At 33.8% G+C, this 125,759-nt stretch overlaps 2 protein-coding genes and 1 pseudogene across 8 annotated transcripts; 2 read left to right on the forward strand and 1 right to left on the reverse strand.

Moving 5' to 3' along the window:
• Window positions 1–1,884: 1,884 nt before the first annotated feature.
• On the forward strand, window positions 1,885–7,974 carry LOC110817274 (uncharacterized). Of its 4 annotated transcripts, none has more exons than XM_022045733.2 (8): window positions 1,885–2,485; window positions 2,882–3,118; window positions 3,249–3,325; window positions 4,603–4,752; window positions 5,015–5,088; window positions 5,231–5,349; window positions 7,032–7,115; window positions 7,666–7,974. In XM_022045733.2, exons 3-8 carry the CDS (start codon window positions 3,319–3,321, stop codon window positions 7,757–7,759), a joined length of 528 nt encoding a protein of 175 aa, XP_021901425.2. In that variant the 5' UTR covers window positions 1,885–2,485; window positions 2,882–3,118; window positions 3,249–3,318; the 3' UTR covers window positions 7,760–7,974. The 4 variants fall into 4 exon arrangements, with proteins under 4 accessions (XP_021901425.2, XP_088069640.1, XP_088069638.1 ...); XM_088213514.1 differs by having other exon boundaries at window positions 2,882–2,954; XM_088213512.1 differs by having other exon boundaries at window positions 1,886–2,485; window positions 2,882–3,325.
• Window positions 7,975–9,249: 1,275 nt separating this feature from the next.
• LOC110817276 (DNA polymerase epsilon catalytic subunit A-like) lies at window positions 9,250–88,717 on the reverse strand. 3 transcript variants are annotated; one of them, XM_088213516.1, is made up of 49 exons: window positions 88,409–88,717; window positions 88,117–88,182; window positions 87,918–87,977; window positions 87,724–87,819; window positions 81,935–82,095; window positions 81,757–81,845; window positions 81,418–81,635; window positions 80,776–80,862; window positions 80,550–80,684; window positions 78,599–78,721; window positions 78,275–78,358; window positions 76,902–77,066; window positions 76,643–76,819; window positions 67,773–67,886; window positions 65,863–65,967; window positions 64,219–64,337; window positions 63,988–64,129; window positions 63,821–63,915; window positions 47,833–47,938; window positions 47,667–47,746; window positions 47,381–47,557; window positions 47,081–47,168; window positions 46,904–46,984; window positions 46,680–46,823; window positions 43,620–43,715; window positions 43,219–43,419; window positions 42,874–42,928; window positions 38,551–38,693; window positions 37,725–38,185; window positions 36,923–37,067; window positions 36,642–36,839; window positions 36,473–36,547; window positions 34,049–34,239; window positions 28,867–29,047; window positions 28,710–28,774; window positions 28,182–28,314; window positions 27,987–28,088; window positions 27,803–27,886; window positions 27,499–27,573; window positions 27,236–27,295; window positions 26,816–27,078; window positions 26,694–26,742; window positions 26,240–26,400; window positions 25,879–25,945; window positions 24,224–24,328; window positions 23,872–24,042; window positions 23,594–23,782; window positions 16,719–16,825; window positions 9,250–10,068 (listed from the first exon to the last, which is right to left on the reverse strand). In XM_088213516.1, the coding sequence occupies exons 1-49, from the start codon at window positions 88,565–88,567 to the stop codon at window positions 9,711–9,713; spliced, it is 6,606 nt and encodes a 2,201-aa protein (XP_088069642.1). In that variant the 5' UTR covers window positions 88,568–88,717; the 3' UTR covers window positions 9,250–9,710. The 3 variants fall into 3 exon arrangements, with proteins under 3 accessions (XP_088069642.1, XP_088069641.1, XP_088069643.1); XM_088213515.1 differs by having other exon boundaries at window positions 67,755–67,886; XM_088213517.1 differs by lacking the exon at window positions 67,773–67,886.
• A 22,461-nt stretch (window positions 88,718–111,178) lies between these two features.
• Window positions 111,179–112,596, forward strand: LOC110817240 (large ribosomal subunit protein P2B-like; annotated as a pseudogene). The gene is made up of 3 exons (XR_015817064.1): window positions 111,179–111,314; window positions 111,406–111,495; window positions 112,103–112,596. The product of XR_015817064.1 is annotated as a large ribosomal subunit protein P2B-like (transcript).
• Window positions 112,597–125,759: the final 13,163 nt, after the last annotated feature.

Consider the following 125,759-nt stretch of genomic DNA (forward strand, 5'->3'; position numbering starts at 1 on the left):
AGACATCGATTTGAGTAAGAATCCTTCACCCTATTCCTTGTTGAGAATTGAAGTTTAATTATAAATAGTAATGTAATATTTTGTACAAATTAGAAAATTTCGATAATTAATCACAAATTACTAATGGAGCCAGAACCGGTTATTATTCACTGTTAATCCTGTTTGATTTATTTTACTGTTTTAAATGTATAATATTACATTGGAGTTGGTATGATGATTCAGTTGTATTTTCTTGATGCATGTATTACTTGTTTTATGTAATTTACAGTTAGATAGTGAAAATAAAAATTAAATGTAAACGGAGAATTGTTTGATTAAGTGAATGAATGAATGGTAACCTTACTAGATGTCCTGGGAGATGGTGGATGGATTAGGTGCATAGGGAACCCTACCGTGAACGTTGCCTCATACCGGACGAGGTATCGAGAATTGGTATTTTGGTACTCATATCGGACGGGGTACAGGAACGGCCCGTTTCACCCTTATACCGGATGCAATATTGTGGGATAACATTTTTAGCGTTCATACCAGACGGGGTATGGGGACGGCCGGTTACTTTAAAATATTAAATAAGGGTTCACGCGTAGTGGGAACATCCCTATGGACCCCAATGGATATCAGTAGACAGATAAAAAGGAAAAGTTATTGTTCTGGTTAATTGAATATGAAATTATGATATTGTTTGTACTATTGCTTTTATATGTTAGTTCTGAAAATTTTGCTACGGTAAGTATACAATAAATGATTTTACTTATGATAAATGAATTTACTTAAATTAAGAGCTCTATTAGTTATTTTGATAATTTTTATCAACCTTTATTTCTGTATTGGTGAGTAGTGTGACATTCTTACTGAGATAGTGTAGTTCACTCTTTCATTAACAATTTCATATCAAGAGGACCAAGATTTAGATTCCGATCCAAAAGAGAGTTGCAAATAGGATGTTCGGTTTTTTACTTTCCATTCTTTGATTATTCGTTGTTCGTTTAGAATGGTCATTTCTGTAATGCTATTGGATATTCTGAATTATTGTGTAAGGAATGTAAACCCTAATGCTATTATTTTGCTTTCGCATTTAATTTATAATTTATTTTCTTATTAGTTCCGGGCCGTTACAATATTAACCTTTAATTTTCTTTAAACCATATTGGTGGAATATACTATTTTATGGATTGTTGCAAAACTAGGAAGAAGATCTAATGTGAAGAAGCATTTTTACACTAAGTGGAAACAAAACAAAATTTCAAAATATGACTATTAATAATAAAAAACACATTTAGCTTTCTTTCCCTCTCTAATGGCTAGTTAAGAACGGATGTTATAAATCCTAGTTACCTACCAAATTTCAGAGAACGATTTTTTAGCAGAAACCTGATTTAATCATTTGAAAATTTGAAAAATAAATTCTTCTTTTGATCTAAATCTCGAAAAATCAAATTTTCTCTTGAACCAAATCTTGAAAAATTATTCTAAAGATTCTTGATCTTTATTTTGTAAATTTTATCCTTATAAGAAAAAAGTTTATATTTTTCTTCTTCAATTCTTCAGATTTGTAAACAAAAGAAATACAACTCTTCTTACGTAATGATATTTTTTATTTGGGATGACAATTCTCTAGTCAATATCAGAAAAGGAAAAAAGAGAGAATATAAAATAATGAAAAGGAAAAGAAAGGGAAAAACAGAAACAAAGAGAGAGAAAAAGAAAAAAAAATGACTTGAAAGAAACAATAAATTTCGAGAGAGTAAAAATTTCATGTTTGTTTATTTAATTAAAGTAGAGTAATTTTAGTTATATCAGATTTTTCAGAGATAAATTAATTTTGTCCTTAAAAAAAAGAGAAAGAAGACAAATTGAGAAAAAGAAGAAAAGAATAAAATAGCTAAAGAAATGTTTAAAAAGGAAGCAGAAAATGAGTTCAATGAATTTCTTTTCCTTCGAAATTCACATTTTTAGTCTTAATTCCAGTTCCGTTTATTAATTTTGGGTTCATACACAAAGCTCGTTTCTTTCTTCACATTTTTCATCAGATTAATCCGTTAGACAAAGCCCATTTCATTTTACAGCCCATTGTGGTGGAGAACAGGGGAAGCACGGAGGAAGAGAGCAGAAGAGGGAGTTAGCTGACCAGTCAGGGACACTTTTTTGAAGACCAGATAGCAAAATCGGGAACTTCTCTCCATTTACATTTTTTTTTTTGAAAGGGAATCGATTTCCCCAGGAGGGAATTTGGTGGAGGAAGGAGGGTTTCTCTGTCTCGATTCTCTTTTCGAATAGGGTCGAGAAAAAGGGGCCTTGGGCTTTCCGCACCGAGTAAAACGGAGAACACGAGGGAAGAAAAGAATTGTCTGGGTTCTGATATGCACGGATAGCGATTGGTAGTGAGAAGAGGACGCAGAGTAGCAAGAGGCAGAACCAGGGAAGGGAAGAAGCAAAAAGGAAGAAGGCTTGGGGAACGAGGTTGCTCTTCAGACAATTACACTAGGTAATCTGTTACATGAATTTTCTCATTTGATTATTGTAAACTGAATTGATTTTGATTTGGGTTGATTGAATAGTAAAGATGACAGCATTTTTTGTATTTGGCTCATGTGACTGAAATGTTCAGTCGAATGGAAATTCAGTTTGTTTATATTCATGTGTGTATATATATATATTTCATCTACCGGAATCTGAGTTCATTTCATTTACATAATAATAGCCTTTGTTTTTTTCTCAATCTATTTTTTAGCCCAATATCAGTGTAGGGATCAGAGGCTTTCCTTTTTCAAATAACTTCTGTTTCTGCCGTGCTTGAATTTTCGGTGTAGTTTGAGTCAATAGCTACTTAAAGAAATGGACATCATTTTGATCACTGGCCTCTTTTCCTGTGTGCGTGCAGTTGTTTGTTCTTCTTATCAGTAACATGAAATGATTTTGGAATAGAGATGTTGCTGTTGCTGAATTATTTTTTGGTGCTTAACTGAGAAGCTATCTCAACACTGTGTCATCTTGAACTATGTGGTTTCTAGAGGAGCTTAACTTGATCTGAAATGAAGTTCGAATCAAGCTTTGAGCTGAACTTGACTTTGATACTTTTTTGAGAAATCATACTCAAAGCTTTGGTTATTTGGCTTGCGTCAGCTTGCTGCCAACCCTATTCATCCCTTATTTTTCTTTTTCCAAATTTCTTGATTCCTTCTCTCTCTCTCTCTCTCTCTCTCTCTCTCTCTCTCTCTCTTATTTGCTGCTGTTTTAATGAATTACAGGTTTTATCAAATCTCCGGTGGCGATAGTTGAGTATTGGGTTCTCTAGTGGCAATTTCCTGGCTAGCAACCATGGATGGTACTTGAAACCATCAAATCTCTGTTGTTTTAGTTTTCTTGATTTTTTTGCTTTTAAAAATTGATAGCTTTATTATCATTACTTACATGATACTTACAGCTACTATATTGGCTTTGCTTTGTATTGCCATTTTTCTAGATGATGCCATTTGCACAAGCACACAATATAGAACTCTACATTTTTATCAATAAATTGGGGACCTGACCTCACCATATAGTTATTCTTATAAAAATAATTAGAGCAGCTAGTTAATCCCGATTACCATTTTTTGGGTTGTGTGGAGGGAGAAGAATGCAAAGGCTTTTGAGGGAATTGAAACTAATATTGTAAACATTAGGAATAAATGAATTCACACTTTTAGTTTTATTTTGTTAGGTCATGACGTATTAGATTGGGAAGATAATGGACGAATTATTGACCACTTGGTTGACTTGTAATTATTATATATAAGGGCAGTATCCCTTGGTAACTTTGTTCACAATAATACTTTTATCTTTTATCTCAAAAAAAAAAAAAAAAAAAACTAGAGCAGCAGATTGACAACAGTAATTGAACTTTATCACATTTCTATCATATTTTATAATTACATGATTTAATAGAAGCTAGTTCTAGTAAGTTTGTTACGTGGAAGAAAGTAAATTACTTCTGCTCCCTTGAAGTCATTAGAGGTCTGTTAAGTTCTAGTTTCATTTCATGCTTCATAAATATTTTACATTTACTACTTATTTAACTGGTGGGTCATCAGTCCCTTAAATTGACCTCTTTATTTTCTGATGACTTTTATCTTATGTGAATCACCGAAACCGCAATGTGTTTATTTTTAAGATCTAGATGTGATTGCATATCTAGACAAAGACAAGTGGAACGTATAGGTAAGTTATGAATAAAATAGCTGTCACTAATATCATTTATGGATCAAGGTTTCAAGTATCCCATTGAAAGAAGGGTGGTTGGTTCAAGTTCCACTTAGGTTTTAAAATTCTTTTTACCCGGTGAGAGTGGAGGAGTGGACTTTCACATGAGCTCTTATGATACATAAGGATGGAGAACTACTAATGCATCTGTTGAAGTCTCTGATTGAAAAAAAATGACAGCTCTGTTTGCTCTATCTCTCATGAAAAGATTATATTATTAACTTTTCACGCTAAAATTGGCAGCAGGATTGGCTTTATTTCAGACATTGATACTTTTTGCATGTGCAAACACTATTTGCCTTGTGGATTTCTTGATGAGTTTTGTTTATGAATGTTTTGTTACTCTATATCCATGGTTTTCAGTTGATTCACAGCCAACTATGGAGGAAACTATATTGGTTGGTGATGATCTCATGATGGGCCCACCATCTCCAGTCATCCCTCCAGAAATTGCCTCTTATGTGCTAGAAGGGGTTGATTTATGTGATGGGCTTTTAAGGAATCTATTTTTGTGTAAGTATCAAGTTTAACTTCATCCGGATCAATTCTTTCATGATTTAGTTGGTTATCCATATATTCTGTATATAAACAGTATTAGGACCGGTCATTTTACTAAGTTTATTACTTGTGGGCAATTTACTCTGCCATCAACTTAATCTGCAGTATATAAAAGTGAGGTTCTTGGGAGCTAGATTTAGTTTAATGTTCAAGTAACTTGCCTATGTGAATACTTGCTTGTGTTTATTCTGAAGAGGTATTCAATCTTGCATTGAAGGCTTGCAAATCAATGATATTGAACCATTCTGTCAAGATGAGATTGCTATATATCGACAATGTGCTGAAAAAAGGGTAAGGTTATTATGTGAAGCTCCTTTCTTGTTCTTGTTTCTTTGTTTATACTAACAGTTAAGTTATAGTTTGAGGTATAAGATCCATAACTTGGTATTTCCATATTAAGCTTTCCAAGTTTTTTTGCTATGCGGAGTTGCAGGACAAGCGACTAAGGCAAAGACTTGAGGATAGTGAGCGCAAATTAGGGTTATCAATGCCTTTAGTCGAAGCAAAGGAAAGAGCTGCTCAACTCCAATCAAAAGTCACATCATTGGAGAGGTTGTTTTGAACTAGTTGGTTGCGTGTGTGTTTATTTATTCATGAAACTTCCTAATGATTTTAGTTTTGTGTAAGCATATGCTTTTGAGAAACATCCTAAGAAAGCTTTTTTCCTTTGTCTTTCGTCTCATTTTAAAGTCATACATCTGTCATTTTTTTTTTTCATTTATGTTATTCTAATATTCTTCCTGTTGGAGATTTGCTGTAAGAAATATCCCTAGTTTTTTTATTTTTAACCAGATGGAAGGTATGTTTTTCATTCCAGTGACACGAGTAGTTCAGAAGAATGGTGTCTTATACACTCAGTATCCTTAAATTTAGATATTCCTGCTGTCAGATTGTGATCTCTGTAAACCCTAGATAGCACATATGGGGTTACTGACTTCTAAGAACTTGTTCACAATTTTATATGTTATCTATGTATTTCAAAAAAAAGTGTTATATGCTATACATGATTGCTTAGTCATGCATTTGTCTAGGGACTCTTTCCATTATGGATTAGCAACTTTCAGATTAGCTTGATGAAGTCCGCTGATCTCATTTAGTGGGAAGGTTATAAGTGGTTAACTCGTGGAAATAAGAAGGGAGCCTAGTTGGCAGTCTGTTCTGTTTTCAGTTTTATTTCAGATTTAGATATGGTGCCTATTTCTGTCCTACCATTCTGTAACCTATGTGGTGTGTCAAAAGAAGAATAAAGTATTATGCAGAAAATTGGTAACAAGTTCTCGACTATTTTCATAATCTCATAGATTATTTGATTCTCTTTTAGTGAGCCCGAACAATTTATTAAAAATAGTTAATGGAGGAAGAAGATCCAAGAAGCTTTCTTCTTTTGAAGTTTCTTGGTTTTCATTACCATCACCATAACAAGATCAAAAGTTACGGATTTTACCAGTTTCTCTGTCAACCTATTATTCTGCTCTCATATAAGTGAGTCCACGACCTGTGTCCTTTTTCTCATATTTCTCCTCTTTCTTGAGCAGTTCAAAGCTTTTGCTATGCCCAGGTTTCAAGTTAACAATCTATCCTTTTTTTTAGATTGCCTTTTGTCAAAGATAAGGGGCTAATTCTAAGTCAAATGAAGTATGCTTCCTGCTCTTATGTATATATGTATGTATATATATATATATGTATATATATAGTTATGAAAAGAAATATTATTAAGGGCAAGAAAAGAAATATGTAGAAAATTGGAGGATAAGATATCCTACTAGAGCTCTCCAATAGAAGAAATCTGAAGTGTAGTTACATTAGAACCCCACAAAAATCAATGTACTATCGCCCCCCAGTTTCTAAATAACATAGACATGGATGTATCAATAAATTGCCCATGGACCTTTGCCTATAAGGAGGTTAGAAATGTATGTGCTCCCAAAGAACTTGCGTCGGGAAGGTACAATCTTCTGAGATCCCATTGTTTTGGTCTAGCCATATCGTCCCACAAATAAAGTACCGTGGCATAAATGTTTCCTGCGGATATACTTACCTAAATTTGGCCTGTGGAGGCCTGAGCAGTATTGCACCAATGAGATACAACCTTATTAGGTCTATATGGCAAACCAGAAAAAGAAAAATATTGATCAATGTGCTTGCTAATTTATATGCTGTTTGGTCATTTTGATTTTGGAATCACATAAACATTTCCGGAGATTACTCATGTGGCACTACTCATAAATCTGCAGGCGCTTGATTCTGGCTAGTGGAATTCAAGGCATTGAAGGTTTCCGCCAAAGATGGGGTTTGCATGGTCGCCTTACCGATACCAAGTAATGTGTAAAAATGTCTTCAATTTTTCATGAGTGAAGCATAAATGGCATTTTTTAATGGGCACTTTCATGAACTTCTAGACATTTTGCTTCAATAAAATAATTTTATTTGTCAAGCAAGTAAGAAAGGATGAAAAAACTGGTTGATTGCTTTGTTTGTGCACAAGTTTAAATATTGTCTGCTGCTGAAGTCAGCATTAGGGGTAGTTTTGTATGTTTTTCATGTAGGTGATTGATTTAGGTCAATCCATCAAAGGAGGTGCTTATATTGTCCAGATTGCTGACAATTTTCTTTTTAATCTACATTTAAAAATCTAGTTTTGTCAAGGGATGAGTTTTTGGCTTGGTGAGCTGCAACAGTTAAATATTAAGTTGAAGAAGTTTCCATTTTTAAAAAGTGTTTTAAGCTGCTTTTCTCTCGTTGAGTATTGTTTTGAGCTTTAATTATTAATACCCAGACCTGCTATGGTATCAGTTTTGGCAAATAATTCTTTTTTTTTTTTTTTTTTATAATTGAATCTAGTTTCTTAGTGTATCTTGCATAATGCAGAAGAAGGTTGGAGTCTTTGAAGCAGGGAATTGAGAGTAGGAAAGAGGACAAAACTTCTCAAGGTTCAACCAGCAAAAGATGGTTCTTTTGGTGAATTTTGTGCTTTTAATATTATATATGTTTTAGGAAAAGAATCCTTAGGATTGCTTTGTAGAAAGAGTTTTTTAAAGAGTTTTCACTTGGTGTTTAAAAGAAGAGTACGCATGTAATGTTGAAGAGCTAAGTTCTTGAAACTCAAACATCTGGATCAACCACCGGGGAGAGGTTCGAGCTTCAGTTATTTCTCAATAATATTCGGACTTGTAGTAAGTTGTTTCTTCTCCCTTTATTATAGCCACACAAAGGGAAATGATATCAATAACATTAAATAAATATTTCCTCCAGCACTAATTTTGAAAAATATTTGGGTGTGGGATCATATTTTGAATTTACACAATATAACTTAGAGAGTGAGATCTACATGATACAAACCTAAATTTAGTACTATGTTTATCCATACGAAACAGAATCTATAATTCAAGTTCGTTCCAAATATCTTATTCCATATAAAAAGATAAATCATATTTATGATGTTTTCTTGCTTGGGACTTTTATGACTCAATTTCAAGCCCTATCTATTATAAACTTACGTGCCGCAGAACCTAACCGAGTCAATAAATAAATAACAAATTCCAATTTATGTATTGATTGGAGGAGAGATGCTTTTTGTTTTATTCAAACCCCACGGTGAGAGACACATTCATTAAACAAGATTGAATTTTCAACCTCTAACTTGTGAAGGGGAAGATGTATCACATTATCAAAGATCTAAAGTATATAAATGTTAAGAGTTTTAATTGCAATATATTAATATTTTTTTAAAGATTATAATATAAAGTTTCACTTATAAAACTGAAATCTGTAACACTAATTTTCATCTTTTCCTTGTTTTTTTCCATTCTAATTTTCATTAACATTTCAAATTTTTTTTTTTTTTTTTTTTTTTTTTTTTTGTTGCTCTTCTTTTACTTTCTTTTTAATATTTTTTCGTCTAATAATTACTATAGTACAAAGACCAAATCTTTTAACCAAAAAAGAAAAAATATTGACAACTTGAGATTTGTTCTATTATGGTATAAGAAAGATAATTTTTCTCTACTTCGTTTTAATTATTCATTTTTATTGCTAAGGAATAGTTTAGATTGACAAATAATGATGAAAATTTTATTCTAAAAAAACCAGATTTGATGAAACCTACAAAATATTAAAGTCCTGCATGTTTCATCAGCATTACATTAATGTAATTAAAATATTCGCAAATTTTGACTGGATTGTTTGGGCCATAAGTGGATTCGGATGAAACCCAAACCAACATAATGTGATAGCTGCCTTCTTGAAACCAGCATTATAGTAATGTGATAGACAAAAATCAATTATAATTTTGTGATCTTTTTTTTCTCTAAAGTTTATATATCATATAATTATAGTATTTTTAATACAGTGAGCACAGGAATGACGTCTTAGATATTGTTTTGCATTTTTAATTAATCTATTCTTCTTCTTTCCAAAGAATAAAACATGATTAAGCTCAAGTTTTGCACATGATTAATTGTCAAGCTTAGCGTGTAATTATGGTAAGCTAATTTGTCGCTATGAGGTTTAGACAGCAATCGGATGATGTAATCTAGGATTCTATAATTATACAAGATTGTCTCTCCTAAATGATCAACTGGAGTTGTTCATAAAGGTTATATAAATACAAGCTTTAACAACATTTTATGGACAATAAATTTTTACAGTCAGAATTCTTGCTTCTGCTTCTTCCTTGGCCGAGGCAGAGTCGAATGCTATAATCAGTGTCTTGACAAGTTGCATCCCAACAATTGTTCCATTAATTTGATTGTTTTGCCATCCTAGGCATATTTCTGACTTGAGCATCTTGTATAATGAGTTCTCCTCGATTAATCAGCCCTATTAAATGACCTGCACATCTCTTACTTTACACTTGAGGGGGCTAACTACATCATAGAGTTTTACTTGAATCTTTCAAACATGATTAACAGCTATTAGATCTCCAAAATCCATGAGATACACTCTTCGAGGACTTCATATTTTTTATGCTTGGCTATGTTTAGGAAAATCTGCATTTTGTTGTGAAACTCAGATGCACTTTCCCTGCACCTGAATGAGCCAGCACATTCACATTGTTCAGCTAAATGTGCTGCTTTCACCTGGTTACACCTAAGGCATATCAGGTCTTGCAGATGGTAGACGCGCTCTCTTTGCCGAACAATTTGGAGAAGTGCATTTTCCATTACTTCACGGTCATAAGGATGGCCACACTGAGGAACTGCACAGCACCATTCCTCAGCCAGTAAAGCTGCGTCACCATGTAAATCCAGGTCTCGGCAGTCGTGGCAATAACTGTCAAAAGGACATCCACGGATTAGAAACAAGTACGGACTTCAAATCAAAGAGGTAAAATCTGATCTTGATAAAGAAAAAAATGAATTCTAGTGATATCTAATTTCCATAAAGGAAAGATGAATTTGATAGACATTTTTTATATTCAGTACTATAGGAATAATTGACAGTTGTTTATGCTTCCCAAAATTGCAACTCCTAAAGGTATTCATTGATGCAAAGACTTCACCTCTGATCATACACAGTAACAATCAGAATGTGAGCTTGGGAATTCCATCCATTTACCATAAAATTTTCTGAACATAGCAGTCATGCCGGCAAAAAAAAAAGGCAATCAGTAAGGACAATGCCCATGTCATGGGCGGGTGAAAATAGTGATAATATCTATCCTGCCTATGTGCATAAATGTTATGACAGTTGCTCATTAGCAATCCAATCTTTCAGGATCTATCTGCGGAAAGTTTTAGTTTCACAATAATTTTAAGATATTAATCCAAGAAATGTTTAGTGAAGAAAATTCTTATCATAATACTAAATAGCACAAAAGAACTCGTGGACCATGACGATCAGCTAAAATATTTTTGGTAGTGAAAATTTGTAATCAAATTTTTTGTTTATTGAACTTTTATTTATGATACTTAATTTACAATATTTAGATATATATATGGGATAAAATTAGATAGAGTTTTAGTAAAAAACTAAATACAAATCAGTTTCATAAAAAGAAAAAATCTTCTAATTATGAAAGCCAGTTATAATTCTCTTTTATAAAGAGATTTTCCTAAAGATACAAATATATATAGAAATTGAACTTCTAAAAAAAGTTATACTTCCCCTCAAGCGGGTTTGAAGATGTTGAGCAAACCAAATTTTAGAACTCAATTCTTCAAAGGTCTTTTTAGGTAACGACTTGGTGAAAATATCTACAGTTTAATGACAAGATTGAATGTGCCACAACAATACTACTCATGACTTTATTTTCTTTTTACAAACTTTCTATCAATCTCCATATATTTAATTCGATCATGATGAACTGTGTTTTTTGTTATGTTTATTGTGTATTGATTGTCACAAAACGCTTTCATAGGATCTGAAGAGGGAATTCTCAATTCAGTCAATATCCTTTGTGGCCACATTCCTTCACAGATACCATGTACTAAATCTTTAAACTCAACCTCAACACTACTTCTTGATACCATTGACTGTTTTTTGCTTCTTCAAAATAACTAGCTTTCCCTACACATATGTATAATATTTAGAAGTGGATCTTTTATCAATTATAGAACCAACACAGTCGATATCAATATATATTTTAATTTCTTGACTTCTTTAAAAATAGTTCTTATCCAACTGTCAGTTTTATATACTTGAGAATCTGAAACATTACCTCCATAAATTCTTTATTTGGATTATTCATGAACTAATTTACCACACTGACGGCAAAACTAATATCTAGCCTGCTCTGCAAAGATAAATCAATTTACCAGCTACATATTGGTATTTTGCCAGCTCGAGCACAATCAATTGTATTTCTCAGTTCAATGTTGGGATCCGTGGGTGTGTCTGCGGGCTTGCATCCAAGCATTTAAGTCTTTTTTAGAAGATCCACCACATATTTTTGTTGAGAAACTGAGACTCATTTCCTTGACCTAACAATTTCTATTTCCAAAAAATATTTGAAATTTCATCAGTTTTTAATCTCAAATTCTTTAACTAAGAACTTTCTTAGTCTAAGCATCTCCTTGTGTCACCTCTGTTGATTATTAGATCATCTATACATATATGATGAGTATTACCCTTCTTCTTGAAAGATCATGCTTGACAAACATAATACGATCTGTATCGCTTTGATTATATACAAACCTACTGATTGTCTTAGTAAGTTTGTCCAACCATGTTCTTGAAGATTGTTTGAATATATCGAGAGATTTTCTGAGTCTGATGACATTTCTCTTAATGACTTAACTTTCAAAATCTGGCAGTATCTCCATATAAACTTCTTCCTCCAGTTCTCTACTAAAAAAAGCATTTTTTGCATCTAATTATATTGGCCGATCAAAATTGACAGCTAGAGACATTAGTATCCAGAATGTGTTGAGCTTTGCTACTGATGGAAATGTCATAGAATTAACTAGAGTTTTTGGCTACTAATCGAGCTTTGAACCTATTGATATTATCATCAGCATTATGTTTAACTATGAACACCTATTTACAGCTAACTGGGTGTTTCCCAGTTGATAATTCTGTTTTTTCCCAAGTTTCATTCTTTTCTAAGACTTGAATTTCTTTCATTATTGCAGTTTTTAATTCAGGTACTTTCAATATTTCATGTATCACCCTTAATATCTATATTTGATCAATATTGCTAACAAATGTGTGGTGAGTTGATGAAAAACCTTTGCATGAAATAAAATTGTGAATTGTTTTCTTAAAGTAATAGGTCTATTATCATATATATTATCAAGGGAGAGATCTGAACTTAGATTACCTGAATTATTTGGTGATGTTGGATCTTAATTTAGATTGAGTCCATGACTATAATCAGATTGTTGTGACTCTTTCTCTTTTTGATTCTTGTTCCTTTTGATGTAGACCCAAATTTTAGGTTTTTCTGTGTGCTGAGTAGGTTAAGGTATAGGTGTTCATCTCGATATGTGTTCTGAAGGCTGAATACGTTTAATTGGAGGAGAATGAAAATATTTAGGAATGGAGTCCATAAAATTGGGATTCTTGTGTATTCTTCTCGTCCTAAATACAAATTCTGTAGTATGATTGATTTCCATGAAAGGTGACATCCACGGAGTTATAGAATTTTCAGATGACTGGTGAATAACACTTATATCCTTTTTATTTTGATAAATGTCTAACAAAGATGCATTTTATTGATTTGGATTTAGTTTACTTTTGTGATGGTTGTGCATGTGAAAAAAGGATGAACAACCAAAGATTTTAATAGGTACAATAGATAGAAGTCAAGCGGTAGGAAAATATTGGAGCATAACTTGGTAGGATATTTGAAACTCAAGAACCTGAGAAGGCAATCTATTGATAAGGTAAGTTGTAGTTAGAACAGCTTCTCTCTATAAAAATTTTGGAACTTGAGTTGTGAACATGAGGAACCAGACAACGTACAAGAGATGTATATTCTTCCTTTCGGCTATTCTTTTTTGTTGCTGGGTATCAACACATGAATTTTGATGAACAATCCCTTATTTTTTAAGATATGCGACCAATTTTTTTTTTCAAAATATTATTTTGCATTGTTTGTCTTCAACACTTATACCTTTGTCTAAAACTGGGCTTGGACTATGTTTTTGAATTTTCTGAATATATGACCAACTTCAAACTTTTCTTTTATGAGAAATAGTCATGTAATATCTTATATAATCATCAACAAAAAATATAAATCATCTATTACCAGTAATATTATTGATTTTACATGGCTTCCAAACATCACTATGTACTATGGGAACCAATTAAGAGGTTGTAAGGCAATGTTAAATATATATTATAAGTATATTTTGACAATTAACATATTTCATAATGAAAATTTTTCAAATTTTTATTTTTAACTAAAGAAGGAAAAGATTTTTGAAGGTATACAAAGTTGAGACTCAACACATAATGCTATGAATTGTACTAAGATTGTCTAAGTAAGATTATTTTGAGACTCAACAGATAATGCATCATGCGATTGTCTCCTAAAAGATCCATTATCCTTAAGGAGAAAAAACTCGAAGTATAACTAAGCATATGTCAATTGTTCTCATCGAATTCAAATCCTGATATTCATATAAGTTTAAGAAAATTTAGCAATACATGCATAATCAATCTTAGGTAAATTTGCTTAATGATAACAAGTTATAATCCAAATTAGGTACATGAAATACTCCCTTTAAGATTAATTCATTTTGAGCTGGGGATATCACCTATTCCAGCTACTCTTGAGCAAGATCCATCTGCTATTTTTGGTGAGGTTGCATAGATTATATTTTTAAAATAATGTTTGATTTCTCGTCATGTGATCAGATGTCCAGAGTCAATAATCCAAGTATTTTGATTTCTTAAGATAACATTTAGAGCACTAAAAGAATTATCTTTTCAAGCTGTTGTCCCAAATCCTATATTGTTACTGATAGAGGGGTTACTGTCCTAAATCCTATATTGTTATTGATAGAGGAGATGTTGTCCCAAATCCTACGTTGTCATTGATGGAGTTTTGACGTAGGAACATTTTTTTGGGGGCTTCTATCTACTCTTTGCTGCATGGGCATGATTCCTTAGTGGAAACACTTTCATTAATAAAGACATGATTTTCCTTACTTTCTTTGTCTATGGTTGATTTTGTAGTCTTCAAATTGGCTGATTTTCCATGAATTTCTAAGTAATTGTCTCGAGTATGATCTGCTTTTCTGCAATTATCATACCAAGCTTCCATTTCATTGCTAGTTGTCCGAGTTGGATGAAGGACACAGTTAGTCAAGATATAGTTTTGTTTTAGTAGTAGGGCTTGTGAATCCATCTCCTGACATTACCTTTTTTTTTTGTTTTCTCATTTTCTTAAAAAAAAAATGCTTCAAGAATACCAACCAATAGTTTCATTCTAGATATCTTTCCCTATACTTCATCCAGATTTTTATTCAATTTTATAAGAAATTTGAAAATTCTTTTTCTTCCAAAATTTCTCTACACCGTTTTGCATCATCTTGACAATTCCATGCAAGTTCCTAAAACACATCGAGCCGTTACCAATAACGAGTAACGTATAGATCTCTTTTTCGTAGATTATGGAGGCGTTTTGTGTGCAGTTCCGTACAATAAGAAATTCTCACTAATACCATTTTTCATGGAATTAATCAACCACGACATGACTAGATTATTCTCGATCTTCCAAGTTCGGGTTTGGGTCTTTGTCACTTGGTTGCTTGGCTTCTATGGTGATGTATTTTTCTCTCCCTCTTTCACATATAAACATCTTGGCTAATTAAGACCATTGAATATAATTACTTCCATTTATCTTGTGGTTGGTGATCGGAATTTGAGTGGCTTTTGATTTTAGATGTTTGATAAAAATAATTTTATTAAAACATGATGTAATTTAAGAAGGGTCACTAGTTCTTATCCTAATCATCTCATATTTGATCATTAGCAAGGGAAAGAAAAAATATACATTATTTTTTTTGTCTATAGGTCCTAATTTGATATCATGAAATTTGTAATCAAATTTTTTAATTTTTATTCATGATACTTAATTTATATTTGAATACATATAGAAGAAAAATAAAAAAGTTTTAATAGGAAACTAAGTACAAATAAGTCATAAAAGAAAAAGATCTTTTAATTATGAAAGTTGAATATGATTTTTTTTATCAACAGATTTCCCTAAACACATCAATTTATATATGAATTGAACTTTACAAAAAATCAAATTTCTACAAGTATTAATAATAACGAATCAATATCGAAATCTTAATATATCAAATATTAATAATAAGGGCAAATTACTATTGTAGCTTGTTAATTGTTCACCGTAGTACAAGTTGGTTTCAAATTTTTTTTTTTTTTTTTTCTGTTAAAGTTTTATTCTTAAAAGCTTACAAATTTGTTTCAATTTGTAACTTTTTTTGTGGAAACAACAAATAGCAAAAGTTTTTGTCTTGTTTGGATGATATAAAAGATGAATTAAGAAATAGAATACATCTATTTATAGGTAGAAATGAATAAAAAAAAGAATTTCAAAAATCGTATACAGATCTTTTTTCTTCCCTAATGGTTGTAATATTTCATTATCATAACTTAAGTAAAACAAATTAATTGTTCCTATTAATTTTTAGTTGATATAACTTTTTTAACTTCATAAAGAACAAATTATGGGCAAAACAAGAAGGATTTATGTCATCTTCAGATAAAAAAATTTCACAAGTGTATAAAGATCAAGAATTAAAAAAACATTTTAAGTTAAGATCCTTATTATAACATAAAAAAACAATTTAGAATGGAATTGTAAGTCTAAGGAATAAAATGATAATTTTTCCTAATAATAAAAAAAAAAAAAACTGAACAAGCAACACTATTAAAAGAAAATTTTTACATATAGGCCTACCTGGTTTAACCATCCATTGGAATAAATCCTATTATATTATATATGCAATTTTGTAAACTTCATATGTGATGACAATGAGTGAAATTTAGATTGTCTAAATAGATTAGAAATCATGATTTTAATGTAGATTGTCTAAATATAATAGAAATCACGATTCTTTTCTTTTAAATATAAAACTTAGAAGTCTACCCTTTAGTAACTTATGATTAGTATTTAGTTTTCCTACTCTTAAATATATTTCTTGGTTTAATCTTATTCACAATGGTTACTTAGGAACCACTATAAATACCTTTTATGATCTCACTTTTGAAACTGCTCAATCTAGTTAAGTTATTCATAAACTACTTCATGACCTTCTCAAAAACTTTCTGGCTACTTGATGCAATCAAACCTCAAATTGTGAAGCTGAAAGATTTCTTGGATGTGGTGTCTAGACCTTTGTCCCTAGATTACTATATAGGCAAATTAATTCTAATTTGTTCTATGTCATCATGATGTTCACATTTATTATGATAATCAAATACGTATCCAGTACCCGCAGCAATACCTGCAAGCTACATTTCGTAAAATGAAGGAAGGACAGGGATCATGAAACTCAGCTTCTGGAGCAAACTCCCTCACATGTACATATTTCAATAGATTCTTTCTCATCACCTGCATAATGCAGGCACAACATCTGTTAGTTTCATCCGAGTAAATAGTACATGAACAGAAATCTGTTAAACCTTTTCCACAAGAAAACATTTAACTCCATAGGAGAAAAGAACTTTTAGCAAGCACAAACCTGGTAAATTACAAACAAGGATTAGATCTTCTGATTACAAAAGTATTACTTCATTTTGAAATTTACAAAAATATAACATAACCCAGATTGACTCTCAAAATTTTAAGTCTTAACTTTAAATGTTAAAATGCTATTTATACCAATTTTTCCTACTCTTTTCTGAGTAACTATCTCCCTTCTCTCAAAAATAAACACTGACAAGTGTTTTTGAAGGTTGAATGCAAATGATACAGATAATCAACAAGGAAGAAAGATATTCAAGTTGGAAAATTGCTATACCTATTTTCTCCCTTTTGATGCAAGTCTCAACAATAAGAAAACCACAACCACGCTGAATTTCAATGTGCTTTCTCAAGAAAGTTTTGGGTTGGTTTGCGCAATGAAAAAATTATTAACCTAGTAAAGCTGAATTAACTGTTCCTCAAATTGAAAGGAGAAGAGAATAAAAAATCTCTCCTCTCTTCCACTATCTTCTTGTGATACTTAACAATAAACAGAAAAATCATGCCCATAAATATCAAGCCTCATCCAAACAATTTGATCACAACCTGTAATGTATTGGTGAATAGCTAAGACACACTCTAGACCACTGGTATTGGCACTGAGTTTTAGTGAAGACTAGATGTCTTGGAATATTGATACGATGAAACCAACTACAGATGATCAAGTTTGCTTTCGGTATCCTGGGCTCTGGATCTGGTTACAGGACTTGCTAGTCTGAAATCCTGAAGCAAGCCAGCTGCTTGCTTCTCGGTTTTCCGGCTCTACTGGGCTGTAGTGAAGCTTTTCTAAGAGAACCTCTAATCTTTTATAGAAAAACTCTTTCTGATTAATAATTTGACAATTTTGTTCATGATAATAGGTATGCTAAAAGAAAAGCAAATTAAATTAGATCCCTATTACAATTTTAGGAATCATGGCCACAGTTTTATTCTCATTCCTAATCTAAATCTAATTATAACTCTAGGAACTATAGTCTTAGTTTTTTTCTGATTCCTAATCTAAATCTAATTATAACTCTAGAAATATTTCTTCATTGTGGCTGGAGTTGGCCTGTTTCTTGTCTTTTTTTTTTGTTGAGTTAGTAGTATAAACAGTCTCCTTCTGGCCAATATTTCCGAGGAGAAGCTTTCAACCTGAACAGTGAGTCCGCATTGCCTCTCTTCAACCTGAACAGTCTCCTAGTATTGCTTCATGACTGTCTAAAATTGTTACTAGGAAACTTTTGAAGTCATCCATGACCACTGGCTCTGATATTAACATGTGTCCTGGGGACTGGATCTAGTTATAGGATATGCCAGTGTAAAATCCTAAAGCAAGCAATTCCTTGCTTCTTGTTTTCCAGCCTTGCTGGCTTATGGTGAGACTCAGCTAAGAGAATTTTTGATCTTTTATGGAAAAACTCTTTGGATTAATTGCTTGATAATTCATTGATGACAATAAGTGTATTTGTAGGAATTATAGTCCTAATTTTGTTCCAATTCCTAAGCTAAATCTAATTATAATTTCAGGAATCATATTCCTAATTTTTTTCCGATTCGTAATCTAAATCTAAATATTAAGTAGAATTTTTAAAGAACTCTAACTTTTATTTGCTCCTTAAAGACAAACTCCTTCCTTTTGTTGCTTCCATGGATCCCACACCTTCGTTTCTGTGTACTGTAACACTTGCCTATCAAGATAGAGGAAAAAATTAACACACTCTAGAAATCAGCAACGTAATCTTTCAATTGAACAGGTTAATTTGCTGCTTTGTAATGGTGCTTTTCATTTTTTTGCTCTAGGCTAGTAATTGTTAAGTACCCTAAGGCTCCAATAACTGCAATATTCATCAGTATTCATGCCCTTTAAAAAAAGGGGAACAAGATCATTCACTAACCCTCTCTTGAGATAAAGGAGAAAAGATTAAGCAATTAATTTATACAGGTTCCTGCAAGTAACGGTTATTTCAGCTTTGGTATCCAAATTAATATGATGTAACCAAAACTTAGTATTCAAAAAGTTCCATAATGACCCAGGTTAACAGAAAATGTTATAACTACTTGAACATTAAAGCACCACTTCTGTATATAAGATACAAATAACCCCTCCTCTTTTTAGAGAGAGACAATACATCCTAGCATCCTCTCGCATGTTTAAACATAATAAATATGGTTATAGGATTCTGCAGCTTTCTTGCACAAATAATACCCATTTACCATGATTTTACCTCTTGTCCTCAACTTGTCAATCATCAAAATGCATTCCCCGTTTGCCTCCCATGCAAAAAAAACAACCCTTGGAGGTGCCTTTGCTTTCCAAATCTGATAAACTAGGAAATTGGACACTACCAATCTCACCTATCACAAGATAATTGTAGTAAGACTTGATTAGTGAGCTCACCATTTTGTTTCAGTTTCCATATGACCTGGTCCCTATCAGTATTGACCCGTTTCGTAGATAATAGCTGCAATAATGCTTTGTACTCACCCACTTTACAGTCACTCAGACTTCTATTCACATTCACAATCCACTCACCGATACCATCATAGTCTCCATATGCATCCTCAATAACCATGTTTTTTTTATTATTCAATGGAAAATATCATCGGGAACTGCCTCTTAAGACTTCCCCCATCCACCCAAAACCTGATTCTGTTGCCTCTGCCTAACCTCCAGCTAATGCACTCCTAGATTTTAGGCCGGTCCACCTGAATCTTCCTCCATAAGCCTAAACCACGGTCTCAACGCCCTTCTCCTATTCCCGCCTATCATCAATACTCCCCCACCTCGCCTCAATAACCCTCCTCTATATTCCGTCCTCCTCATTCATAAATCTCCATATCCACTTCCTTCGTAGAGTCACATTCATCCCAGCAAGTGATCTTATCCCCAATCCTCCTTGATTAATAGGTAGTTTAACATCTTCCCATTTAACCAAATGATACCTCATCATTCCTTCCTCATCACCCCAAAGGAATCGATATTGGATAACTTCCAATCTCCTTGTCACTTTCACTGGAATCGTTAGAGTAGATGAGTAATAAATAGGAAGATTGTTTAGCGTACTTTTAGTTAAAGTGAGCCTTCCTCCCTTAGATAGAAAATTCCTTTTCCAACCAGCTAATGTTTTCTTAAGCATTTCAACCACCAATTCCCACATTCTAGTGTTTTTATACTTAACTCCCAATGGGACCCCAAGGTAATTGATCAGAAGACTGACTACTTTACACCCCAACACCCTAGCAAGTTGGGCCTCATCCCTTCTATCACCAATTCTAAGTAGTTCTGACTTTTCAAGTGATGTTGAGCCCCAAAACAGTTTCAAAACACACGAGAATACACCATACATACACCAAGATCCTCTCCTCTGGTTGGCAAAAGATTAATGTGTCATCAGCAAAAAAAAAAGATTTGACATCTCAACCATACTGTCACCCCTTCCCACTGTAACACCTCTTAGCAGTTTTAGATCTTTAACCTTCACCAACAAGTCACTCAGAACTTCCATTACAATAACAAACAATAGAAGGGATAATGGATCACCCTGGCGAAGCCCTCTAAATGCCTTTAAAAACAACGATGGGCCACCATTTATAAGAACAACAAAAGAAGTAGTAGACAAACATAAGTGCATCCATCTTCTCCACTTATGTCCAAAACCCATTCTCCCCAACATATAATCCACAAACTCCCAACTGACATGGTCATATATCTTCTCCATATCTAACTTACATAGCAAGCTTTCCCTTTTATCCCCCACCAAATCATGCAACACTTCATTCGCCACCATTACTGCATCTAAAATCTACCGACCATCTACAAACGCATGCAAAAATCCAAATATTACCTCTCATTACTCAGTGAAGGTGGACTTCTAGGGTGTAAAGCTGTCGAGATCAATTGAAGCCAACCTGAAACTCAATCCTACGACAGAAGATATGATCTAAAGGTAGAAATTTCAGCGACTGCAAGGAAGATTAATACAAGTGCCACATACTCATCTTGGTATAGCAATTAACATATATATGGTAAGTCAGTTCATGCATTCACCAAGATAGGAACACCTTGATGTTGCCTACAAAATGCTAAGGTACCTAAAGGGAACACTTGGAAGAAGTCTGATGTTTATAAAGCATGAGAATTAAAAGGTAAAGTCCATACAACTGCTAATTGGCTTCTTTGAGACGATCAACGTTAGAATGTTGCACATTTGTAGGAGGAAATCTTGTCACCTAGCAAAGTAAAAAACAAAGTGTGGTTGCAAAGGCAGCACTAAGGCTGGGCTTAGATCTCATGCCCACATGATTTTTGAGGTGATGTGGATCAAGAGGTTCTTAGAAGACTTGAAGAAACTTAAGCATGGTTTAATTTGTGCTCCTTATGGACCAACTAATCAATAGACAACCGACACCAAAGGACTACAGGAGAGACAATTTAATATCATTGTAAGCAAGCTAGCAATAAAAGATATCTATATGCCGGCTTGGGAGGGAGTATCGGAAAGGAGAATATTTGATATCAACTATATCATGCTGAACATTGTGTTTTAATCATGCTGAACAAGAGATTGAGTCAAAATGCTAATCAAGAAAATTAATTAGGGTGATTATTTTTGTAGAATTGTACTTTCCTAGTTTAGCTTTTTGTACTTCTATTTAAATGTAAGATATAATACTTACTAAATCAAGGGGGAATACAATATTTTCCCTTCTCATAATAGCCTACGAAGTACTTTATACATTTTATCTTATATCTAATATACTTTAATAATATAATGTTCATTTATTATAATATAGAGATATATTGTATAAATACGATTTTGAGCTCATCTATACAATCTTAGTTCCTAAAATCAAACCAAGTTTATTATTTTAGATGAACTAAAACCTAAAATTGCATAAATCGTGCTTCAAGTTAAGCTAAAGCTAAATAGTGCTTCATCAAATTGAGCTTAAATACTCAAATATTTATTCAATTGAACTCATTCCCACCCTTATGTACAAGTAAATATTAAGAAGATTTTGAAAGAAGACAAGAGTGTTCTAAGCCATAAATCACCAATAAACATTTAAAGAGTGTCTCCCATATTTTTAATTCCTAATAAAAGCGATGCAAAAATATCTTAAGAATTAGTAAGATAGTTTTAAGTAAATTTGGAGTTTGATTTCAAGTGGGATTTAGAAACTTCTATGACTATCTAAATTTCTTTAACTTAGGGTCAGCACTTGAGATCTATGTAATTATATTAATCTTTGATTATTATGTTAGTGCAGATTTTAGGGAAAAAAACAATAATTTTATTTCTCACCGTTTAGGTTATTACACCTGAATATTTATAAAATCTTTAAACTACTAATTAGGAAATAACTATTTTACTACAATTCTAATTACATAAAATTATTATTGTAGTAGAATTCTAATTATATAATACTAAGTAATTAAATAGTAAACTAAAATAATAAAATATTATATTCAACACCCCCCCTCAAGTTGGTGCAGAGATATCACACATGCCCAATTGCATATCAAATTACAAACTGGAAACAAATCTGTTAGGCAGCAGTTCGGCTTGGCTCGACTCGACTCAAAACGGTTAGACCCGCTTCAAAACGGCTCAAAACAGCTTGGCCCAGCTTAAAACGGCTCGACCTGGCTCAAAACGGCTCGATCAGGCTCAACGACTAGGGTTAGGCTCTAAAACGACTCGAATTTGGCTCTAAAACGGCTAATACTCAGCTCTAAAACGGCTCGAAATCGGTTAAAAAAAACAAATTGAAGTTGGCTTGGCTCATTTTATCCAGACAAATCTCTGAACGTGCGCAAAAAAATGGAATGGCGTGGCTTTTTTTACCGACATCTATAAATGTGCGGCTGTAACTTTTTACCAGCACCTCTAGGCACTTTTTAGCAGCGCTTGCGGATGTGCGACTGCACTTTTTTACCGACGTCTGCAAATTTAGTTACAGCTTTTTACCAATGTCTCCAGAGTGCGGCTGCACTTTTTTCTAACGCCTGCAGAATGCGGCTGCACTTTTTACCGACGCCTGAACCACAGCTGAAAATTACTGTAAACACCACAGAACACATCAGCATATTCAAATCTATTTTGGGTGGTGATGAGAGTACATCTTGATAAAAGAGTACCAACCAAACATATTGTGTTATTTTAGGATTTGAAAAGAATCTTGAAATAAAACCCTAAAATAACTTTATTTAACTCTGATAGCATGTAGATTTTAGAAGAAAAAATAATAATTTTATTTCTCAGCGTTTAAGTTGTTACACCTGAATATTTATAAAATCCTTAAACTACTAATTAGAAAATAACTACTCTACTACAATTCTAATTATATAATACTAACTAATTAAATAGTAAACTAAAATAATAAAATATCATAGTCAACAGTTAGTTTATCTTAGAAGGAGTATTTTTAATTTATTGATTATCTAGATCTTTTTTTTTTTGTATCTATTCTGTTGCTGTAGTCTTTCTTCCCTCCCTTCCCTGATGTTTCCTTTTCTTAATCACCCCCTTGTTCTTTCTGTTCTTGAATCTCTTTTTCTTTTCCTATATGCAGATTAGCTTCCGCTACATTAAAAAGTAGCATATTCACAAATTGATTTGAATAAAGAAACCTCCTTGGTGAGATTATTACCAGGACATCATGCTGGACATTGTGATCAAGAGCAAGAACTGCACACACATGCTTAATGAACTCTAAAGCATAATCTCCTTTGCAGACACTACCAGTAACTTGTGCATTTTGAGATCTACTCATTTCCTTCATATGAGAAACAATATCTTGAACATTCTCAAGAAGTGTCTCTGTGAAGGTGGACCTGATCTGCAGAATATATATGATAACAGATAACTTAAAGGAAAATCTAGAACAGATAAGGAATATAATTTTGCAGCTTTCAGAATAATAATCACCTTCTGCCTGAGATAGTCTACCATATGCAGTTCAAATGTCTCCGCAGCTGCAACAGTGATTGATGGAGTGCATAAGCTGTCATTCTGTGCAGATGTTCTCACAACACCTTGATTTTGTGCAAATTTCCATGGGTCATATATAAACTTAGAAATGTTAAAAACAAAAAGATCCTGCAAAAACCAGATATGAACTTGAGTGAAGATCATCAAATTAACAGAAGCCTGCAATGATATTCTTCTAGAAATTCACTGGGCCAATACAAGGTTCCTCAAACATGACAATAGACATGTATGTTCATACATAGAAACAGAAAAGAATAAGAGAGAGAGAAAATTTCAGACAGCAACCAACCTGAACTTTCTCAGGCAAGTAGCGAGCAATATTCCAGCTTGATACAATATCCACTTTGTCAAGTGAAGCCTCATCATGTTTTGCAGGAATTCCACCGAAGTTATACTTTCAAACAAAATAAAAAACCATAAATTAGACAAAATATTTCGAAAGTATGTTTCAGGTAAATAATACCAGGTAAAGTTATCAGTGGATTGAATTTAACTTGAACAATGGTTTTTACCTCTACTTAGTCATCCCCAGGGGAGATTTTAGTTTGTATCGCAAACTCCTTTTGTAATTTTGACATCAAATCAAATTGCTCCTCATTTATCTTATGAATCAATTAGTTTATAGCTATCAAAAAGCACCATGAGAAGATAAATTTTTTAGTCTCAATTTATCGATTTCTTGACACGAATATTTTAGCCATTTGTTAACAACATTTTCCTTTCATTTTTTCTTTGGGACGCACAACACGATCAAGATTCTCCTTTGCACTATTTTACAAATTTATGAGACTAATTAGTTTGATTAAAACACAAGGCGGAATGCAATGTGATTGTTACAATATAAATAATAGATTTGGTCATTTCTTATAAGCTGAAGTATTTCACATAATTGACCATGATCAACAATTTCACATAGTACTGGAGCCACAGGTTTAGTGTTTTAGCTCTGCCTGTATTATTTTTATTGAAGTTTAGTTTCAAGTAAAGTTTGGAGACATGCTTGATCCACACATTCGACCTAGTGACCTCTTGTGTAAATAGAAAATAGAGAAGAAAGAGGGTAAATTATGTTGTCTTTGATAACATGTGAAATAAGTGATGAAAAGATTGTATTTTTTATTGAGTAAGAAGGCAAAAGTACTCTTCCTTTCATAGACAAAATACAACTTGGAAAAAAAAACACAAGAAACAAAAAACAAAAAACAAAAAACAAATTGACATCCTTATTTCTAGGAAATAAATCAAATCCCTAGAGTTATAAAATATTTTTCCATGTATCCCTAAGAATCAAGTAGCAGATTTCCTTGAATTAAATTGCTGATTCTCAACACAATCATTTAGTTGCCTTCCTAAACATCCCATCCTAAAAAGATTGCCATTGTGGGTTGTCCCTTAATGGAACTCCTAGGTAGATAATAGGCCAAGATAATCTAGCACATAAATCCTATTGACTATTTCCAATTCCAGCACCTCAGCTAAATTATTTCCTACCAACCCACTCTTTTTTTGAGTTGACTAGCAATCCAGAGATAAGTTCAAAAAATTGAATTACTATGCTACTTGTATATTACTTATAAACCAAATTAAAATAATACTTATCCAAAAGTATGGAATAATACTTACTCCAATTAAAGGAAAAGATAAAGGTGGAAAAGATCAACCAGAAAATCTTTAGCAATCATATGACTCAACATGTTCTCACTTAAACCACTATGGAAAGATTATGTAGTATCTGCTGGACTGACCAGTTAAGAACTTTTTTATTAAAGATAAGAGTCCAATTAGAACATTCTTTTATCAACCACTATCAAGAAAATGTAGCAATAATCTGTAAACCATAATGGTTTATGAGGAAAACAACCAACATGGCAAAGAAGAGAAACAAGAGGATTGCATGGCATTGTTTGGAAAAAAGAATAAAAATCAAGGGGAAACAAGATAAACCTGATCCATGAAAAGCAAGGAATGCCAGAACTGCAATGGTTCAATTTCAATCCATTCAAATAGTTCCCTGTGAATGTCAAAGAAACAAATTATTGAAGGGAAGAAAGTTTTCTTTAAAGAAAAGTATAAAGAAATAAAATTAAAAAGAACCAAGGGGAATCGCCCATGTACAGAAGAAACCTCACTCAGAGCGATCAAATATCAAAAGGCTCAAAAAAATATCCACCTCCCCAACAATGGGATAACCCGTAAACAAGAGTTGCAAGGTCCTAATCCTATGATCCCTGATGGAAGATAAGGAGGTAGTATCTTCAAAAGTCAAAATTCTTTTCTTCGGCAAGTTAATATATCTGTGACGAACCTACTCTGAAGTGCCTTCAGCAAGCTTTCACAGTAAGCTTTAGCTGCAGAAATATCGAATTTTCCTGTGTCTATAATGATCTTTGAGAAATCTGCAAATATTATTGTAGCACCTAGTTTGCGAAATTCTGCCAACAGCAATGCAAACATTTTTTCCATAACCTGAGTATTAATAGCAGTAAAGAGAAGTCAAAAATTCCTCAAGAAGGCAAATGATAATTAGTATTGAAATACCAGAAGAACAGATATGCTTTGCCCGCACTACATTTCCACTAGCCCATAATGCAGCACTTCTTATCAAGGAAATCTAATTTACTAGAACTACAAAGAAGCAGAACGTTACATAGCATGCGATATTTTCTTGTAGCCAACAAACACAACAGAACATTTTAACTGACAACCAAATCTTTTTATGCATGAAACAAAAAGAACTGACATATACAAACAACGTTTACCTTGTGAAGTATGCGGTGAAGAGCTGGGTCATGAAGTTTTGATTGGGGGCTTCAACAAAAAAGAGATCCAGTGAGAATATCAATCAACAATGAAAGACATGTTATGAGTATGTATGCTAAACCTGCAAAGCCACCGAGATAGATGCTGCAACATTGCATCAGCAAATACATTCCCTGATGTAACTGCATCAGAAAGACACCTCTGAATCAGTTGTTTCAGGACACGGAATGCAGGAGCACATGCGGCAGCTTCATCAAAATCACAACGGTCATTCAAACCGTGTGCTCCAGAATTCACTTCAGGTTCAAAACTTAAAAGAGCACCCCCTTCCATTTCATTCACTTGGTTGCTTTTCAGAAGAGCGTTCACAGCCAAGTGATTGATCTGTATAAAAATATGTTCATATATGTTTAACTCTATTACCACGTATCTTTCGCCATGCTCCTCAAGATGTCCAGAACAAAGGACAGAACGCAAGGGCAGGAAAACAGGAAGACGTTTAAAAACTTTAAAAGGCAATGGGATGATGTAATTTCCAAACCTTTAGCTCCACAGAAACCTTTCTATATGCTCCAGGGTATGTAAGCAGTAGTTGAGGTACCTATTCCAAGTAACAGGTATCATAAAAGTGTTCAGCATAGAAAGACTTTTATTGAACATTGTAATAAACAAAAGGAAATCTATGACTATCACTGAAAAATAATTTCAATTTAACAGCGAAAAAATTGAATAGCAACTAATTAAAGGGAAACACACTGTCTAGAAGAACCCAAAATGCAAATGATTTATTGTCTTGATGCATACCTCATCAGTAAAACATGTATCTTCTTCACGAACACCTCCTAAGTCTGGAACACCATTATCAGATATCCATAGTACCTGTTACACTCAACTACCAAGTTAGTCATAGCTTTGTCATGAACCATTTAGATAACAAATAGGCAATACAAGAATTATTTAAAAAAGAAAAAGAAAAGGAAGAAAGAGATAAGGCTGCAGTTTGCGTCAAATAATAATTGTTGTCATTAGTAAATAAAAGGGAAAAAAAAAAAGAAAATTCCAGTCAATCAAGCTACTTTATATTTTTAGACATCATGTAACAGAGAACCTGCTGCTGATCACGTAACGCTCTTGAAAAGAAGACATCTGCTGTGAACATTACCCAATCGAACTCAAAATTTCCCAATGGTACCTAATCCACAATTGCAAAATGTTAATTTCTCAAAAAAGAAAAATAAAATTCACTAAACATAAAGAAATGACGATTTCATTGACATGGACGTAGATAATACATGAGCATATCTTGAGAGAGAAATTCTCTCATTCAACCACTGGGATGATGCAGCACAACGTTGAACAGCGATTTTTGCTGCTGGGTGTTGCCACGATAGAAGCTACACAGACAGTAAAGTTTTGAGCAATAATGAGCATGTGCTAATTAGCAAAACACATATGCATGTAAGCAGATACTTTCACAATGCCCCTACCTGATACTGATTATCACGAGCATTGAAAGGAATGCTTATGCAGGGGAGATCATTAAGACTTTGAATACCTGCCTTCATATAAGGTACATCTGGGCACTCAATGAGAGCAATTATAGGGCCACTATATTGATGTCTGTCACAAAATACAATAATTAGACATATTCAATCAAACTGGTCAAAACACGATGAAGCTCCGCACAACCAGAAAATGAGTGAAGACATACAATTAAACATTTAAGTTACAAAAAAAGTAAAAAATTTCAGGAATTTAAGAGCCCCAAACAGCGGTTGATAGCACATTTTTAGTAGGCAGTTTAGAAATCAGAAAACTTCTAACTATTGGTGAACAGAACACCATACAGGCTAACATCATAACCAAAAGATAAATAGAAATAGGGGGAAGTTTTAACCAAAAGATAAGTAAAACTTTAGAACAAGCAATTAAACCAGAAATCAAAACATATGCTCTATATGATTATGGGGCCACACAATTTCTCTTTCCAGAAAAAAGGAAGACTATATGTAAACCTGTGTTCATTAATTTCTCGTTGTAAAATCTTTTCAGCATCCTTGACATGTCCGACATAGTCCACCTGAAATTAGTACATATGACAAAACAAAGATGAAATCTCATGCAGGTTGAGAAGATCAAGAAAGCTTTTATCTGGTGAAAACAACCACTCACCTTATAAAGGATATCATTCTGAGGAGGTGGTTTGCTAGATAATGCCTGACAAGCTTCACGAAATTGTCTTTCTAGGATTGCTGGTGACAAGTCTTTATTTTGATAGGGATTAACTACCAAAACCAATAGAGTTTCTGATGAAGGAAAATAAACAAGATATACAGCCCGCCCAGCAGAGATGCTGAAATGAAAATAAAGAGCAAAATAAATAACATGAGGTTTTTTATTTGTTTTGTAGCAAGCATACCATGTAGAAGCATTTACTTGAAAGAAATTACCAATGGACAACTGATGAGTTAAAAAAAAATGAAGTTTTTATCAACATGTAAAAATGACAAACAAGAGTAAGCATAAACCAAGGTTTTAGTTAGCTAAAGCATAATGGCTTGTTAAGAATGGTTTAATGTGTATTCTATTGAATATTAAGACCCTTTATATAAATTTGTTAAAACTAGAAAGGAAATAAAAAATAAATTACAATTAATTACAAAAGATTCAAATTTACCCTTATATTCCATTTAACCTAATTTACCATTTTTTAACATTTCCCTTCAAGCTGAAGAGTAGATATTGTCCATCCCCAACTTACTAATAAGAGTTTGGAATACTAGATTACTTAAAATTTTTAGTTAACTTATCTGTTAGTTGAGAATTGTTAGGCATACATGGGGTACATATTAGACTGCTTTCAAGTTTTTCTTTGATAAAATATATATCGATCTCACTATGTTTGGTCCAGTCGTGTTGCACTGGATTGTGAGTGATACTTACGACCGTTTTGATGTTACAATATAGGCGCATAGAGTTTTCTCACTTGATTCTAAGATATTCTAAAATCTTTTTTATCCATATTAGTTTACATACCACTTGTGCTATTTTCCAGAATTCTAATTCTGCACTATCTCAAAACTATTTCTTTCTTACTTCTCTAGATGATTAGATTGCCTCCAAAAAAGATATAGTATTATATGATGGACCTTCTGTCTACAATTGATCTTACATAATTTACATCAATATAGACTTCTAGGAGTAATATATCATTCTTTCAAAACATAATTCCTTTCCAAGGCGACCTTTTAAGATAATGCAATATTTTGTACGCTGCTTGTAGGAGTAGTTATTTTGTACTGTCCATGAATTAACTTATAACACTCACTGCAAAAGAGATGTCTATTCTTGCGTAAGATAGGTATATCAATCTCCCGATAAATCCTACTACATTTAATTAATCCTATTACATTTTTTGTTGATTGGCATGTCTTTTTCTGTTATTCCATATTTGTTATTCGAATCAACAGGAATGCATGAATTAACTTATAACACTCATTACATAAGAGATGTATACTCTCGTGTGGGATAGATATATCAATCTTCTAACTAATCTTAATACATTTCTTTTTAATTGGCATATCTTTTTCAACTATTCCAAATTTGTTATTAGAATCAACATGAGTACTAACTAGTTTATATGCTAACTTGCCGGTGTCCCTCAACATGTCACGAATGTACTTCGTTGACAAATAAAAATTCCAAATTTTGAATGAGCGACTTCAATTTCCATGAAATACTTCAACTTATTAAGTTCCTTAATTTTAATTTTCTTTCCAAACACTATTTAAGTATCAATTTTTCTTTAGCATCTTCTATTACAATAACATCATCAACGTATATTAAGAGAGTTGTAACTCCTCTTGTCTCTGAGCTTTGATGAACAGAGTCTCGTCTCCTATAGTCTGCTTAAATTCCAAATCTATCATCACCCTTACAAACCTGTCAAACCATACTTTTGGTGATTGCTTGAGTATGTACAGAACTTCCTTTAGTTTATATAGCTTATTTTGTCTTATTTCTCCATCAAATGCTAGTGAAATATTCATGTACATTCTTCTTCTAACTCACTATGCAAAGAGGTATTTTTTACATCAAATTGTTGTAGTTATCAGTCAAAATGAGCAATTAATAACAATAAAATTTGCATAATGTTCATCTTGGCTACCAGTGCATTTGATATCTGTTGATTGTCTCATCCCATTGCATTTGATAATAAACACTCATTTAAATCACACCGGTTTCTTACCTTTGAGTAGATCCACCATTTCCCATGTCTAATTTTTCTCAAATGCCTACATTTTGATATTCATAGATTCTTTCTATTTTCACATGCCTTATGTATTGTGTTAGAAATAAACTCAACATTCAAACTTGTAAGGAAATTTTTATGAAATAGTGAGCAATTATCAAATAACACAAACTATGAGATACACAAAGAATGTGTTTAGTGCATCCTCTTCTACCTTTGCAAAGTGTAACAAGTATATCATTATCGTATCTTTGGGACAGCAATTTCGTATTAAACTAATCAGCACAGTCTTAAATTTCTCTTGGCTCATTAGGGTTTAGAAAAAAGCTAGAAAGAGCGAAGAAGAGAGAAAAAGATCGGAGAGAAGAGAATGAGAGAGTATAAGTAATCACTAAATTCTTTTTTCATTGCCTCATGCAGAAATCTGTTTACATATTTATAGTGCCAATCATTGGTACAAAGATTGAATATCCTCCAGCATATTTCCTTGGATATTCTCTAACATCTTCCTAAGCAATATACCTAAATTACCCTACTCTTTTCTTTTTTTCTGGATTAGATATTCCCCAGCATATTTCCTTGGATATTAACTGCATAATCCCTTGGATATTCTCTGCATATTTCCTAAGCGATATTCCTAAATTACCCTACTCTTCTCTTTTATTCCTAACAAAGTATTGTCTTTTGAGCTCCATTCAACAACAGCAAACTAGTAAGTTCTTAGGCTTTGATTTTGTTGTAGAATATTGCATGGGACGCGAAATATTGTTGTTGATGCACTTTCTAGAAGATCTGAACTAAAATCTAGCTACCATGCAATTTTCATTCCCTATCTAGATAACTTAGATTGCATTGGTGATGCAATCAACAATTCCAATTCACTTAATTAACTCTTAAATCGAACCTTGAGGACGCAACCAATCATTAGGAAGTTCATGACGACTTAATTTTTTATAGAGGGCAAATTTTCCTTTTGGGATCTGTTATTACCTACCATTCACAATCAGCTTTATGAAGGTTATTGAAAGACATTAAGGAGGATTTCAGTTGCCTTCCTTTGGAAACTAATGAAATCTCACATAAATGACTTTGTTCCCTCTTGTTCCACTTGTCAAGTAATAAGGTGGACCACTCACAACCTGCAGGTCTTCTGCAACTGCTACCAGTTCCCTAACAGATTTAGTCTGATATTCCGAGGATTATGTGGAGATTCTTCCTACATCTCATGGTAAAAATGTTTTCTTAGTGGTGATTGGTTGTTTATCATGATATACTCACTTGGTTTCCTTATCTCATTCTAATACAGCAATTAAAGTCGCTTGCCTTTTCTTTGACCACATCTTCAAGATCCCCAGAGTCCATCGAATGTAATCGTGATGCTATATTTACAAGCCTTTTTTGGAAGGAACTCTTCTATATTAGAGGCATTAAATTTTTTTTCAGTTCTACCTACCCTACTCAAATGAGCAGCCTGAGGTGGTCAAATGCACTATAAAAATGTATATCCTCTGTTTTAAAGGTGACCATCCTACATATTGAGTAAAGTGGATTGAATAGGTTGATATGCTCACAATACTCTGATTTTCATTCTTCTTTTAACGCTACTCTTTATAAGGTAGTCTACGGTTTCCCAACACCTAACTCCATTTATGCTTTTCGAGCTTATCACAAGGACAAGCTGTAGATTGTGAACTCCAAACACTTGATAAGATTTTAACGAACCTATGCACCCAAATTCTATAGGCTCAACACCATGTGAAACAATCTTATGATTCTAATCATCACGAAGTCAATTTTCAGGTTGGTGATATGGTTCTGTTGAAGCTCATAGCTCCCCATTTTTATGGTCCTTTTTCAGTGCTCCGACAAATTGGAGAACTGGCTTACAGACTAGATTTACCAACCAATGAATATATCCAGTTTTTTGTGTTTCATTTCTCAATTTTTCGTGTTTCATTTCTCAAAAGTTTTATGGCCAGCAACATGTGACTTCTTCTCTTCCTCACACTCAGCATGGAGCTCCTCTCCTTTTTCCACAAGCTCAATTGGATTTCCATGAGCACAAGGGACAACATGAAGTCCTTATTAACTGGGAAGGACCTTTTCCAGCGGAGTCATCATGGGAACATGCTGATCAGATTGCCCTCTGGCACCCATCCTTTGCACTTGAGGACAAATGCAATTTATAGGGAGTGACATTATGGACGGTAACGGTGAAAAGATAACACCTTTTGATAAGGTGTACCAAAGGAGAAAGAAAAGGAAGAGAAGCTGTACCCAATAGAAGAATTATGTACCAAAAAGTAAATAATTATATGTGTTCCAGTCTATCTTGTAAGTATGTATTGGTAGTAAAAGATGGAATAAGTCAAGGCAAGATGGTGGCTATTAGATTCTGGATAAGTTGGATAACTTCAAGAGTAATTACCTCCTTCTTCCCTTGTAATAAATCCATATTGATGTCCCTCAAACAGATTTATGTATGAAGAAAATTATTAAAGTTTTGAGTACTTTTCTTTTTAACAAGCCCATATCTTCTTAACGAGCCCATAGTTAGATTAGAATAGGTAAATAGAGAAAGATACAAGAACACTCGCAATTACCAACTGATTTTCTTTGGTTTCTTGTATCTTTCCCCTTTTTTTCCGTTTTGATAGAGGATAACTAATTCCTGCATATTGTATTCCCTCCTTTCTTTAAATTAATTCATTATCTTTGAAAAAAATTCTGCTTAGGATCATGGTCCAAACAAAAGTTCTTTAACCTTGGAGATATGTTTGCTTTCTTAAGAGAGAGAGAGAAAGAGAACCAAATTATGACTTAGTAAACAATCTGAAGGAAATTCGAAATAGAATAGGATTTACAGTTGTAAACCCTCAAGGACCTGAGGGTCCACACTGTATTGTTAGAGATCGAAATAGTATAAGAGAAAGCAGGTAGACTAATCAAAAACACTAATTCAAATGATTTAACAGTTATTGAGATTTCCGAATAAAAGAAGAAAGTTACCAAATATTTTGGGAACCATTCCAAAATAAAGTAGCCTGAGTAGTAATCATCATAAAGCCACATGACAACCAACAAGCATAGTGTTAAAATTACCTATGATACAAGTAAAAGAAAGAGATTGACTGCTCCAGGTAAGGACATTCCGTTGTAGTTTTCATGTGTAGTTCATTCAGACTCCATCCATCCTGGGCATTTCGTTCCTTAGCTGACTTTTCCACTTTACACACACAGCCAAGCTGCAGAATAGCATTGAAATCCAGTGGCAGTTTTGTTTCATATATTCCCTGCCATAATCAAAGAACCATATAGAGTAGTGGCATAAGATTTCCCATCAGCAGCATGAATTTCAACTTCCATAATTCATTGTTTTTTAGAGTTCTATACTCCAGTTTTTCTTTTACTGGAGAACTCATACAGATGTTAACAATCATTTCAATATCCAGGAATTAGTAGCAGATTAGGAACAGTAACATGACAAGGAACATGAAAAAACATGTTTCTTTTGCAGACCTGCCATTTAATAAGAAACATGTTTGTCAAACAACATATTAGAAGTTCTTAACATGGTTACTCAAGAAAATCAAAGCTGTCATGCAGCAGAGCCAAAGAGAAAACAGAAAGGTAAAAAAGAGAAGAAAGGAGACTATATAATCATATGGATTGACAATCTGCAATCACAATGAATCTAATCTACATTCCCAACAATTAACAATCCACAATTTATCCCAAAAAAAATATAATTACCAATCCACAATCACAATGTTGAAAACACAATCATATTTTTGGGCTCACCATAAGCACAATCCAAACAAACACGAACAGGGATGGGGGAGATGAGTTTTCTACTGGGCCGAACACCGGCTAATAATGGCCGATCCCAACTTATCAATAAAAAATACTTGATAAAAATTGTTTGATTTTAATATATTTATACTTATTTAGCTGATTTCTTATTTTGCAAAATTTTTACAAGTCTGACTAATTTAAAATATTTTCAAGTTAAATGTTTAGACATGATCTCTTTGAAAAATAATAATTTTTTTATATTTAATATGTACTATCAAGTTAAGAAGTTTTTTGTAAGTTTTTTTCTATAACACAGTCTACCTATATGTATATAAACTTCTATATAAGTAAATCACTAATGGTGATAAATCTGAAAAGGTAAGTGATAGTTACAAATACCAGTGCTCCAAAACTAAACCCATGATCCTAACGGTACTGTATTTACTATGATAAGAGTGGTCATTGACGGTGAAAACTGAAAGAGCAATGCTAATGCCCATCAAGCTAGAGGGCATTAGCACTCCGCACGCACTATATAAAAATGTAGCATGTAGACAAATAGATCTCATATTCATATAAGACAGCTAGGTTAGAAGGGATAAAATATAAGAAAATATAAGAAAGTATATATGAAATAATTTATGCGTCTAATAAATGTAATTTATGTATGTTGAAATTAATGGCAGGTGAGACCATTTGATTTGTTAATTTCTATTTTATAATTACTTAAAAAATTATGTTTTTATTTCTTAGTCCATCAAATAAGTTATATTTAACAGTTTTTAGATTTAATTATATTCATTAAATTACTAAATATTTATAAAATATTTAATCTACCTCTTCTATGTCTTTTATTTCAAATAATAGTATACGTAAATAAATTTTTAATCCTTTATAACTATTTGTTATTTTTCGCCTATGTTTATCTCCTATTAATAAATATATATTCCTTGTATATAGATAGGAAATTTATTTTTAACATACAATACCAAGCAATTATTATTCTTTTTTTCTTAGTTAATACTTGTAATTATCTTCCTTTCTGTTTGTTCAGTAAATTATATATAAATATTTTAAGGCAATATTGCGATATTAATAACCTATTTGTTAGATGAGTATTATGTGAATTATATAATTTCTATATAAAAGCTATAGATTTCGATATTTTTATCTAGGGATGTAATAAAAATAACATTATATCCACAGTGTATTGTGCATAATGTAGCTGCTTATAGATATATGACTTGCAATTAAGACAAAATTTGTGAATTTAACAGCAAAAAAAAGTAGTGATGCAAATACTGCTTCTCTATAATATATTTGTGCTTATAACTATATTACTTGTAATTAGCACAAAGTAGTAAACTTTATGATTGATATTTCTATGTTAATAACACCCAAAATATACAATCTGTTTAATTTAATAAAATATTATATATATATATATAGATGAAAATAGTAATCACTTTTTAAAACAAAATATACAAGTTATTATTAAATAATAACAATAATAATTATAAGTATAACTATCATTATTATTACTATTATTAGCTTTAACTTCTTACATATGTAATGATATATAAAAATAACAATAAAATAATAATAAACATAATAATAACAACAACAATAATGATAAGAAAGAAAAATGAGCATGAAGAATAAACTAAACGAACAAAGAGATGAATTATTTTGATTTCCCGATAGATACTACACTAATCTTAATGTGCTCACCTCAATTTCAGGATCTGCTAGGAGAGCCCAAAGTTTCTTGCTTTCCCTTTTAAATTGATCTTCATCAATTATGACCTAATAAATTCAGAAGAAAGATTAAATCCTAGAAACTTTACATCTGAAAAGATAATAGAGAGCAGGAATTTAAGAAACAGCAAGAAAGACCTGCCTCTATTAAGTTATAGCTGCGCTTTCCATGAGGAAGAGTCTTGTTGACATGTCCTCCAGGAAAATTTTCCATCATATGTGCTTTTGAATTGAGGTAAAATATTCTTGGAACAGTTACAGGAATCTTAAGCATAATTCCTTCCACAACAACCCAAGCAAAAAATTGGCCACTTTGTGAACTTGGAACTAGTTGAATTATCTGAACAATTTAAGTTTAAGATTAAGTAGTCATATAGTAATCATTTTATGCCAAATTATGGAGATAAAATGAATACTTCATACCTGCCAATGGCAGCGAGTTAACATTACTTCAGGCCTTGTAAAATATGAACTAACACCTCTCCTGCTCTGAGGATCATTATAGTTTACCTTATCCCTTAGCAGCCTAGAAGTAGCATTAGCACTGCATGTATTCAAATTCCCCAACCTGCCAAATGTAATAATGTTTTCTTGAAGTTTGTTGTTGAAAAACTAGATAAACGCATAAAGATATAGGTGTCCTTTCGAAACCAAATCTAGATTACATTAAAAATTATGAAAAGGAAGCAGCTCTTAAAATTTTAAAAAAAAAAATGATACGTAATGTTGCAATAACAAACAAGAAGCAGGGACTAAGTTTGGTAGGTACCTTAAGAATACATAATTTAAACTTTCATACAAGAAGTATTAATTAATATTTTGTTTCTTTAATGGGCCATCTTCTTGTACCTTGTTATCATAGGGGCTTCTTATTCCCCCAAATGGAGTTTGAAGCTAAAAGGACAATCAACAATGCATGCAGTCATGGTCACAGCTCTATGTTCAGAGATCCCAATCAAATCTCTACCATTTCAATCTAAAAGCAGTCTTAAAACTGTAGGCACTGGCTGTAAATAAGAAAAGTTCATTGCCCATCTACCTATTTATGTAAACTGTGATTTTCACAATTTATTTTGAGTAACTCAAAATCAATTGTCAAAGGATGAATTCTCAATATAAGATTAGATTAAAAATCTCAAGAATCGCAATTTCTATACTTTGAATTGGACCAGGATGCCATACCATGAACATGGCCTTTATCCTCAGATGACATAGGAAAGTTTACCTTTGCCTCTTTCTCTTTTCTAGTGTCTCTTTCCATTTTCTCTTCTTCAAATCAAGCCATCCTTGATAATCGACATTTTTGTCAATGTTTTCAGAGGCCATAAAATCTTTCTGTAATGTTGAAGACTGCTTCTCCAAACTACCAACAGAATCCATTTTGCATTGCATGGAATTTGGTCGGTTCATTGCCTTGCCTGTACGTTGTTCATAGCTGCGAACAATTGGATTACGTCCATCTAAAGATTGTACCCTTCTATTCTGCAAGTCTTCCAAATCTTCAACATTCTCCTCATTTATCACATAATTGGTGATTATAGCGTCATGAGTGCTCTCCAGTGGATCATCCCTGTTTGATGAGCTGAAGATATCAACTAACTTCCGTTGACGAAACCTATCATTTTTCTCACGAATTCTTTTGTGCAGCCAATCAGGATGAACTACCCTTGGGACAGGATTTGCAACCTGGAGAAACCAAACAAATGCTTAGGTAGCTAAGAAATATACTGCTTAAAGAAAGGACTGTTGAATAATAGAGGTAAATTGATTATCTTAAACCCTTGTTATCCTAAATATTTAAACTCATAAGAAACTATTCAACTTATTGTTTATGCACTAACACGTCTCTTCATGCGCAAACTCGTTAGGGTGAATGCGTGAATCAAACACGAGCCTAAACTACCTACTGGTGCTAATCAACAGAAAATAAGGCAACAACGAGAGAACACTAAACCTTTATTTTTAATAATAAAACTAAACTAATATTTTGTAAAAACTTATGCTAATAAGAAATGGCTTGATCCAAACACAAAATAAAAAGGTAAGCAAACCTTTTGCATAGCTGCAGGTATTGTGACAATTTTTTGAATAGCAGAGCTAAGTCGTTGCTTGTAGTAGGACCAATCAACAATGGAACGAATGCCAACATCTGATGAAGTCTTGCACCATTTTCGCAAATAAAACTTCATTATTTCTGTAGAGTTAAATTGTAAAATTGGTTTCTTTAGTCTATGAAATAGAAGTAGAAAGTAACATATGTAAATTAATGTGGAAATCCTATATGTTAACAGATTATGATTGACACTTAATGACACAAAATCATTATAGGAATCTCGGATGCGTTGAGATTCTGATTGACATTTAATAGTAAAAAATTAGTGATTAATTTCACTACTTAATTAGGCATATACTTTGTAATTAATTAGGTGCAGTCAATTACTTGATTTATTTCTTCTTTTTTTTGGTAGACTCTTGTACTATACGATGGAGGAGAGTTATACAATTCTATAATAACAGAAAAATTATAAATTTAAATTATGTTTTCATGAAATCAAAGCCAGGATTCATCTAACCCAGCCCTCAATGTCAAAGACCATCTATAGAGGATCGGTTACCTTCGAAGAAAAAGAGGTATACTTCATCATGAGTTCTAATGAGTCAAAAGGCTCCCTCCAACTCACAATGGAGAAGTTGAACAGGAAAAACTCCCGAGAATGGGCACAATCAATTAAACTCTTTTCTAGTTTTCAAACATCGGATCACCCCTCCTCTATGCATATTTCCTTAGGATCATTAGCTCACAAAAGTAATTCTTTAAAGGCATTGAGCATAACCTCCAGCTCAAAAAATTCTTGGATAATTGATTCTGGTGCCTCTAACTATATGACTTATTCTTATCATCTGTTTACCACTTATTCACCTTGTCCTGCAAATTTGAAAGTTAAAATTGCATATGGTTCACTTTCTTTGGTCGCTAAAAAATGAAGTATTCAAATCTCAGATCCCTTAACCTTAAAATTCATTTTTCATGTCCCAAAATTGTCATGCAATTTATCATATGACAGGTAGTTGAGGAAAGACTTCAATTTTCAGCTATGTTCCTTCCATCTCATTATATTTTTCAATACCTATCATCGGGAAAGACGATTGGCAGTGCTAAGGACTATGAAGGATTCTACTACTTTGAAGAAGCCAAAATAAGTAACTAAAATAAAATTTCAATTTGTAGTTATGCTTCTACTTCTAGGAAAAATGAAATTCTAATATGGCATTATAGAAACTTGCAACACTAAGCACCACATCCAAAATCTGAACACAAACCTTTCAAACCTTTTTCCATGATTCATAATAATTGGTCGGGCCCTTCTCGTACTTCCAATCGAACACATGCAAAATGATTTATTATGTTCGTAGATGATTACACTCGAGTATGTTGGGTGTACTCGAAAAAAGAAAATGCAGATGTTTGTTCAGTATTTATCAATTTCTAATCTACGATTCACACCCAGTTCCAAACATCTACAAATCCTACATAGTGATAATGGCACAAAATACTTTAACTCCACTTCAGGTGACTATCTTTGAAAGAAAACGGAATTATTCATCAAAATTCACGTGTTAATACCTCACAACAAAATAGAGTTGTCGAACGAAAAAAATCGGCATTTGCTGGAGGTTGCTTGTGTCCTTATGATCACTATGAATATGTCAAAAATATTTTGGGAAGATGTCATTTGAACCTCGGCACATCTCATTAACTGAATGTCTTGCCAAATTCTCTCATTTGAAACTCTCAAAAAATTTCAATCATTTTTTCCTACCTCTTGTCTTGGCACACATCTTCCTCTGACAATGTTTGGTTGCACTGCATTGGCATTTGTTCATTATCATTCTCCCCAATGTGATAAACTAGAACTAGAAGCCCATAAATGTATCTTTATTGGATACTCACCTACAACAAAAGGCTACAAATACTGTGATCCATCTATATGTCGAGTGTTTGTCAGCCTTGATGTTAAGTTTTTTGAAAACATTCCTTACTTTTGACACGCCAATCTTCAGGGGGAGACATCGAATGAAAATTGGTGTAATTTAAACTTTGATCTTTATGATCCATCTCCACTGATCATCTTACCCAATCATCATATGCTATGTATAGAAGGAAATTTAAACTTAGAGGGAGATTTAGAACCAAGGAGAAAAGAGATATTGGTTTACTCATGAAAGCCCAAGACAAAGTACAATGAGGCTTTCATAACCGAAGCATTAAAGAATCAAAACTATTGATAGTTACGACCAATCATGAGTCATCTGATCTTCACCTCACCAATCCGTTGGTTTAAGTAATCTTTTATCATCGAATGAGTCTGTTGATTTAAATAATCATTCATCACCTGATGAGTTTGTTGATTTGAGTCTTCCTATTGCCTTCAAAAAACCACCACGATCATGTACTCTTTATCATTACTAAAAATACATGCCCTAAGATGCTTTGTTTACAAGATATCATACCTTTATCTCTAATCTTGACAAAACAAAGTTCTAAAAAATATATAGGTAGCACCATAGATTCCTTAGTGGAGGGAGATAGTCATGGAAGAGATGCAAATTCTCAAAAAAAAAAAAAAAAGAAAAAGGAAAAAGCAACCTGGAAAGTAACATCGCCTGAAGGTAAAAAGTCTATTGGCTGCAAAATGAGTGTCTATACTGAAATACAAAGCCGATGAGACTATTAAATGATATAAAGCTTCACTGGTTGTGAAAAGCTTCACTCAAACTTATAGAGTTTATTACAAAGAAGTATTTCACTAGTAGCAAAATTAAACTCAATTTGATTCTTCTATCCTCCACAATCAACCTAAATTGGCAACTTCAACAATTTGACATTAAGAATGCATTTCTTAATGGCAACTGCAAAGAAAATGTGTATATGAAAATACCACCTGGATTTGATACACAAAGAGATTAGGTCTGTAAATTTAAAAAAATCTCTTTACGTACTCAAATAATCATCAAGAAAATGGTTTGATAGGTTTGCTAAAGTGATAAAAGGACAAAGATATTGACAGGAAAAATTTTATCACACTATTTTATTCTGTAGTCTAAAGTGGGAGGAAAACAATTCTAATCATTTATGTAAACGATATAATCCTAACAAGTGAATGATACAGAAGAAATGGGGAGATCGAAGAAAATTTTGGCCACTATATTCGAAATCAATGACCTAAGAACAATGTATTTTATTAGGGATAAGGTTGTAAGATCAAATAGAGGGATAAGCACTTCTTGACAAAAACATGTATACGACCCTTTTGATTGAAACTAGTATGCTGGGATGTAAACCGAGTGATGCAATAGTTGAGTCAGGGAAGAAGATGGAAGAGGAAGAACACTAGTTCAAATAAGAAAGTATCATATGTTAGCTGACAAACTAATCTACCTATCACATACTCGACCAGATATGTCTTTGCAGCCAGTGTAGTTAGCCAATACATGCACTCACCATCAGAAGTTCACTTATATGCTGCCTACAATATTCTTAGGTATCTCGAAGGCTCTCCATAACAGGGATTATTCTTCAAAAAGAGTGAAATTAGGGGAATATAAGTGTGTACAGATATAGATTTGGCAAGTTCAATAAAAGATAGAAGGTCTACTTACCAGATGTTGCACATTTTTCTGGCACATTAATGAGTAAGAACAAAGTGTGGTGATGAGAAGTAGTACTGAAGCAAGTTTAGAGCAGTGGCACAGGAAATTTGTGAATGATTATGGCTTAAAAAAACTTCTGGAGGAGTTGTAAATAGAAGCCAAGTTACCAATAAAACTCTACTATGGCAACAAAGTCGCTCTCAATATCTCACTCAATCCTGTAGAACATGATATGACCAAACATGTGGAAATGGATTGACATTTTATACAGAAAAGACAGAAGAATGTATTATCTGGATGAGATATGTGTCTACCTAAGAGCAAAGTGCAGACATCCTCACCAAAGGTCTTCCTCAACAAAGTTTTGACAATTTTTTTCACAAATTGGATATGACTGATATCTAGAATCTAACTTGATGGGGAGTGTGAAAATCTCAGATGTCAAGGGGAATATAATTGACATTTTAATGAAAGAAAATCATTATAGGAATCCCAGATGCTACGGGATTGTGATTGACATTTAATAACAAAAAATCATTAATTGATTCATTAATTACTTAGATGCATATTTTGTAATTAATTAGGTGCAGTCAATTACTTGATTTGTTTCGTCTTTTGGTAAACTCCTGTACGATAAGATGGGAGAGAGTTGTACAATTCTGTAGTAACAGAAAAATTATAGATTCTAATTCTGTTTTCAGTAAATAATAACAAGAACATACCTGAATCTGTTTCAAAAATTGCAACAGGAACTGCACGCTCACTAACAGGTGTTCCCTGATCATATAAAATTACAACAATGAAATTTGATAAATAAAAGTCTTTTGCTTATGAAAATATGCTCTAAAAGGAGCTTATAATTACACTATTAAAGTGAGATATAGATGTCACTAGAAACTTCCACAAATTTAAGTAGAGAATACAATCCTTTAGTTCACAGCTAAATGATGCATTTAAGAAACTTCTACAAATTTAAGTAGGAACTTTTCATTTAAGCCTTCTTTGGGAATAACTAGAGAAGTAAACAGATAAATGATGCATTCCAATCTATACAGAAAAAGGAATACCTTTGGTTCACATGCAACTATATATTGACAACGCAATCCTTTATCTTTGACCATTGTATCACCTAGAAAATCAGCAAGGCGTTTGGCAGTTGTAACTGCACATGACTTCTGTTCACCATACTCCGCCAAGGACTTGCTCATTGTGCTGGATTCTGATATGTAGTCTAGCAACTCACTATCTGCAATGTCCTTTCCTTGATTCTGATGGAAAAATGAGAAAGTGGCAAGAAAATTATTAGCAATTTCTTTTGTATCGTTTCTCAAACTTATCATGCACATTGCAGTACAGTCAATCAAAAACAACTAACACATCAAGTTCAAGACAAATGAGAACACTAGAAGTACGCATCAGAGAAGAGATTTTGATGCTAGAAAACAGTGCACCAATTTTTTTCTCATACATCAAGAAGATCCAGCCAGCGGTTTGCAACATCAGCAACAGCAGAGTAGCATTCCTCTAAGGTTGACCCATGAAGGAATTTGTCAAAAAGTTCAGCCTGCAAAAGAAATTAAAAAAAAAAGTGTTCTCTTTATCGAAAATTTCAATCTGAAATCTATAAGCTAGTTTACCAAATAACTACCACCATTATCTAAGGATGTAACAATTAGGATAAATCCTTATACATTAAAACTTCAATAATTTTGATAGTATATCCTGCCAAGATCTCCTAGGTATGGAAGTTAATAATAATTTTTCTTTATAAGGAGATCTTTCTACTTAGTTTCCCATTAAAAACTCTCTCTAATCTTTTTTTATGTATATAGATGCATATGTAAATTAAGTATCACAAAAATTTAATAAACAGAAAATTTATTAACAAAATTCATGGTATTTGCTGCTAATTCTCTCACATATCCCACTTGAAAATTGTAATGATTAACTGTTATGGAAAATGAGAAAAAACGGAAATTTTTCGGTCAAGAATTTCTACAATCACCAAATTAGTGGGGATGGCAATGAGGATGTTCTGTTCCCAGCAAAACATATATGGAAAAGGCCCCACCTAGAGTTGCTTTCTTCGTTTGGGAAGTAAGTAAGAATTGCATTTTGACAATTGATAAGCTAAAGAGGAGGGTATTACTGTGGTTAATAGATATTATTTATGTAAAAAGCAGGAGGAATCTTGCAATCACATCTTTCTTCGGTGTCCTATAGTTTTCAATATTCGGACCATGGTGTATCGGCTTTTGGGAATTGATTGGGAATGTCGGGCCGATTAAGGATGAGTTGTGTGCTTGAGCGGGCTTATGTGAACACAAATGCTATTTACTAATGATTTCTCTTTCTCTCTTTTGGGTTGCGTGAAAAGAGAGAAATGTTAGAACTTTTGAGAGTATTGAGAGAGAGATGGGTAATATTAGAGATAGATAGATCCATGTTTTTGGGTCTACGCTTTTAGGTCATGACATTAATAGGATGGAAGATTTTGGAAATGTTATTGATCACCTTATTGACTTGTAAATAATTTGTATACGAGTCGTATCCCCTTGGTACTATTGTGAATAATACTTTTCTACATTTTTATTTCAAAAAAAAAATTCATAGTATCAGGGCAGAATCTTTGAACCTAACAAAAACGAGAGAAAAAAACTTTTATCTCTTGTCAATGACCAAATACGAGATGACCACAGTAAGAACCAATGACCTTTTTAAAGTGATATCTCGTTCTAATAGAACTATTTCTACCAAACCAACAAAATAGGAAGTCACTCAAATCCCGATCACCAGCCACAAGCTAAACAGAAGAAACTACATTCAATAGGCTCAATCGGCCAAGATTTATATCTGCAGAAAAGTGAGAGAAGAATACTTTAGCAAAGAAGTCACTCAATCAACCACTGAAGACCTAAAATTCTGAACTTGGAAGGCCGATAATAATCTGGTTATGTCTTGACCAATTAACTACATGACAAATTGGTGAGAATTTGTTGTCGCATGTAATGGCACACGATATTTGGTAAGCAGCCACGAATCAGAAATTTTTACTGTTGAATTTAATCTCTACAACCTATGACAAAGAGATTTATTTATAACTCAATGTTACCGTATGCTTACTCGTTACTGGCCGTTGCTCGATGTGTTTGAGAAACTTGCGTGGAACTATCCAGATGATGCTAAACGGTACACAGAAATTTTGGAAAGATTTCTCATGAGATTAAATAAAAATCTTGATCAAGTTCGGGAAAGAATACTCGGAATGAAACATTGTAGGATATCCGTGAGGTATTTTCCGAAGAAGAGAAGAAAGCAAAAAAAAGGTAAGGTTGGAAGATATTCACAATTCCTACTACTAGGCAAAACACTGCCTTAACTGCCCAAAGCCTCATCCCTACTCAGACAACCGGCAAAGAAAAGTAAAGCCTTAGTGTGATTATTGTAAAAAACCAAATCATACTCAAAATAATTGCTGAAAAATTCATGAAAAAACAATCGATTTGAAGACCACAAAATCACCACAGAAAAAGAAAGTAGAGAAAATCATGCATCTATTGATGAAGGTGTCTCCACTAAAAAATCATACCCATTCAATAAATAGCAAATAAAAGCCCTTCAAAAATTTGTTCCTACATCAAAACACCATCAATAAAAACATAAAATTTGGGACAATAACCAACAAAGATAACTTTTTTAGTGCTCGTAATGATATTTCAAGAAGTCAAGATACTTGAATCATCAACTCAGGAGCATCAGACCACATGATGCAAAGAGAACCTCACTGTAAAAATAACTGATAGATCTCACTCAAGAGTGATCGGAATAGATTATATCCCCATCTCAAAAAGGTTAACCGTAAAAGGAATACTTCATGTACTTAATTTGGATTGCAACTTGTCATCAGTAAGCAATCTTACCCAAGATCATAATTGTATTACTAAATTTTCCTCAAACTTATATGAATTTCAAGATTTGGATTCGATGAGGACGATTGGCAATGGAAAGGTGTACTTCAGACTCTCTTCAATCCTGATCTTTTAGGAGACATTCCTATAATGCAATACATGTTGAGTCTCAAAACACTCTAAATTATTTACATAATCTTAGTACAACTATATCATAACATTATCAACTAGAATACTCAAACTTTGTATATCTTCAAAAATTGTTTTTTTCTTTAATCAGAAACAAAAATTTAAAAAATTTTCATTGTTAAGTATGTCAATTGTCAAAACATACTCGTATTATATATCCAACATTCTCATACAAAGTCTCTAAACCATTTGTTATAATACATAGCGATGTCTGATGGCCATCTAGAATCAACAATATTTTCTTTTTTAAATACATCTAGAATCGACAATATTACTAGTACTAGATTATTATTTTTCATGAAAGAAAAATCGAAAGTTGGCCATATATCCAGAAAATTCAACAACATGGTTCAAACTCAATTCGAGATAAAAATACTAGTTGGATTCCTAGACATTCAAATCACAAAGTATAAAAAAAGTGAGAGGGATACCTGGAAGACTTTGATGAGTTTCAGCTCACCTCTACGCTTGATCTCAAAACCTTTAAGTTCTGCCAATGTTCCCTCATCATTGAAAACAGCATATCGCTTCTTAATCAAAATTCCCTCTTCCTTAGAAGCAGGAAGAATCATTGCCTGCAGGAAAGAACAATCAAATAATCAATATTAATATCTGAAAAGACAGTTGAAATTTAAAAGTTCCGGTCCATTATTACCTTGTATGGTCCATCCACTTCAAATTCAATTGAGCATTCACTATGAGTTGAATACGTTTTCGTGATAGGATCAATGAGTGTCTATTGAAAATTACGATTGGACGCCATGAGAAAAAAGCACATGGAAATCTGAAATGAAAACCTCAGCAATTATATAAAACCGGATCCCAAGCTGACCTGGTATTGGTCGTTTGTATTATTTCTCGCCACATCAACATTAAGCATAACACATGGATAAGAGATTGTCAGCTTCTTCTTCATGTCTCTGATACATATATTGCCACCATTTGTCAACAATTTAAGAAAAGCATGCAAAATGTGCCACAATCCCGTCGAATAAATTAAAAATTAAAAATTCTAATTATACCGATGGTTTTGGTTCTTTATAAATATAATGTGAAGAAAAACTTAAAGAAAATTAAAAGACAAAATTTTAGCACCCAGCTCTAACATAAATTATGAAAGTGAAATGCTTACTTTGTTTTAAAAGTAAAGTTCTCTGGAAAAGATCCAGGAAGTGCACACCAAATACCATCTGTGTCTAATTCAAGTGGTTTTCCAATCTTTTCAACAAGCAATCGAGCATTCTGAATAATTTTTGCTCCCGTGTATGTGACGACACCAGCCATTTCCATTGAGTACCATCTAGCACCCCTAGAAAACAAACACACACAAAAGTAACATTCTGACAAGAACATAAATCTCACACAAACTAATGTAAATTGGATCAATAGCCTTTTAAACATGACTGAGACTAACTCACTTGCGCATGACATATCCATAGAAGGAGTTAAGGATACACTTGTGAGCAAGCTGTAAGGAGTCGTAAAGCACAACCATGTCCTACAAACATCAATAAGCAAGGACAAAATTAGAAAACTAGAATCATCATAGAATGAAAATATTAAATACTTAACAATTTAACATACTTGTGCTTCCTGGATCTTGATAGAATTCCCACTTGCTTTGGCCTCTGACAACTTTCCCTTCCAAACCTTATTAAGGCCTTTGTACTCGTATCTCCTATCTCGAAAGCTAGAAATATAATAAAATAGAAGAGTTAGTTCAAAAGTATATCATTAAAGTTTAAACAATTAATTTTCCTTTTTGATTGCTAGTTATTTAAAGGCAAAATACCAAAAAAGTTCCAAAGATCCTCTTCAACAAGGAGATAATGACCTCTCTACAAAACATTCAAAGCAACTCTACCCTAAAAATCTCTTCTAGCTCTTTCTTCCCAAACAAATTAAAACAGTAAATGGTATAAGTTTAAACAATTTCTGATGCAAAACACAAATCTCCTAAAATGCATATATTTCAATAATAGAAAATATGAGACAGAATCAATAAAAAAACATAAGCACGTTGGGAAATTCACTAAAAAAAATAGAAAGATCTAATCTCCTTGAAGTTTTGGAAAGTTTTATAATAAAGGAAAATAGGAGGATTCATTTTTCTACTTCCCAGATTTACTATTCCCCAATTCTTTCTATTTAACTTATTTCACTATTTATTAGATTTTCTAGATTTCCTACTTTTCAATGTATTTAATGTTTATAAATAAGGTACCTAACTTAATTTTTAAGTAGTCTACACATGATTATTATCCAATTATCGAGATATTGTTTTGATTATTGATATTCGAGATATCTAAGTCTTGTTCTTAATAAAAGTTCTTTAAGTTTCTGTTCTATTGTTGATATCAATACTATACCATTTTTATTTCAAAAAAAGAGTTCTTTAAGTTTGTATTCAAACTCATTTTGTTCTACATCAATTAGTACTAGAGCCTAAATTCGATTTATCATGTTGCCTAATTTACTCATTTTAACATTACAAATATAACCTTAAATTTGATTAAATTGTAAGCAATGATATTGTTGAGATTGAAAATTATGACATTCTGAATAAAGAGGCTCCACTTAAGATACTATTCCAAAAATTTCTTTGGCTCCTAATGGCAAGGAAAGTTTGGTGGTTCTTCTTTCGATTTTTCATTCCTAATCAATTCACCATATCTCCAAAATCCTTGATTTAAGCTTTTATATTTTCTCATTACAATTTGAAGTTATGCAAGCTTCACTTGTTAAGAAGATAAGTTCCGACTTTCATATTTTTTATACTTTGACATTTCAAAACTCAAGACTGAGTTCTCACCAAGTGAGAGAGAACAATACAAGATCATAAGCTCCTAAAATAGATATATTTCAATAATAGCACATATGAAGCAGAATCAACAATGGAACGTAAACATTTTTTGAAGTTACCTAAAAGGAATACGAATATCTAATTTCTTTTTTTAAGCTACGTGAAGTTTTTACGATAAACAAAATAAGAAGAGTTTCTTCTAGTTCCTAGAATTCCTATCTCTTTAATTATTTCTGTTTAACTTATTTTCCTATTTATTAAGTTTTCTAAATTTCCTATTTTTCATATATTTAGTACCTATAAATATGGTACCAAGTTTAATTCCCAATTAGACCATTCGTAATTATTATTCATATATTGAGATAGTTTTTTTATTATTGAGATCCAAAATCTCCAAATTTCGTTCTTATTAGAAGTTCTCTAAGTTTGTAATCAAGTTCTCTTTATTCTACATTGACTTGTTTTCTTAATTTACAACCTTTGTGATGCGGAACCCGATATCAACAATGTAATCCAAAACTCGCACATAACATTAGCGTGCAGAAAATCTTAAATCCTTAAATAAATCATTCCTATTTAACCCAAAAATTCTATGAAAATTATAAGATAAGGTAACTGAAAAATAAAAATAAAAATAGAAGAGATGCAACGACTTATTCAATAAGTCAATTCAATTTCTTGGCTCAACAAAACGGTCGAAGAACCTCTCTTGAATGAACACTCATAATTCAATTAGCAAAAACTAAGAGAAAAATTCAACTAAATAATTCTGATTTCTAAAAGTTGTAATTTACGATCTATGAGTGAGGGCTTTATACAAGCTTTCACTTGACTAATTTAACTCGAATTAAAAGACTAAAGATCTATCCAAACTCTAGCCGATCATAATCTAAAGCTTAAAATAATAATTAAAAATAGATAAATCTAGCTAGGATAATCTTCTCCTCTCATTGCCGATCCTTGCATCCTAATAGACTCGAAGTGCTTCATCTTATATCAGCTTGATCTTCCTTGTATTTAATTAATTAATTTGTAGAGTTTGATTTCGATGAAGAACACTTGAAGTGGACTTTCAGTTAGGAAGACTTTCCCTTTGGTTGAGCCTCTCTTGGCATGTGGTCCTTGTTCTCGTCTTTTCCTTGAGTTTTTATTCAAGTAGAACTCCTTTTGATGATGAACACACCTAAAATAGAAGAAAAACATGAAAACTGTGAAAAAAATCAAGAGGAAAAACTCCTCTCTGATAAGACTTCTTGTGTGGGTGAGAGTCCTCAAGCTGCGGGTTTGCTTTCCCACGAACTCCTTCACGCGTGAGGTTCCTTTTTCTTTTAAATTTTGAACTCTTCTTCTTTATCTTCTTCAAGCCGCTGCATCAAATTTTAGGACTCTTAGAATCTGATCCAAAAGAGGAGAATGGCGTAATGACTCTTCCTCACGGGTGGAAGGTTCCTGCATGTGCGTGGTCCCTTTTTTCTATGCCCCCTTGCCCGCACATGTGAGCAAGGGCACTCACATGCACATGTGATGGCCGCATGCTCAGACCGGCTTTAGTCTTCTTTTGGGCCATCAAAGGCGGCGCCGCACTTAGACCTCCATGGGGCTCTCGGGTTGGGCCTTTTTCTTGGACTTTGGGCCGACTTCTTGAAATTAAAGCCAAGATCCCTTGAATTTTGCCTAGACTTTCCCTGAGTGGCTACCTTGGCCAGAACCAATTTAGGAAACTTGGAAGCATTAAAATTTGTTTCCTTTTTAGCTTTGGATTCGCAGGAATCCTTGTAGGGGTCAACTTCCTCTATCCCACTCGAAAAATCCCTCTCCCGCAAGCCTAGCCACTTCCTGGGAAGCGTCTAAACACGCGCACAGCATCCATGCTGCGCAAGTGTGTGTGGCATGGAATGTTGTGCGCAGGCTACACCTTGCCCGTATTGTTGCCTACTCATAGATAATAATCCCACGAGAATTTTAATTACCATTGGATTCCTACTTCTTGCGAGATCCTCCCTTCGATCTTTGTTTAAGCCTTCCTGAGGTCATATCACTTTGAGACTGTCCACGCCCATAATTTATTTTTATGGGAGAGGTTAAAACTATTAACAAAAAAGAGAGAACCTATAACACTTCGAAAAATTTTCTACTTAATTTGTAATGTGAACCCCGATTTATTCAAGACTTAAAGTCATTTAAACTCTTTTAATTTCGTATTTTAAATTTTTGCATGAATTTAATATTTTAGTTTCATATTTATTTAGTTTAAATTATTATTAAAATTATTTTCAGTTATTAATTTTTGATAATTTATTTTTGAATTTATTTAAAAAGATTTTAGGAGAAAACCGGAAGAGAAACAACGGAAAATCACGTGGTAGGCCTGCGAACGGAAGGCTGGGGCAGCATGCACTGCCTCGAGCAGTGTGTGTTGGCCCCTTGCCAATGCACTGCCTTCAGGCGGCGAATGTCGCCGGCTTGGGTGTTGCGCTTCCAGTTTTCGTGCTACCACCACATCATCGTCGTTCATCCATTAGTCGTCACATTGCATTACTTCACTTTGACTTTCTCTCTCTTCACCAGATTTTGCCACTTTGTGCAAAATGTAACGGTCCCCATTTTTTATAAATAATGATCCCCACTTCACCAGTTCCTCATTATCTCTACTTCATTCTTCTATCCACTAAAGAGTTTTAGAGAGAGAGAGTGATCTAAAGAGAGGAGGAGAAGAAAAGAAGAAGAAAAAGACGTAGGAAACACCAAGATTTCGGTAAGAAATTTAGTATTTACTTTTAATATATTAAGAAGTATTTCTATATTAAATTAACGAAATTTTAATTCAATGATTGCATGCTTAATTTTTATATATGCTTAAGTAAAATTATTACATGTTAATGCATATTTATATGAACGTATAATTGCATATTTAACTAAAGGGAGTAATTGGCATGCAATAAATGTTGATTGTACGTTGACCTGCCCTAGAAACCTTTGAGGATTTCGTGGATCCGTGAACCATTATGAATGCATAGTAGTCTCACACTCTAATAAGTCCATTTTTCGTAAAAACTTGTAATTAATTTTGTTTTTGCTTCAGTGTTGTATGAAACTTTATTATTATTTTGTAAGGAATTGTAATTATTTATTCCCCTGCATACATTTATCTTTATGCACTCATAATCTGTTTTTTTATCTGGCACTCTTATATTTTAATTAGTATTTGAGATGTCAAAGAACCATTCTATTAATATATCCATATTGAACCTAGTCGAGCCCATCTCAATCAGGGCCTTTCTACATATGGACCGGCTCCAAAGCCCAGGTACACAAGAGAAGAAAAAGTTAAGTGGGTTGGGTCGAGCAAGACCGTGAAAAAGACTAAAAGGAGGAAAAACTCGAACGTCAAATGTTTTTAGAGACCTAAAAAGATTGACCCGACCAGCCACAAAATAATTACCTGCAATTTAGGATCCAAAGGAGAAAATTTCCAATGATTGATTGGAAATTTAGGAGGTCCCTGACAATCTTGACCACACCTTTTCTGGTGAACTGGAGATCAAACGTGAAAAAACCCTACTAATAGTTGATGAGGTCCGAGAAGCAAACACCACGCCTCAAGCTTCAACTGATTCAAATGACGAGGTAAGGCCTGTTCCTCTTTCTCCTTCCTCAGGTCTCAAACTTATGGTGGTCCCGAAGGTTGGCCAAGAGAAGAATACCTCAAGTGGATAGATTGTTGTTAAAACATAAGCTACCTCTGTTTTTGAAGATTTGCATGATGTACTGTTTTACTTCGAGTGGGTCCTTCGAAATATTCGGAGATTGAGCAAATCTCTAGGTGTTTCTTTTGATGATTTTGAGCACCAAGCCATGATTTTGTTTGCAGAGTTGGAGAAAAGGATGGGTGAGAAGAAAAAGGATGGATTTGCTAGGAAAGCTAGGAAAAAACATGGAGGTAAAGGAACAAGAGAAATAAAAAGATTACAATTTCAACTATGATGACAGAAACAAGAAGAACAGGATTATTGTGGGGAGCGGGGGAACAAGCTCTTCTTCTAATAATTGAAACTATTTTAGCTTGGAATGTTCAGGGTTTAAATGACTCAAGAAAAAGAAATGTAATCAAGTGGGTGTCTAAACAAGTGGAAGCCCGTAGTGGTTTGCTACCAAGAAACCAAGATTGAGTCTACTGACAAAAGGTTTATCAGAAGTCTTTGGCAGACATTTCCTACCAGAGGTACTGCTAGGGGCATCCTGATCATGTGGAACAAAGATAAGCTCGCCTGCAAAGACTCATCTATTAAAGAGATCACGTGTTCCTATGCTTGGTCTTTTTCGGGCATCTATTGTATGGGGAACACAGAGGAGCATTCTTCTTTTTGTCAAGAACTGTCAGATAAGATGGGGGAACCAAGGTGTAGTAGGGGGTAACACGAATTTCAAGCGGAATGAAAGGTTAGGAGACAATTTTTCCGATGCTTGCACCCAAGAATTCAGGGATTGGATTGACCACTTGAATCTTATGGATTTACCACTAAAAGGAGGGTCCTGGACATGAAGTAATCATAGAGACCATCCATCTTACTCCAAGATTCATTGTTTTCTCTGGTGGCCCTGGACATACATCTCAACTATCCAACACTAATTCAAAAGATACTATCTCGACCAATATCTTATCATTTTTCCATTTTTTGGTTGCTATGGTATCAAATGGGACCTTGTCCCTTTCTGGTTTGATAACAAATGATTGAAAATTGAAGTTTTAAGGAGTTTGTCCATAATGTGTGGCATAGTGTTAGGGTTGAAGGCACGACAAGTTACAGATTGCTATCAAGCTCAAGAAGCTGAAAGATGAAATCAAAAGGTCATCCAAGGAGGTTAGACTCAAAGATGAGCAGACCACAAATGATATTATGTCAAAACTCTCTATTCTTGACAACCATGAGGGGGTGAAGGGGTTCTCTGTGGATAAAAGACAGAGAAGAAACTCCCTGAGAATTAATTTGGAAAACAAGGTGCATCTTGAACAATCTCATGGAAACAAAAGTCAAGAGTAAAGTGGCCCAAAGGGGATAAAAATACAAGATTTTTCCGTTGTCTTGCCAACCACCGAAGAAAGAATAATCATGCCCAGGAGATCATGATCGAGGGCACTTGCATCACTAATAATTCTACTATGAGGAAGGGTGCAAAAGGTTTCTACCAAAGGCTATAAACAGAGGAATCCACAATGCGCTCCAGTCTTGATAATCTATAATTTAGAATGCTTGAAACGGATAGCAGTAAACTACTTGAAGCTCCCTTTTTTGAAGAAGAGATTTTCACGGGCTCTGGATTCCTATGGTGATAAGGCCTTCGGACTCGATAGCTTTAATTTCAAGTTCTTGGAGGTTTTTTGGTCTCTATTTAAGGATGATTTCCTTGACATGTTCAGCAAATTTCACAGTTCCAGCCTGTTCGTTAAATTTTTAAATACAACATTCATTTCCCTTATCTCCAATGAGAGGGCAAAAAACATTAACGACTTCAGCCCAATATGTCTTGTACGCAGGCTGTACTCCTTTCGAAGGTCCTGCCCAAAAGATTATCTTGTGTCCTACATTAGATCATTGACGAGTCACGGCATGCCTTTGTTAATGATAGGCAAATTTCTAAAACTTTTGACTGTCAACGAGATGGTTTATGAGCTAATTTACAATAAAAAAACTGGGATACTTGGCAAATTGGACATGGAAAAATTTTTCGATCATGTTAGTTAGAATTTCATTGATTATATGCTTACTAGACTTGGTTTCGGACTAAAATGGAGAAAATGGATCATAACATGCATCTCCACTGGCAGCTTTGTTATTTTAGTGAACGATGAGCTCACTTCTTTTTTATAAGCATGTAGGGGCTTTAAGCAAGGCGATCCACTCTCTTCATTATCATTTATTATCGTCATGGAGGCGTTAAACAAACTCCTTGAAAAGGTGAAAAACTTAAAATTGACAAAAAGCATCACAATTAATAATAGTAGAGACAACATTGAGGTCACCTATCTTTTCTTTGCGAATGACTTATTGATATTTTGCAATTTAAGCTGTGTTCTATTTTGTTTCCAAGTTGTTTCTAGACTCGAGATTAATTATGACAAATCAAAACTTGTGGCCATTGAATCACGCAACAAAGGAAGTTATCTAGCAAGGTTTTTTAGCTATGTGGAGAAGAAACTTCCTATACAATATCTTGGCTTTCCGCTGGGAATCATATTTAAAAATAGAAATGAGTTAGTTCCAGTGATAAATCTGGCGGATAAAAGCTTGTGCAATTGAAAGAGCATATTCTTTTCTAAAAGGGGAAGGTTAACCCACATTAAAAGTACTCTTTCTACCCTCCCCATCTACTAAATGTTTGTGCTCACTATCCTGATTTTTGTCGCCAAGTAATTAGAATCAATTCAAAACAAATTTTTGTGGAAAAATCTTGAAGGACGCAGGAGATACCATCTTGTTAATTAGAAAGAAGTAAGACACCTAAACCATTGTCAGAAGCCTTGGGCATGATTCTGAACTTGTGAAAAAAGAAATGGAGAAGAAGATAACAGAGAAGATGAAGAACGATAAGAGAGAAAATAGAAGACTTTTTATTGATTTCTCGTTGTGCTTAAAATCAATGAAAAGGGCCCTTTTTATTTGCCTAAATAGATTAAATAAAATCATTCTTTAAGACAGAATCAAGCTCGCTGGAGTTTCGTGGTCAGAATCGCATGATGATGATGATTGGCATCGCCTACGGGATGGATTGGAAAGCATAGGCATCGGCTGTGGAATTCTATTTAGGGTTGGTCAACCCCGATCCTAACTGTTCTGTGTTTTTCCCAAGTCGCCCTTTGTGTGTATTTCTCTTCTTACCCTTCTTTCCGTCGTAAACCCTAAGGGGTTTCCTGACAATACCCTCCCTGAACAGTAACTTTGTCCTCAAGGTTGAGATACAGGAATTGATGCTGTAAATACTTATAATCTTCCCATGTGCATTCTTTGGTAGGAGTTCTATCGCAATGGATAAGGATTTGATCAGCGGGTTAATTACCCTGTAATATAATTCTATGTTGTAAGATCTGTTGGGGTTGTACACTGATGAAGTTTTTCGTAGTCTGTGAGGTCAAGTCTTGTTGGATTTCCTGTGTGTCAAAGATGTATTTCTTGAGTTGGGACACATAAAAAAATGGGTGAATCCTTGATTCTTCAGGTAATCGGAGCTTTTATGCCACATTCCCAATTTTCTGAGAGACTTGGAATTGTTTGTTGTATCGAATAGATAATTTGGAGTCTCGTCCCTTCTTGAGTGTTCCTTGTTTGAAAGGTTGTAGTACGAGCAATACGCAGTCATTGACTTCAAAACTTCTCTTGCTTTGATGGTTATCCACATATTGCTTGATTATGGCTTGTGCTTGTAAGAGCTATTGTCGCATGGTCTTGTTGGCCTCTTCTCGTTCTGCTAGTACCGTCTCTACAAAGTATAATGCAAAGTAAATCTCTATGGAGTTTGGAAAATGTGGAGATGGGTACCCGAAAAATGCTTGGAAATGTGTCATCTTCAAACTTGAATGGTACAAAGTGTTATACCACCATCCAGCCGTAAATAACTATTTAGCCCAAGTTTTTGGCTGTTGGTTAGCCATGTATCGTAGGTACATTTCCATATACAGATTGAATCTTCTTGTTTGTCCATCGGTTTTGGGATGGTATGCGGTACTGAAGAGCAAATTTGTTCCTACTACATGCATTAGTTCCTTCCAAAATAAACTGATGAATATTTTATCTTGATCAGTTACTATTACTTGCAGAATCCAGTGCATCTTTTGTACCGTCTCCATATAACTTCGGGCTACTCCGGCTGCAATGAAGGGGTGTTGTAGGGAAATGAAATGCCCATATTTAGTGAAGCAGTCTACTATCACTAACATAGTGTCCTTGCCCTCTGATTTGGACAACTATTCAATGAAGTTCATAAATATGTCCAAGCATGTGGTGGAACAGGCAATGATCGCAATAGTGTAGAAGTAGAAACTCGTTATGTTTTACAGCATTGACAGAAGTCGCATTGTTGGACCCACTGTAAAATTTGTTTCTTCATATTAGGGCAATAGAAGGGTTGTTTGACCCTTTCGTAAGTGGCTCTAACTCCAGAGTGACCTCCCACTTCTGAATTATGATACTGATACAGCAGTTGATTGCAAAGATCCTTTTTATCACCTATGACCAATCTCCCATTATATCTCAATATGGCATGTTGTAGGGAAAAATGTGGTCTGCTGTTAGGAGAAACCATCAGTTCTGATAGCAGTTGTTGGGTGAAGGGATCGTTGGAGTAACTGTTACTTCTACCATACAGGCAAGCATGGATTTGGAGAGTGTATAAGATTTCCGCTATAGAGTCATGGGAGTCCCTTCTTGAAAGAGCATCTGTGACCTTATTAGACGACTCTTACTTGTATTGGATTGTGTAATTCAGACCCAATAACTTCACGATGTCCTTCTGTTGTATCATGGAGGAAACCCTTTGATCTAACAAGTACTTTAGGTTTCGCTGATCTATTCTGATGACAAATGAGGTTCCTTCTAAGTAATGTCGTCATTGTCCTACAACATAGAGAACGGTCATTAGTTCCTTCACATATACTGACTTGGTTTGGTTCCTGGGGCTAAGGATCTTGCTTTTGAAAGCTATAGGTTGATTCTCTTGCATAAAGACCTTTCTAATACCTTTGTTGTTTGCATCTGTCTCAATAGTAAAGGAGTCTCCGAATTAGGGCAATCATAGGACCAGGCTGGAATTTTTTACCGTCTTTAACGACTCAAAAGTCTACTCCGCTTCTGTATTCCATTCAAAGGCACCCTTTTTTAACAAATTAGTGACAAGTTGGGCGATGATTCTGTAATTCTGTATAAATATGCGGTAGTATCATGTTAAGCCCAAAAAACCTCTAAGGGCCTCAATTGTCCGAGTAGGCCAGTTGACCATAGCTTTAATCTTTCGGAGGTCCGTTTCTACCACTCGTCCAAAGATGATATGTCCTAGATACTCCACCTCTGTCTAGAAGAAACAACACATAGACTGCTTTGCATACAACCTGTTATCTCGAAGTGTCTTTAGAACTTCATTCAAATGAATAAGGTGCTCCTGCTCAGTAGTACTGTAGAATAAGATGTCATCAAAGAAAACCAATACAAACTTTCGAAGGAAGGCCTTGAAAATGTGATTCATGAGAAGCTGGAAGGTAGCTGGGCCATTAGTCAGGCCGAAAGACATCACTCTGAATTCATAATGACCCTGGTGTGTTCTGAGAGCTATCTTGTGGATGTCTACCTCCTTAACCTTGATCTGATGATACCCTACTTGAAGATCAATTTTAGAGAAGATATGCGCTCCATAAAATTCATCAATAAGATCATCAATGATGGATACAGAAAATTTATCTTTTACAGGCAAGGAGTTTAGTTTTCTGTAGTCCACACAAAACCTTCATGTGTTATCTTTCTTCTTAACGAACAGTACTAGTGAATCGAAGAGACTTCGGCTGGACCGTATTAATAAGTCATTCAGCATTTGCTGTATCTGCTTTTCTATTTCGTTCTTCTGATGGAACGAATATCTGTAAAGTCGAATATTCACCGATACATTCTGTTTGGATAAGGTGATGACGTGGTTGAAAGCTCTGGCCGGTGGTAACCCTTGGAGTTCTTGAAAGACATCTTGATACTGTCCCAGTAGTGCTTCGAGCGCTGAGTTGGGCCTCTCAGACTTAGGTACCTCTTCTAGAACCTTCATTATTAGGAATATTGTTCCACCTTCGACCACTTGTTTATGTTTGATCAAATATTTCGCCTTTATTTCTCTTGCATCAGATGCTTCGCAGGAGTCATAACTCTGCAAGGATGTCTGTGAACTTCAATAATCAAATTTTACCGCTGCATGGAGGAAGTCAAACATCATTAGATCGAATTGCTTCATTCAGTCAACTCCTAATATCATGTCATAACCTCCTAATGCAATTATGTGAAAATTATAGGTGAACTTGTAGCCTTACATGGTCCATGTCACCGTTGGGCATTCAAGGTGACTGGACATCTTTTGTCCATTGACCACCATAACTGTTAAGAGTTTACTATTGGCCACCATAACATAAAAGAATGTGAGATTCCACTATCTAGTAGGACCAACACATCAAGACTTGACAATTTTTCTCATATCTTCAGGATATTTCCTGTGGTGACTCCTATTGGTCGTAGGGATAGAGTGCCAGTAAGGTCGTTGCTAACCTCTTTACCTTCCTCTAACGCTTTGTCCTCCAAAATCTCTTCTGCCATGATTTCTTCCACTGTTATTACTACTTTGTTGGAGCAAGCTATTGATCTTTTTGGAGCGGCTCCCTTTCCTATTCTCTTGGAAGGTCTACCATGATATCGGTCTCTTTCTAATGAGAGATTTTCATAGCTGGGAAGATAGGGATTTTAGAGCATTATGACTGATTGTTCATGCAGTAAAGCATGTTTGAATGTTGGTTAAGCGTTTGCAGCTTGAGGATCTTTATCATAAGTTGTAGCTGTGAACTGAAACTACTAATAAAAGTGGATATGAAAATTCTCTTTAAAAGTGTTAGATTGTCTGCATCCATAAGGGAACGTAATTATTCAAATTTTTCTACAAATTCGAGAACGGTACCTATTTAGTATAATTTTGTAAACTTTTCTATGAAGTTCTTTCAAAAGAGTCCTCCAGAATGTCGACAGAGTTCTTCCACGAAATATTCTCAATTTAAAGTGTCAAACTTAGCTAGCCACCCGTGATACCATATGTCGGCGACTTTGCTCAAATATAGGAATGCAATCTCCACTTTTTGTTCTTCGAGAGTGTGGTGGACTATAAAATATTTTTTCACAACGCCAAACCCACCTGCAAGAGTTTCCATCTTCAAAAAGGAGATTTTCCACCTTAGGGAGTGCATGAGTGGGGGGCAGAACGATTTAATGCGCAATTGTGAGCGGTTCGGTGTGACACAATAACTCTACAGGGAAATTTCTGGGTAGCCTAATTCGGACCGATTCTGGACCAAGCCAAGTCAAACCAAATCGGGTCGGATCAGGCCGACTAGATCCGTTTCTCCTCCGAATCAGATCTGGTTCGGAGATATGGATCCTAGTAAATAGGGTCATCCCAACCCTGGTTCGGGCAAAAACCCTTCTTTTTCTGCATTTGTGCCATACTGGGACGGAAGGAGGCCTTCGCCTGCATGGTTCTCGGTTTCCTGTTGCGCAGAGCTTCCTTTGATATGTTCTGTTACGCCTCGAAGTAGTTCCAACAGCATGTTGTACTGTTTGTGCGATTCATCTATGAAAGATGTTAGTTTCATATCAAATTCCTCCGTGGTAAATAAACCGGAACCTTCTGGTGCAGCCATCGAGGCCTTTTCTTTTGAGCATGTTCGAGTGGCGATACCGACATAAGATTTAACCAGTTCCTGCTCTAATACCAACTTGTCCTAAGCCTTAGACATGGTTCTGAATTTGTGAAGAAAGAAATTGAGAAGAAGAAAAAGAGAAGAGAGAAGACGAAAAATGATGAGAGAAAGCAGAAGACTTTTTATTGATTTTTCGTTGTGCTTACAATCGATAGAAGGGACCCTTTTTATAGGTCTAAATACATTAAATAAAATCATTCTTTAAGGTGGAATCAAGCTTGTTGGAGCTGCGAGGCCGAAATCGCGTGATGCTGATGATCGGCGTAGTCTACGGGATGGATTGGAAGGCAAAGGTAGCGGCTATGGAATACTCTTTAGGATTGGTTAACCCTAATCCCAACTGTTCTGTTTTTTTCCAATTTGCCCTTCGTGTGTATTTTCCTTCTTACCCTTCTTTCTGTAGTAAACCCCAAGAGATTTCCTGACATCCATATGGGCGGCTTGGGCCTTAAATCCATTACCACTTCGAATAAAGCTCTTCATGGCAAATGGGTTCAGAGATACTTCAATGATTACACACACATTTGGCAACAGATCATTAACATAATATGGATGAGGAGAGGCAAGGAAGGTTGTCTTTCCCTTTTAAACAGGCCCCATGTATTGAGTCTTTGGAAGGGGATCATGTCTATGTGTGGCAAGGTGCTAGATTCCAGATGGAACGTTGGGCGCGAGGACAAAGTCAAATTCTGGTATAACAAATGGTGTAGTGATGAAACTCTCATTTCCAGATTTCTCAAGATTTTTGTCATTACTAGTGATAAGAATCTGCTGGCGAGGGATGCTTTTTGTCTTGAGAAAGAATCACATTTTTTCGGTCAAATCTTTCTACACTCAATTGACTAGAAAAGGGACACTAGTGGTGTTCTCTTCCCTCATAAAACTATCTAGGAAGCTTCTAAGGAACGGATTCTGACACTTGATAACTTAAGGAAAAGAGGGAAAATTCTTGCCAACCACTGTTTCCTTTGTAAATGCAATACTGAGTCCTACAATCACTTATTATTGTAGTGTCTCTTCACTTGCAGCCTTTGGACTCTTGTCTTTGGCCTCATGGGTATCAATTGGGTCATTGCGGATTCGTTTAAAATGAACCATCAGTGTGGGAGGATTTTCCTAGCAATGACAGAAATTTCCGTCTTATTCCACTCTCTATCTTCTCGATTATTTGGAAAAAAATGGACAATAGAGCTTTTGATGACAGAGAATACTTTTGCTAAACTAAAGGATAAATGGCTACACTATTTTGCCTCCATTCTTTTGGAAAATAATTTATATAATTTTAAAGATTTTAGATCAATTGTAGATACCCTCAATTTGTAAATATTTTTGCATATGGGCGATATCCCCTTGGTGTCATTTCTAATACATGTTTCACACTTTTATTTCAAAAAAAATATTCATATATTATATCAAAATTATTGCTCACGAGTTGTAACTCGAGAAATATTTGCTCATACTGAAGTTTTTGCTCATGTTACTGATGGTGAGCAATTTACTCCTTTTAATAATTCTCTTCCACGTCATGCTACTATCGAAGTGATTCTCTTCCATGATGGTTGCTATAAAACGATTTCCTTGGATGATTTCATTTTCCCTCATTGGGTTTATGATGCTAAAGAACAAATAGTTTTCTTTAACTTTCAATTTTCGATCAAGATTATTAAAAGCCTCGACTTCTCAAGGATTTTGAAGAGCATATTTGAGTCATTCAAGATCTTCATGCTTAACTATTTCAAAACTTGAGGTCAAGTTTTTACCAAGTGAGATAGAATGATGAAGCACAAAAACATATTCATTTGAAATAAATTTTCTAAATGAAGAATGTCGTTTGTAATTATCACGATTGTTTTATATTTTTAATTTACTTAGATTTATTTAAACATTATAATATTTTAGTTTCTTTTTGGTAATTCATAAATATTATAGAAATTAAAATACTTTAGATTTCCTTTTTTATGATTTTCTTTATTAGTTATAACAAATATATATATATAAAAGTTAGGAGCTATGAACAAATAAAATTAAGGATGATGAATTAATAATTTCTTTGTTAGGAAGAATCCATGTTATATCTCTCGATTTTTGTTTTTCTAGTTATTATTTTGTTTAACTTGTCTTTTTCAGTCAATTTCTCCTGATATTTTATCACCTTGATATCTAATTCCTTCTAGCTCATCTTTATTCTCCCGTTACTTACCTAAATTTTTTCTGTTCTTAAACTATCCACAAGAAAAGTTAGTTTAACCACTACACGTCACACATCAATAGTTTGCAATGTTATAGCAGCAAATACAATAAATTATTTTCCTTCTCCTTGTATCTTACTGATTAAGTTTAAGCTAGCCATCTCCATCAGAGCTTCAGATCCTCATGCCCTTCTCCAAGGCTGAGGATTTGAATTCAGGTTGGGCCTTCTTTACCATGACTTTTAGCCAATATCGATTAGCGCTACTGAATTTTAAAGGTTAGTTCGACATTATCTCATAAAGATATTAAGCACTACAAATAACAACATACAACTCCTCACAGTCGAGAACAACCTCAACCTTTTCCTTCAATTAGCACATGTTTGACCTCTAACCTTACTTTGCATGCTAGGCAAGACAAACCCTCTCCTTCCTGCCGAAGAGCATGGTTGATGGGCTTTAGTAGCTATATAGTTGACAAGGTCGACCTCGACTTTGTCCTCCAACAAAGGAAGCTCAACAATCACCACCATTCCCTTTGCCAATGCCTACCTAACAATCAATAAGATCCTCCACTATGCACCAGCCTCTTAGTGCTACCTCCAACTCCAAAAAAATTTTACCATTCTACCTAGTTTGATGGACAAGATCCAAACCTTCCCCTGATGAACGCTCATCTAATAGTTATTGCCTTTGACCAAAAGAATTCAGAAAAAGATTTCAACAACCACCTGATTTTAAAACTAAAAAGATAAAACACGAGCCTATTTTTCACTCACATTCTCAATGAGTCAAAAACTACGTATATTTCTCCCCTTTAAGACTAAGTCAAAGGACTTGCTCTATATTACCAAGAATTTCAATGGTGAAAGATTCTTTTTTAGCACCATTCAGCCTAATATATATTGATGGACGCGTGATAAAAAAAATTACATACTTCAGAAACAAATATCAAATGCATAAACAAACGTTAGATGCTTACCCAAATAATAATGTATTCTAATTTGAGGTTATTGCTCATGAAGTTGAATGAACATGAAGCTGAATTTCACCAAATAACACATGTTAAGTAGAAAACTATAAGTTGCTGACCTGCGAACAGTATCAACATAAAAAGGATTTTCCCGCATGCATATCCCTGCTTCTCGAACTTCAGTGATTGGCTTGTCAAGTACCCGCTTATATGCCTATTAAATGCACCAAACCAATCAAGATGAAATTATCTTGACCACATATGTTATTTAAGAATACATACATACCTTCTGGCAATATTTCTTCAACCGCTCCCTCAGCCTTGATTGTTGCTCTATCTTTGGTAGGTCTAGAAAAGATTTACATAATTGACCATTGGTGCCTTCAACAAACTCAGACTCAATTTGTTTCTTCAAATGATAATAGTCACTGAAATTATTCAAACCAAGATTTGTGTATAATTTTCACTTATATTTTATTGATATAGGAAGGAAGACAAAATGCCAAATCATATTTACCTTTTCTTTGCCATGAATATCTCCCCACGCCAAACCCATTCAAGCTTCCGAAGACAAGTCTTGCCAGGACGGTTGAAATCACATGCAGTGCAGACTTCATCTGTAACTATTGATGGTGGCTGCAAATTATCAAAAACCCTTGTTAGTTATTAAAATGCAAACACACTTCAAAGACCAAAGAAACAACTAAAAAGTGAGGGAGAAACTACCAATTGATATTCTTTGTGGATAACACATGTATAAATAGATTTGTACCTTGATTCTGTGGAAAATTATGAAGCTTATAGCACTTGCATATGGAAACAAATACAAACTACAGTCGATATTGTCCTAATCATTGAACCCAACATAGACTTTCGATCCTAAAAGGTTGGGCCATGAATATACCATTAGCAAACATCAAATTACACCTTTATATTGTTGCAACAAATTTCTAGTGCTATGCTCTTGGAGATGCTATATTGATACTAAAACCAGTAGTCTGTGTCAGTTCTTTAGTTAAAGTTAATATACAATTTTCTAACTCAAGATCCTTTTGGTTAAAACTTGGTTTTATCACTAATTCCGTTTAAAAGGCTAAAACAGCTCCAAGGTTAAATTGTTTATTCGGACCATGGTATTTAAAAGGATTATTAGAAATGATATGATACAGGTTCCTAGATCGTGTAGGGCTTATCCCTTGCCATCATGTGATCTGTTTCCAAAGTTGAGAGACTAAATACAATTTCTTTTTACATTATGATGTCGTATGGAAGCCATGGAGTTTTCCTATTGTTGGTGAGTGTGGACCTGCCCCAGTATCCTGGCAAATTTTATATCTTCCTCTCTTTGAGGTATAGGGAAGTGAAAGGAGCACAAGGCTTTCTGGAGACACATACCATTGCTGGTATTGGATGTTTGTGAATGTTGGGTGATGCAGAAAGGGTTAGATCACCTAAGCAGACAATTAATTATAATTATCTTAAATATAAAATTTACTGATTTTGGAGTTCATTATTATATTTTTTAACTTTACAGTTTTCTTATTTTTAGCATTTAGTTTTCTTATTTTCCTTATAGTTAATATTTTTTAGTTCAATCTTATGTGGAAAAAGTTACTCAGGAAACATTATAAATTCCTTTTTAGTCTCGCAGAGTTCAGTTATTCAATAAAACACTTCAAAATTTTTCTCAATACTTTGGTTGTATAACTTAATCAACCTTTAAGTGTAATGCAACTTCTTAGGTATGATGCTTAAGAAACTCCGGGCGTAATTTCTAACTCTTTATCCCCAAATATCTAAGTGGGTAAGTTAACCAATTTTCCTACATCGTTAAGATTTTTAACCAACATTTTCTGTCAACATTATCTGAATAGAGAAGTGCCTTGGCTTATCTATGGATCAAGGCTCAATGACTTTTCTCAAGAAGTTCTATGGCTGTTTTGCAGAGGGATGGGGATTGCTTTATTTTATTGACGCTTCCTTTCTAGTTATATTTTGGGAGGTTTTAGAAGGACATCTTCTTCTCCCTCTTTGTAATTTCCTTCACTCCAATAAATTATTCATTTCTTATTAACCAAAAAATATTAACTTAAAAAAAATTGAACAACGAAATCGATCATTAAAATTTGTTATTCAGAATGTAACAAAAATCAATACATACCTGAAGCCTGTTTGTTAAAATAATATTTGGATACATTGCTGCCACATCTAAATGATAAATAAGAGGGCACTCGTCACGTACAGGTTCATCTCGTAACATCACAAGCTGCATAAGAAGGAATAGATTACAGAGAAAGAATATCGACGTTCGTCCATAACATCAGAAAATAAAATATTTTATCATCAAAAAATTCAGGTCACAACCATGTGAAGTCTAGTCCTCCATTTCCTGTGAAGAATATTAACTGTATAGAAGTTCCAAGTGCCTAGAATTTAGAGTCAATTGGATTATGCCTAGAACGTGTCACATACTGTTACCTTTCTTCAAGTAGAGTTTAAAAAGCATAAAATAAAGCAGTGTCAAATGCAATTTCCCTTGCTTTGATAGGCTTACTTGGTGCTTGAAGATCAAAAACATACCTTCACATCACCAAAAAGTGCATGTGGGAGAGTAGTATGTTGTGATATATTGAATAGGTCATATATATATATATACAACTTTAAGAATAAGAAAATGAACCCTAAAAATTAAATACATATGTACATTTTTACTAATATACCTTTTTACAAAATAATTATAAATATACATTTTTCAAACAATCTCTCTCAAGTTGGTATACCAATATTGTCTATTCCCAACTTGGTAACGATTGTTTGAAATGCTAGATTGCTCAAGTCTTTGATAAACACATCGGTAAGCTAAGAACTAGAAGGCACAAAGGGTGTGCGAATCAAACCATTATCTAGTTTTTCTTTGATCAAATTTAATCAATTTCAATGTGTTTGGTCATGTTATGCTATGCTGGGTTGTGGGTAATACTCATAGCATATTTGTTGTCGTAATAAAGGCTCACTGGAACATCCCACTTAATCTTCAAATTCTCCAAGATAATCTTTAACAATAACAGTTTGTATACTCATTGTACCATTGCTCGAAATTCTAATTCTGTACTTAATCATGCAACCACTTAATTCTGTACTTAATCTTGTACTTAAATAGAGTGTGCAGAAACAGGGCAGAAACAGATCATGAAGCTGAGCAGAATATGTGCAAAATACAGTAGAAAAAGTGGGGGCAGCCGTGCAGGGCAGAAATAGAGTGCGCTGGTTTCTGTGCTTGTTTGCAGAGCAGCTGTGGTAGAAACACAGAGCAGGTTTAGTGGAAAAAACAGAGGTGGCTGGAGCAGATCGACTGGAGTAGAGCAGCACAGCTGGGGAGGTGCACCTTGGCTATGAAGGCCAGGCGAGGGGATTGCCGGCTATGAGGGTCTGTGATGGGTATAGTGTATTTTTTTTTTAATTTTCTTCTCATACCATGTGAGAGAATAGAATATAATAATATTATTAAATAATTTGGCTCTACATATACCCAATTTTAAGTGTAAGAAAAGAAAACCCTAGAAATTAATTACATAGGTATTTCTTTCTATAAAATTATTACAAATACACACATTCCAACAGTGCATTTTCCTTTGTCAACTTGGAGATGGATGCATACTATAATTGCCAGTTTTCTATTTCTTCCTTCAGATTCCAGAAATCCTAAATTTGTTGATGCAGCATTTCTTTCAACTTTATGATCCAAAACTTAGTCTCATATACTGGAAATATTTACTTGGTTCCACTTTAGCCTTCCTTTTGAAACTTTTACTTCTGGAAAAAACAAATGGAATAATGGTGGGTGGAAATAAACTACCATCAAAGAGCTAAAAACATAGAATATTATCTATAAAAAAATTCATCAAGTTCTCAAGATGGATTACAGAAGAAATTAGTTTAGCAGACTTAAATCTGTGCAAGAACCACTATTAAGAACTATTAACACAGAAATATAACTGGAAATTTCCATTAGAAAAATGCAGGAAATGCATGAAAACTGAAACATAGTCTTACAGAAGAAGATGCTAGCACCTTTTCCATGATTTCATTCTTCACTTCATCATAATTGGAGACTGAATCTAAATCCATCTTACCCTCAACTTGTACAGCATATTGCAGATCTCGATCAAGATTGTTAATCAGTTGCTGGAAAATTTAACAATCCCGAGTCCGATCATTCTATTCAATAAGGTTCAATGTATTTTTTATTTAAAACAGAAAAAGATAATAAGAGAATAAAAATAAAGAGGATAAAGGTATCCTCATGTAGAAATAAAAAAAATAAGATAGACAAGAAAACAGAGAAATAAGATAGAAAAGAAAAGGGGGAAAATGTGGCCAATATGGGGATACCTTTGTGTTTCTATCAAATTGCATCCCACAATTTTAATTGTATTAATATAAAACTTAAACCTATCAAATATTTCGAATTACACTCTCCTTTTTAACTTGAAAAGAAAAACAAAACTTAACATTAGTCTCATTTTTCTTTAGTTCTTTCTTTCTTTTTCCTTCCTTCCTGGCTCTCTCCTGGTCAGTCTCCTTCCTTGCAAAATCTCCTTTTTTTTTTCTTCTTCCCTTCCTCGCCCTCAAAACAATGAGCTTGTTTACCCTTTTAGAAGAAATATGACGTGTTCTTTCTCTTTCCCGTCCCCTTCTTTTTCCTTTTTATTATATACACATGGAATATGATGGGGTTGGGCTATGATTCATGTAACTGACAAGTATTTTGGTTGGATACAATCAATCATCAATTGGGCCCAATAAAAGGTGAAACTAGATTAATCTCTAATAGATTACGTGCATATCATAATATTTTACTGTTATGAGCCACATTTTTTTTTTTGAAATAACTGTTAGGAGCGACATATCTACTCAAAATGATTGACACATGCCTGCTAGAGTGAGTGACACAAGTCTGCCAGAATAAAATTGTTCTAATTTTTTTAATTATCTAGATTTAAATTAGTTATTGGGATAAATGTGAAGGTAGTTTCCAAGACGAGGGAGATAAGTGTTAAAGTGGTTTCTAGGATGTGAAGGTAATTGCTTATATAGTTCCTAGAATGTAGAGCAATTACTTTCAACTAGGGAAGTTATTATTTTTAGGAGAAATTATGTTTTCTTGCATAAAAACATAATTATTATCCGAACAAGACAAAAAAAATTGCTAAAATATTTCTTGAGTACTTAAACTCTAGAAGATTGTCGAGTCATCTCTTAACGAGTCTATATCATTAGGTGAATCATCATAAGATCCTAAGTGGGGGCTATATCGTTTACCAGCCCATATCTCTTGGCCTGAAGATCGACATGGACCCTTAATAAACAACCTGTTACCTCCAAGAAACAGCTTCAATTACGGGTTCCCAAAAATAAGATCTCACAGATCAATCATGATTCGGTTATTAGTCCAGAAGATAAAACATCAGGACTTCTACCAGGTTGAAGTTGGTCATCGTGGCCGATCATTATAAGGTCAACATAAAATAAAGCAAAACAAAACAAGGAATGCACAAGGAATAGACACAGTGAAGGAGAATGGACAGAGAAATGCAGAAAAATGCATAATTCAAATGAAGCCCTTATCTGCACCAGTTAGCTTCGGCAAAACAAAGGCCTTGACCGTTAAAGAGAAGTCATGAAGATGGAAGGTTAGAGGAGGATCAATTCAAGGCACAGATGACAAAAGTTGATTCCATCTCTACGTATCTTCTTTTGAGTTATTTAATATAGAAGATGCAGATTACTTTTTTGAGATGGAGAGGGAATCGGTTTGTGATGAAGAGAAGAGAAGATAATAGGGGAGCAGGGGGAGTTGGATGGACACCAGGAAGAGGGGCTGGATGGTGTGCAAATTCTATTTGACGGAAACATGGAATGGAGTATATGTCCTTTAGCAACACGATATTGTGGATTGGATAGATAAGTCTTCTAGTCTGGATCCCGAACTTGAAAGGGGACTATACCTGCTTTCTCAACTCCATATAATTCTATCAACTTATCCAGTAAATCTGCCCCATTTTAGATCCTAACTTCACTAATTAATCCTCCTGCTGATTCTCTTTCCAATGAAGGCAGTTTGATGGATCAACGTTGGTAATGGCATTTTTCCAATTCCTAATAATTATCAAGAACTCTCTGACATCACTGGTGCTTTAACAAAAAAGGTCACAGGAAAAAAGAAACTATTGCCTTTGGTCAACCATGGCAAACTTTCATCTCACGATTCCTAATTCGCATTGGTGGAAAAATCAGGTGAGCATGTGACACTTGAGATCTCTCTGAAGACTTGTATTAGAAGGAAGTATAGGAGTAGATTAAGGATTTAGGGATCATCCTCAAAAATATTTTCTGGTGAACATAAAGAAAAACAGGTAATTCACCATTATAAAGAGTTAGGAAAGAAAAAATACTGAATATTCACTTATCTCTTATAGAAATGAGTATAGAGATATATATACATGTAAAGGATTCATATATGATAACCAACATAAATCACCCTATTAATTATACTAACATATTTGAGAAAATAATCATATTATTATGTATAGAAAATATACTATAATATTTTAACACGCTCTCTCAAGCTGGAATATTGATATTAATCATGCCCATCTTATTTTGAAAATACTCAACTCGTGTTCCATTCAGAGATTTTGTGAATACATCACCAAATTGTTCTCATGTCTTCACATAACCAATAAATATAAAGTTTTCCTAAATCTTCTCTCGGATGAAATGATGATCGATCTCGATATGTTTAGTTCTCTCATGATACACAAGATTTGAGTCAATATGAAGGATAGTTTGATTATCGCACCAGAGTTTCACAAGAGATGTGGGTCTCAAACCAACTTCATCTAAAAAATGATATATTCATAAGACTTCGCATGTGAACTGCACCATAACTCCATATTCAAACTCTATACTTGAGCGAGATACAACTGTTTGCTTCTTATTTTTCTATGATACGAGATTCCCACTAACAAAAACATAATAACCGGTAGTAGACCTCTTATCAATCTTGGATTCAACCCAATCAGCATCTGTAAAACATTCAACGTAAGTATGTCAGTGATTTCTAAACACCATGTCAAGTCTTGGAGCACCTTTTAAGTAGCACAAAATCTATTTCTAAACCTCTCAATGTTTGACTGTAAGTGCATATATAAATTGACTAACAATACTGACAGAATATGCAATATCTGAACGAGTCATAGTGAGATAATTCAATTTCTCAACTAGTAGCCTGTATTTTTCTCGGTCATCAAAGGAATCACCATCACCTTTTGTAAGATGTACATTTAGTACCATTAGTGTATTGCATGCCTTAACGCCCAGCTTTCATGTTTCTACCAATAGATCAAGTACATATTTCTTTGAAATAATAGAATCTCTTCCTTATTTATTGTTACTTCAACCACCAAAAAGTATTTTATGTATTCCAAACCTTTGGTATTAAACTTGGTATGCAAGAATGACTTGAGAGAGGATATTCCTGCATGCTCATTTCCTGTAATCACAATATCATTAACATAAACAATAAAAAATATAATACCAAGTGTTGATTTTCTATAAAAGACTGAATGATCACACTTACTCTTCTTCAATTCGAACTCACAGACTACCTCACTAAACTTGTCAAACCACGTACGGAGACTTTGCTTCATATCATACAAAGATTTTTTCAAAAGACAGACTTTTCTATACCCTCCCCGAGCAAAACATTCAGGTGGTTGCTTCATCTACACTTTTTCTAAAAGATTACCATAAACAAATGCGTTTTTAATGTCCAACTGGTGTAAGGCCCAATCTCGGAAGGCTGCAATAGATATGAATAAACGAACATATGCAAATTTGGCCACTAGAGAGAATATATCAAAATAGTCCATCCCATAAGTCTGAGCATAGTCTTTCGCTACCAGTCGAGGTTTAAGTCTCGCCACAGAATCATTTGAATTCACTTTAACTGCAAATACCCATTTGCACCCTACAGTCTTTTTTCCTTTGGGTAAATCTACCAGATCTTAAGTATAATTATCATCAAGAGCATTTATCTTCTCAAGTATGACATTACGGCAAACACAGTGATTCAAAGTCTCCTTAACTGTCTTGCGTATAGAAATTGAATCTATAAAAATAATTAAACCACTAATTGAATGAGACAGATGGTCATATGAGATAAAATTAGCAATGGAATAAGTTGGCGTAGAAATGATTTACTGACATCTACCCTTACGAAAACTAATGGGAAGATCAAAGTCCTGTGAGGCGCAATCAGATGACGACGGATCTAGTGCAGGACATGTATCATTAGTTTGCTATCTTCTGCAATAAACATTAACAATTGGTGGTGGTACTTAAGTCAGAAGCACACGAACACTATCATCAATTTACTCAAGTAGAGCTGAAGACACATCATCTGGAGGAATACTATTATCTGCTACTTAGTAAAGGCACCTGGTGCGAAAGTATAAATAAGTCACTCACCGTCCACCAACTTGTAAACTTGAATGATGAGAAGAAGAACGGTATATTATCTGAAAAAACCACATTAATTGATAATAAATATTTATTGAGATTTGGAGAGTAGCACCTATATATATTATGGAGGTGAGAATATCTCAAAAATACACACTTCAAGGCCTTTGGGTCCAATTTTGTCACACTAACTAACACATCTCAAACATAATAAATGCTACCAAATATCTTACATTGCACGGAAAAAAAACATTTGTTTGGAAAAAAAACTGTAAATAACATCCTCATCAAATATTGTACATAGCATACGATTAATCAAGAAACAAAACGTAGAAAAGGCATCAACCCAAAATTGTTAAGGGACTTGCATTTGGAACAAGAAGGCTCGCGCTATCTCAAGTAAATGTTTGTTTTTTCTCTCAACGACTCCATTTTGATATGGTGTATCAACACACAAAAATTGGTAAAGAATCCCGTGTTGAATCATATAGTTCTGAAATGAATCTGAAATATATTTTTTGACATTATCACTTCTCAATATACGCACAGAAATTATAAATTGTTTCTTGATTTTAGCACGAAAATCACAAAAATAAGAAAATACATCCGAATGATTTTTCATAAAATATATTTAAGTCATTCGAGAAAAATCATTCATAAAAACAACGAAATACTTAAACTCAATTTTGGACGGAACAAGAGAAGGGGCCCCAAATATCAGAATAAATTAACTTAAAAGCACACTCAACTCGTCTATTGACTCTTGAACTTGACGGACTACAGTGATATTTTGCAAACCGACATGACTCACAATCCAATTAGGGTACATCATGAAACTGAGAACATAATTTCATCAACACAAGTAAAGAAGGATGTCCCAATTGACAATGTATTTTAAATGGAGAAATAACATTAGAGCAGGTAACCGATCGAGATACCCAAATATCAAGAATGTAAAGATCATCTGATATATTTTCTTTACCAATAATCTGCTTCGTCATAAGATCTTAAAGAATATAGTGATTAAAAAAAATGTAATACAACAATTCAAATTTTTAATAAACTTACTCATAAAACTCAAATTGAAAGTAAGTTTAGGTAGAATTAACACATGACAAGATAATAAATGACGTTGGTTTTATGGTCCCCAAACCAACAATGTTATAGGTCGACTCATCATCAATAGTTACAGAAAAATGTGTTTTGTATGATCGAAAACTAGAAAAGATATAAGAATTACTTGTCATGTGATCCGTAACACCATAATCAATCATTCATCTATTCGTTGAGGAGATAAGACGTTTTTTCGCTTATTCAGCGAGAAGAAAATTTATTCAAAAATTCTAAATACTATGTAAATTTAGTATACTCATCAGCTGAAATCATAACAGTTTTCTAAAAAGATGAACTAGCAGTAGTAGCAATAATATTAGTGGTTTATATCATCCAACTGTGATTCTGCAATTTTTTACAGTACCTCTTTATATGCCCTCATTCACAACAATCATAGCAAACAATGTTATCATCCATTTTAACCTCAAGAATTACACACCAAAAACACTGCAAATATATCAAAAAATTTGAGAAACTAGAGTACCTCTTCATGCACGGCTGTCAACAACCCAACCAAAGCCTCACTGCCAACCACCAGAGACTATGTGCTACCGTACGCGTCGCCACCGGAGTTACACGCGCCACTGCCGGAGAGTCACGTACCGCTACCAGAAACCACCTAAGAGCCTCCTTTCGGCCAGAAAACACCACAAAACTTCAATGCATGCTCTAATCTGAAATGACACTCGCAGAAACGCCCCAAATCGCACGAAAGAGGAAAGGATCGCTTGTTGTCGTGTGATCTGCTTCGCCCCATTTCTCTCTTCTCCGGCCTTCCAGTTTCGTGCACAAAACCGGTCGGCCGAGCTCCTTTGTAGCTTCTGTTCTCAAACGAAAAAACTAAAACGCACAGAAACACCCTCCTTCGGCAAGCCCGATGCACACAGCCTCAAACCGCCATCTCCGCTTCTCCCACGTACACCACTGTGCTAGCCACACTCTGAACTAGCTGGAGAACGGTGGTCGACTTCCTCCGGCGCCGAGAATGGGTGGTTTAACCTTCTTTTTGATATGATATAATCTGACCCCTAAAATCCTAACGCTAACCCTATCTCTGATAATATGTAAAGGGTTAAGAAAGAAAACATAATGAAAATTTACTTAGTCTCCTATTGAAATGAGAGTAGCGATATATATACGTGTAGATGGATTCATATATGATAGTCAACATAAATCACCCTATGAATTACGCTAACATATTTGGAAAGATAATCATATTATTATGTACAAGGAATATTTTATAGTATTCTAATACTCATGAAGATTTTCAATTGGAAAAGAATGAGTTGAAGAGTGTTCTAAAGAGAAAGCAAGTGAAAGTGGTGATTTCTAGAGCTTGTCTTGATACAATTATGTTTCAGAGACAGAAGGATTTCATAAATAGCTTATTGAATAAGAGTGTCCGGGACCCTAGGTTTGAGAATATGATTATTTGTCCTCTTCTGGGGGGCCTTTGGTGCGATGCTGGTCATTTAGACGAACAAATATGCCACTTGTATAGATGTTCTTGAAAGATTATCTTCTCTGCCGATTCTTCTCACCATTAAAAGCAAAGGATTTTGGTGGTTTACTTGTGTGCATGGTCCTAATGCTTTCATCCAACACAATGAACTTAGAAATCTCTTTTTCCGGAATGCGTAATTTATTCAGTTTATCATCAGCAGTAAAGTGGTTTCATCCTGCATTGATCGCTTCCTTGTTTCTAATTGTTAGGAGATCAATTTCCTTAAATTGGTGCAAGAGATTCTCCCTCATCCCATTGCAATGATTTCCCTATCATTCATGAGTCTTAACATCTAAGTGGGGGTCCTACCACTTTCATTTCGTGAATATGAGGTTGCATCATCCTAACTCTCTCAATAAAGTGAAGAGTGATGGGACAAGGTTGAGCTGGTAGATTGGCACACATTCACATTGATGAAAAAACTACAATCTTAAGAGGTAAACTCAAGGCGCAAAATAAATAGATCTTCATTGATGCAAGTATGAAGAAGAAAGAGTTGCTAGCATAAATTTCGGTTTTGGGACAAATTGATGGGTAAGAATACCATTTCAAATTATCAATGGACTAGGCTTTCTTGGAAAGTAATGTGTTTGCGGAGATGATCATCAAAGAGGGAATTAGGTGGCAGCAAAATCTAGGATTAAGTTCTGGAGGGGGATGCTAGCTTGAGTCTTTTTACTGGAGTTGCTAATGGCGGGATGCGAAAAAGCTTCATTAATGAGTTAGAGCTTGAAAGTAGTGTCATGGAGGGTGATCCAACCTCAATAGAGAATGAGATCATTGGGCTTTACAAAACGAGATTTGATGAACTAGTTGGAGAGACTTTTTATAAAAAATGATGTAAAAAGGGTTGTGTGGGCTCTAGGTACTAATAAGGCTCTTGGCTTTAATAGCTTTCTATAGTTTCTTTCCAGCTAATTGGCCCTATATAAATTGTCACTTAATGAAAGTGTATTAGGAATTTTGTCCTTATGCTATTATGAATTCTGCCTTCATTACCATGGTACCTAAGAAGGATATATCTAAGAAGATCCAACTTTCTCCTTATTAGTTTAGCGTTTAATATGTACAAGATCATTACTAAAGGACTATCCTTGAGATAGTGCCTAGTGTTGAATGAGATGATCTCCTCTAATTAGAGTATTTTTATGGAGGTAGACAAATTCTTGATGCTTCTTTTATTGCCAATGAAGTTGTGGAGGATATTTGGAAATCTAAGAAAAAAGCGGTGGTCTTTAGTCAATCCTACATCAATTATGGAAGTAGCTCTTAGTAGAAGTCCTTTTGAGGTGAAACATTATAAGCTTTGAAGGATATTACTTAAAGCTTTTCAGTTCATGAGCATCTCGACTAGGCGAACTCCAAGCAAAATGATTTTGCTCACACCCCATATTAATTGCAAAAAGTGCATGAAAATAGGAGGTAATATATCCTCAAACCAAATTGAGCTCCTGAGAAGTAGATCATATCATCAGTGGGGATGGAAAATTAGTGGCAGATACAGTTATAGAAAGCATATCCGAGCTCCCTTTTGTTGGGTAATCTCAATAAATTTTGTATCACTTATTTGGGACATGCATAGGAGCTAAATCTACTAGCAATTGGTTAGTATAAACAACTATGGTTGCATGCAGAATTAAAAAACTAAATGACAGAAAGTTTGATTTCAAAGATCAATTTTTAATCAATGAGGCAAAGAACTCAATTTCAATTTCTTCCTGCAAATCAACACCCTTGTGTCCTCATATTTATAAAAGGAGTTAATTGTCAAAATATTGAGAGAGAGGTTACCAGAACTTACCTCATATCCCGATGAATCAAGCTTAAAACTAGTCGGAAGGTCAGATCTGAAAACACCACTTTCAAGGCATTCCACATGCCCACCTATATATGTCTCACTCTCAAGAGGGTGACTTTTGTAAAACCCTTCCGGATCAGATTGGTGTTTGTTAGGGCAGATAATATTTCCCCTGTATGCCTGTAGGAAATGTAAAAACTAACTTGAAACTTTTGCATGACAAAGAACTGCAAATGCTTCAAGATATGTCGGAAAAAATCACCTGGACCATAAGAAGCATTTCACAAAGTGTCCCACTACCTTTCCGCAAAACCTCGTCAGGACACATAGGAATTATCGTGGCAAGTGAAAAAATGAAGGGATGAACATATGTCATATACAAGTAATAAGTGGCAACAGCATCAGAAACGGAGTAAGAGGCCATCATCTGTCATCATTTCCAACAACAAATACAGAGAATCAGAAACTTTTAAAAAAAAATATAAAGTTCAACGTGTATAACTAAGGGAATACAAATTAATAAGGGAGAACAGAATTAGATAAGGGAGAAAAAATTAATAGCCTCTTGAGACATGGCTAAAAAATTAGATACTTAGACATTAAGACATATATGATGAAAAGACATAAGTAGGAATTTGAGTTCCTAAAAAATATCTCATAAATAACCAAAAATAATTCTGGAAAAAGAAAACCTTTATGCTTCTTATTCATTGTACAAATATGTTGTATCATCATTTGTTTGGGCTCTAGACTAGCATCCAAGAGCAAAAGCAAAGCTCAAGACTACAAACCTTTCTTGTGCTTATTCAGCCGATAGTTAGGTCAAAATGTTATTCAGCAGATAGTTAGATCAAAATGTTACAATATGGATAATAAAATTAGACTCTTCATATAAGCTTAAGTTTTTTGAGTAATTAATAACACAACTAGATTATTCAACATAATATCAAAACACTTAGGTTCAAATCCTGAGAATCTCATTCTCTCCCATCATTCAACCATCTTTCCTGCCCATAATCAGGCCCTCATGCAAAGCACATAGGTTAACGTGTAATTTCACATCCACTTGAGTTCATTTCAAGTGCTAAGTTCAGTATTCCACTTGCAAGTAAGACAACACAGAAATAAACCATAAATTGTTCTGTTTCCTGTCAGATTAAAGTTCTGATATAACTAGTCACCCAACTAAATCTTGTCAAAATGCACACATGATATTGTGTTATGTTCACACTTATACTAATTTTTGTCTTATGAATTCGATTTCACAACTAGAGGTCAACAGGTTCGGCTATAGATCATATTTTCTCATTACTATTCACACTTGTACTTTAAATCCATAAGCAATAATAACAAGTAGGTTCCTCAAGATTTTAAAAGGTACATTTTCCAAACATGCAGGCATAGGCATACAACCAGTAATTGGACACATCGTTTTTTCCATACCTCACCACAATATCTCTTCTTGCACGCTAGACTAGCTAATAGCATATGTTTATTTCACACTTACCGAAGCTTTTAAACATACATAGAATAGGCACATGAGAAGTTACTGTATACAACATTTTCCCCATTTCTCACTAGAATATCTCTAGTTCCAAACTAGACCAGCTAATAGGAGATATCTTTCATGTTTACCTGAGGCTTTTCCTTTGCAAACCGAACCATATCCTCTGGATTTACCTCCAATGGATCATAACCCAACTTTGCCTTTGTAACAGCCTGATAAAACATGAAGATCAACTAAATAAATAAAGTTTCCTGTTAAAGAATAACACATAAGGATGCTGTCATGGCCAAATGAAGAATTTCCTTTCCGTTCCTTGTTATTCGCTCAACAACAAAATCCTAATGCTCTTGACAGCACTGATGCGAAGACTTGTAAACAAGGATAAGTGCATTAAACATAAAGTGCCAAGTATCTAGATGTGAAAAAAAAAAAAAAGAAGTAAAGCATTGCACCTTCAGGCCATGGCTTCCCTGGGGAAGATAGCTATCACGTTTGACCCAAGCAAAACAATCCAAATGGCAAGCAAATTTAGCTCGACATTCTCCTTGATTCTTGTCGCATCGAAATCCAACCTCCTTAAATAATGAAGACAAAAGAAGACAAAAAACCAAAATAAATTCAATACTAATGCACTAGGAACTGAAAAACTGTCAACCTTTTTAAATCAGCAGTTCCCTTACAAACTCAAGTTTGCACCAGTGTCCAGATGAAGAAAAAGCTGGGAACCTATACTGACTGCCATTTTATTATATAAAGACAGACAAGGAGGGGAAATAACACAGAAACTTAAAAGCTGCACATTACCTAACTCGAGAAACTCCAAAAAAAAAGAAGAAAAAGACAAAGTTTGTCCCAAGAAGAAAGGGATACGTGCAGCTACAGAAGAATACTATAGAAAAGCCATAAGGACCAGGCACTTTGTCCAACACCTAGATCCCGAAATACCCTTAATCTCTTCCTCCTTGAAAGCCTTCTCTAACCATCTAACATCAGCTTCTTCATAGTGGCTAGATCCTAACCTCTCAAGAAAAGACTAATGGGTATTTTACTCATAATAGAAGCAGGATCCTTACAACCCTATCATCTTCAATTTCTAGCTACTTAATAAAAATCTTATGTCTTCTACCATTTAACCATCCTATGGAAGAAGTCAGCATCGCTGTCCACAACCTTAGCACATTTTATACTAGATTTTTACCTCAACCAGTTTATCTCCTTTTGAAGTACTTCCTCAAATCTCATTGCCGCAAAGAGTTTAATCTAACAAACTGGTGCTTAATAAGACCATTCTTAGAAACCAACCTATTTAACAGGCTCATCTTATCAAGGAGATTTTGTTTCCTAATCCTTATGTCCGTAAACACCTGATTCCAAAGCTTCAAATTTTCTTCACTAACTTTAAGTTTACTCATGAATTTATATCCTTTGCAGCCCTCTTCGGAGAACTCATCCCACTTGTCTTTTCCGTTACAAAGGTAACTAGATTTTGTATCTACATGTTTACAGAGCAAGAGAATGAGACCACACTATAGAGGGGTTTATAAGAAAATTTTGACTTACTGCAGAAATAGAAAATTAAGATTTATTTGGGCGCAACCTATCATATTAATAATTGTCTTTTAAGTTGCACTACATCAAGTTCAGCAGTTAGACACTGGAATGTTTTGATTTTAAAGTTCCACAATCAACTACATATTTCCTTCAAAATAAAACATCTAAACATATATAGAAAATAAATAAGCAATCACTGACATAAATTATGGTCGAAACTAAGAAATTATTTTAGCATAAAAAGTTTTCATAGAGCGGCATCAAACAATGCCACCAAATTATTTAAATGAGTGTCAGATAAAAGATCTGTAGCAACCAAGAAAACAACTGAGCTTGACACAATCTAGAGATGGTCTCCATAGCAGAAAGTTCTAGACGAATCTACTCCTTCTCATCCCAATAGCCACTTCATGGGTTATCTGGAAAGAAACGAATTAGAAGAATTTTTTAGGCTACTTGTCTCCTTTTGATAGCATTGAAGATTGGTTGTATTAAGACCTTATCTATTTGTTTAAAGGTCATCCTCTCCTTGAGAACCTGAGAACCTTATTGATATTTTGACTTCCAACTGTACAGTTTGCCTTGGTACATGTGGTTGGCACCCTTTGGGTATAAGATTTCCTTTTATCTCGAGAAAAAAAAAAACGAAATAAAATAACTAGATGCCTTGTTTGTGTTGACAGCAACCAGTGAAGCAGAAAGGGAAATGAAAAAAAAAACAAAACAAAAGCACCAGATTCACACATAGTGAAACAAAAATGCACTAAGATCATGCTAGTAACATAAAAACTTCTGTCATTTAAAACAATCTAGTTTTTGTAACCAAATGCACCAAATGAACTAGCTACATACATTGCTCATTGTAAACCCATGATAAGCTGCTCTTCGTTCAAGAAAGGGCCAATCAAAATAATCACCATTATAAGTCACATAAATACCAGGCTTCACCTCTCGCATATGTGCAAACCACTGCATGAGAAGTTCTAACTGCAAGACACCAAAACATACAGTAAGCAACCATTTCCATCAGCGACCCTAAAACAATCCTTCACTGAATCAAACCTGTGATTTTTCATACCTCACTTTTCACATTTTTCACTTTGAAGCATCCTTCAAATTCTGGTTTTGGTGTATACTCCAGGTCTTCTATATCTTCACCTACACACTGATGACAATTGCAAAATGAATTTCATATTGCAAGCAATAGTTCATGAGCAGCAGAATCTGGAATGCAATCAACAGTCAGAAAACTCAAACACAATTCAAAACAAACAAAGATAAAAATATTTTTCATTCCAAATATCCTGCTTGTAGGAACCTTAAGTACCATAAGTTTAAACAATTATATGATTGACTGGCATTTTGAACATTAACAATTTAATATCAAGGGTTTAATAGATAGAAAGGAAAATGAAATGGCGGGAGAGAGCATGGAGGAAAAATGAATCAGCCTAACCGATTTGATCAAAAAAAAGAAGGAATTGCAGCACTTGTTACAGACAAGCATCACATGCACAAAGGTAATATTTGATAGCAAGAAAAACTCTGCAGCACCTTAAAATTAAATATTGATCCATGATAAGAAATTTTCCCTTCTGAAGAGAATAAGTCCAACTATGTCTCCTAGAAACTTGTAAATTCTCAAATCAGACAGATGGCACAGGCCAGGATCTGAAAGAGAAATCAAGAAATTATAGCACAAGCAAGAACCTAGTCTCACCTCTCTGTTAATGATCAAGTATCCTTGCCCATCAACCATGTATGATATCATCATTATTATATCATACTCAGCATCTGGAAATTTCAGAGGAAGCTTTGTTGTCTCTATATCAAATGCACAAATATGAACTTCAGCGCGTTGAAGAAGATCAGCCCGTTTCTCAAGCAAAACACCAGTACTAGATATGCTAACGTTGTACCATTGCCCACAGCGCACATCTGAGTAGCACAAATTCTTAGTGTCAAGAAAAGTAAAAGCAAGTTCATATTAAATCGTACCATAGAAACGTTAAGATCTTACAGAATGTTCCATGATCAACAGAATGGATATAGAACTTACCATTGTCAATTGCAAATCGAACATGGTAAGGAACGTCATATTCACGGAGATCCACAATAAAATCTAAAAAATCTTGAAGCCTTTGTTCCCTATGAATCAAGTACCAGAGAGAATCAAGAACAGAAAGAGGGCTGCCCCTCCCATGCCATGAAAAGGGGTAAATAACATATATCCTTACCGTCTTTCGGCTAATACTGATTCATATGCTTCTGCAGCAGCAAATTTTGCATGGTTTCTTTCAATAATATGCAATAGATCTCTCTTCACATCCATCAAATGTTGAACAGTGTCGAACGATATCTTTAGGTAGTTTTTACACAGGCCAGACAAATGATTCCTCTGCATTAGAGCATATGGAACAATCAAACTTGATTATTACATTGCACGAAGCTAAATTAAATCAAAGTATCAACAACCACATCAATAAAAAATGTGACAAGCAATTTAGAAAAAAAGAAAATGCTTCTATTCATGTTTAGTAGTTACTCATTACTTAACCATCATGACATACCACCAACACGGCAGTCTAAAAGTTACGACTCTTGTTCATTGTTAGAAGGTTTTGAGTTCGAATTTTACTAAAAATATAAAATTCGCTACTTTATAGATGTGTTGTGGATTGCAGTGGCTTACTTATAAAGCTTAATTCAATATGCCCAAAGCTTAACTATCAATGTGTTGATGGAGCTGCAATGATCATATTATGTATTGTCCCATCAAATTATGACATATCTAGACGAAACAAATATTTCATAACAGCTAAAATTTCGTTAAAAAAGACAGTTACAACCAATTAAAAAACTCAATCTAATCTTTTACACATAATAACTAGTTTGCCTGTCTACCCTTAATCAAAAAGTTTAGAAGTAAGAATTAAGAAGATATCTATAGTTATAAATGTTGAGTAATAAAAGAATTCGCCATAGTGTAATATCACACAAAAGAAGACAACTGAAAGCTCATTTAGAATTCTCCTTATTTTGCTTTTCTACATGCAAAAAAGAATGATAGTTAAACTACAAGATGAGAGCATGGGTAAGCTAAGGCAAAACCCGAAGGTTCAAGTTACTCGCAAGAAGCAGACTACCCGCGAGCTAGCAAATTCTCGTGAGATTGCTTGTGGCCTACACGCACAAGAAGGTGCCGCGCACACACTAGCCCCCGTGCGCATGCAGCAAGACAGTTGTGCAGTGCGCACGCAACTGCCTGCCGATAAGAGCCTGTGCCAGCGGGAGGGGGATTTTCCCCATGGGGTGGAAGCAGCTTGCTTCCACAAGGATTCCCACGAGTCCTCCATAAAGAGGGCTTTGCTTGCAGGCCCAGGTTCTTCTCCACTGGCTGAAGGCCAAGATCCAACCAAGAAGACCCGAGGGAACCGGAGATTAAAAGCAAGAATCCAAGGCCCTTAGTCTTGATTCCAATATATCAGCCCAAGATTCCCAAGAAAACCCAAACCGAGAGCCCAAGAAAAAACTTAGGGAGGCCCGACCTTTGGAAGCCCAAGAGAAGTCCAAGATAGGTCCTAAAACCCAAGGGGACCCGCAACATGCTCTGCAGACCAGGCATGTACCACCCGCACATGTAGCCACACAAATAAGGCCAAGAAGAAGCCCACCCGCGCGAGACTTCTTCTCCCATGAGGATTCCTTCCTCATCCAAATCCTTCTCTTTTTTTAGCCGAGTTTAAGAGTTCTTTTTGGACTTGGGGTACGGCAAGGATGAGATAAGAAAAAAGAGTCCAAGAATAACCCGAAAAAGACTCCTACAGCATGAAAAAGTCCATGGGAAAGCAGTCCCGCAGCTTGAGAATCCCGCCCGCACAAAGACTCCAACTCGCCAAGACTTCTTATAATTTTTCGCATGTTTCTTGTTTTTCTTGATTTATTTTCAAATGGATTTCCTTCATAAAAGAATTCTACATGGAAAGAGAGAGAGAGAGAGAGAGAGAGAGAGAGAGAGAGAGAGACAGACAGAGAGTTAAACATCAAATCTTCAGGATAAAGTCACATAGAGAAATTGCCCCAAGAAACCCAAGACTCCTAGCCGAATTTTCCAATTTCAAAGGAATTTCGATCTTCTTTAAATTGAACTTCTTTAAGAAACTAATTAATTAATGGAAAGACAAATCAAGAAAATAAAGACTACTCAAACCCGAGAAGGACTCCAAGTTCGGCCACGACAGGAAAAGGGCTATCTCATTTAATTTCTAGTTCTTTTAATTATTATTTTAATTAAGTTTTATATTAAGATGTTTTAAGTATTTGATTTATATTATAGAGTTTGTTTTCGTTTAGAATTAGTCCGGAAAAAGTCCATATAAAAGATTTACCACTAAGTTGTAAATACAATTCAATTTTCATAACAATAAAATTTTAGTTCGTTGCTAATTGCGAGAAAGTGTCCATTCAAGAGAGGTTTCTTCAATCGTCTTGTTGAGTTAAAGAATCGAATCAACTTATCGGGTAAGTCGTAACGTCTTTTCTATTCTAATTTTATTTCTCAGTTACCTTGATTTGCATTCACATGATGAATATGGTTCAAGTAGAAAATATTTAATTAAGGATTTAAAATTTCTGAATATCAATGTTTTATGCGGAGTTTTCGATTGCACTGTTGATCCTAAATTCTGCATCACTACAGATCTTTTTAGAGGAAAAGAAAGAGAACAATTTAAAGAAGGCACCTCAATCAAAATATCAACAGGATTGCTTAAATCTTCATCAGTATCAAGATAATGACCATTAAAGCAATCATTAACCTAAACATATGTCGAGAGCCAAGAGTCTTCAATTGTGCCCAAAGAAAAAAACAAAATCCTTACAAGTCCTACCAATACTCAATAATAAATAATCTCAGGCAATTTGGGTTGTCGGAAATACAATAATTACAAATATTCGTAAATCTTATTTCACAATTAATAAAATTTCAAAATTACAAAAATTACATTATAGATACACTTTTTAATACTAAACACATTTCACCTTAGCTTGTTTGCATTATGCACCAACCTTATTTCAAAATTGATAGATTTATGCATCATTACTGACTTGAAAGTAGGTTTGAGATATTGCATTCAAGATCTTCCTAGCAATATTCAACACCTCAAGCAATCTAGGTTGTATGGAATTGACAAGTCATGACATAACAAAAGAGTTTCAGAATTCCCATTATTGTAGATAAGATCAACGTTTTGTTGCTTTCAACTTGATCCCATTAACATAACCTTGCAAATCTAAGTCTCAGATGTGGAGTAGCCATGACCTTGACCAAACAAGGTAACAGCTCCATCTAGCTTCACAAGACTGATTTACAAGAATATTCTTAACAATCAAGTCAATCTTGTCCTTGTTAGCCAATTTTTTTTCGTTAGCCATGCTTGAATCCTTGCTAGTTTACTAATTAATCAACAAATGGGCAGTCCATGAAATCTACAATTTCACATACTTCCATGTTGTAACTCATCAAGCAATAAACAATCTAGCTCCTTTAGGCCACAATATTTTTTTTTCCGATAAACTTTAGGCCAAAATAGTTCCAACACCATGTTAGCAGTAGGTGCCAAGGAGAAAATGAGAAACTTCTTATTCAATCTCTCTTGCAAATTAAAGCTTATATAGCATATTTACATATTTTTTAATTTTTCCACGGTGATCAATAGTAACTGTGAAAATTGCAGGGACATATGTGATGCAATAGTTCGAGGTCCACATCTCACGAAAGTCCATGGAAAGTCATCTCCCAAGTCCTTCCATTGTAGTTACCCTTAACCTGTTTGAGAATGGGAGATAGCTCCGGAGTGTTGTTTTAGGAGGATAACTAGATTGGAAATCATTCCTTGGCCAGCCAATTTCCTTGATTATGTAACTTATCTTCTCACCACCAATGCCCATATATCTTGTTTCACCAACTTGACTAAAGGAGCTTTAGCCCGAGACTTTCATTTTAACTACCAACCATCGATAGGGAAACTTATGACCTGATGTAGGAAAAATAAGGTTCACTTTGTCCATTTATAGATTTAGAAATAAAAACCTAGATATTACACCTAAACTATTTTAGACATCACATCTAACAAGTTTTAAACATTACAATTAAGAGTTTGATTGTATCAAACTACCAAAAAAATTAAGAAATTTATGAAATATTTTATTAAACAACTGAATTCTTTCTCAAGAAGTTAAATTACAAAAAAATTGTCGTTCTCCTTATGTAACATTTACTACATAGGATCAAACTAAAAAATACTAAAAAAATAAGATCAAAAATACTAATCCTAACAAGAATAGAAAATATTACTACTTCAAATAGAAAAATCAAATACTAATAAGAATAAAATCCTAAATTTACTAAAACTATAAATAGATTCCTAAATGATATAGCAGCTTCCATTTAATAGAATGATACTTCTAATTTATTTGTAATTTATTTAAGCAATCTATACCTACTCCATTCTGTATCCCGACCTCCTTGCCAAGTTACATGTTTTGGAACCCTTTCATCTCGACCCTCAACCTAATATGTGAATTTTTGGACCTCGAATCATCAAATTTATTTAGTTGTAAGTCCTTTTTGACAACATCACCCGAAACCCCAATTTTTACCAATCCCCCTTTGTGAAAATTTTCATAAAGCTCGAGGGTGGTTAAAAGTAAAGGTGTTTGCATTGACTGCTATTCTTCTAAGGCCCAACACTAACAGCATGTTACAAATTCATAGGTCAAATTACACTTTGTCCCTAGATATCTATCTAACATGTTTTCAAGACCGGGAGACCGAGTCCCATTTATTTCTACATTAACTCATTGATAGGAGACTATGGACACAATTGTTTGGGTTATTTGGTTTACCTTGGGAAACTTACCCCAACCATGGAGTGCTTTCTACACTCATGTGTACACAAGGCATGGATTCGAAAGGAGGTCAAACTCATGTAAATAGAGGCAATTTTTGCACGATTATAGACCTTATGGCTTGAAAAGAATAAGCAAAATCTTTAAAGATTACTTTTTTGCCTAATCAAATCAATAGAAAAAGACCACTTTTTTGGCCACACTATGAGCAAAAGCCCATGGGCGGTTTCAGATATTGCTCTGTGTTACATAGGAATTGGGAGGAAATAAGCTTGCAAAGTTTTGAGATTAGTAGTTTATACTCCTCTATTTGGACATTTTCATTTTGTGTTTCTCTTTTGTTATTTCAAATTCTAATTGAATATTAGAGTAGGATGTCTTATTCTCCATAAATGTACTTTTCATCTTCTTCCTAATTGTACTTCTTTTTCTATTTAAAAAAACACTTCCTTTCATGTAGCAAATGTAGCCATCTGTATTACGAGAGGTGGAGAGACAATGGATCATATTCCAAAAGAAAATCTAATAGATATTAGGAATATCATAAGGTAAAACCTTGTAGAAGAAATAAATGTTACAATTACAAATGACAACAAATAATCTGGTAAAAAAAGGTCTTTTAATAATTACAACAAGTCCTACATCAACAACGTTAGAGAGATAGAATGTTAGCCAGATAAATTTCAGTACCGAATATCATTTTCATGTTTTTAGGATCGACATACTAAAAGTTTTAGTAAAATAAGATAGCATAAATTAGAGTTAAATATATATCAAAAGAAAATAACATGTGATGGAACCTCCAGAGCCAAAAATTTTGAGAGCATTGGAGATATTTCAAATAATTAATCAGGACAAATTCAGAAAAAGAAAATCAGACCAGCAAAGGCACATATATTTTATGATATTCGTAACAAGATTAAATCAACCATTACGCATGTAGTTGACTTTTTAATAAGCACAGTCTTTGCAGTTGCAGTGGAAACTAAAAGCCAAATGAGTCAATGTCACAACTTTTATCAAGGAACACTGTTATCCAATAAGTTCAAAATAGGATTTTGAGCTTTGAAGTGAGGAGATATATACAAAATTATGATTAGAATTAATTAGAACTCACAAGATCAAGGTCCTCCTTTCCAACAATTTCAATATTGGCTATTTGACTTTCATAGCGTCGCCTCAAATATGCTTCCACATCCATTTCCATGTTGCTCTACAAGGTTACATCAGTACCAGATAGTATTCTCATAGTAGATAGTAATTAAAAGAAGTACAGGTATTTGCAAAATTTGGGGAAAAATAGAACTCTACTTTTGTGGCTGCGTAGAAATAAGGGAAGAACTTGTACTTCGACTTGAAAGAAGAACCATCCTGTAAATAAAGCAGAAAATATTTGAAGCTTCCCGGAGGAAATACTTTCTACAACAAGATATTGTCAAATACATTAAACAATGTGCTCTTTTGTACCTAACAACAAGAGCTTGTTTTCATGATAAACCAGAAGCATTACCTGAGTTACAAAATAGAGATCCACGCAACTATAAACTTTGTGGGTGTCGGGGTCCTCCCACGACGACTGCAAATTAGAATTTAAAAATTAATAAAAGACCCTAGTGCCATCAATCTATCAGTCCGAAAATCATTCAAAATTCTAGCCTTAAAACCAAAAATCATATTGACCTCCCTTCTGAGAAGAGCATATTTCACAAAGCAAACTTTAAAACCCAAAACCATCATTCTTCCCTTCCGTTTACTTCTTAACAGAGAAAACGAGACAAGAACTAAACATAAAATAAACTTACAGGTGCAAAAGTGAGCAACCAACCAAGGCGCTTTTCGCCTTCGGAGAAGAGATCGAAGCCAAGCTTCGATTCCAGCTCCTCTTCCGCGTTGCGAATTACATTCTGCTTCCTGGACCTCCGCGAATCCTTACTTTCCCATCTCCGGTTTTCTCCATTCATCTGCTTCGGCTTTTTTTAAGAGGTTCGTTGGCTATGGAGTTGTAATCAGTATTATCAGATCCAAAGCGGAAGGATGTTTTAGAGAGGGAGAAGGAGAGAGGTTTCTTCAGCAAGCCCTGGATACGAAGTGATTGAAAACCAAGTTGGGGGTTGTAGAAAATTTTCCCGCGCATTTGGATACCGCGGAAACGACGCAAATGCCCTTATATTTTCCAGATATCTAAAAGGTAACCGACCCGCTAGAATTTCCTTACTTTAAGACCCTCTATAATATATTTGTATATTTGTGATACTAAGTCGCCGTTTAGGACAACTTTTTGTTTTTGATTTTATAATTTTGAAAGCACTTTTCAATTAAAGATATGAAATGAAAACTAATTTTTAGTAAAATCTAAAATTAAAATATACTTTTAATATGTTTAAGAAGAATTTTTACAATTTAATTTTATAAGATAATTTTGACTTTTAATAAAAAAATTAAACTTCAAAATTTTACTTTCTAGAGTTATATATATCAAATATTAAATAATATTTAATTAAAAATACTTTTAATAAACAATTATTTTAACAATATTTGTAAAAATCACATCATAAGTTACAATCATCTCAAGTGTTCATTAAATTTATTACATATCTTTTCTTTTTTTTTGTCAATAATAATTAAAATTACAAGCTTTTACTTATTATTAGTAAGCATGTCTCTTTTAAATGACATTATTTTGATTTTAGAATTTCCTAAAATTATTTATCCATATCTAATATTTGGTTTTTTTTTTTTTTTTTTCCTATAGGGGAATTCATCTTCCTCTTTTCTCTTCATCACTTTTTTCTAGCAATTTTCTCTTATTCAAAAGCTCCATCGTCTCTTGGCCTACAAATAGCTAAATACTTTATTCATGGTCTCATCTTGTTTGTATATTCATCCCTAAATCATGTTGTTCGTTATTCCCTCTTATATTGTCTTTACTATATTTTTTTAATCATGAGCTTTAACTTATTGAACGAACAATATGTAGTATATGGACTTTTTTCTTTTGTAATTAAAAAAAATAATAAATTGTAAAATTAGTGATTAGATTTCTTGTGATTTATTAAGGAACCCTTTTACATAAGTTAACATCTCCAAAAGTGTGTGTATCATCTCAATAATGCAACCTATTATGCATCTTAAATGTTTTCTCAAGTTATGATTCATATTTGTGTATAAAATTTTTTGAAGTAATTTATAATATATTCTCAAAAAACTTGAGAAGATTTTGATAGATTTTGTTACGGAGAATGTTGATTCCTCTTCAACTCATATTTCTCAAACCTAAACTAAAATTTAGTAAAATTTAATTGTCCTTTTTTGTTATGATGATACCAATTAATAGAGTATGTTATTTTTGAAAACGTAAAGCTTATGCTTAGACACATGTAATTGTATCATTTATGGTTATGATCACTAAAGTGTTTACCGTAAAAGTTTCTTATGGATGGTGAGCAAGTTTTCGCACCACTAGGCACATTTTTTATGATATATATTTGTTCAAGAACCATGGTTATTTTAAAGTTGAAAGACAACTTATACTTAATAACGTTCATAATGTCAACACTTTGGATGTTGGATATGTCAAACACAAATTTACAATTGGCCACATTTAGTGGAGTGGTTTTGTGTTTACTGTTGTTTATCTCATTACCATAATTCATTCTTCAGTCTTAAAAGACAAAACACTTTTTGAAGCCCTGCATAGGAGGGAAGTAGATATGATCACCTAAAGGTATTTGATTGTCTAGCATTTGTTTCTTTGTCTAGGAACATACAGGTGGATGCACTAAAAAACAAGTATTCCTATATAAGATTACACAGGAGATCAAATAATAAATGAGAAGAACCCAAACCTTAAGAACTTGGGAATTCCACACAAACATAAGAGGTAAGTAGCATTCAGGAAATGGATGATGTAACTGATACAGTAAATAATAAAGAAATTCCAAGGAGAAAATCAATCAAGATAAAAAAAACCACCAGAATATTTAAAAGATTATGTATGTGATCAAATCCAATGCGGTACTAGTTGCATACAACAACCTAACCCATAAGCTCACAACAATGGTGTGGTTTCCTTATCAAGCACCATTGGATATGTCAGACTTATAAGCGACACAAGAAATATATATTAGTTGTGGCATCCTATGCTGAACCAAACTCATATAAAAAAGCTAGTAAAAATTAAATTAGAGAAAAACAATGCAAAATGAGCTCCAGGCACTCGAGGAAAACAAAACCTAAAAAGTGGTAAATTTATCTGTAAGAAATAGAGATATTCGTTGCAAGTGGGCCTAAAGGGTAAAGTTCAAGATAGGTGGTACCATTGAGAGGCAAAAAGTCATACTAGTTGCTACAAGCTTCACTCAAAGAGAAGGTTTAGATTACCACAAGACTTTCTCTCTTATGGCCAAAATAGTTTTTGAAATGACATTGATGGTTTTACCTGCAATTAAAGGATGTCATCTTCAGTAGTTCGATGTCAACATCACATTCTTATATGGAGATTTAAATAAAGAGGTGTACATGGGCTTTTGAATAGGCATATAAAAAAGGGGAGAAAGGAAGATATGTAGACTACTAAAGAACTTGTATGGGCTCAAGTAAGCATTCAGACAATGATAAATTAAGTCTTATAAGTTTACCATTGAATAAAAGTTCAAGTAGTCCAATACTGATTACAGTTTATTCGTAAAGGTTAATGGTAAGAGTTCTATAATGTTGTCTGCCTTTGTTAATGATATCATTATGGCATGTAATGAATAAGAGATGATCAAGAAATTAAAGGTAGTACTATAAAATAAGCTTAAAATTAAATATTTATGAAATTTAAAATATTTTATTGTAACTGAAGTTGGTAAGTCAAGGGGATGAGTTCATATATGTCAGAGAAAGTACACCTTAGACCTTTTGAAAGATGCATGGTGTAAAAGCCTGGGACATAAAAAGAAATAATGTTATAAATTAAGTGCATAAGCGAAATACTAGAGTTTAAGATTTACATTTCATACACAATAATTTAAAATGCTCAATAGAACTACGAAAATAACCATTCTAAAAGAACAAACAAAAATCAAGAAAATAAATAAAATATGCTGAGCATTCTAGGATGATCTTCACTAGTTTTTGAAGGGTGTATGGGTGATGAACTATTCATAACCCTCTTGATCGGGATCTGTGCCTTGGTCCTCTTGATTTGAAATAGTTAATGAAAGAGTGAACTACACTAACCCAGTAAAAATATCACACTACTCACCAACTACAGAAATTGAAGGTTGGAAAAAATCATAAAAAAAACTAATATTAACTCTTGATTTAAGTAAATTCATTTATCATAAGAAAAATCATTTATTGCATAAATTTGCAGTTGCGAGATTTCTAAAATCGACCTATAGAGACAATAACTCAAATAACATTCCAATATCATTTTTAAGTGAGATATAACAATAACTTTTCCTTTTTATTTGTATACTGGTATCCTTGGGAGCCCATAGAGATGTCCCACTATGCATGAACCAATATCCAATATTGTCAATTAATCGGCCATCTTCATACACCGTTTGGTATGAGCATTAAAATATCAGCCCTCAATACCCCATCCTGCATAAGAGGAAATCGGGTTGTCCTCATACCCCGTCCGGTATGAGCACAAAAAAAACCATTCATCGATACCTCATCTGATATATGGCAACATTCACGGCAGAATTTTCTATGTACCCAATCCGTTCACCATCTTTCAGGATATACAGTAAGACTATCATTCATTAATTCACATGACAAAATAATTTTCTAATTGCATATTACTTAACAATTTCACAAATCAACCGTAAATTATGCAAGACAAACAATATATATATCCATAAAGTACGACTGAATCATTCAACCATTCTGGTATATTTTCATGTATTTAAAACTGTAAGTTCAACAATCAGTTAAATAAGACAAATAAATAACTAACGGATTCCGCTTCCATTGGTAACCTGCAATTATTTCCAAAATTTTCTAAATTATAAAAAATACTATATTATCGATAATTAAAATTCAATTTTGTAATAGAGAATAAAGTGAGGGATTCTTACCTAAATCGGTGTCCAAAATACCAAACTTTCTACTGTGTCAACTGGTGGTCTCCGAATTTTCTAAATTTTCATGCGAAGATTAAAACACGCTTCATATACTTAAAAATATATAAAAAATCCAAAATCGATTTAAAATTTTTTTTTGACGATTTTTAAAATTCTGGCACTGCAGCACCGTCATGCTCCTGCGACAACACTACCGTCCGCAGCGTCGATTTTCCTCGGTATGGCCGTTTTTGGCAAGTTTTAGCTGATTTCAGTCGGTTTTATACCAATCTCTGCAAAAAAACATGTTATGGTGCCTCGGTTAGCCCAAAAAAGTAAAAAAACAGAAATTTACCTGCGATGAAATTTTTTTGTGCGGTGGCTCCACCGGCTCACCTCGCGGCTGAGTGATTTTTTTGCTCAATCTGTAAAAAATATGACAATGAACAAAATGGTGAAAAAATTGGACAAAACGGGACACGATAAGGGGCTCATCGGAGGCTTTTATGGGTTTTGCCCACAGTTTCTAGCACATCCGCCATTCCATTTTCTCCAATTTAGCTATGAGGGTACTTGGAATCAAATTTCGAGCATATAAGAGAATTTTTACCTCTTCTGATGATCAGAGGTGGCTCCGACACCGCAGCGAACGGTTGTCAGCCCCATTCTCTAGCAACTGGTTCTTCTTCTCTGGCGGAGGCTAGTTGTTAGGGTTTGGGTTCGATGTCATGCAAAATATTTATACCCTTATCGCGTAAATCTGGACTGTTCATCACGTTTGATCTCAATTGTTCAATTGCGTTTAAATAGAAAATGAATCTGGTCCATTCATCACAATTTGATCTCGACCGTCCGATCACATTTAAATAAAAAATGAATCTGAGTTGTTTATCGCGTTTAATCGCAACTGTTCGATTGCATCTATGGAGGGAACGGATCCGGATCATCCACGCACGTGAGAACGCTTTTGGACCATCGGATCACGGGGCATGCAGATCGCTAACGTGGCCTCCCCGTGGCACTGAGTTAGCGTGTCTTGCCAAGCAGCACGCTTCGATTCGTCGAGGCTGCTAACTAGGCAGTCCTACATGGTGCAATTTCTCTTAATTGCATTCACTCATTTTTTCTTAAACTATTTTCAATTTCATCCTCAACTTATTTTTTTTCCATAGTTCTACATTGAATTAAAATTTATTAATTTTAAAAATAGATTTTTATACATTTTTTAATGTTAAAATTAATCCCGGGCCATATTCTGGGCCGGGGTATTACATATGAATTCTAAGAAGCAAAACGTCATCACTTTTCTTGGACCAAAACATCCAGCTTTTTAAAGATGAATGAGAGTCAACCCCAAAATCAGGGATGTAGAGAAGGTTAATTGAAAGGTTGATGTACCTCACATTGATTAAAGATTCATAGAGACTGTCACCTGAAGGTTGCATACAATTTTTAATGTATGTCAAACTTACACAGATTCATGGTTTATTTTACTCTAGTGCATCTGTATTAAAACTAAAAGTTTACGCTAATAGTGTTTGGGCGGGATGCACAGACACAAAAAAATCTGTTACGGGATATTGTACTCTATTAGGGAACTCACTTGTATCCTAGAAGTCTAAAGAATAACAAACAATTTATAGATCTTTAATGGAGGCAGAATATAGGGCTATGGCCAATGTGTGGTGTGAATTAACATGAATGAAGTACTTACTTAATGACCTTAAAATATGTAATTTAAAAGCAACATACTTGTATTGTGATAATAAAGTTGTCATACATATCGTTGTTAACCCCATGTTCTATGAATGAACTAAACACATCGAGATAGATTGTTACTTAATTAGGGACAAGTTGAATAAAAGAAGTATATTAATAAGACATGTGAGCAGTAAACAACAGTTAACAGACATCTTCACAAAGGCTTTCCCTAGCTGGTTTCTCAAAGAATATATGATCAAGATGGGAACAAAAAATATCTATTCTCCATCTTGAGGGAGAATGTTAACAAGTGTATGTAAATAGGTCCATAGAAGTTCAATCTGCTTTTTAATCAGCTTGAGCCTGAGAAGGACACAAAAGGAACCATTTCAATTAAGTTGAGAGAGTGATTCGCTGCGATGTATGCTTGAGTCCAATCGAATAGAAGTATTCATCTTCTTCCCCAAAACCTAGCCTTCTCTTTTCTTTTAATCTTCGTTACTGACTACTAAAAAACCTAGGGTTTTTATTTTTTCTCCTTTTTATAGGTGTTCATTCTCCTATGTCTCGAGAAACTTCATGTATATTTTTCATCGACGAAACAGAGGTATTATCCACTAATTATCCTCTCTTTTTTTATCATTGCAATATGTTATTGTGAAAGATAATATATTGCATCAAGCATATTTACGAAAAAATGGTTGTTTTCTTAGAGATATGGCTGAAAAGGTGATTGTTTTCTTTTAACAATTTTTCTTCTCTTGCTAACCTATCAAGAATAAATTAAATAGTTAGTGCATGAATTATGGTGAATGGACTCTCCCCTCACACAAACATCTTGATTAATCATTGGTTACATGTGTTTCCTTTTTATGTTTAATGAAAATTTCATTTTTGTCATAAAAGCAAGAATAAAAGTTTCGTTATATGAAAACATAAGAAAAATACAATGATTCTCATTCTTTATTACAAGTCCGTTTCTTTGCTCTTTTTGGATATATGGTTGAGGTTATAGAGTCCTTGCGCTCCGTGATGATTATTTCAAACTTTGATTCTAAATCTTTCTCTTCAATTTCAGTTGTCTTTTCCTTGAGTTTTCCACTTTCTATTTATATTATTGAAATATTTTCCTTCAATCCCTAGACTTTTACCTCTAACGTGTTTGCTCTTACTTTTAATTCTTCAGCTCCATCTTAAGGTAATGTTCTCAATATCAAATATTCAGGATATTCTGCTCTACTTCTTCTTCGACCTTTTTTGTATATTTAGCTCTCTCTTCATGTCTGTTCTTTATATGTCCTAAATCTTTTGTTATTTTATTCTTCAGTCTCATTATTACTTAACATTTAATTTTTATTTGGTTTACAAATTACTTTTCAAAGTGATTAGCCATTCTTATTCCTAAGTCTCTCTTTACAGGGACATTGCATCCTTAACACGAGGTTCTTTTTTAAATGTAGTAATATGCTAGTAATAGATGCCTTCAGGTGACCCACTCTCTCATCTTTGCTAACTGTTAAAGCTTTCACTATTTTGTTGATTTCACTGACATAATCAGTTGTATAATTGTTCTAGAACTTTTATAAATTATCCACCATTAAGACCCCTTACATGCCTGGAAATTGTCACATTACCATATTTAGAGTAATACTCATCATACCCCATATGCCTAGAAATAGTACCTATGGATAATTGTTACACTCAAACACGACCTTAGTAGAATGATACCAATGAGCTCCCTGTTACACGTCGTATCTTAATAAGTTTCCAAATCCTATTTTCATCTTTAAATTCCTTTTTATTCTATCATCACTCAATTATACTCTTACATTATGACATCTACTGATTTAAGCTATATGTGTTATATATTTTCCAATGAAAAAAAATATTAAAATGTCCATGAAGCCATACATAATGTGCAAGAATACAACATCGAATATGTCTTTTTCATATGATCTTCACTAATTTCAATATGTTTTTGTTAAACACATTAGTTTGGTATAAATATTGCTTTTGGTGTACGTTGCTAGCATTTGAGTGACTCATTAATCAATTAAATCTTTATCATTAAAAAAGATAATTAGAATTATATCAAAAAGTACATAAACTAGTATTTAATAGTTTAGATGTCTCATGAATTTCCTTGAGTTCATTAAAAGGTTACTCTAAGTTTATTGAGGACATCATTATGGATCCTTGTTCGTTCAGCGTATATAAAAATCATGACATAGTGCACCCTTTTTGAAGGGCAGTATTCATTTGAGCATCAAGCAGCCTCATTCTATCGATATCTAAACTGAGTCATAAACACTGTCAAACTCTATCACACAAATACTAAGACTTGTGTCTAAAATCCTTTTAATGCCCCTAATGTTTTCAATTTTCAAATAGCATATAAATCATATTTATAAAATATACATCAATTATCTCTCATTTAAAAAATCAATTATTTTCCAATAGAGTTGCCAAATGTCACAACAATAATGTGTGATAGAACTCTAAAAAATAAATAATTTAAAAATTTAAAGTTACCCTTGATCTTATTTGTAGCGGAATCATATGATAAAAAATATATTACTGGTCCATTCGTAGAAATCTTAAGTCCAAGATATTACGATGAGGGAAGGTGTAAAATAACTGCTCCATGATATATCATTTAATCAAATATTATTTGCATGCATGTCATTATTACTATTTATAATTATTATATATTCGTATATTTTTTTTATCTTTTATATTATATATTATTTAATATCTCTTTTTTATCTACAATTATAGTATCCATGTTCTACTATTTATATTGTTTACAAAACATGGAAAATGGAGATCCAAAGTACTTTAAAAGGAAAATGAACTAAAACCTACGAAGAAATAAAGAAGTATTACAACAAAATTACATCCTTAGATATTCTTTTTCTTCAAACTTGGAATTCACTATATGAGAGTGTCTTCTTCATGATTCATGATTTTTTTTCTTTTTATTTTTTATTGATTTTAATTTAATTATGATAATTTTTTGTTAAAGAGGTATATTAATATATACATTATACGTAAACTTTATGATCATACTTACCTTTCAGTTCAAACATATCATGGAAGAAAATCCCAAATAAAATCATGCTAGTGTGCAGATATAAAACCTCAACTCATTGTATGTATCGAAGATTTGTACGTGGAAATTTTGAAGGAAATAGAAAGACTCTTCAATCTGTTTTTTCCTGTTAAAAAATTGTCTCTTTGTTTCAAGCTTGCCTTTATATGCGAGGAATAATCTGTCATCACTGTAGCACCGTGATTCTCTAATGGTAATTTTCTTATAATTGCACCAAATCTCGTCTCTTTTCTCTTTTTCCTTTTGTTTTTTTCCTTCCTTTTTCCTTCTTTCCCTATTTTTAGTTTTATTCTGGCAAATTTGATGTCGTTTTGGGTCTCTGTTTATTTTACACATGGTGATTATTATATGACGTCGTATAGGAGAACTAGGTGGGTTCTCACATAAGTTGTGTTCACACACGGACATTTTTTCTTCTCTTTCCCAAGCTGGGTTCGAGTAATAAAAGTTATACTGACTTCTTTTGCCATTTTTTTTATTTTTTTATGAAAACAAACATAATGTAAAATATAATAAATAAAGAAAATGAGACCAAATTGATGACAACAACAACAACAATAATAATACTAAATTATCTCATCATTTAAAAAATGATGATAAAATTTTCACTATTAGTTAAATCATGTCGTTTGTGTATGTCGACATATAATGTAATTTGTCAAGCCACATATATATTTATTTTAAATTATTGATGTGGATGCCACGTCGATGTCACATAATCGTCCACCTATCATTTTTTAAATAACAGCTTTAGTAATTCAATTTTAATTAATCAATTAGGTCATCACTTTCTTCTTATTATTATTCTTCTCTCTCTCTCTCTCTCCCCCCATTTTTTGCCATAATTAATAGCTATACAGATTCTAAAAAATGTTGACATATCTTTTTGAAAGCATTTTGAGGTCAACAAGCTCACTTAGTCATTATTGAAGATGTCTCCTTATTGGCAAGTCAATTACATATAGAGCTTTTTCAGGGACCAGTATATAAGAGAGAAAACGACCAAATCCATGGGCTCAACCCTATGGAGTTGGTCGTCTTCAGACCCTGAGCTCCCCTTACTCTTTCTCCAACTCCTTTTTGGGCCCCCATTCCTCGTACGAGGCCTTATTCATTTGTCCTTCTGTGTGATAGTTTGAAAATACTTCTGAGTTAATTTCTTATATTTGATACAATTAATTTAGCTTTGTATGTGTTTGAAAATATATAATTAGGTTAAGAACATAGTGTAGAGTCAAATAGAAAAATGATAGATAAGGATGAATGAGCTAGAATAAGCATAAATAGGCATGAGAAAATGTAGGAATATTTTAAATGAAGTGGTATAATGAAAAATGATAACTATTAGAAAAAATGACATAACGAAAAATGACAAATTTTAAATAAATTAATATATGAAAAGTGATAACCTTTTAGATAAAGTGACATGTGAAAAGATCTTTTAGATAAAACAACATGTAAAAAGTGCTAATCTTTTAGATGAAGTGGCATGTTAAAAGACCTTTTAGATAAAATGACATGTGAAGAGTGATAACCTTTTAAGTGAAGTGAAATAATGAAAGGTAACAACTTTTAGATGAAATAGTAAGATAGAATGGTGGCAACCTTTCCGTCGTGACTCCCCACTTCTATAAATAGGGGATAGGAAAAGGAATGAAGACATTCTAAATAAGAGAAAAATAGTAAGAAGCATAGAGGTGAAAAAGAAGATGGAGTACAAAGTGTGTAATATTTGAGAATATTTTGAAGTTTTAGATAAAAATCTTGGGGAAATTCTACTAAATTTGTAAGAGCGAATAAAGAGGAAGAGAAGAAGAATAAGGCTTATGATCAAAATGAAGCTATAAATCGTTAGAAAAGTAAGTTTTTTCTTAAGTTTTGAAGTTCAGTTTCTCTTTAATTTTTGGGATTAGGTTTTGAGTATTGTCTTGGATATTTTTGAATTAAGAAAATGACCAAAAACCATCCCAAAACTCTGTAGAATTTTTTAGGTGAAAAAGTCATTAAAAAAGGCGAAACTTTGCCGGAATTAAGATTACGACCGCTAAGAACCTAAGGTAAGTGGATATTATGAATTCATAACCTACATAATTTTGAAGTATTTTATGTATTTTCAGTATAAAAATTTGCACATATTTGATATGTCTTCCGTATTTTTTAAAGTTTTACTTCGTTATAAATGTTACTTCATTTTGTATTTTCAAAATGTGATTTTGATATGTGTGCATTGCTCATTATGAAAAGAAATTATTCGAAAGCACCTGCATTATGCTAGACTTCAATATAGCCGTACATAATTGTTCCGTGTTTATATGTATTGGCGAAGTGATAAGTGTGTACCCATACATAACCGTTTCGTGTTCGGGTAAATGGCAAAACAATCTAATCTGCATGGCCTAACTGTTCTATGTTCGGGGGGTAGCAGTGTTTCAAGGTACTCATGCATGTCGTTCCATGTTTGGGTACATGAGAAACCAGTGATAAATATTTGTACTTTTGCATAATGTATGGTAACTGACTGATCCTCCATAATAGTGATGAAGTATACAACATGAATCTGTTTTATGATTTGTGCTTTCATTTTATGATTCGTATCTATTTTAGAAAGATTATATAATATATCTTATGTATGTGTAATGAAACTATATATTGCACGTATTATGTTGTGATTTCATAATATTACTTATCAAGATATTTTATCTCACCCCACTTATCACCCTCCAGATACAGAAGATACCGCTGCAGAGTAAGCGGTGATACAGAGGATGTAATGGCCCAGAAATTGAATGCGGAAGCAAAATAATAGTGTTAGGGTTTACATTCATCACACAATAATTCATAATATTACTTATCATGATATTTTATCTCACCCCTCCTATTAGCCTCCAAATACATAAGATACCGCTGCAGAGTGAGCGGTGATACAGAGGATGTAATGGCCAAAAAATTGAAAGGAAATAAATTATAAATTAAATGTGAAAGCAAAATAATAGCATTAGGGTTTACATTCCTTGCACAATAATTCAAAATACCCAATAAGGCTACGAGAATGATCATTCTAAAAGAACAACAAAAAATCAAAGAAATAAATGAAAAGTAAACAACTAAACATCATATTCGTAATCCTCTTGTGGATCGGGATCTAGATCTTGGTTCTCATGATTTGAAATGGTTAATGAATGACTGAGCTACACTAACCCAACAAGAATGTCACACTATTCACCGATACAGAAATGAATGTTGGTAAAAATAATAAAAACAACTAATAAAGATCTTAATTTAAGTAAATTAATTTATCATAAGTAAAATCATTTATTGTACATTTACCGTAGCGAAATTTTCAAAACTGACCTATAGAGGCAATAGTATAAATAATATCATAATCTCATATTCAATTAATCAGAACAACAACTTTCCATTTTTATCTGCCTACTAGTATCTATGGGGGTCCATAGGGATGTCTCTACTACGCGTGAACTCTTATTTAACATTTTTAAGAAACTGGCTATCCTCGTACCCCATCCGGCATGAACACCTAAAATATCATCCCTCAATACCCCGTCCGGTATGAGGGTGAAATGGGCCGTCTCCATACCTCGTCCGGTATGAGTGCCAAAGTACCTTCCCTCAATACCCCATCCAGTATGAGGCAGTATTCACAGTAGGGTTCCCTATGCACCCGGTCTGTCCACCATCTCTCAAGATATCCAATAAGCCTACTATTAAATCATTCACTTAATCAAACAATTCTTTGTTTACATTTAATTTCTATTTTCACAATTTAACTGTAAATCACACAGAAAAAGTAATATATGCGTCAAGGAAACACCACTGAATCATCATAGCAATTTTAATGTAATATCATGAATTTGAAATAGTAAAATCAATTAAACATGATCAACAGTTAATAATAACCAGTTACGGCTTCATTAGTAACCTGTGATTAATTATTGAGACTTTCTAAGTTCTACAAAATACGACATTATTTATAATTAGGCTTTAATTCCATAACAAAGAATAGGTTGAGAGATTCTTACTCGAATCAATATTCGAAACGCTAAGCTTTTAGTTGCTTCTATTGGCAGTCCCCAAGTTTCTTAAAATTTTCTTCAGAGATTAAAACACGCTCCAAATACCCAAAAATACCCCAAAAAATCCAAAATCGATGTTACAAACCCTTTCCAGCAAATTTCGAGATTTTAGCACGGGGGCGGCCCCGTGCTCAGGCGACAGCACCGCCGCCCGTGGCTGTGGTTTGCCTCAGGCTGGCCATTTTTGGACAGTTTCAGTCTCATCCATGCGAAAAACTACGTTAAGGGGCTTTAGTTGGCTGAAAAAAGTAAAAAAAAAAAAAAAAAGCTTACCAGCAGCGAAATTTTCTAGTACGGTGGCTTCGCCAACACACCTTTGCAGTTGGGCATTTTTCTTCAGTCAATGTTTGGGAAACAAAATAGTGAAGATAATGGTCAAAAAATATTATAAAAAGTGAATAAGCAAGGCTCTCATCGGAGGTAATTTTTTATTTTTCCTACGGCAGCGCCATCGGGCTTTACTTATGGTTTTTGGCTCATCCACCAGTTTTTTTATGCCGATTTGGCCATGAGGTGTTCAAAATAAAATTTTGAACGACTGTAATAATTTTTTACCTTTTTGGCAGTCAGAGGTGGCTCCGGCACAACGGTGCATGAATGTCAGTTCGCTTCTCGGCGATTGGTTCTTCTTCTCCGGCGGAGGGGGAGCTAGCGGTTAAGGTTAGGATTCGGTGTGAAATGAAGTATTTATATCTATCTCCTTTTAATATGGACCGTCCATCGCGTTTGATCTGGACCATTCGATCGCGTTTAAATAGAAAATGAATCTGGACCGTTCATCATGATTTGATATGTACTGTACGAACGCATTTAAAAGTCGCGACCGTCTGATCATGCCTGAAGAAGGAATGGATCCAGGCCGTCCACATGCGTGAGAATAAATCCGGACAGTCCGATCACGCCTGAAGAGGGAATGGATTCGGACCGTCCATATGTGCAAGAACAAATCCGGACCGTCTGATCGCAGACATGCGAATTGCCATCGTGGATTCCCGTGTGACACCACATCAGTATGCCTTGCCACGCGGCGTGCTCTGGTTCGTCGGGGCTGCTGACTGAGTGGTCCTACGTGGCTCATTTTTTTAAATTACGTTTTAACCCTCAATTTCTGATTTTTCTTTCAAAAATACCCCAGAACCCAAATTTTCAACTATTTTTCCCAAAATTATTTTCAATTTCATCCTCCACCTATTTTTATTAACTTTTAGATTAAATAAAAATTTATAAATTTAAAAATTATATTTTATACATTAATTTTAAATGCTTTAAAATTAATTCCAGCTATTACAGAGGAAATCTCTGAAGCCAAGACTCTAATGTTAAGGTTACTATTTTGTATCTTTGTTTAGTAATGTAAGTAAGAAAATTTTTAAGCTTATACATATATTTATGTTTTATATTTAAGGGATGTAATGCTTATGCGATTCTTTTATTATTAATAAATTTAAGTTATTTTACTTATCTTGAGTCTATATGATTTAAAGAAATATGCTTCAGTTATTACCCTATAAGACGGAGTGTGGTCTGGAACAAGTGGTATCAGAGCATAATTTTAGAATATCCCTTGAATACGTGACTTAATATTACATAAGACTTAGATAGTGTTGGAAAACATTGGGAAATGTCTCTAAATTTTAATTCCATGAATGTAGGAAATGGCAAGGATACAAAGAGAGCAGACACATCAGATTCCAGAGGACCGGATTAAGCAGAGTCTAGATAGGCTCATGCGTATAGTTGAAGGCTTGGCCATAGTGGAAACTCAACATGTAGTCTGTAGACAAAGTGCCACAAATTTTAATAATGCTAGTACCAATAACACGCAGCCGATGGAGGGAAATAATGGAAAACTCATTAAAAGATTTAAGAGAATGAACCCACCATCATTTGCTGGAGCAACCGACCCAATATTAGCCGAACAGTGGATCATAGAGTTAGAGAAGATATTTGATGTTCTCAGCGCTACTTAAGAGCTAAAGGTACAATTAATCACATTCATGTTCAAGGGAGCTGCAGAACGTTGGTGGCACCTGAAGAAGGGATCGTTGAGGAAACCGATCATTTGGGAAGTGTTTGAAGCGATATTTTACTGGAAGTATTTGTCTGACTTTGTTCGAGAACAAAAGCAAATGGAGTTCCTAGAATTAAAGCAAGGGAATATTAAGTTGGAAAAATATGTATAAAATTTTATAGAGCTAACTTAGTTCACGCCCAACCTAGTAGTAGATGGAAGTCTAAGAACCAAGAAATTTCAGACAGGCCTGCATAAATAGATATAGGATAAAATCTCCGTTCTAAAAATTAATGACTATCCAGAAGCACTAGGACGAGCTCAGATCGCAGAAGATGCTATAAGTCTAGTCCCACAACAGATCCAGCGGGTTCGACCATTCATATCAAACAATAAGAGAAAGGTCAATAAGCCACAACAACTTGATAAAATGCAAAAAACAGATCTCTTAGTCTAAACACAAGGGCCAAGATAGATATGTCCCCGTTTTAGAAAGTACCATGGTAGCAGACCCTGTTAAAAGTTGACAAATAAATTCTTCAGATGTGGTACTACTCAACATTTGATCAAAGAGTGTCCTATAAATAAAGAGCATATCAGACCAATAACTCAAGGAAGAGTATCTGCCATTACAGAGCGAGATGCTCAATCCTCTTAGGATGTAATCAATGGTATGCTCACTATCTCTAGTACTTTGGCTAAAGTTTTAATAGACTGAGGATCTACACACTCTTTTATATCACATGAGTTTGTTCAGCATTTGAACATTGAACAATCACCTTTAAAATATATATTAATAGTCTCTACCCCAGTCAATAAAGACTTGACCACTAGTATAATATGCCAACAAAGAGTTACCGGTAGATCTTATACTCCTATACATGCATGATTTTGATGTCATATTAGGAATGGATTGGTTAGTAGCATACCATGTTAATATACATTGTCATGGAAAGATGTTTACTTTTAATATTCCCAATGACAAGGCCTCTAATTTAAAAGGGATTAGGGAGCCCCAATATCCATGTCTCGTATCTTGCATTCAGGTTCAACGATTACTTGAGAAGGGATGTGCAGGGTATTAGGCTTATGTAGTGGGGAATAAAAGTAGAGAAATCAATCTACAACAGATACTAGTGATGACGGAACTTTCTTATTTTTTTTAGATGATCTTCCAAGTTTACCTGCAGACCGGGAGATTGAGTTCTTCATTGACTTAATTTCTTGTACGAATCCTATCTCTAAGGTTGCGCATCGAATGGCGAATGCTTAGAGGAACTCGAGAAATAATTGCAAGAATTATTAAATAAGGGTTTCATCAGATCAAGTGCATCATCATGGGGAGCTCCAACATTATTTGTGACGAAGAAGGATGATACCATGCATCTCTGTATCGCTATAGGAAATTAAACTAAGTTATCATAAAAAATAAGTATCTGTTGCCTCATATTGATAATTTATTCGACCAACTACAAGGAGCCCAAGTATTTTCAAAGATTCATCTACGTTCTTAATACCACCAATTAAAAATTAAGAAAGAGGATATTCCAAAGACTGCCTTCAGAACCAAGTATGGCCATTATGAATTCTTAATCATGCCTTTTGGTCTAACAAATGCTCCTGCAACATTTATAGATTTGATGAACAGAGTCTTCCAACCATTTTTTGATAAGTTTTTCATCGTCTTCATTGATGATATACTTATTTATTCACAGAGATAGGCTAGACATCATGGGATACTTAGAAACAGAAATGTATGCCAAGTTGAAGAAGTGTGAGTTTGAGTTAAATGAGGTTGCCATCTTTGGACATATAGTTTCAAAGGACAGGATATCAGTATATCAAGTTAAAGTAGAGGTAGTAATAAATTAGAAAAAGCCTACAGTGGTAACTGAAGTCCGAGGTTTCCTCGATCTACCTAGATACTACAGGAAGTTTATTAAAAAAATTTCAAAGAATTGTTACTCCACTAATTCATCTTATTGGAAAAGATACAAAGTTTGAGTAGAATCATAAGTGTAAACAAAGTTTTCAAGAACTAAAGAAATAGTTGACAATAGCTCCAGTATTGACAATTCCTAATGGTACTGGTGGATTCTCTATCTACAGTGATACTTAAAAATAAGATTTGGGATTTGTGCTAATGTAACACAAAAAAGTGATAACTCATAGTTTCACATAATTAAAGAATCATGAACAGAACTATCATACCCATGACTTAGAACTAGCTCCCATAATTTTTGTCTTAAAGATCTAGCATTATTATGTATATGGTGAAAGTTTCGAGATTCACACAAATTATAAGAGTTTGAAGTATTTGTTATCGTAGAAAGAACTTAATATGTGCCAAAAGAAATAGATAGAATTACTTAACGATTTTGATTGTAAGATCCTATACCATATGAGAAAAGACAATTTGGTTGCAGATGCACTTAGTAGGAAGAGTACTTGAACTATTGCCTATATAATGGCATCAGAGTGGAGATTTATAGAGGAGTTCCAGAAATTGAATCTGAATGTCTGATATAAAATATCATGAAGATACCTAGTCAATATAAAAGTAAGACCCATTTTGATACAGAAAATTATTGAAGCTTAGTAGTCTGATCCTACCTTGAAGTCGAATATGAAAGATGTCAATAAGGGACTTAGGTCAGAATTCAGACTATTGGAAGATCGTGTATTGAGGTTTGGAAATAGAGCATGTGTGTCAAATAATAATAGTCTGAAAAATGAGATATTAGGAGAAGCACACTGCTCTAGATTTGCTATGCACCCTAATAACACTAAGATGTATCAAAATTTGAGGATCAAATATTGATGGAGTGGGATAAAGAAGGTTATAGTAGAGTTTGTTTCTAAATGTCTAATATGCCAACAAGTGAAGGCTGAATGTCAGAGACCAGCATGACTACTTCAGCCCTTATCTGTAGAAGAGTGAAAATGGGAATATATTACCATAGATTTCGTGGTGGGTTTACCTAAAGCAAGATCCCAACAGGATGCTATATGGGTTATCATTGATAGATTAACCAAGTCTGCTCATTTTCTGACTATCAAAGTAAATGACTCACTTGACAAGTTGGTCGGGCTCTATATCAAGGAGATTGTGATATATCATGGAATTCTAATCACAATCGTCTCTGATCGAGATCCCCACTTTAATTTAAGATTTTGTACCAGTCTACAGAATATTATGTGGACCAAGCTATCCTTTAGTACAACTTTCCATCCTCAAACAGATGGTCAATCAAAATGGACAATTCAAACTCTATAAGATATGCTACGAGCATGTGTTATTGAGTTGCGAGGTAATTGGATGATCATTTACCTTTGATTGAGTTCGCTTATAACAATAGTTATCAGTTTAGCATTCAAATGGAAACCTATAAGGCTTTGTACGGAAGACCCTGGAGATCATCTATTTGTTAGGAACAAGTTAGAGAACGAATACTAGTTAGATCGGAGTTAATGGAAGAAACTATAAAAAAAAGTGAATTTGACCCAGAAACATCTTCTAATAGCTCAAAATAGGCAGAAAAGTTATACCGAAAATTAAAGAAGAGATTTAGAATTTGAAGTAGTATTTTTGAAATCTCATCAATTAAAGAGATTATGAGATTTGGGAAGAAAGAAAAACTTAGTCCTCAATTTATTTGACCTTTTGAGATATAGGATAGACTGGGAGTTGTTGCTTACCATTTAACATTGCCACCTGACTTAGCCAATATACTCAATGTCTTCCATGTGTCGATGTTGAAGAAATATCACCCAGATTCGTTGCAAGTACTTCGATATGAACCTCTCGCACTTCAGGATAACCTATCTTACATTGAGCTTCTTGTGCAAATAGTGGATCGTAAAGAAATAATATTACGATCCATGATAATCTCCTTAGTAAAGGTATTATGACAGCATCATTCGACCAAAGTAGCCAACTAGGAGCTAGAAGAGGAGATAAAGGCCAAATACCCACGTCTGTTTATGATTACAAGTAAGTCCAATTTAGAGAACTAAATTTCTTTTTAACAGGGGGAGGATGTGATAGCTTGAAAATACCTCCGAGTTAATTACTTATATTTGATATATTTAATTTAACTTTGCATGTGTTTGAAAATATATAATTAGGTTAAGAATATAGTGTAGAGTCAATGGAAAAATAATGGATAAGGATGAAAGAACTAGAACAAGCATGAAGAGGCATGAAAAAATGTGAAAATATTTTAAATGAAGTAGTATAATAAAAAGTGATAACTATTAGACAAAATGACATAATAGAAAATAACAACTTTTAAATGAAGTAACATGTGAAAAGTGGTAATCTTTTAAATGAAGTGACATGCGAAAAGGTCTCTTAGATAAAACAACATGTGAAAAGTGGTAACATTTTAAATAAAGTCGCATGTTAAAAGGCCTTTTAGATAAAACGACATGTGAAGAGTTGTAACATTTTAAGTGAAATGATATGATGAAAGTTGACAACTTTTAGATAAAATAGTAAGATGGAATGGTGATAACCTTTCCCTCATGGCTCTCCACTCCTATAACTAGAGGATAGGAGAAGAGATGAAGGGACATTCCGAATGAGAGAAAAATAGTAAGGAATATAGAGGTGAAGAAAGAAGAGGGAGTACGAAGTGTATGATATTTAAGAGTATTTTGAAGTTTTAGATAAAAACCTTAGGGAAGCTCTGCTAAATTTGTGAGAGCAGAGAAAGAGAAAGAGAAAAAGAATAAGTCTTACGATCAAACAAAAGCTATAAATCATTAAAAATGTAAGATTTTTCTTAAGTTTTGAAGTTCGATTTCTCTTTGATTTCTCAGATTAATTTTTGAGTATTGTCTTTGATATTTTTGAGTTAAGAAAGTGACTAAAATCATCTCGAAATTCTGTCGGATTTTTTAAAGGAAAAAGTCATTAAAAAAGGCAGAATTCTGCCAGAATTAAGACTACGACTGCTAAGGACCTAAGGTAAGTGAATTTTATGAATTCATAGCCTACATAGTTTTAAAATATTTTATGTATTTTCAGTATAAAAATGTGCACATGTTTAATTTATCTTTCGTATTTGTTAAGTGACTATTTGTTAAAATGTTTACTTCATTATAAATGTTATTTCGTTTTGTGTTTTTAAAATGTGATTTTGATATGCGTGCATCACTTATTATCGAAAGAAGTTATCTAAAAGCGCACCTGTATCATGCTATGCTTCAATATGGCCGTACATAACTGTTCCATATTCGAGTGTATTGGCGAAGTGATAACTGTGTACCCATACATAACCATTTCGTGTTCGGGTATTTGGGGAAACAGTCTAATATGCGTGCCCTAACTATTCCTAGTTTGGGGGTAGCAGTGTTTCAAGGTACTCATATATGTCGTTATGTGTTCGGATAAATTGAAAATCAATGATAAGTATTTGTGCCTACGCATAATATATGGTAACTGATTGATCCTCCATAATAGTGATAAAGTATACAACATGCATCTTTTTTATGATTTGTGCTTTCGTTTTCTGATTCGTATATATTTTTAAAATATTATATGATATATATTTTGTTATGTGTAAAGAAACTATATATTGCATGTACCATGTTGTGATTTTGTAATATTACTTATTATGATGTTTTATCTTACCCTTCCTATTACTCTCGAGATATATAAGATATTACTGCAGAATGAGCGGTGATACGGAGAAAATCTCTAAAGCCTAGACTCTGATATTAAGGTTATTGTTTCGTATTTTTGTTTAGTAATGTAAGTAAGGAAATTTAGAGTCTCATACATATGTTAATGTTTTATATTTAAGGGATGTAATACTTCTGCGACTCTTTTATTATTGATAAAGTTAAGTTATTTTACTTAATTCGAGTTTATATGATTTAAAGAAATATACTCCAGTCATTATCTTAAAAGATTGGGTATGGTCCGTGACAACATGCATTCCCCCATGTGCTGAGCCCTATGTAGGTAGTCGTCTTTGGACCCTAGGCTCCCCTCATTCGCACTCCAATTCCTTTTTGGGCTCCCATTCATCGCAAAAGGCGTTATTCATTTGTCCTTCTACCTCCCTCAAGCTGCACCACTTATGAAATATAACCAAATTCTTCATTGTCTATGTTACATCGTCACGTCTATATCTCTTTTACTCTCAACTCACTGTCGTTATAGACACTGTAAGTCACTCTCAAGCAAGGAGACGTTTTAAGCAATGACTGAGTGAGGGTGTTGACCTTAAAGTTTGCTTTAGACATAGTAGCCAACATTGTTAAGAATCAATATAGCTACTGGTAATGGCATACGACGGAGAAGGATAGAAAAAAAAGAAGGGGCTAAGTGATTGATTAATTAAAGTTATTTAATTAACTAAAATTAATATGCTAATATTATTTTAATAATGTTTACATTGAGGACCATGTTGCTTCAACATAGCACACAAGTCTATAAATTTTAAATTAATATGCATGTGACTTGATATTTAATTTGTTATATCAGTATGCATAAACAACATGATAAAAAATTAATGAAGAGTAAAAATGATTTCTCCATTCTAAAATTATAGAAAAAATTTTGAACGTAAAAAGTAATTAAGGGAAAATTTCTTAACATTATTGTATAGTACAAATAGAATTTTAATTTTTTAGCCACAATAATAACATTTTTAAATTCATTATTATCTTAATTAATATTATTTTTTTATATTATAGTTACCTACTTTCATTTTCTTAATGCTTGGACAAAATTTGAGTCTAATATTGTTCAATTTTTTATTGTTTAAATTATAATCATTTTTTAAAAAATAACACTGACATATTTTTTTAAAAAAATTAATGAATTTTCTTATTTAACTTGATCATATATAGAGTAGAAAATATTTTTATTTTTATTTTTTATATTTTTCCTTCTCGGCTACAAGGTATTTTTTTTTCCTTATATCTTTTTTATTTTAGTTTATTCTTCCTTTTTATGTTCTTATTTAAAAATCTCTAATTTTTAATTTATTTTTATGTTTATATGTTTTTACTTTTAGTTTTAACTTAGTTCTCAATTTTTAACAATAATAGAACAAATATTTTTAAATATTCTTATTTTTTAAATGAATATAAAAATACGAATATTTTTAAATGAATATAAAAATACAAAATATTTTTTTTCTATTTTGTTTCAAATATTAATTTTTTATATTTTATATTTTTAATTTTTTAAAAATTACAATTATAATTAAAAAATATTGACAAGGCAAAACTCAGACCTTGTATAAAAATATTGCATATTATACATTATATAATATATTAATATTTTCTAAATATAAATTTTTTTTATAGTAATCTTAAATTAAATAAATTTGTTTAGTATAAAAAAAATTTATCCTTTTTTTATTTTCTTGGTAGGATTTTATTTTTAATTCTTAGCATTAAATTTATAATACTAAAGTTAAAAACAATATCACTTACAAATTATATGAACTGTGAAACTAAACAATTGAGAGGTCCAGTTCGAATAAGGAAGTAAACTATAAATAAATAAATAAATATTTTTTAAAATAAATAAATAACATGGGGGTAAAATTGGAAAACAAAAATTTTAAAACCTAAACCCTTTTTAATATTCAAACCGCCGAAAACCCTAATTTAAAAACCTAAACCCTTTTATATATATATAAATTGCCGAAAACCTTAATTCATTTCTGCTGTAACCAAAAACCCTAGCCGCCAACCCTATCCAGAACTCTACAAGTATGCTTTTCTTTATCATTTCCTCCTAGATTTATGTGTATATCTTGTTTATTGCGAAGATTTGATGTTTTAGTTTGTTAACCCCAAGCAGAAATGAACGTAACCGCTGCCTATTTGCTTGCTGTATTGGGAGGCAACGTGTGCCCCACGGCTGAAGACACCAAAGCCATTAACGGATCGGGTAATCAGTCTTGTTTTTTATCCATTTTTTTTTTCACGGTGTTGCATATTTTAATTTTCAACAACCCATCAATTGCAACAAAATCTAAAGTTCTATTCGACCGTCAGGTTCTTTGTCATATGTCTTTGTCCTTAGTTTTTCATTTTGGCGCTGATTATAATTTAGCTTTTTTAATCCAGATGTATTACAAAATTCTCTTTTGTTGAAGTGCTACCTTCCTGCTATGGATATAATTAAGAGATTATAGTTTTGTTGTTTTAGTTCTCACTCTTGTAAGGATTTGGTGTAAATATCTTTAAATTAATTTGTAATTTATGTTACGAACTGTCTGGTATCTGGGTGTTGATCGTTTTTTTTTTTTTGGTTGGAAAGTGCATGTCATGTTGATTTTTAAGTTTCTCTATACTGAAGAATAAGAGAAACTTAAAAAATTGAGTGAAAATTCTGTAGACATGGAATGCCACTAAGTATTTTGTTGGATGAATTAGGAAGTTTTTGGATTCAGGATATTACATTTTTTATGTCTATAGACTATGTTGAGGGTTGATTTCTTCTCTGAGAGGGGAAGTGTTGCAATGAAATGCTAATTTATTTTTGTGTTTCGTAGTTGGGGCTAAAGCTGGAGATGAGAATTGAGCTTCTTCTCTCCGAGGTTCATGGTAAGGATATAGTAGAGCTAATTTCAGCCAGAAAAGAGAAGTTGGCTTCTATGCCATGTGGTGGGTGCTACAATTCCTGCAGCTCCTTCAGCTGGTGGTGCTGCAGCGGCACTTGCTGCTGAGGAAAAGAAAGAAGCGAAGCAAGAGGAGAAAGAGGAATATGATGATATAAGATTTTCTTGTTAAATAATCATTTATTCCGTTTGCAAATATTGAAAATCTTTTTGGTACTTACATTGGCTGTGTTTGATATTGTTTACAGGACATGGGTTTCAGTCTGTTTAACTAAGAAGTTGCATTGCTTATTGATCGCCTCTCAAATGCAGTTATTAGCACATGTTAATTTGAGTTTTACAAGTCCGTAGTTGGTCCTGAATTTTTATTTTCTTTTGAATTGTTGAAGTTTTGTTTAAATAATGAAGTGAGTTTAACATTGGACCTATATTTTGTTGTTGGATTTCCTCTGTTGCTTACTATAGGCTTGTTCTTAAATATCATATGGATGTTGATTTTGTAGTTGCCAAAGTAATGACTTTTTTTTATGGCCCCTAAGTTGTTGTGATCTTTTGAACCCCCATCCTCTTATGCTACTGGAGAGGGGAACATAACCAAGTCACCTTAAATTAAGGATGGTTAAATTAACATGAGCTGTTCCTGATTAATTAACCACAATCTGGAAAATGACAAAGTTCTAGATGGTGGTTTGGGTGTATCCTAGTATAAATGATAGAGTTCTGGAATTGGTAGTATGGGTATGATGAAGTTCTGGAATTGGTTGTATTTGTATATTTACTAGGGTTTCACATGATTGATACATGATCAAACACTAGAAAACAAATGACAGAATTGTGTTTGTAGCTGTGGGCTTCAATGATTGAGGTTTATCAGACAGTAGAGAAGAGGTTGAGATTTTATGAACTTATTTAATGGAACTTTCATTTACCTTTTTATTGCTTTTTCAGTAGGTTTAGAGAAGTTGGGTAGGATTACTGGGAATTCATATCTCCAGCCCTAGTTTACAGGGTAGATTATTGCAAATCACCAAGACCCCAGAAGAATTGGTTGAATTATTTCCCCTAGTCAACTTTCTTAATTTCTTTCCATCCTTATTGGGCATTTAATTTACTTAGAATTGGCGTTTGTTCTTGGGAAATAGATTTATTTATTTTCAGCATCTGATAATTTCAAGCATATAATTTAAAATATAAATTTTAATCCATGATTGATTTGTCCAAATATTAAGTGTAAAATCTTGCAAACAGATGTAGAGGGCCTTCCAATAATTACCTGCTTATTCAGGTGCCAAAAATTTTAGGTTTCATGATGTTTAGTGGTATGATTCAGATCTTTCTTCTTTTTGGTATTTCTCTCTTTGAGATCTTCAGTAGAAATTTTTGCTTCTTCTTCTTGAGAGTCATAAACAAGTTTCCTAATATAATGTATTACTGGGTTTGGCTGCATATTATGATAAAATGTTGCCAAAAAAACAAATCAAATTCTGTCTTCCTTGAAGCCCACTATTAATGTCCAAATTTAGTAGTAAAATTTTTTAAAGATGATTTTTAGAACTCGAAAAGTGCAAAGAAACCTTGAATGCCTCAACCAATTTTTCGGAATTTGAGTAAATTGCCTAAAGGCCAATATTGACTTATGGACAAAGTAAATATGACCTTAATCAAATGGTAATTATGTGACGTTAGATTTCATACATTCAAGTAAATAAGATTTGTGTTAGTCACTTAAATAATATATATATTTTTTTTATCTATTAATAAAATAAAATAAATTATCTTGATAGTGAACTATAATAAATTATCTCATGATGGATAAAAAATTTTAAAGATGAAATCATAATTTATCCTAAATTTTATAAACTTCTCTATATTAACCCGAGACAAAAGACACATGAGATACCTGACTTCAAAAAGTTTCAATAGTTTTTTCAAATACAATATCTTTAATAGGGAATAAGAGTATCTATAAATAAACTTCAATATAACAAAATAATTAAAGTAAACACACACACACACACACACACATATATTTATATATACTATGAACAAGGATATGCAAGTCCTAATTTTTCTTAATATGGACCTGTTAGCTATAATCAGAATCTGCCAAACCTTTGTTTACACAAGGCAATTGCTACCTAAAACATGAAATCAATACATTGATTTGGTTAGCCTTAGACGTCTATGTTACGATCATTATCATTGTCCCCATCATAGTATTCATCATCACGCTGGATCTATTTGTCCTGGGTATGCTCTGAAACACAATCCTCATTACATTCAGGAAAGCATAAGATGCCGAAGATTTGTAATTTATAATATCCATTTTTTAAAGAAAAATTTTAGTATAACTTCAAACTAAGTGGAGAAATATAAACATGCTCTTTCATTGCAGCACTATGAATTGTGAGCTACTATAAATGCAAATGTCTTTGCATATACAAAGATGTAACGTTGTCTGCCTATGATTTACACGTTCGTTGGGGTTCTACTCATCTTCATCAAAATCTGGGATGTAGTAATTGTAACGGCCCCGGAAAATATTAAAATGAAATGAGTAATTAAATATATCGAATGCGGAAGCGAGATCAAAATTTCAGTTAACATCCCTTACACGAAAAACCAAACAAACGTACTTAAAATATAAAAGGTTAAACTAACTAAGAAAGAAAACTCGAAAATAAACTATGCGTATGACTACAGAGTCTCTAGGCATCCCCTTCGTCGTCCTCCTGCGGAACGGGCTCGGGAACCATGTCTTCCTGATCTGAAATGGTTAGTTAAGGAGTGAGCTACACTAGCCCAGTAAGAACATCACGATATCTCACCGTCACGAAGATAAAGGTGGGTAGAAAACCACAAAAAGACCAATGGAGCATAATTTACAATAAACTCGTTTATTAACAACAAAACCTTTTATCAATAATAAATCTTTTACCATCCACTTACCTTGGTGGAATTTATGAAAACAATATGAGAAAAACAATAACATTATCATAATCATTGAATAATCTAAGCTGTAAAACATAACACTTATCACGCCTCTTGTAATTCAATCATTGTACAACATATCTTTTTTCTCATTTACCAGCCTACTAGTATCCGTGGGGGTCCATAGGGGTTCCGCTACCCGTTAACCTTTAACATTCATAATCAGTTTCCAGGGCCGTCCCCATACCCCGTCCGGTATGGGCGCCAAAACCATGAACCTCAATACCCCGTCCGGTATGAGGGTGAAACGGGCCGTCCCCATACCCCGTCCGGTATGGGCGCCAAAACCATAAACCTCAATACCCCGTCCGGTATGAGGGTGAAACGGGCCGTCCCCATACCCCGTCCGGTATGGGCGCCAAAACCATAAGATCTCCATACCCCGTCCGGCATGTGAGACCACAATCCCGGTAGGGTTCCCTACGGACCCGGTCCGTCCACCATCTCCCAGGATATCTAGTCAGGCTGACCCCCATAATACAATTATCAGTTTACACAATCTTTCATTTTTCCTTTTCCTCAATCAGCATCATCAATTCACATTTAAACAAGCAAATCGTAATTCATACCAAACAGACAACATACAGTATCAGTTTTTCAGTCATTCAACCCATAATTAATAAAAACGTAGTACATGCACACAAATCTGTAAAATGAACACATCAAACCTCATTTTGCATTTAAAGCTGTAAACAGGCCAAATAACAGTAAATCATCAATCACACTAGACTCGGGCTCCATTAGCAACCTTAAGCAATTTCACACATGCGTTAATTCAAGAAATACCGTTTTATCATTTTGAACTTTAATACCGTGATAGGAAATAGGGTGAGGGGTCCTTACTTGTTTTCGGGATCCGAATACGATTCACAGTGCGCCTGCAGGCTGTCCCTAATTTTCCCCTGAATTTTTCCCGGGGAACTGAAACACGCTCACAGTACCTGCACGGGTTCCAAAAAAAATCCAAATTAGGCCCAGGGCCTCTTTCGGCCCAAATCGCAACTCCGGCACGGCGGCTCCGCCGTGCTCCGGCGACGGCGCCGCCGCTGGCGGCGGCGAGTCGCCTCGGGTTGACTGTTTTCGGCCGTTTTTGGCCGAATTCGGCCACACTCCCATTGGTCCTTGTCAGAAAACAACCCTAGGGCCCTCGGGGGGCCAAAAAATCACGGAAAAACGGAGCTTACCGGCGGCGGCGCTCTCGGGTACGGCGACTCTCCGGCGAAGTTCGTGTTTTGGTGATTTGGCTTCGGTCAACCTGTAGAGAAAAGAATGGTGATCACGGTGATATAAAAATTGCATCGAACGGAGGCCGGGAAGGGCCTCGTCGGAGGCAAAAACCGAGAGGGGGCGCGGCGGTGCCGCTGGGCTTCGGCCGCGTATTCCGGCCGTTTGGCCGGGATTTCGGCTTCGATTTGGCCATAGGAGGAATCAGTGGGGAAAAACGAGTCGGGGGTATGAAATTTACCTCGATCGGCGGTCGGAAATTTCCCCGGTGCGGCGGCGAGTGGCGGCGGGTGGCGGCGGTCGGCCTCTGGTTCGTCTTCTCCGGCGAGCGGCTGGCGGCTAGGGTTTGTGGTCTGGTGTGGAGGTTCTATTTATAACCCCTTGCCTTTTGATCACAGCCGTTCATTTTGTTTTAATCTGGGCCGTTCGTTTTTGATTGAATCTGGGCCGTCCGTGCGATTGAATCTGGGCCGTCCGATCGCGTGATTGATCTGGGCCGTCGGATCGCACCCACGCGGATCGCCAACGTGGCTCCTTTTGGAGTGACGCGGTCTTGCCACGTGGCAGGCCCTGGTTGGCCGGGACTGCTGACCGGGCCTGCTGACGTGGCTGCTGACGTGGCCGCCCTTTCTTTTTTTTTTTTTTTTTTTTTTTTTTTTTTCTCCTCCTTTCCGGGTGCTACAGTAATTGGAATAAATCTGCAAAGCAAGTTGCTACCATCAGATCGCCAATATTTTAATCGCATCTTATATATTTGTTCATTTAAAGAGTTGGCTTACTACAAACTTTTCATAGTCATTCACTTCAAGAAGTATTTGGAGTTTGTGGACATCCACTGGATCATGAGTCAATATGAACATATTTGAAGAATTTCATGCAAAACGATTGTTCTACAAAATAAGAGCAATCTTCAATGTGTTGATGATACAAAGATTTTCTCACGTGATTATATCTAATTAACTATTACCAGTGCACTTGTCCTAAAAGGAAAAGCTCATCAGTTATCATATCAACTTGGCACTTATTTCCATGTAACTAATCTCTTGTATCTGCACACTAGGAGCATGTTAAATGCAACAAAGGTTTTTTAGTAATTGCACTTTGATTGCACTGAGATATGATTTGCTATTTAAATTCTCCTATTCAGTTAACCAAACAGGAGATAAGATGAATCAGAAGATTGCAATGTTCAATATCCAATTTTATCATACCACATGTACTGAATTGCCAGATAAAACACACAGGATTTGAATTTGAATAAAGCCAATCAACAATGTTGAAATTGTAACTTGCCCTTATTCTATCTTTTGTTATATATTTTTCCAAGGAACATAACCATCCAGGTAAGCTAGCTATTTCTCATACAAAGAGAATAGATGATTTAAGCTACCATATATTATGTGCCCGGTTGGAATCTTCAATGAATAATTTGGTGCAAAATATTTGATATATTTATTTTTAGGAATTTCTGCAGAAAATATCATGATAAAAAAAAGAATTAATTCTAAAATATCAATAAATCAAAATGATTGAGGTTTGAGAAGTGCAATCAATTATACAGCTATACAACTATGACAAAGGGCAGATGCACCAGTTACAACATGTAGAAAATAAGATAAAATTATGAATTAAACAGTCAGCAACATGCATAATGACTAAAGGTTTACAACTATAGTTACAAGGTTAAAAGAGTGGTTTGGGGAAAGAACATTATTAACTTGAAAAATTGATTTCACTAATCAAAATACTTAAAAAACTAAATGAATTTATGATCTCTGAGAAAATATTTTACGTAATAGATCTATTTTCTATATCAAAATCTGACATATGACCTATACGAATTCCATTCCTTTTTAGAGTAACAACTAGAGATAGTACAACTAGGACTCAATTTAACATAAAGAACCTCGAATTATAAGGAAAACTAATTTAAATAGGATATTGAAATAATAATAATAGAATTCCAACCTACCTAGAAGCTTAACAACAAAATCCTATTCATGTGAGACTCATCCTCTAGGAGTGTCTCTACTTTGCTCCTGCATCATTCTTCTAGAGTTGAAACAAAACGGTAATTGAATTTCACTTTCCTTTACCACAATCAACGAGATAATAATTCTTTTCATCTTTTTTTTATATTAATCACAATATTGTGAAGTTGTATGGAAATTTCTTCTAAATTTACCATTCGAGAGTAAGAAACTTAAATTTTTGAACATGAACATTCCATGTTACCTCCCCTCCAAAGTTGCAGCAGTGTTATAGTGGCCCTTGCTATAGACAATGAGCACCTTGTAGGGATTTTTAAGCCTGATCACTTATTACTAAAAAATTCATACAACGATAGGATTGTCGCAGCTCCACCAACTGCCATGTTGAAAAAAAGTAATTTGTGTGGACCAATGCTACTTTAGGAGTCCAACTTTTTATAAAAGTTCGATTATTATATAGGTTGGTATCTTTAGGAAAATCTCCCTATAGAGTAGAATCATAGTCGACTTTCATGATTAGAATATATAGGATTGATTTGTATTCATTTTTTTATTAAGATATTTTCAATTTTCTCCTATATATATTCAGATTTTGTAAATTAAATATCATGAATAAAAATTCAATAGCAGAAAAATTAATTACAAATTTTTATAATGTAAGAGTAAGATCTTTAGACCCTAAAATAACCTTTTTTTCCCTCTCTCTTACTAATAACCAAATTAGGAATTGACAAGAACTAGTAACCTCTTTGAAATTATGTCAAAGTCTTATGGAACTATTTCTATCAAACCACCCAAATCGGAAACTACTCAAATTTTGATAACCAGTCACAAGCTAAACGGAAGCAACTATATCCAATAGTCTCTATCAATCAAGACGTTTATTTGCGAAAGAGAAGGAGAAAAACACTTCATTGAAAAAATCACCCAACCAAGCATCAAAGACCTAAAACTCTGAACTTGGAAGGTCTAGAATAATCTGATCATGTCGTGACTGGTTAACTCAATGCCAAATGATATCAGTGAGAGTTTCTTGTTGTATGAGAGTTCGATTCGAGTAAAGAAAATGCATAAGAGATTTTGTCAATTGAATCTAATCTCAACCTAATACAAAGAAATATATGTAACCCTGTATATTATTGAGTGAAACTCTACCTTGACTCCTTAGGACCCTCATCCAAACTCAGATAACCAGTAAAAAAAGAGCAAGTTTTGGTGTAATTATTTCAAAACACTAGGTCATACTCGAGACAATCGCTAGAAAATTCATAGAAAACTAACTTATTTAAAGACCATAAAATCAACCATAGGAAAATAAAGTAAGGAAAGTCATGCCTCTACTGATGAATTGTCTCCACTAAGAAGTAGATAGAAATTCTCTAAAAAATATTTCTACATCAAAACTCCATCAATAACTATATAGGATTTGGGTCAACAACCCAAAAAGAAGATGCTCTTAATGTTATTTCAGAAAGTCAAGATACTTGAATCATTGACTCAGGGGTATCCGATTACTTTACAAGAAATATAACATTGTTCCAAGAATATGATGCATGCAAAAAGAACCTCACCACAAAAATAGCGAATATTCTCAAGAATTGTCAAAATAGGTAATATCCCTATATAAAAGATATTAACCTCAAGGAAAATATTTCATGTGCCTAATTTGGATTACAATTTGTTATCAGTAAGCGAACTTACTCAAGATTATAATTGCATTGCTAAATTTTTTCTCAAACTTATGTGAATTTTAGGATTTGGATTAGAGGAGGACGACTAACAATGTTAAGCTGTACACCAATCCCTTTTTCTTCAAAGATAATGGATCTTTCAGGAGATAATCCTATAATACAATATGTGTCGAGTTTTAAGATAGTCCAACTTAAACAATCTTAGTACAATTATGTTGCTATTATCGACTTGGCAGCAAAATTTTGTATATCTTCAAAAAGTCTTCCTTTCTTTATTCAAAACTAAAAAATTCGAAAAACTTTCATTATAAAGTATAACTAGGAATTTAGAATTTAATTTTAATTAATTTTTTATGTAATTAAAATTTTAATTAATTTCTTAAATAACTCATAATCTCTTCTAATAAAGAGGGAATATCATGTCAATCCAAGTTGAAAATTTAGAATTTAATTTTAATTAATTTTTTATGTAATTGAAATTTTAATTAATTTTTTAAATCACTCATAATCTCTTCTAAAAAAGAAGAAAGATCATATCTATAGTAATTAGGACCTTAGATATTAATTTTAATTAATTTTATATGTAATTGCAATTTTGAGTTAGGAAATTTTTATTAACTCTTTCTTCACATGACCTACCATATAAATAGGCCTTCAAGTCTTCATTGTAAGATTCAAGTTTTAGAATAATTAAATTATGAAACTTTAGTTTTCAACTAATTAGGTTTCTTCAACCTTCTTATTGAATGAGAATTGACTCAACTTATCAAGGTAAATCCTTGTGGCAGTTTATCAATTTTCTTTCTAATTGATTTCTAACTTATAAAGTTCATACTTGTACTATTTTTAATCAATTCAAATTATCCTAATTACATTGGTTGATATTCACGTGTTGAATGTAGGTTAAGTAGGAAGAATTTGTTGAAAGTTTTATGATTTTGAATACTAATATTATATACAGAGTTCTTGATCACGTTAGTTGATATTTGGTTCTGCATCAGAGAGTGTTGAAAATTAACGAAAAAGTTATAATTTATTTTATTTATTAGTTTGAATTTAAATAGAATTGATATGGTATTCCTTTTTTATTAGAAGATATTATGAATGATTTAAATGGAAGATTTAAGGTAATTTAACGCTGGCCATGAAGGCTCCCTTAATAGCTGTCCACAATTTCTCTTCTCCCTTTTCTTGGTTGATTCTTTCTTTAAAGGAGAAGATTTTCTTTTCCCTTTCTTTGCTCACATCACTCTCCCTTAACATAGCAATTATAATCCCTAAATTTATTTTATTGTAGAACTTATCTCCAATATTTCTTGTTTGATATTCATATTTTGAAGCACTTCTCTTCAATTATTGATGCACTTCTCATCAAAACCATTTAAAGTACTTCTCTCCAAATTTTAAAAAAGAGTTTCTTCTTCAACAACATTTGCTTGCTCATTCTTCAACCTGCAATTTTTTTCGTATATGCCTAAATATTTTACAATAAAAACATTATGATTTACCTTCTATGCTAATAATTTTTTTTATTATGATTATTTTTCTTGCATACTCCGTATGGTGGAAATTTTCTTCTTTTTGATGTTGATGAAAACTTGTTTGACATCTCGACAATAAAAACTCCTCCAATTGTTTTTTCATCTCTCATTATTTTTTTAACTCCACAGCTTGTTAAGCATTAATTAATTCTGCAATAGTAATTTTTGAGGGATCCTTAAAATCTTCAAGTGATGAAATATTTGACTCAAACTTTTCTGGTAAACTCAAAAGAATTTTTTCAACAATTTTACAATCGGAAAACTCTTTACCAAATAATCTAATTTTGCTGAAAATTGTTATGAGCTTGTTAACTTGATTCCTTCATCTTTTGAATCTTAAATTCTCTCGAAACATTCAAAACTTGCATCAATCGGGTTTGGTCATTGCCTAAATACTAAGTTTTAAGCAAATCCTATATCTCTTTTAGAATTTCACAAGCCATGATCCTAGTGAAAATCATTTCAGAAACTGAAGAAAATATCCCAATTGCACACCATAAGGCAATTGACATGCTGTTTGCATTTAAGCATTCAAAAAGTAGGTAATCATCTTGTTGTGCGGCAGAAAACCTTTAAAGAGTCAAAGAAAGAGTAAATCACCTATCAAGTGTGCATGAAAACTTTTGGTTTTCATTATGTTGCATAGTTCACATTTGCATTGCATCATTTTGAGCTTTAGAGTCAATATTCTATTAGGACTTTGGCTAGTGTCTCTAGACTAACGTACAACTTTCGATAAATAAGACTCAACTCCAAGACTCAACCTGGCAGACAAAAAGCTCAATATGGCACCGAGAATAGAAACTTTGAAATAATTGTATGTGAGGATGTATGTCACCCGCCCTCGGTACTAACCAAATTACTTTCATATGTTTCTAGCTTTGTTGCATGCCCCTAGCTGTCTCAAGGATGAAGATTTAGAATTTGGGACGAATCCTTCTCAATAAAGGGGGATGATATGATATCTAAGAGCTTCGAATTCATGTAAAAAGAAAAATACCAAAGTGAGAAGGAATCCCACAGGAGGTAGCCAACCTGCAGACCCGCTCGTGAGAAAACCCGCAAGGGGCACATATGTCGCACACACCGACAAGCTTGTGGGCTTGAAAACTAGTGAGCTGAGCTTTCTTAAAAATAGTAGTACTAAAGAGCCTTATATCAATGTAGCTTTGATGCTCACTTGACATTCTAAGAAGATTTTCTATAAAAGGAATAATAAAAAATATTTCCTCACCAGTTCTTTCGTATTTCACTCACTTGGCTTTTATCCTCTGATAATCCATCCACCCTTGCTTTCTACCACTCTATCTTCCACCCTCAAATTGAGTGTCGGATATACCCTCTTAAATGTAAGTATTTTCAAGTATTGTTCAAGACACTACAAGAAGTCCTATGGAAGAAATACCGCACAAATACTAAAAGCAAGAGTTTTAACACATAGATGAAGGGGGAGTGTGTTATGTTACAATGATAAGCATTATGATGCAAATTGGATACTCAAATATGTTATGGAACTAAAGCATTAAGATGCAAACAATAAAGGAGACTGAGAGTACAAGAAAAGACAATTATAGAAGATGTAGGGATTTGATATTATCTTAAGGAAAAATTCGAAATATATTCCTACCAATCTATACCCGTTGTACGCTGTGTTCTATAATAAAGATAGAGCATTGGTGCTTGATGATATGTATAAGTATGAATGCACATTGATTGTAAAAGAAGGATTATATATGTATTTTTTTTCCTTTGAAGAGTTCAATTTTTGCATTGTAGTAAGAAGAATTGTTGAGCACCAAAAGATAGTACTTTCCTGATTAATAGGTTACTTGATCAAGATTTCTTTCCTTAGTTTCTTTTTTTTTTAATGATGTAGGAAACATAAATTTTAAGGAAAGTAAATAACTAGTGGTAAAATTGATGCTCAATAAGGACTATAAGCAAAGAGAACTATAAGTTGTTGCTTTTTACTTGGATCGGTGTGTGAGACTTACTATTTTCACTTGTCGTGGGACTCCTCTTCTGATTGGGAATCATAGTTGTCTGGTGTGGAAGGGTATAGAGTGGATAGAATCAACTCCTATAACCCACTCAACATATGCAATATTAAAACTTAACTGCCTATAAAACTCATCATTTTAATTAAATCTATATTTGTAAAAAGAATACAAAAACAAAGAATAAGGAAATTAAACAAGAAAAGAAAAAATGTCATGGACTTATTGATAAGTTGATCCCCGCTTCTTGACTCAACAAGACTTGTAAAGATTCATGCTTCTTAAATAACTTGAAGAAACTAAAAATTAGCAAAAAACTAATTGAAGAAAAACCTAAGCTTTTAAGAATTTCTCTCAAATTAATTATAATTGATTGTGTTTACAACGTATGGGTAAATATCTATTTATAAGCTTTCCTGAAATAATTCTAGATAATTACAATTTCTTGAATAAATAAATAAAATAATATCTTAAATAAAATTTTATCTTATTTTAAGATAATTACATAATAAAATATTTATTTTATCCAATCTAAATATAAGATAATTAATTAAATAATCTTAAAAATAAAATTTACATTAGAATAATAATTAAAAATAGGATAGACTTCGTCCTATTTGATTTCCATGTAAAACACATGGGGAAATTAATTTAGCCATATGAGAATTAAATTAAAAAAATAAGAAATTAAAAGGTGGGGTCCAAAAGCCTTAAACTTGAAATATTAATTAAATAAAAAGTGGTGGCACACTGACAGGCTTGCGTGGGTTGCGCAAGGCAAGCCCGTGGGTTGTATGGTAGGTTGTCTGGGTCGGTTCCTAGTCCGTCCTTGTGGGGGCGCGCACAAGATCAGCAGACCGCGCACATAGGTGCTATCATGTGCTTGTGCGCGCAGTTCGTGCGACCGTGCATGCGCCTTGGTGCACATGGGGCATGTGGGTTGGGCCATATGCCTGGCACACGTATGGGCAGCTTCGTTCGCGCATGGACCACTGTACACGTGTGTCAAGGAGTTTGCCTGCCTTCGATTTTTCTATAGGGTATAAGGTCACTTCGATTGGTTCATTACGAGATCTTATAACACCGACATACATGGAGGGCAAGTATGATATATGTGCATTACGAGACATGTGTACCTTTACGGGCACCCATACCCAGACTACATTTGAGCTTTCTTCTTGGGCTAGGATTTTCGGTCTTAGTTGTTTCTTAGTAGTGAGGCTCGTTACTCTTCAGGCTTCTAACATCTTCCGGTGTCATTTTTTCCTAGGTTGAGATTTTTGTTTAGTGGATTCAGCCTCGTTATTTAATACTTGATCGGGGACAGAGTAGCCTGAAGTATTGTTACTTCGCAATTATTTCCTTTCACTTCCCGGGAGTTTATCAGTACTAACTCGCTTCTTGCCTTCTATTAGTTTAGAGTTGTCGCCAACGAGTATCGTGTCACTATCTGATATCATATAACCCATGGACATGCCATCAAAGATCGACCTACAAAGTGTTTGGAAGGCCCAACTTGAGGGGAGAAGAGGGGCTTAAGCCTGCGGTCTACTTTGGAGGACCAAGATGCGACTAGTTTGCCACCTAAGAGAGCAAAAAAAAGTGCCAAACTCGATTCCTCTACCCGACGAACAAACTCGGTAGAAGTCATAATTAAGTGTATCAATAAATCAGTACTTGTTTGTTTCTATAGGAGCTTAAATCATTCCTTTAATCTTCAATCTCCACTCTGAATTTATTAAGAGTTAAAGTTGCCATATTAGGATTTGCTCCATCAATTTGTGACGTACTCTCCAACATCTTTTAAGAATTATCTGGTAATTAATTGTCGAAAAAATTTACCTAGACTACGTGGTTATATGAAGTTGTTTTCGTTTGGTTGTGATGAAAGCAACAAAGAGGAGTGCATCGGAAGTCATGACTTGCTACTACTGGTGGTGGAGGTGGTCGGTTATGAGGTGGTCGGTTATGTGGTGGCCGATAGCAGGAAGGAAGTAGCCAACTATAACGGCTGATCCCTTTTATGTTTTTTTATTTTAGTAATGAAGGTTGATTATGGTTTGTAAAAGAGTTCAAGAATTTCTTAACAAAAACTCTAATACCATGCTAAGAATAACTTTTTAATTGATGTATTTTATTAAATATTACAATTCTAT

This window comes from Carica papaya, chromosome 2, assembly GCF_054855325.1.
Source record: "Carica papaya isolate Zhongbai chromosome 2, ASM5485532v1, whole genome shotgun sequence".
NCBI classification, from domain to species: domain Eukaryota; kingdom Viridiplantae; phylum Streptophyta; class Magnoliopsida; order Brassicales; family Caricaceae; genus Carica; species Carica papaya.

Coding starts and splice junctions, on each gene's coding strand:
- LOC110817274 (XM_022045733.2), top strand. Junction 4,753..5,014: donor TTTAAGGAATCTATTTTTGT/GTAAGTATCAAG, acceptor CTTGCATTGAAG/GCTTGCAAATCAATGATATT. Junction 5,350..7,031: donor AAAGTCACATCATTGGAGAG/GTTGTTTTGAAC, acceptor ATAAATCTGCAG/GCGCTTGATTCTGGCTAGTG.
- LOC110817276 (XM_088213515.1), bottom strand. CDS start 88,567: ATGAATGGAGAAAACCGGAGATGGGAAAGTAAGGATTCGCGGAGGTCC. Junction 81,636..81,756: donor TCGATTTGCAATTGACAATG/GTAAGTTCTATA, acceptor TGTGCTACTCAG/ATGTGCGCTGTGGGCAATGG. Junction 43,716..46,679: donor AACTCATCAAAGTCTTCCAG/GTATCCCTCTCA, acceptor TTTCTTTTGCAG/GCTGAACTTTTTGACAAATT.